The following is a 144,179-nucleotide window of genomic DNA, read 5'->3' on the forward strand; positions in this document are numbered from 1 at the left end:
GGTAGTCCAGGCGCTTGTCATCTCACGCCTGGACTACGGGAACATCTTACTCTTGGGTGCCAGTAAGGAGGTAACTAGGAAATACCAGGTGGTACAAAATATGGCGGTTCGCCTTATTTGTAACCTTCCTATTAGATCTTCGACCTCGTCTCACATGCGCAACCTGCATTGGCTGCGTATTGAGAACAGGACTAAATTTAAGGCGTTGTGTCTCATGCACAAAATCTTGACTGGAACAGCCCCCAACTATCTATCTGTTTTAGTGCAGCGTTATGTTCCATCTCGCGCACTCAGGTCCTCTACCCAAAATAAAGTGAAAGTACCGCGAATCAGGAGAGCCAAAATGGGTGGTCGGTCTTTTTCTTTGCTAGCCCCCTCTCTTTGGAACTCCTTACCTTTATTTCTTCGATCGGAAAGGTGTTTTCTGACCTTCCGTAAGGGTATCAAGACCTGGCTATTTGATATGTAAGCTTCTGCCTTTCTGTCTCCTTACCTTGTGTCTACTTTAGCGCCGGGAAACCTCCGGGTAGCTGCGCGCTTAATCAAGTGTAATTATAAATAAATAAATAAATAAATAAATAAATTACGTAAAATATAAATTTAGTCCTTATCTCATTAAGCTGAGACCCAAACTCTAACCCAAAAAAGATGGTAATCGGAGTGATTTTAAACCGTATATTGCACACTTCTATTATAAATTCTTCTATTTTGGACCAAAAAAGAGATAGTTTAGGGCACTCAACGAACATATGTATATTGTCTGCCTTGGAAAGCTTACAGCGTAAACAACAATATTCAGAATTCGTAAACTTGGACAGCTTCTTGGGTGAAAAATACGCTCTATATAATGTGAACAAGTGGTTTCGTTTTAAAGGGGCGGATTTAACAACCATATGCAACAATTTGAAAGAATCTCCCCAAAGACCTTGTAATTCGCCATGTTGTAGAGCTGCTGCTTCTCCCCATTATTTATTAAGTTCAGGTTCCGTGACTTGACTTTCTCATTTAGTGCCTCGTACCAAAAGGAAACTTCCTTTTTCCAGCTCCCTTTTCTCTTTACTAGATCAAATTTAGGATTGGTTGTAAGATTCCAAGTTATAGTACTACACCAGCTGGATAACTGATAAAATTTGAATCTAGTAAGGGTTCCATTTGTTAACCTGGATAATGAATCCCACTCCATTAGTCTTGAGTCTACAAGGAGATCTTGCCACTGTCCAAAGCCCGCTGTTCTAAGAGGAATCGATAATTGATCCCTAAGGCATTCGGTGTTCCCGGTGAATCCCATATAGGGGCAAGGGGAGTGTAGTAAGAAATGTCCAATTTTTTCCTGACAAACACCCAATTTCTCAAAGCTGTTCCCAAGACCTTTAATCTGACCTTCTTGTAGAACTTCGGGTCTCCGAACTTAAATAAAAAAAGATTCTTTACCTTGAGGAATGTTGTGTAGCAAAGCTTGGAATAACTGACCCAAACAAGATGTGTCAGCTTTATCGGCCATTGACCTAAAGTTTTTAAAATGAAAAGCTTGACAATAGTGGAGAATGTCTGGCAAAGCAAGTCCGCCTGTCTTAATCTTTCTTCTAAGTTTTTTCATAGAAATTCTGGGCGATTTGGAGTTCCAAATAAAGACCCTATCCGTCCCTGTATTTTGGCAATATCTTTAGAGCTAAATGAAAGAGGTATCGAATTGAAAAGGAAGGTGATCTTTGGTAAGATGATCATCTTCAACAGATTCACTCTACCAAATATGTTTAACGCCAGTCCCGACCAACGGTGTAAAAGTATATTGATATCCTTAAGTACCCTCTCCAAATTAACTTTGGGTATTTCTGTAATATTTTGTACAAGATGGATGCCAAGATATCTCATACGGGACTTTGCACCAGGAAACCTAACCTCCTGATTCCATTGCATGACCTCAGTTTTTTCTTTGTTAACTTTGTACCCCGAGACCTCTCCAAATGCTTCTGCTTGATGAAATAATTGAGGGATTGACGTTTCGGGATTAGATGTGAACATTAAGAGATCATCAGCATATTGGGCAAATTTTAAGTTTAGCTCATTCAGGCGAAAAGGTTCAATTAGATCATCTGATCTTAATTTGATAACAAAGGGCTCCAAGTATAAATTAAATAATAGGGGGGATAGGGGACAACCCTGTCTCGTGCCACGTGTAATTTTAACCCAATATGTAAGTAAGTTATTTACTAAGAATTTAGCTCTGGGCTGGCAATATAACGCTTTTATCGATGTTATAAAGTTAATCGGTATGCCAAACTTTGACAGGGCTTCCCACAGATACATCCAACTTACTTGATCAAAGGCCTTAGCGGCGTCTATGGCTACTATGCTTAATGGTACCTCACCCACTGAAGCAAAGTCAATTGCCGCAATGGCCTGAAAGGTCAATTCATTTAATTGTCTGCCCGGCATAAAGCCCCTCTGGTCCTCATGAACAATAGTCTTAATGACTTTGGCCAATCTCGCTGCCAAAACTCCTGCAAAGATTTTATAGTCCACGTTCAGCAGCGAGATTGGCCTATACGACTCAACCAATGAGGGGTCTTTATATATCATCAGACAGTGGGGAGATTCTGAGCGAAGTTAAAACCTATATGCAAAACCTATATATGGGGAGCAAGGACAAAATATCTTTGGAAGAGGTAGCTCAATGGCTGGAGGGAGTATGTATACCCCGCCTAACAGAGACGGATAGCTAATTTTTAAGCTCACCAATTAAGGAGGGAGAGGTACACGATCAACTTAAGAGGATGGCCAGCGGTAAGGCTGCAGGCCCAGATGGGCTCCATGTCGAAATTTACCAAATAGGGTCGCAAATTTTAGGTCCCATTTTAACGGCCCTTTTTAATGGAATACATCTAGAAGGAGATCCTATACCCCCGACTTGGTCAGAGGCCACAGTAACCCTGGTTTTGAAACCTAATAAAGACCCCTCAGTGGTTGAGTCGTATAGGCCAATCTCGCTGCTGAACGTGGACTATAAAATCTTTGCGGGACCGTGATATCTATGAAAAATGTTGGTCTCGCTTGGCGAGGTGAGAACAGAAAAGTGGCAACTGGATGGGCTGCTCTGTTCTTGTGCTGTCAGGGCAGCAACCTATCAAGCGCTTTGCCTCTCACCCCAACATGTGCAGGGTGCAAGTCTGTTTAGGACCTAAGCCATGACCTGGGATTGCTTGTCTGACTGGTGCACATGTACCTTTGGGAGCCTTCAAGTGCCAAAGGGGGCTTTCTGGCATAAACTCCTACTCAAAATGTTTGCTGCTTTTGTTCTAGCCAGAGTTGAATCTGGGCCATTTAAAGATGTGCAGTTTCGCTCAGGGTGTTAACCTTGATTGCTCCTCCACTTCTTTCTTTGCTCATGAGGTGTATTAGTATCAGAGCAGTCAGTATCCCTGCTTTAAAAAAAGGTGCACACCTATTGCGGATGACACCAACTTCTATGGTAGCCCCTTTGGCATCTCACTTTGACACCATCTCTGTTGAATACAAATTACAATCTGGATTACTGGGCCTTCTCCGATAAACCCCCTTTTTTGGTGTGCATACTCACACACTATCCTTCTGGCCTGACGTTATGAAACCTCAGTTGGTTAATGCAATCACTGGAGATGTGTGTATCCAAAGAGTCACATATCTAAATTCCAGTTTGAGCAGTGGGAAACATTGACTTGTGTATTTAAAGTGCTAAGAGGTTTCAGCCTGGTATTACAGAAAGCACTTTTGTAAGTCATTGTTTTAGAATTGCATTACACACAGTATAAGATAGGCTGGCGCAAAAAGTGAAAAAAGACTTAGGGGGTAATTACGATTGTGGAAGGCCCGCCACCGCCAGATGTGCGATGGCGGAATCTCCGCCATCATACTGCGATTTCCCCCGCCACATTATGATGGCGGGGGAATCGCTTTCTGGCCACGGCGGACGCAAAGACTGCCCACCACGCTTCGGCCACAGGCAATCATTCTGATTGCCTGGCGGAGCGGTCAGCATGCCTAAAATTGTGGCGGTGCCTAGCAAATTACGATGCTGGCTGTAGCCAGTCTTTCCATGGCGGCGAAACCGCCATGGAACGGCTGGCGGGGATTGGTTTCGGGAGGAGGTGGAACCCATGGTACCCCTTGCATTCCAGGCATTAAATGGCAGGCACAGCGCGGACCTGCCACGTAGAGCAGGTAAATGCACTACATGCATTTCTGGCATTGCGGCGGGTGCTGCAGCCAGCAGCACCCACTGCAATGTTAAATTGCTGGATGCGACCGCCATGTTGGCGGTCGCATCGAAATGTGGAGTGCGTGAACGCTGCATGACCGGCGGGCGGTCCCAATCCCCGCTACGATGGCAGGCAGACTAAAGTCCGCCCGCCATCGTAATCACCCCCTAGGTGCTGAATATAAAACAAGTGTTTTCAAAATATATATTTCAGTAATACCCAGTGAGACGTTACTTAGTGCAAACATTTTGTGTGTGTCCCTGTAAACGATGCACTTCAGAACTCGGAATGTAACATCTTTAGATCGCCTCACAAAAAGAATAAATCTTTATGTGACTCCATCAGTTAAAGCCTATTCTGGCATCCAAGCATCCTTTATATTTTCCATTTACCAACTGCACACTTTTACATTTCTTTCAGGTAGCCGGCACCCTCGCCAGGCGGCATGCTGTTTCTTCTTTAGCTCTCTGCCCCTCCCTTTACTTCATGGTACAGGAGACTCCCATCTCCTCACTTTCAGCTTAAGGCACCTGAAGGTTGGCATTAACTGTTCAGGCACGGTAGCGTTTAACATAAAATATGGGAAATCTGCATTTTGTAATTTTAAAAAGCATGGGCATGTTGCTTCCCATAGATCGCGCCCACTTCAACCTCTGACTGATTACCTATAACAAATAAATCTAGGGAAATCCCAGCCTCTTAACATAATAGAAACAGTAAACAGGGAATGCAGCACCGGACCTATAGGATAACCACCAACTCTCTTACCGCCTCCTCTGTCAGACAGCTAGACACTGAAACCTAAAACAATATAGGAGCACCTCTCTGGTCACTCACACATGACGGCAAAACTCTTTTCACATTGGATGGCAACAAATACAACATTCTGCAATGCATACACACCACATGATGTAGCGCTCTGCCTGTCTGAAAAACGCGCTTCTGCACCACACAATAGGTTATAAAGCACAATACAGTCAGGGACTGCCAGTGAGAGACCAACAATAGAGTGAGAGGAATCAAAGAGAGAGGTTATGAGAAACTATATTGACTACCAGGGCACAAATCGGAGGAACACACAATTTTCACAGGGTAGACGCCGTCCACCCAGCCAAGAAGCTGGGCCCCACTGAAATATGCAGAATTTGTCCCAGTGTAAATTTCAGACACCAGGAAACGTTCAGCAGCGCCAGCACTTGGTCTGCTTATCATTTCCAGCAGCAACGTGCAGGCAGGGAGGGGGATTTTTAATTTGACCTCCAGTTGGGCCACACATAAAGGCCAAAGTTAAGGGGCCACCTAGTCTCTTTTTGATCCAATATGAGCCTCACACCTAGATGCAAATGCAATGGAGGGGATACAAAGGCACACAGCTTGTTATCACTTCACAGGTACTTTTGACTTTGTTCAGTCCCTGGATATAATAATGCCATTTCCAGGAAAAATACCATACTTATGCATTTGCACTTACTAAACCCAGCCAACAGTCATTGTATTTGGTGGTCATAGTTCACTGTAGTTGTATTACTTATTACATACGTCATACATGTGCAGCTCCCCTGGACATCTTCTGGAGCCGGGGTCATAATTCATCCTCACACGTTATTGCAAATTGGGTATCACACAGTGTCAGTTGGACATCATAAACCCCTCAGTCATCATTTTGTTGTCATAAATCACTCTGCATGAACATCATAAATCAGCAGCCATAAATCACTGGCTGGTCATAAATCACTTGTTTGTCTTTTGCTCATTTGCATCTCCTGGGGTCGTAAATCACCCTGACAGTTCGTAGATTGCTCTTTGTTGTTTTCCATGTCTCTTTGTGTGCGAGGGGTAGCCTTTCCCCGGAGTTAGCCCCCAACTCACTACCTTGCTAGTCTCGTTTGTGCCCTGTCATATGACGGGGGCTGGGCTGCGAGCGCTGTCTCCGTTTGCTACTCCCTTTTTGTCAGGCCTCCTCACTCTGCCATAAGGCATCCAAAAGAGAGTGGCTCTCCTTCAAGACACTGCCCCGTCGGTGTGTTTCCCTATCCAAGCCCATGCACCTTTTGTTTCCGCCAGCACTGCGACACTGCTATTACCTTGGTGTGGGTGGGTGGGACTTCTCTGCGCTGCTCCCTCAGCTCCGTGATATAGAAGTGAGCTGCCCTCGGGGGAGCGTCGCCTTATATCCCCCCTTTTTGCCATTGCACTTGGAAAGGGGGGGGCCTGATTGGGGCATCCAAACCCTCACCTGGCCCGGTGACCCAGCACCACTCAGGTGCGTGTTTTGCAGTGCTTCCCGGCGGCCCGAACCAGTTCCGTTTATTGTCGGGCTCTGGCAGCCATTATGGCGCTGGCCCTTGAGGCCCCCATCCGGGGCGGCCTCTGCTATAACGCCCGTACTGTGCCCATTCCAGGAAAAATAGCATACTTATGCTTTTGCACTTACTAAACACAGCCACCAGTCATTGTATTTGGTGGTCATTGTTGGCACAGTTTTATTACTTATTACATACGTCACACATGTGCAACTCCCCTGGAGACCTTCTTGGGGCCGGGGTCATAAATTATCCTCACACATTATTGCAAATTGGGTATCACACATTGTCTGTCGGACACCATAAACCCTTGGGTCATAAATCATCGGGGTATCATAAATCATTGTGCCATAATTGGTCATCATTATGTTGTCCTAAATCACTCAGCATGATCATCATAAATCAGCAGCCATAAATCATGGGGGTACCATAAATCATTCTGTCACAATCGGTCATTGTTTTTGTTGTCATAAATCATTCTGCGTGATCCTCATAAATCATCAGCCATAAATCATTGGCTGGTCATAAATCACTTGTTTGTCTTGTGCTCAATTGCATCTCCTAGGGGTGTAATTCACCCAGACAGTTCATAGATTGTTCTTTGTTGTTTTCCACATCCCTTTGCGTGTGAGCAGTAGCCTTTCCCGGGAGTTAGGCACCAACTCGCTACCTTGCTAGTCTCTTTTGTGCCCTGCCATATGGCGGGGCTGGGCTGCGAGCGCCATCTCCGTTTGCTACCCCATTTTTGTCAGGCCTACTCACCCTGCCGTAAGGCATCCCAAAGTGAGTGGCCCTCCTTCTACACACCGCCCTGTCTGTGTGTTTCCATAACCAAGCCCGTGCACTTTTTGTTTACGCCACGCCTCCAGAGAGGCTTCCGTCTTCCTGTGACTCCCACCTCACTGTGTCGTCCGTTTATGCCTCCTGCTGCCCTTTAAGCGATGCCTGGCACTGACCTTGCCTTGCCTCGATTGTTAGCTGTGTCTCCAGGAGGCTGCTTTCTGGTAAGCTCCAACGGTAATCTTCCCCCAAAGGCCATGGTGTCCTCTGCTCTCAGTCATGTAGTGGCACACTTGTGTCCTATTCAGCCTCCTCCAGGACTGTCTCCGCTCGCCTTGGGTTTATAAATGAAATCAAAATTGGGAGGCAGTCAGATACCGATTATGGAGGCGTGCTACAGCACACAGAATTAAATAACAACATCTACTTCACACATGCCCCAGAGAGGCTCCCCCAGGTAAGTACTGTTGTCTTGTGTGCACGACCGAGAACATGTGCCTGCTCCGGTGCGAGGGGAGGTGTGTAATTACTGCATGTCTTTTATCATTCCTTTATTCAGTTTTCTCCTGTTAGAGCCATGACGCCTTACGCTGCATGTGCAATTCCTTCAATTTGGCCCATGCTCCTCCCTCCTTACCTCACTCCACACGGAGCCCGCCACTTATCTGAACCATGATAGTCTCCATTTTTTTTTAGGTGGCCCAACATGATTCCGGTGTCTGTGCTGCCTCCTGGGGACCAGCTCCTCCCCCATCTGGGCCTAGCTAATAGAACTGCCCGTATTTTCAATATCCTGAGTTGATCAGCTAAGTTACTCGTGCTCATATAAAATGTTTTTTGGTGTGTAATGTAGCACCACTTCTTTAATTATCCAAACAGGGCACCGCTTCAACACACTCTTTAAAGTTATGAACAGACTTTATTCATTTTGAGCAATCATATACCATCTACTAACATTTGGAAAGAGGCCTTGCCCAGCTTTGACGAGGTAAATGTAACACTTTTTAGGTCTCCCCTAGCAACGCAGCACATGCGCTGCTCGCTTGCGAGATCTAGTGTCATCGTCTTAGCTTCGGAAGCGGGGTGGAAGCTCCACCCATGCTTCTGATTGGTGCGTGACCTAAATGCGTGATTTTCATTGGAAGGGAGGCATGTTTTGTTGCCTCCCTGTCTCCTGCTCGCCGTGCCTGCCCAGACAGGAGATGTGCACACGTACGGTGTGCGCGCATGGCACACTTTCACTTTTGTTGCCTCCATGTCTCTTGCTCGCCGCATTTTCTGAAGTCCTACTGCGTCTCTTTTCATCACAGGGTGCGCATGGCGCGGTTTCACTTTTGTGCGCTCCTACCGCGCTTTCGCTTTCACGCGCTCCCACCTTTTTTGCATTGTATTTCCACAAACAGACTCAATAAACCTGCTGCTTCTTAGTTTCGAAAGGAAACACCTACTTTCATTAAGCTCTTGAAACACAGAGGAAAAGCAGTTAAGTACCCCGGGGATCAATCCTGCCCATCAAACGCCGCCTTATTCATCCTTGTGGCTCGCAGACACTCAGGAAAGCGTTGAGAGGTGACAAGCAGAGTTAAGCACATCTTGACATCACCCTCAGCATTACTTTTGCAACACCTGGCTCTGAATGGAGCGCGCTCAGCTAGGAATGCAATGCAAGCAGTGACACCGGCGACGCCACTCACGCGGATATCTTCCCTCACTTGAACACTGATGCTTTTCACTCTCTCACTTTCGGAATGTCTTACAAAGGTAACCAGGCCCTTTAGCATCATTCTGACATCATCATTATAGTGCATTCCAGATCTGACAACTTTAAAAAAAACGTTCAGTGTGTGAAGGAGGAGTAGGGATCAGAAGAGATGAGCCTGGGAAGGGAGTAGGCGCAGAGCCCGTCCCTGCCTGACCAGCCATGGAGGGACACTGGACATGGGGTCACGGAGAGTCCAGGGATAGGCTTTCTTCCTAGCTTCTGTCCTGTCGTCTCATGGTCAGCCTCCACTCCCCAGCCAAGCTCACTATTCTTTTACTTCTATCTACCCGCACCACTCCCTGCCACTATCTCTGCTCTGCCCCCCCCTCTCTAGGTCGCACCGTGCCCTCCGTGCCCAGTCTCTGTTCGTCCCACATCCCCTACTCGCTGACACCCTATGCCCATGTGTTATGTGCAGTTGTAACAAAAGTGAGTGAGGCTATATATATTGCAACTCTGTTTGATTAGCTTCTCCACCCCAGAATCTTTGCATTCTGGGACTCATAGTCCAGGTTCCATATATGGGGATTAAGAAAATACCAAGTCCCAAATTTAAAAATCCTAGTCTGGGTTCTGGAACAGGTAGCCTCATATAGACATGGGAAATTTGGCAGGGCTGACCTGGGTAATGGCTTGTCTTACAGCCCGACAACAAGAGAGATGACGGGCTGTTCCTAGGGGGAGAAAGAAAGAAGGAGAGGGTCACTAAGGTATAAGGGCTAGTGCTCAATGGAGGACCACCCCTGGGTATCCAATTTGTTGGATATAATGGCATCACACACCCTTGCGAGTGTCATGCTTCATCATAGGCAATGCTCCTCGTCGGGCAGGCGGTTCAATGCCCAACGGGCTCACCTCAAAGAGGGGCTCTTTATCGGAGATCTTTTATCCAACTGCCTATGGGTGAAGTGGGGGTGAGGGGCCAGGACAGAGTAGATAGTGAGGATGAGGGTAAAATGAAGTACAAGGTACCGGAAAACAATTTTATTCTGGTGGTCGTCTACCACAATTAAAATCAAGGGCAGCCGGTGTTCATGGGAATTTTGGTTTCCCAGATTGGACCGGGGCTAAAGTGCAAGTGGTGTGGCCAACATGTTTCTCAACATGTTTCTCGCTTCTAGTACATTGACTGCGATTCTTCAGGACGTAGTAAAAAACTACAATCTACAAAACATGACCTAATGATTAGTATCAGTGTTAAATACAGCACATAAGTTGTACTACCTGTTTGACCCTGCTCTTGCCTAAAGGTTAGAGTTATGGGGTGTCAACAGTGCCCGGTGGGTCTGACATCAAGGGAGAAGCCATAGGGGTTGAGGTTTCTACTGCTTGTGTCAGGGCCAGTAATGCCTACCCATCTCACCGGGTGAAGGAGGAGTAGGGATCAGAAGAGATGAGCCTGGGAAGGGAGTAGGCGCAGAGCCCGTCCCTGCCTGACCAGCCATGGAGGGACACTGGACATGGGGTCACGGAGAGTCCAGGGATAGGCTTTCTTCCTAGCTTCTGTCCTGTCGTCTCATGGTCAGCCTCCACTCCCCAGCCAAGCTCACTATTCTTTTACTTCTATCTACCCGCACCACTCCCTGCCACTATCTCTGCTCTGCCCCCCCCTCTCTAGGTCGCACCGTGCCCTCCCTGCCCAGTCTCTGTTCGTCCCACATTCCCTACTCGCTGACACCCTATGCTCATGTGTTATGTGCAGTTGTAACAAAAGTGAGTGAGGCTATATATATTGCAACTCTGTTTTATTAGCTTCTCCACCCCAGAATCTTTGCATTCTGGGACTCATAGTTCAGGTTCCATATATGGGGATTAAGAAAACACCAAGTCCCAGAATGCAAATTTAAAAATCCTAGTCTGGGTTCTGGAACAGGTAGCCTCATATAGACATGGGAAATTTGGCAGGGCTGACCTGGGTAATGGCTTGTCTTACATCTCACCAGTTTTACATTTCACCAGCCACCACTGGTGAGAAAGGAGAAGAAAGCATTCACATTTTTATATAAATATTACTACAAAAAAGAGAATATATGATATCTATGACAATAAAGCATTAGATGCAACTCAGACCATTTATACATATGTATGCGTATGTGGCCAAAGTATGCGGATCTGCCTAGCCTTTTTGAATGCACAACTGTAACAAGCATTGAAAATGCAATAGGTCTTGCCTTTGATTAAGTTAAAGCCATTTTCTTTGCTAATGGTATTGTATAGCAAAGCAAATGGCTCTAACTAAATGAAAGGTGAGACCTATTGCATTTTTAATGCTTGTTTATGGAAAGACCAACGAATCATAAGCAATGAACGATGAGTTGAAGACAACCAGCAGGGAGATCATCGCAGCTTAATATCGTATATTATTAAAGCTGGTTGCTAATGCTCTCAAATGTATTCATTAAAGGATGCATGCAGGATAAACATATCGAAATACATTCATTAATTCTTTTGAACATGTCTACTAGGTTGGATGATTTTTTAAATCATTTATTCATGCACCCAGTGCTTTAAACTGAACTATAGCAGTGCAGGTACACACTATTTAGAGTACCTGCTTGCTCATGAGAAGTGCGGTGATGCAATTGGGAACGCGAATACAAGGATCAAAGTCTTACAGTCCCTTGCGAGCCACCATCCCTACATCGGTAGCCAGCCAATCGGCAGGGGTTCACAAACTGGGCATTACCTACTTAAACTATAGGTAGCCACTGCACTTTGTGACCCTCTGCACATAGGCATTTTACGATGCAACCTTGAGCTGCCTGTGTCGCATCACAAGATAAAAAAGGCAGACCACAAGAAAAGTTGTTCCACCGTTTGTAGCCACTGGACAGGCATTTGCCCACAGGACATTGGCAGAAAGACACAGCTCTGCAGTGAGGCTGCAGTGTACCTGACCTGCCTGGGGTAGTAAGCTCTATATAAACGTGGCACTTTGAAGGCTCCTTATAACTTTATAATGACTTCAAAGCACAGCATCTTATAATAACATAGTGCTTTGTGAGAAATATGCAGCGAGGCAGCACTACGCATTGTGTGGCTGTAATCGGTAAATGACAATGATTTGTCCGAAATACACAGAGACTGCGCAGCTAGTGGCATATAAGATCTTATGGCTTTGTCAGACATACATATCTGTGCACTGACTGCACAACAGGCCGCGTGGCAGTTGTTCATCACAGCAAGGAGGCACACGGGGTGGGGCTTTGAGAGCCCTGCTCCAGGGGTGTACATGCTTCCTAAGGTGGAGTGGCAAGATGAACGCACACAGATCACAGGCAGGAAGGAGGGTGGGCAGGAAGAAGGGTGTGCAACAGCCAGGGTCCTTCTCAGAGAAGAGAGGGCCTTTCACAGATGCCGAGGGGCCCCGGGACGCCGCAGACAGGTCTGAACTTCAGCCCAACACTACAGCGGAGCCTGCAGCCTTCTCTGCCCAGTGTGACTTTGAGGAATCCAACTAGTGTGAAGGAAACGTGAAACTACAAGTCCCAGGATGCACACTGTCGCTGCCCACGACTCCAGGACTGGCTTAAGGAGCAACATGTGACAGAGGCGCACTTGGCACCTGGTTGTGGTACGCCGTCAGTATTACGACTGAACTGCTGTTGTCAGTGGCCACATGGAGGGAGTTCATTTCATCGCGCGAAATTCATGTTTCAAAAACAATGTTTTTTGCAGACAACAGTGATTATGCAATGAAGGGCAGTCAAATGAAACATGCTCTAGAGCAGGGGTCTTCAAAGTGGGGGGGCTGGATCCCCTAGGGCAGGGGTCTTCAAACTGTGGGGCGCGACCCCCAGGGGGGCCGTGGAGCGATGCAAAGGGGGTCGCGCCTTCACAGTCATACTTCTTCCCAGGCCGAAGGGCTTCAGCTCCCCTCCTCCCTCGTCGTGTCTCTCAGCCCGGCTGCTGCTGCAGTGTAACTCGAGCTGCGGGCTGGGCTGGGCAGTGTCTGGAGTCATCTCCAACACGCCCGAGTGTTTCACAGGTCTTTAAAGACCATTTGCATATTTACATGCCTTTGTAAACTGATTACAGAGGCTTAGTTTTTAGGTCGAGCCTGTCCCATTCCGCAGGAATGGATAGGATCGAATTCAAGTGCTCGATCGTCTAGTGAAACCACTGGCGTTTCTTCACAGTGCATGTGAGGTCACGTGGCCACAAAGCGGGTCACGTGACCACACAAGCACGCGCATCTCCCTAATCTGCCTGCCTCCCCTCGCTCGCATTCACGCCCCAGGCTCTCCCACCCCCATCCGGCTTCCCGGCTTCCCTCCTCGCTCGCTCGCATTCACGCCCCAGGCTCTCCCACCCCCATCCGGCTTCCCGGCTTCCCTCGTCGCTCGCTCGCATTCACGCCCCAGGCTCTCCCACCCCCATACGGCTTCCCGGCTTCCCTCCTCGCTCGCTCGCATTCACGCCCCAGGCCCGAGGACCTTCGGTTTTTTTCTTCGGAGAAATGAAACAAGGCGCTTTTGTAATTTAAGCTTACAACTAAGAGCTGCTCTAAGGATCGAGGCTCGACACCAGCCACGCATTTCACGCGCCTCGCGCTGACCCGGGTCTTTGCTATGTTCTCTTCCCGCGCGCTTCCCCTTTCCAGAAGCCTCTCCCCGTGAGAGCCCCGTTGGTATCCACTGCTGCAGCTTCTAGGCTGCGGTTGCTGACCAGCGGGGGCCACGCAGGAAGGAAGTCAAGTTGCCAATCTGTCTCAGGCCACCCTTGGTGACAGAAACTAACCGGCCAGCAGTTGCAGCACATGCACATACCAAAGATCTGACGTCAGATCTGCCATGACGCCATCAGTGGGGAAAGCCTCCTGCATACCTTAGTCCACTTCCCAGCTGGCCGCGATAACGGCTAGTTTCATAATCCCCCGCAGTTGGATAACCACTGGTCTAAACCAAAGCTTCCCTGCAAGGTCTGTAGTGTATTAAAGTAACAAGCATTGGCATAGCCAATAGGTCTCGCTTGTGGGACCTTATAAGTATTTAGTTACAAGGATATTGTGCTGCAAAACAAAATACTTATAAGGTCCCACAAGCGAGACCTATTGGCTATGCCAATGCTTGTTTTCCTGGTTTCAGTACCCCCTGGGCCCCCACTGTGCTTGTTCCTTACATTTGTATTTTACAATTACTGCTTTAGTGTGAAAATGTATTTAATGAAAAATAATATAAAGTAGGGTTTGCCAAAAGAAAAATGCCTCCCTGTTTTGTTTAAAGAGCCTGCAAAGATATCCTTTAAAATACAAAAGTATCTATGCATTAGTTATGTGACTTTTCTGTCTTTTTTCTCTTTGTCAGTCAGGGGTCATTGAGGCAGCTCTAGAACACAATTATAAGTGCTTTCCATTTATATTTGTTGTTCGAAGTATGCACAGATAAGTGCTTAAAATACAGCTTTAGGTGTCTGCTTATTTTTGTACCGACTGGGCCATCAAAATACTCTGCTGGCAACCCTAACCATAGGACTGTAAGTTTGTTGCAGGATCAGCACATTATTTATTTCCTCCACCTGCGATCCCCGATTAATGCCGCAGTAGTTTAACTTATATCTTAAACCCTATGCCGCTGTCAAGAACATGCTGAGTTACTTCAAGTGTATGGAAATGAACCCTGCATTCAGACAACTCACTCCTCATTCTCGCCCTTAACTTTCACGCTCACCGTGCACTCACACTGATCACCCTGCACTCACACCATTCTTCCTGCACTCACAGTAATCACAATGCCCTCACACTGATTACCATGCACTCACACCATTCAGCTGCTCACCCTGCACTCACAGTGATCACTCTGCACTCACAATGCACTTGCGCGGTTCACCCTATACCTCACCCTGCAGTTACATGAGTACACTACTCTGCACTCATGTGACACTTCACTCACCTGACCCCCTCACTGCTCAATATGCAACTCCCTCAAACAAGCCAATCAGTAATCATACATTCGTTCGTCCCATTCTGAACTTGCATCCGCACCCAAATTCATACGCCACCTCACTCAACCTGCAGTCACTTCTCTTACCCTACTCTCACACTGTTGCATCACTCACCGTGCACTCTCCCATGGGCACTCTTGTCACCCACACAGTGTGCTCAGGGTTAATGAGCCTGCTACAAAGAACGTGTACCATGCAGATCACAGAACTGAGTGTGAGTAAACTATGAGTAGCGCTATAAAAAAATTAAAGGTTTGTCAGAAAGGTGCTATAGAGAGATGAGGTGCATTGTTAAAGTGAGAGGTTGAATGGGGAGAGTTCAGATGTTGTGAAAAGGGGTGAAAGAAAATGGCCTGCAAAGTGAGAGAAGGATCCGGGGTTAGGAGAGGAGAGAGGGATGGAAGGGAGGGGGTGAGAGGAAAGCTGCATGGGTAAACTGCTTAACTCTGCACAAAACCGCCAGGTTTTTAAGGGACCCCTGCCTCTCCTGGCCAGGGCCAGGTGAGCTTCTAATGTGGCAGCACGTATTCCTGCGGAGTGGAAGGCCCTTCTCAAAGGTTGACTAGAAATCTTTCTGATGTTAAATGCTGTATTTTGGTTATAAACGGGTACTGATAGGGTGAAATCTTTCCTCAGTGTTACTGTGTGTAATAAATGTCAAAATAATGAAGCAATGCTATCCCAAAATACGCGGCATCACATAACATCACTTACATTTTCTTCCCACACAATTTAGTCAAGCCTGTCGCGTAATTTGGTCCTCACTTGCCTCATAATTCTAGAAGCCATGCCTACAGGTTTAGAAATTTTTGTCAGGAGGGGGTCCTTACTGTTACATAATATATATGAATATCCATATAAATTCATTTGCATGTACTTCCAAAGAGTTCATGAGTATATAAGATCACATTAACATGAGGCCTGGAGCTCAAAATGGCTTCCTATCTGACCTTGACTGGACAAACTTCAACAAGCTATTCTGTACACCCTTACAGGTCACCTTGCTTGTCTTGACTACATGATATGCAAATGTTACACGGTGCAGAGCCTGCCTTTCTGGTCTGCCCATATCTGGCTGTTTTGCATGGTGCAGACATTGCACATCCATGTCAGCCATATTTGGCTTGGTGCCTTATTCTAAGTTCCGCTGACATGGCATTGCATACAGTATATAATACCTAGAAACTTGTCACTCTGGGAAGAAGCGGTCTGAGAGCCCCTAAGGTGGCAGATCTGACTTCTTCCTCGCTAATTAGCAATGATGCATGCTTTTGGTACCATTTAATAAAGTTCACTTTGTTTCTGAGCAACCTGCTATGTCTGGTGAGTTTCATTCATGATATGCTCCTGGGAGGGTGCCAGTATTTCCCTATCAGAATGGTGTCAGAAGTGGGATATATTGGAGGACTGTGATGTAAGTTAAATAACTAACTTGCCTTGCTGCAAGTGACCTTTCAGTCTTTCAAATATGTATTTAACTCATAGTATTAATAAAAAGGGACATTGACTGGCATTTAAAATAGACAGGGGACTGTAGAGAATGTTTTTAAAAATATTCTCTGTATCAATAAACTAATTGGTATGATACACTGCAGGAGAGCCTGGGTTAGAGAATAATGTATGTGCACCTACACATATAAGAAGTAGTGAAGCAGGTGACTGATAAGTAACTAAGTTACTTTATGTCAATAAATATTGACAAATGGCTAGACTCTTTGGGAGTTTTATAAAATCCATTTCAGGAGAGCTCTGCTAGGAGGGGGTATTAATTTTACCCACAAAAAGAAACACTCCCAGAATATAGTGAGTGGAGCTACTGATTTGCTGGTTGCACCGGAACACAGGGAAATAATTTTGAAATATGCATAGTAATGTCATGGATGAATGACTGCATTTGAATAGGGTATTGATCTTCAGTACTGAATATCTACGTTTCATGATTTATATAAACAAATTAGACGCATTAGTGCATGAGAGAGGGAAATTACCCTAACACTTTCCTTTGCAGGAGACATTTTGAATTTATCTTTCAGGGTGTAAGCGCACATTGTAAGTACAAAGCAGACATCACAAGACAGGATCTCAGATGAAAATCATGGTAAGCGCACTAGAAAGCTGTTTAAAAAACCGTCAGGAGAGAAAAATTCAAATGAAGGTAAGAATATGAAGTAAAGTAATATGGACAGTGATGCAAGTACAAAGTAGGGTTGGAATGCCCTTTTGAGTCTGTGCAAACCTAGTGACTTGCATGTTTAAGAGTTTGCACCAATTCTTCTAAAATATTCTCATAATAAGAGGAGTTGGAAATGTACTCTTGACAGTGGCAGACATAAAAGTTCTTCCAGTGTTCGGAAAAAGTGGTGGGAGGAAAAGTGAACTTGGAAACATTTAGATTTTCACATGAGCAAATGTATACATCAGTGTTGAAGCTGCTGGGCCCTCACCATTCTAACAAGCACTGGCAAGAGCAAAAATAGTTTTTGGTCTAAAAAGTACTCATTGCCACAGGAATTCTGTGCACTGTACAAAACTACTTTGTGGGTCTATATGCTCCTTGTGCAAGAGCAGAATACAGTCACTCACAGTGATGCCAGCTGATAGAGAGAGAGAGACAGGCATACTTTTAATATACACAAAAAGTCATGGCTAACGCCAGGCCTAATTAAAAGCCCACTTATTAAACAAAGTCTCAAAAAGTGCATGCATGGTGTTTATCCTTGCATATATAGGCCAAGAAAAAGTACTCCTAGAAAATATTTGTGAACTGCATTTTTCCATGAGCAACTCTGCATCTTTAGAAAAACAATGCCTAGAAGAAGGCATGCATTGAAAAATAAAAATAAAAATAAAAAGACGGAGCATTCTACATAGCCTCACTGGAACTACCATTGGTGGTGCAGTCAGAATCTGAGGCTTCTTGGCAGCTGTTAACCCAGGACGTGTCAAAAGGGCAGAAAAGGTCAGCAGAAATAGATTTGTAGGAGTGCGGAGAATGGTTTGGTAGAGACGGACCTGGTTACCTCAGTGTGTTTTTAAAACAAATTTTTACATGATAAATGTAAATGACTGTTCCTAGGAAAATGCACTACATAGAAAAAGTAGGCCTCATAGAGAAAAACGAATTTGTGTGTTTCTACAAAACTAGGACATAACAAATATTAAAAATAGACATTGATGTGGCCTTAGATACATGATATTAAATATTAAAAGGCATTCACATTAATGGGTGGCTGCTCAGGATGGCTGCTCAGAGGATGAGCTGCTGTAAAATAAAAAATGGTAATAGATTTAGACTGGTTTGGAATATTTAGCACTGTTGAAAAATATTCTGTGCAAAGTATATCAAAGTATATATCCAGATTTTGAATGTGCTCATTAAAATGTATCTCCTACTGGTTAAACTATGTTGTTGCACCACATGAAAAGTGTGGATATTAATTTATCTAACAACACCAATATTTCTGTCGCTTAGTGACAAACTTAAAATGTAGTATGGCCTAATAGCTGCATTGTCAAATACAAAGGCTTTCAAAAGAAATGCAGAGTAGCTCTAGAGATCTGCATTTATGCATTTTTTTTGCTTTCATGCACAAGAATACTGGGAGAAAATTATAGCATTCTGAAAAGTGAAATATTTTGAGCCACTTTTTAGGTTACTAGAAAAGCTTAGTACACAAGAATAAAAAAAAAAAATAATAATAATAATAATAAATATCCTACCTTAAAAGAAAGATATATGGGTGTGCTGGCGCGGAGCAGCAATATTTTTCAGCCATGCTTCTCGAGAGATACTATCAAATGTGATCGTACCTTTTAAAATACCACAGAGGCACGGACCCTCAGTCTTGCTTCTGGAGAAGTTCCTTCAACAAATAACACGCATAGGGAACGCCTTGGGACAGCCAGCTGCTAATAGGTTAAAAGGTCGAGGTCCACATTTAGAAGACTAACAGGGCTCAAGAACAAGGTTTGTCTTTGACATTTTGACCTCTTAAAAAGTTTGAAAGAAGAGATGGCAGTGCAGGGAGAGACTGAGAAGTTTGCGTACATTGTTTTTTACCTTCAAAATGGGGCAAAAATTATGTTTTCTCTCTCCTTTTCTGAATTTCTTTTGAGCCTGTCTAAAATGTCTATGAAATAGCTATGAGACATTTAATTGGCTATTCAGTAATACTGTTTTAAGAAGTATTAGCATTAATAAAATATATATATATATATATGTATATGCTATGTTACTGCCCATCCTGTCTGATGTTTTAATGAGAGGATGAGTAGTCTACATTGCTTTATTAGCTAGTCTGTGTCAATAAGCTGACCGTGCTTATTAGAGCTGATGTTGCATAGTTTGGATCGTGAAAAGTAGAACGCAGGAAAAAGCCCATGTGTCCCTTAGCAAAACATAAGTGCATGGTCCTAAGCAAATGCTTTTATGAAGAGAAATAATTTTAGAAGTGTCTGCAGTCCTGTACAAGTAATGTAAAGTCTGTCCATGCAGGGAGTTTTGAGCATTTTGTATCTGAGGTTAAGCCACTGTGACAGTATGTGAATTCTACATTACACTATGAAAGCTTGTAATGTTGAAGAGTAGTTTAAACGACTTAAATTACTTTATATTAATTAAATATCCTGATTCTACCATTGTAGGTTACAACACTACAGGTAAATGTAAATTTTGCTCTAATGATGTCTAAATATATAATGTACCCAGGGAAATTAGGGTCCAAATTAAGTCTCAATTCATGGTAATGATATTAGGGATATCACATTAGCCTTCCTGGAACCACATTGGACACCAAAGATCTGTTTAGGTACCATTAGCTAAAGGATAAATTGCATTGTTTTAGTAGCAGATGGGGATATAACTATTTTTGAGAAATAATAACTTTGCAGGAGATACACAGGGTGGGTTTATTCCACTGAATAAAATTAGCAAAGGGTACAGCGTAGATACCAGAGAGTAGATAAGAGTATGGTATCAGTTTTATTGTTGCACAGTGTTACAGGATGAAGATATCAGATAAGCCCAAGGAGAATCTCAAGTATCCACTTCAGTGGAAGGTGTTTCCATTAATGTGGGAGATAAAGGGATACATAGGGCAAGTACTGCTTACAGCTTCAGTAGGGATTCTCTGTTGTATACAACCTCTGTAGTGCACGTATGGATGTGTTGAGAGATGATGAATGATGCTGTTAGACTGCAGTTTGTTACATTTGAAAAGGAAATGGATGGATGTACACATAACTAACAAGAAGTTTATAGATATAGGGAACGGCGAGGTTTTGGATAAATGTATTTATTATAAAGTTTTATATAGCGCAAACTTGATACCGAAGGATATAATGCCCTCACTAAAAAGTGATATTTAAAATAAATAAATAAAAAGTTCAAAAAAAAAAAAAAAGAGAGAGGCTGGTGAAAAAATGCTGTCCCCATAAAGTGATTACCTTTTGAGCTTGTGGGTCCCTTAGAGCCTGTTGTGCTTATTATTTATACCTGTAGAGGCAGAGTATTTTTCTCTCCTCAGTGGGTTTTAGCATTAAAGTCCATCCACTGGGTGTGAACCTCTTTGCCATCATACTGAGATACCAAATCCACTATGTTCACTGTGAGTCCCAATGTCAAGCCGCACGCAGTCAAGAGAGACTTGGGCCACCGATGCCTGGAAGGTGGTGCATTGTCTTGCAGTATGCGGATAACCTCCGTGTGACCTCTCCATCACTTGAGGCCTGTGAAAGCCTGTGACAAGAGACACTGTAGCTCTGCTGAACTACCTCCAGGAGAGAAGAGAAGCCTCATTGTCAAAATGCCAGTGCTGCCAAAAAGAGATGACTTACCTGGGTTTTGTGATATTCCAAGGTACCCACAGCATATCACCTGACAGAATTAAATTGTTTCTGGGCATTCAGCTCCTTCCCACCAAGAAAGGAATGATGTCCTTCCTGGGGATGATGAACTGCTGCCACCAATGGATAATGAATGCAGATGCTATGACTGTTACAAAATGAACTTGCAAACTGTTTCAAGAAATTGAAAGAGACATTGTGTACTGCAACTTCATGGGGACTGCTGGACTGCCTCACTACAAACTGCCTTTCCATCTCTGTTTCAGAGCAAAATAACATTGCAAATGAAGTGATGCTGCCAATGATGTGCTGACACAGCTGGAAAAGAAAGGCCTGTGGGACACAACTATGTGACTTTGCTTTCTGCAGTGACTAGGGGTCAGCAGCTGTGATGGTGGAGAGGATGGCTCTCATTGTGTTGGACTATACCTGTATTGTCTAGGTGCCATATTTGGTGCAGTGGTTGCTGTCTGGATCGACACAACATTTTTCTGCTAGCAGGCGCACAGGTTATAATGGCACCATGTAAGATGCTGACCTGTTAATTTGTCAAAAGTATTACCTACAATAGGTTATTCTGATGAGATCCATTCTCTTAGAAATAGATAAGACCCCCAAGTAAGTCGGTGTTGAGATTGTAGAAAAGGGCACCACGCCAAGATTAGACACCATTAAAAAAGGTAGGCTATAGGAGCGGTACACTGATGGTTCCTCCAGCAGACTGATAGACACTGATTTCCTGATAGACACTGATTTCAGAGCACGGTATGCCATAGCAATAACTGAGGTGGAGCTCTGCCACTTGGAACATCTACCCAATAAGATGAGCTGTTTGCTGTGACAAAAGCATGAATACTAGTCAAGGGTAAAACTGTTAAACATTTAAACTGACTCACATTATGCTTTGCAGTTCTTATTTGTGGCCAGCTGTGGAAATATCACAGATTCATAACAGAAACAGGGCGCCTTATAAAAAATGGTCCTTTATTAAGGATCTTGTTAAAAGCAATACTATTGTACACTAGGATAGCGGTAATAAAATATGAAGACTGCATAGGAGCTAATACTACGTTAGCCAAATATGATGCCATTGCTGACACAGCATTAAATGAAAATATGTTACAGCCAGTGCAGATGGGACTAATGAATAAAGCATTCCAAAAATACAGCTCATTCAGAGACAATTGTTGTATGCTAATGTAAAGGAAGAAAAATGGTCTCCAACAACAGATGAACATAGAGGGAGGATTGATGATGGATGTGAGCCGAATAATGAAGAGAGTATGGGCCTACCAGGACGAGATGCCTGTGTCCCCACGCAGTATGTTACTGTCCCTTACAAGACTGGAGCAGGGACACTCTGATATTGCACAAGGGAGGATGAATGCGCAGATGCATGTTGCTTCCCAGTGAATGGATTTAAATATTTGCTGGTGTGGGTGGATATGTTTTCAAAATGAATGGAGGTGTATCCAACAGGGAAGAATAATGCAGCTACTGGGGCGCAGTACTTCAGTAAAGCCATCTCTCCAAGGCTAGGGACCCAACAAGGCATAAATAGAGATAAAAAGGAGATAACTTAGTGACTACATTTATGCTGAAGAGGTTGGTTTTGGTAATAAAGTATAACATGCATACCCCATACCACCCTCCAACTTGAGGCCAGGAGGAGTAAATGAACTCCAAAATAAAAATAAAAATAAAGAAATAAATTATTAGTAAAAGCAACTGATGGAACATTCCTGAAAAGGCCCGGTGCTCTGAATTTAGGACTGCCTGCAATGTGGCAAGGACTTCTAAAGTGATTATGGATACATGGTCATTGCGAGAAAAATAAAAACTGTTTCTTTTAGTTCTAGGTGGACTGGACCACAGACGGTGAACAAACGCCATGAATGGATTGAGGGGAGAAGATGCAAGGCAGCGCCCCAACGCCTGAGAGGACAGTACCAGAAAGTGATGACCATCTCTCACCAGAGGACCTGAGCAACACAGCAGTCAAGAAGAGGACAAACCAGACCATTTCCACGATCCATGAGGGCCCATCATAAAGTGTCAGAGGGACACAACAGCTACATCTACTGATGCTGTTGAGTGAAGTACACATGATGGTCTGCCCCTGCAGAAAAATAGACTGAAGAGGACAACGCAGGGCAGGTCCACTGCCCCTGAACAAGACGACTGCGGACCAGGAGGAGAAGCAGATGACCACTTACTGTGTGCCTTTAAACTACTGACACTTGCAAAAATACCAGGAACGGAGTAAAAAGTGTCACTGTAGCACTATGCATTGAACAGAGACAATATTTGTTGGACACTTACTGCTGGTATCACAACAGCCTGCTGATATAATATTGATATCCTCAAGATGTATCAATGTGACAATATATGCATTTTATGCAAAGACTGTGTAATGCCATTCAAAGATATGTAACTAATGTTTCCTACATATATATATTTTGTTGTTACATTAATGTTGGATAGGTATATCCAAAAGGGGGGATTGTTACAGAATATATATGAATATCCATATAAATTCATTTGCATGTACTTCCAAAGAGTTCATGAGTATATAAGATCACATTAACATGAGGCCTGGAGCTCAAAATGGCTTCCTATCCTTGACTGGACAAACTTCAACAAGCTATTCTGTACACCCTTACAGGTCACCTTGCTTGTCTTGACTACATGATATGCAAATGTTACACAGTGCAGAGCCTGCCTTTCTGGTCTGCCCATATCTGGCTGTTTTGCATGGTGCAGACATTGCACATCCATGTCAGCCATATTTGGCTTGGTGCCTTATTCTAAGTTCCGCTGACATGGCATTGCATACAGTATATAATACCTAGAAACTTGTCACTCTGGGAAGAAGCGGTCTGAGAGCCCCTAAGGTGGCTGATCTGACTTCTTCCTTGCTAATTAGCAATGATGCATGCTTTTGGTACCATTTAATAAAGTTCACTTTGTTTCTGAGCAACCTGCTATGTCTGGCGAGTTTCATTCATGATATGCTCCTGGGAGGGTGCCAGTATTTCCCTATCACTTACGCCTCAAAATGTTGACAGGGGGGGTCTCGGCATCCAAACGTTTGAAGACCTCTGCCCTAGGGTCTTAAGTGATCCCAGAGAGGGCGCCAGACTCTGGCCAAAAGCAGCATCATACTGACAAAAATGCTTTGTTTTTAGTGTGGAAAAAATGAGTGGAACTAAGGTGCTCCGTAAAGGGACATCACAAACCTCTTTTGTGATTTATATCTGTAAAAGCAGAGGGAAGGGGATGTGTAGAGATGAACTGCTGTTCAATACATATAGCAATAAAAACTCCATTTTGTATTATGCTTCTTATAACACGCAGATCTTTTCCCTCATGGAAAGGATTATTTGAAGTAAACCTGAAACTCTTCTATCTTGCTCATTAAAAATAAAATGCAGACGTAGAAGCACAGGCATGTAAAAGCTGCCTTATCTTAGCCATGAATAAAAAAAAAATCAGCCACAAAGAAAAGTTTGCTGTACGCCGTACAAGACCAGGATGCTGACCCTTAACCATGCCACTGGCATCCTGTGCTGTGCTCTAATGCCACTGGCGCTGGTCGCACAGTGCAGTGAACCGTGGCCATACTCGACTCGGCACGTTGCTCCCTCTGCTATCCCCAATTCAGAAAGGGGGGGGCAACTGTGAGTTTTGATTTTACCCGCCTATGGGCAGAGGCATCCAGTCCCAAGAGAGCGTCTCCAGGAGACAACAGAAACTCACTGCAGCAACCACCGACTGCCGATACGAGAACCTGACGCGGACCCTGAGTCGACCAGTGACAGGTTGTATGGCGCAACCAAGAGCTCACCCCCCCCCCCCATGGCAGCCCGCGCATGGCCCGCCCGGAAACTGTCCCTGAGACAGGGAGACCGGGAGGGGTGCTTAGTGCACTCACCGTGACAAATGTCGCGTAGCAGCGCACTGAGCACGAACAAAACAGCATCGAGCATACCGCCTGGCCGTGACATCAAAGAAAACCTTCCAAATGCAAGGTCCAAAACATTTTACATGAACACTACAAAAACGCGCGCCAACCGCATAATAATACAGTTAATATATGGCGTATTCCACTTAAATAAAGCAACAGAAGCTGCACGCGCCACTAGTGAACGCCACAAGCAAGCACTAGAAAAAAAACATACGTGCTTCCAAATGAAAGAAATACATGTAAACGAAAAGTGAACGTACACAATATAAGAATGCAAGCCAACACATGCAACCTTCTCAATGTAAACATTTGCTGCAAAAGCTACGCGCCTCAAAATTTGAACCCAAAAAAAGTTAGCGTAAACACTACACAAACGCATGCAATCGAAAGAGTTAACATGACAAGTGAAAAACGCATGCAATAATAAAAGAAAAAATTGCAGAAGCTTAATATAAAACCCACCGTCTCACGCTGCCAGTGAAACATCCAGTCCAAGTGGGCGTGGTCTAAAGTGGACAGGATGGCAACAAGGAGGGGATAAAGAGCCTATGGTGCAATCCAAAAACAGGGCTTAACATAAACAGCGACGACAAACAATGCTCGCCAACCAAAAGTACAGGCAGAGCAGAGACACGAGACAGGAATTAGTATTGATTCCAAGAGGCTCTCGCATGGCAACAACATGCGCGCTGCTAACGCCAGGCGAGACCTAGAAAGCATTTGCAATGCAATAGGTCTGGCATTTATGCGAGTTTAAGCTATTGGCATTGTAAACGACCAGGTCTTTTATATATGTTTTGGTTTTAAAAACATAAATAAAAGGCTTACTGGCAGATGCATCAACGTAGCCTTTTGCTATTCCTAAATAGCGACTTTTAAGGAATCGCTATTTAGGAATAGCAAAACCCTATGCATGTAGGAATCGCTATTAAAATAGCGATTCCTTAACATTCCTTAATTGCTACTCGCAAATTGCTAGTCGCAATTACGGAATACTGTCCCATTCATTCCTATGGGCCTACAGGCCCATAGGAATGTATTGCAGATTGCATGAGCAATTAGCGAGTACCAGTAGGTACTCGCAAATTGCTCATGCAATTTCAAGGGTGCAAGGGCGTCAAAATGACACCCTGTTGCACCCCTGAAATTGATCTATGCACATATGTTGCACACACACATGCCCTAAGGGCATGTGTGTGAGCAACATGAAACTTTGAAAAATGCACAAAAGTGCTTTTTTCAAAGTTTTAGCAAATTACCATGAAGTTGGACTTCATGGTAATTTGCTCCCCCTATTAGCGAATTCGCTATTTTTTTTACTTTCATGCATTGCATTTAAGGAATCTTAATTTGGGATTCCTTAAATGCAATCGCAATTTAAGGAATCTCAATTTAGAGATTCCTTAAATTGCGATTTTTGCATTTGGGATGATGCATCCCAAATGCAAAAATACCGGGAGCAAAGGTGCAGATTCTGAGAATCTGCCCATTTGCTCCCGGTATTTACTTTGATGCATCTGCCAGATAGTCATTTACAATGCTAATAGCTTAAACTCTCGTAAATGCGAGACCTATTGCATTGCATATGCTTGTTTTTTTTCCCTTCAACCTTTATTGCAATACAGGGGGACAGTGCCTGCATTCATGCTAGCGCTGTGCTCGTTCCGCCCATCTCCTGTCTACGGGGCCTCGTAATGCAAGCATAACGTCCATTCTGCAGTACTTAATCATTGCCAGGCTGTGTTTTCCTATCACTATTCTCCATCCTATTATTTTTTTAGGTCTCGGCCTGCGAAAGACTGCACACATGCGCAGACTCGCTGGCGAGACTTAATGACATAGAGGTATTTTCACTTGCGAGGTTAAGCCCCACCCCTCTTTTCCATTGGCTGGCGTCACCGTTCATGCTAAACTGTGGCAAGCCATTGGAGAAGAGGTCCTAGTGACGTTATTCTTTCTCTTTTAGCCCGTCCTTTTCAGACTGGGTTCCTTGACTTACTGGTGGCGTAAAAGGTTTCTTATCTTCTTTATGGGGCCATCTGTTTCGCCCCATAAAGAAGATAAGGAACCTTTTACGTCAGCAGGAAGTCAGTCTGAAAGGGACAGGGTTGTGTCATGGCGAGCGCTTGTTTCGAGCGCTTGTTTTATCTTGTTGCTTGTTTGTGGAGATGGATTCCTTACACGCATTTGTTCTAGAATGGCTGGAAAGGGCGCTGCTCTTGTGTGAGATCTTTGTGCTCTCGGCTCTTGGCTGTTGGCATGCGGAAGTAACTCCAGCTGCCATGCTCTCATTTTGAAGATTAATTTTTCATAAATTTTCACTCCTGTGGTGAAAGAGTTTCTGTGGTGTGTGTGAATGCGTGACTATGAGTAATGAAGGTTCCGCGGCCAGGGGAACGTCTGAATGAAGTCTGCCTCCAGCTTTCCTACCTGCAAAAACGAGCACCCGTGGCAGGAAAGAGCCCTCTCTTTCCAGAGCAGGCAAGCTCCGGAATAAACACCACTCGGCCCTGGCGCAGCCAAGGAGACCGTCCACCCTCCATACCTTCCACTTGGCAGTTTGGACACGGTGGCATGGCACCTACCCCGACTTCATACAAATAATATACCTCGACAGTGTACACACAGAGCGCACGACAGCACATCACCACACACAGAGCGCACCATACATCACCACGCGCAGAGCACACAATACACCTCATGCAGAGCACACGATACAACACCACACGCAGAGCACACGATACAGCACCACACGCATAGCACACGATACAACACCACACGGAGAGCACATGATACAACACCACACACAGAGCGCACAATACATCACGACACACAGAGCGCACTGCACATCAACACACGCAGGACGCACAATATATATCACCACACGCACAGCCACGATACATCACCACACGCAGAGCGCACAGCACATCACACGGAGGGCACACCTTACATCACTACACGCAGAGCGCACCATACATCACCAAAAGCAAAGCGCAGGGTACGTCACTACTCGCAGGGTGCACGTTACAACACCTTGGAAAAGCACACAATATATCACTGCAAGCAGAGCACACAATACATCACCACACACAGGGCATACCATACATCACCATACGCCGAGCCCCGAGCGCACCATATATCGCTACACGCAGAGCACACCATACCTCACCTCATGCAGAGAGCACCATACAGCACCTCATACGCAGGCAGGTCACCAGTCAAACTGCTGCTCATCAACCCCAAATCTCACACACCGAGTATCCACATGCCTAGCCAGAACAACCACAAATGTGGTGTGTCAGTTCTTGGATTGCCTTATTTTCCACAGGGCAGCAGTGCACCACTCCTCAGAGTGACTGTCGTATATTTAATGGAACAATCAATGCCTGCGCACATTTAATGTACCGGCTTCAAAATCCCTCAGCTGAACTGACACATATGTAAATAATTGGCATGATCTGTGTGCGGTATAGGGGTCAGGACCAACACCTGGCAAACACACGAGGGGACACTACCAACCTTCATCGGCGGAAATGTAAAAATGAGCAGTAGCTGTGATGTTCGACAGGCCTGCACATATTTAAGATGGCCAGGGCACACTCATCAGCAGAGGCAGAGCTGCCAGTTTTTGAATGGGCAGTATTAACATGTACTACGGTAGGCAGCATCAGCATAACTCAGAGCACACAATACACCTCACGCAGAGCACACCATACCTCACCTCATGCAGAGCGCACCATAGAGCACCTCATACGCAGGCAGCTCACCAGTCAAACCACTGCTCATCACCCCCAAAACTCACACACCGAGTATCCACATGCATCACCAGAACAACCACAAATGTGGTGTGTCAGTTCTTGGATTGCCTTATTTTTCACGGAGCAGCAGTGTACCACTCCTCAGAGTGACTGTCTTATATTTAATGGGACAATCAATGCCTGCGCACATTTAATGTACCGGCTTCAAAATCCCTCAGCTGAACTGACCCATATGTAAATAATTGGCATGATCTGCGTGCGGTATAGCGGTCAGGACCAACTCGTGGGAAACACACGAGGGGACACCACCAACGCTCATCGGCGGAAATATAAACATGAGCAGTAGCTGTGATGTTCGACAGGCCTGCACATATTTAAGATGGCCGAGGGCACACTCATCAGCAGAGGCAGAGCTGCCCGTTTTTGAATGGGCAGTATTAACATGTACTACGGTAGGCAGCATCAGCATAACTGAGAAGAAGTTCTAGACATGTGGGGCACTATCAACACTCCTTATCCGAAATGACTTGTTTATTAGGGGGCAATATCGCGTAGACTGCCTAATCCTGTTTTTATTTCACGTAGTATGCTGCTCCCTCCATTGTCGCGCAGTGACGCTCCACACAAGCCCCGCCACAGAATCTAACCAGAACTTCGTTTCTGGAAAAAAAAGTTACATGTGGCTAGATTACTATTTTAGAGAGCCCTTCCACCAGAAAATTAGAGTGCAACATTCACCGTCAAAGAAAGATGGTGGCTTGGTGTTGTGTGTGTGTGTCTGGCTCTGTGTGTGAGTGTGTGTGTGTGTGTGTGTGTGTGTGTGTGTGTGTGTGTGGCTGTGTGTGTAGCTCTGTGTGTGTAGCTCTGTGTGTGTGGCTATGTGTGTGTGTGGCTCTGTGAGTGTGTGTGTGGCTCTGTGTGTCTGTGTGTGTGTGGCTCTGTGTGTGTATGTGTAGCTCTGTGTGTGTGCCTGTGTGTGTGTGTGTGTCTCTGTGTGGCTCTGTGTGTGTGTGGCTGTGTGTGTGGCTCTGTGTGTGTGGCTGTGTGTGTGTCTGGCTGTGTGTGTGTGTGTGTGGGGCTGTGTGTGTGTGTGTGTGTGTGTGTTTTTGAAACATAAGCAAAACGCATTGTTATTTGCAATGCCAATAGCTCAAACTCACGTAAATACGCGACCTATTGCATTGCAAGTGCAATAGGTCTCGCATTTGCAAGAGATTAAGCTATTGACATTGTAAATCACAATGCCATTTATTTATCTGTTTTCAAAACCAACAAATAAATGAAAATGTTGTCATTTACAATATATATAAATACAAAAAAGTTCTTGGAAAAACCCCAATACCTGAAGGGTTTGAGAGGTATGACAGTACCAGAGTATATCCTCTCTAAGGGCCCGATGTAGGTAATCCCAGATTACCGATTCTTAAATACCGAATCATACCGATTCGGTATTTAAGAACAGGCAAATGGGATGTAGGTAATTTTACCGAAAAAATTACCGAATCAGTAAGTTGCGGTAATTACCGAATCGGTAAATACCGATTCGGTAATTGGCATTCATTCCTATGGGCCTCCAGGCCCATAGGAATGAATGTCAATTACCGAATCAGTATTTACCGATTCGGTAAAAAGGGGAAACATTGAAGGGTGGCAGGGTGTCACTTTGACACCCTGTTGCACCCCTCAATTGTGTATGGTTGCACATGTTGCAGACATACATGCCCTAAAGGCATGTATGTCTGCAACATGGCACTGTTGGAAAAGCAAAAAAAATACTTTTTCCAAGGTTTTCATCATTTACCACCAACTTGTAGTTGGTGGTAAATAACGAATCCTAAAAGGGGAAAAGCACTTATTTGAGTGCTCCCTACATAGCAAAATCGGTAATTTACCGATTCGGTATTTTAAGGAATCGGTAATTTACCGATTTCTTAAAATACCGATTCGGTAAATTACCGAATCAGTAAAATGCCCACCTACGTCTCATTTTCCAAATACCGGTCGGTAACGGCCAAAATTACCGAATTTCGCCCGTTACCGACCGGTATTTGCCTACCTACATCTGGCCCTAAGTAGTATATATCACAAAAAATACTCCAATCGGCCAGACACCGGTCAGTATCAGTACTGAACTAACTGTGTCTAGGAGATAAGACCAAAAGGAGAAATAGAACTCTCTAGTGAAAGGTTGTACCCTAACCCAACCATGAATGTGGGGAAGAAAACTACTTTTTGTTTATTTACCCTCACACACCCTAGTGGTGTCATGCTTCATCATCGGGTCACCCTGACCCCTATAAGTCAGGGTGGGCTCAACCACAGTGTTGGGAGCTCTTTTGATAGATCAAAAGCAAGGGGTATAAAGATAAAACACCTCAGGCAGATCCCCGGTTTCCCTTTATTTTTGGGTCTGTCTGGGTCATTAAAATTACTTAAAAGCGGGTCTTCGTTGGAGTGTTATGGTACTAAGACCCTAGTGCCGACATGTTTCAGTCCGTAGTGGCCGAGATGGTCCAGGACTTTCTTCAGGGCAGAGATGACCCTCTATGTGAGGGAACTGGGGGGATGGGAGGTCCCTATCCTATCAGTGTGCAAGGGCAGAGTAGCTGCTCCTTATGATATGTATATGTGGTGTTCGTGTAGACTGCCAGGCTCCATCTGTGAAGAAAAGACAGGGACAAACAACACATAATACAACTGACACAATAAATGTGCTATTGTGTAAACATCCCATTCGGGTATCACCTAGGTGAGCATGCTCGCTTTCCAAGTATGCTTCGTATTCCAGGTATCATCCTTTCGTTGTGCCACTCAAACTGATCACTGAGACATATTGGAATTATATGTGACAGGTAATTTTGTGTTAGTGGCGGTTTTAATCGCATTCTAGCGTTATCAGCGTGAATGGCTGATGACTTAAAAACAGCATGCACCATGTAAAATCAATCTCAATTGCAATCTCTGGCATGTGTCAACCTAAAAGAAAAAATAATGTATACATTCATACTACCCATGCATCCCATCTATCATACATGATATACTTTACCCAATTGGGGTCGATAGCCAGCGTCTCACGGGACCGGGTTGCCTATGTAGGTGGTCCTTAGGTGAGTGTTAAAAGGAATACATGTGGTGTTATCTATAATAATAATAAAGTCTAAGCAAAATTGCGGGGATAAGTTTCTAAACGAGCGAGCTGCCCGTATCTGAAAATGTGCGTCATTATTTGATCGTACGGAGGCGCCGAACATGGTTTTGATCTTGAACTTACTTCATCAAGTACACACCCAGCGGTCTGACCTGTTACAACCTTCGGTCCCCTGCTTGTATGTCCCGAGTGGCCGTCATCGGGTCTGCTTGCTGTTTAAAGTCTTTTTTGCCGGTTGTAAGGACGGGACCGGATGTTCCCGCCCTCGACCTTTGACCCGCTGCGTGCATAGCGTACGGAGTCAAGGTCAGAGAGCTGATACTGGTATAGGTGCCAGAAGGGAAATGTAGTTCTCGGCATGACAATGTGCTTTTGGGGTGTGTCAAATTGAAGTTAGACTGATAAAGCATTGCGATATGCCGTCAACGTGTGTGGCTCTGTGTGTGTCTGGCTGTGTGTGTGTGCGGCTGTGTGTGTGTGTGTGTTTGTTCTTGAAACATAAAACGCATTGTTATTTGCAATGTCAATAGCTCAAAATCGCGTAAATACGCGACCTATTGCATTGCAAATGCAATAGGTCTCGCATTTGCGCCATATTAAGCTATTGGCATTGTAAATCACAATGCCATTTATTTATCTGTTTTCAAAACCAACACATGAATAAAAATGTTGTCATTTACAATGTCAATAGCTCTAACTTTTGCAAAGGCGAGACCGTTGCATTGTAAATGCTTGTTTTTTTTTACGCAAGGCTCTGGGGAGGCGGACAGTTGGGATACCCAAAATTGTGTACCTTGTTGCGTATCTATTGTAAGTGGTAGCGACTAAGATCAGACTGTGAGGTCTGTCTGCTTACTTGCCTGGTGGCAAGAGCTTAGCGCACTGACGCGTCCGCCAACCTGCATGCAGCGCTTTCAAAAGTACCAAGTGAAAAAAATACATTATGAGCAATAGCCAAGGCCTCGCGAAAATCCCACTTTCCCCCCGTCCCGCGCATCGGAAAATGTGTCACGGGTGCTAGTCCTTCTAATAGCATGGGCGCCCCAGCTCGCGCTCTTACCCCTGTCCCCGGGGACCAGGAGACACTACCAGAAAGCTGCCTTTGACATTCCCTATTGAATTACAGTAACTCAATTTCATTTATTCAAAGATGCATTGGCAAAACGTTTGCTTAACTTCGTAAACGCGCACAATCCCGTGTAATATTTTACGCATATTATTGGTGTTTTTTTAGTAACACATTTGGAAGTGCATTTGCTTCTTTCAATATACAGTATAAAAAAAGTAATTGCACATTTCATTGTAGTACTTAACAATTGGATATTTTAACTTTACTTTCACGAGTTGGCACCACCGCGGTGAAATATATGAGACGTCAATATACTAGCTGAATAACTTGCCATTGAAATGCACTCCGTTTGAATGTGAGAGCCATCGCGTAGAGGTGGAGCCAGACACATCGTGAATGTTTTGCTGAACTACACACAGCTCAGCCACTGCCCCCCGTGGATCACCGCGAGGATGTCAGACAACGTAACTTTCGCGCCTCTTTATTTTTTGCCTCCACCTGTTGTAAACATGGGCAGGTTGGAATTTCCCGGTTGCGTCCGGCCACTCAGCAGAAATACGATGTGGTGTAAGGCTTAGCAATGTGCTTACTGTGTGATAGCTGCAGACAACTGGAACAGGGCTGAGTGGACTGGGGACTGTATGGACACGACCTTTCACCCCTAGGTCACAGGTTCAGATTCCTTCCCCATCCATCAGCTGCTTGTTTCCTGCTGTGAAACAAGGCGACCGCAGCCTATTTCCTACGTAAAGAGCTGACATCAATATGGTGCAGTGGTGCAGTGCTTCAATGGAATCGTTTCTCCTCCTCCTAAAGGACACCACTAGAAAGAGGCCAGTCTTTGAATGGGGGTAGGATGTCGATCTATGCTCGCTGTATTCACTACTATGCCTGAACCATCGATAACCAGGGGGTAATAAGGAATCCAACGAAATATAGACCAAACAAATTTACATGGGAGGGAAGGACAGAAAATGTTAACTTTAGATGCTTTTATTTACTACTTCGATTTCAGTGGAAAACGGGTAGGAGGACACTGGGCACAGGCATTGGGGGCCAAAGCTTAAAATTGTATCGTTATGTTTTTTTCGTTTTCGGAGGGGTACCTTGCGCTTTACCTAATTGGTGCCGGTTTTTTTTAGAGACAGTGTGGAGGGATGAAACCAGGAATTCCAGAGGTTGCGACTCAATCAAAAAAACGATTTTGTATTAGCTATAATCGGTAATGTCCGGTTTAGTGAGTGGTATTCTGTGCAACGAATGTTTTGTTTGTGCTGAAACTGACTAACTAGTGATTAGCGGTTTTGAACGTGCACTTGTGCAGGCGGTGATGTGAATGAACAGAGACACTGCAATCTCTCTCAGCTAAAACGGTATCCGTCCATCAAGAGTTCAAGGAGGGGGGGGGGGGGGGGTGAGCTTCAAATATTTAACTCACGCCATCGCTCTCTTTCGGAGTACCTGGCCTACCCGACAGAGGTGCCAATTAAGTAATGATCGAAAGTCAAAGCCACTGACTGGTGGAAGAGACATTGTCGTGCACTATACATTGAACCGCCAGTCTATTCTCAGTGCCACGCCCAGGTCACCAAAGCACAAGCACCTTGTATAATTCCTATTGTTCTCCATCTAAACCCTTTCCACCCAAAAAAACAGCATATCTTTTTTTGTCCAATCCAAAGATAGTCCATTTTCTAATGGTGAGCAATAAATTTTGCTCTGCGGGCAGAATGTGCGAAGTTTTGCCCAGTCCGTGTTCCACTTGGAATGTGAAGTTCCAGCTAAACTCCTCCAACTGCAGCGTGGCAGAGTTTTTTCTCATGTGCGGGGTGCCAACATTAAATTAAAGTTGGAGAACTTGCATCCCCTTGCGTGATTTTCAGGTACTAGAACGTTCCCAGGAGAGATTTATCAACACAAGTGGTCGTGGCAGGTCGTGACAGGTCGCAAATTGGCGCTGAGAAAGCTGCCCCTCTTTTTATTTATTTATTAATTTTTATTGAGCAGAGCAACAAGGATAACGATCAAGTAAACAAATACATGTAAATTACAGTAAGGCTAGCCTAACATCACATCAAATACATAAAAGCCGGGTTTAACGCACATGAGCAGATTTTTAGGTCTCGGTCTCGGGCCTAGCGTCACACTGCATAAGCAGTGTGGACGTAGCCCGAGATTTTATGACTTCAATGTGGGGCTTTATTCCGCCTCTCTCTTCCATTGGCTAGCTTCGTAAATGGAGGCTAGCCATTGGAAGAGATGTGTGTCAATTACTATTTTCCCCGCCTTGATGCGATCCGTGGGCGTTTCTGTTTCTTTTTGAAGCCCCGCCCCTTTTCTAGTGATGGGCGTTACACCCTCCCTCTTGCCGAGGTCCCAGTCTATTTCTCCTGTAATGTACCCTTTGCTACCTCTTGTATCTTGTTTGCTCACAATTGTCACTTTTGCCTAATGTAACTTAACGTCTGCTTTTGTAACGTGTTCACTCGTCTCATGGTCATTTCTGTTCCTATTGTGAAGCGCTCTGACACACCGCCTGCAGTGACCTGAAGGGGCCGCAGCGTTGCCCACGGCGACCCGGAAGTGCTTCTCTCCAGGACCCGGATCCAGACCTCTCGCCGATAATACTCGATAACAGGACAGCACGATAGCTGGCTGGGGGCGCGAGGACATCCCATGGTATCTGCAAGGTACCCGCGCTCTCTGGTCACTGCTGGGGCGGTATACCGGGGTAGGGGCGAGGATAGGAGGGGCGGGGATAGGAGGGGGCGGAGAGGGAGCTACGCCTCTGCTCGAACTGTGCGCTAAAGCCACGGTGGGGTGCAGAGTGCATGCGTGCGGTATCTGCAGTCTGTGTGCATGCCTCTGTCCTGGGCGCGGTTTGTGGAGGGACGGGATCACAGTCATGAGGAGTGCTGTGCTGTGCTGCTCGTGTGCTTTCTCTGCAGCGCTCTGCTCATGCTGCTGCCGTGCAACGCATGATCGCGGGAGGAGGGGCTCTGCAGTGGGCTGCACTCTGTCTGCAGCCCTTCTGATCGAGGGATGCTGTGAACTTGTTTGTTACTCTGCCTCCTTGCAGCCCTCCTTACTCCCGCCCCCACCCCCTCCTGCTTGCCTCTCCCTGCAGCGGTCTGTGTGCTGTCATCGGACCTAGCCTCGGTTTTGCCTCCTGAGCCTCCGGTTATTTTCTGGTTCTCTCCCTCCTTGCAGCCCTCCTTACTCCCGCCCCCTCCTGCTTGCCTCTCCCTGCAGCGGTCTGTGTGCTGTCATCGGACCTAGCCTCGGTTTTGCCTCCTGAGCCTCCGGTTATTTTTTGTTACTCTGCCTCCTTGCAGCCCTCCTTACTCCCGCCCCCACCCCCTCCTGCTTGCCTCTCCCTGCAGCGGTCTGTGTGCTGTCATCGGACCTAGCCTTGGTTTTGCCTCCTGAGCCTCCGGTTTTGCCTCCTGAGCCTCAGGTTATTTTCTGTTACAAAGTTCTTGCAGTTAGGGACTTGTCCGGTTTATCCCTTATGAAATCAGAAATATAAGACCCAGCATGCAAATAAAAAACTCTTGACTGGATAAACAGAGATCACATTCTGCAAAAAGCAGAGTGCAAGCTTGGTCAAGTTGAAACTTTTATCGCTGAATGAGCTCACAAACAAGATTTACTGCCGAGTGGGTGACCACATTGGAGTCCAAGCATACCAGCGTGATAAAAACCCTTGAAGAAAGCAGAAGTCGCTCAAGTAGAAATAATATCAGAATACGCGACATCAGTCCCGGGGTTCCCCAGTGTAAACGTGGAGAACAATGTCAAGGCACTTCTCAGACACATATTGTCAGAAAATGACAATTTCGATATTTAACTTGTTTTCCTAGCGATTTACTGCTGTGGTCTGATTTTCCCTTTTAAAAAGTTATCGACGGAGCATTTTGTTTTTTATTCAGAATTTAAATATAGCTTACTCCTCGTTTTCGAATTCTATGTCAAACACACCTTGACCATCCGTAAAGGCAAAGGCAGGAATCCTGGGGTAGAAAGAGCGTGTGTGTGTATGTGTGTGTTGGGGATGTTTGTGTATGTGTTATTGTGTATGTGTGTATATGTGTCTGTTTGAGTGTGTGTTTATGTGTATATGTGTGTGTTATTATGTGTGTTTATATGTGTGTGTTTGAGTGCGTGTGTGTTTGAGAGAGAGAAAGAGAGAGAGAGAGAGCAAGAGGGATTAGACAATGATTTAATTCTTGCAGTTTAGGGCCCTTCCCTAAAGATACCCAACATGACTACTATGCTTATAGCAATTGACTCTGATTCAATATGGACATGGTGTCCTGATCAATTGCAATGGTTTTATCTAATATACATAATTGATCAGTGCAAAATGTTTAATATGTGAGCTGTCTAAATGCGGTGTTGTGTCCAATATGGTAATATGTCTACTGTAGAAGCAATGGGAATATGAGTTATACTGCATAGGTTTTTTTTGTTTATGTACACTGTTTTTTTAATTAAATGAATTCTGTTTTTAAAATAAATTTTGTTTAAATTTCAGAACTATTGGGGAGACATTATATGTATTCCTGATGAAGGTGGCTATATGTTAGTGTCCGCCGAAATGTGTCGATGCAAAAGGAGAAATACACCTTACATTAACTGAGGATAATTCTGACTTTTGGCTGAATTAATTTTCTGTTCTGTATCTCCTTTTTTACTAATAGGAAGTTTATGATTTTTGTATGTAATTTTTCCTTCTCCAAATAAAATGTCTTTTTTCCAATTTTAATTATGTTTCAATGTATATGAATAAACTGTGCAGGATCATTTTACTATAGTGTTTTTACTGTTATACTTTTTGCATTGCTTCTATAGTTTAGCTTTTGTTTTTCATTAATATTTGTCTAATGTGTTTGAAAGAATTGTTGTTTCTAGAATAAGGTGCCCAAAAGGGAATCTTTTTTTGACGAAAGTCAGTTGTGGTACCCTATCCCTTTGGTACTGGGGTCCCTCTCTCTTTTATTAGAGATTCTGTGTACGGCCCTTAGTGGCTGGAGAGCTTTCTTCGTTTTTATTATTAAGGTGCAAAGAAGTATCATTAATAGCTATGGATCAGATTAAAACCTTTGGGTTTAGTGAGGACCAGCTACATCGCATCATTAATACTAAGAGTGGTAACAAAATCACTGTTGTTTCGGGTAAGGGAGAAAATTGGGGTAAGTTATTAAACTTAAAGAAAAAACGTATCCGCACAGAAGCCCACGCAGATTTTTTAGTTGAGTATGTCAAATCTGGGACTATTCCCATTGGCTGACAGGTCCGTAATGAACCTGGTCTATTCACAGAGAACAAAAAAATCCTTGAGACATGGGCACTAATCTCTAACCGATGTGGTAGAGATTGGATGCTCTTAATAATTGAAACTGCTCAAGGACTCATAATATTGGAGCAAGAAGAAATAGACAAATTAGAGACAGAACTCAAAAACTGTCCTGCGTTAGAGGAGGCAAAAAAGAAATTGGCCGACATTAATAGGGATGTGGAAGGATATAGTGATTATCTGCTAAATAAGAAAACCAACAAACTCAAGAAGGATATTGAACACTTCTCTGAGGAAAAAGTGTATCCCTACTTAAAAGAAAATTATTTCCAACTTAGAAACGATGGAAACTGGGATAGACCACAAAATAGACAAATATATTCTAGAGGGGGTAATAAGCAGGTAACCTTTTCTGATACATCGGGCTCCAGCAGTGAAGAGGAGGAGGGTCAAAGTAATGAACGCGGGAGAAATGGACGTGATCAAGGGCATTTTTTATAGTCGCGTCCAAGGAGAGCCCAGAGATACAAGGGGCGGGGCCAGTTCAATCGTGGCCGCCAGCAACAGTACAACCGAGCACCTCCGCAGCAGGAGTACATCAGTACTCGGAGCAAACGATACTGGAGACCAGCCGACTACCAGTAATCAATTTGTCTAGTAAAGACCTCAATGATGTAGAGATAGGGATTCTGAGCAGAGGGTTTAGTTTTGTGCCCTCCACCACTCTAGACAAATTTCAATTGGAGAAAGACCTTCGGTCATTTTTTAGAAAAATAAGGCTCAAAAGATTTTTTGAAAATAGAGAGAGTAGGGCCCAGGAGAACATCTCTGGAATGAAACCTAAGTCCACCTTTACCCCTACCCTTAGCATGGCGAGCAAAAATATAGAGGCATTTGAGACAGCGGTTGAGAGCGGAATACATAGACTGCTTGACAAAGAAAACAAACCTTATGTTTTTAACATCTCCAAAGCTGAGAGAGAAGCTCTGGATAAATTGAGAAATGATAGCTCCCTTACTGTTAAACCTGCGGATAAGGGTGGTGGAGTGGTGGTTTTCGATACTACCAACTACGAAGAGAGGATGCTTAAATTATTAGAGATTAGGGAACACTACGTCCGCACTAATGCTAGCTGTCTCACAGAAATAGCACGTGAATGCCTGGCCCTTTTAACAAATGCAAGAGAGGATGGGCACATTTGTGATGAGGAGTTCAAATTTCTTAACAACTTGGAACCAAAAACACCGGCTATTTATGGCTTACCAAAAGTACACAAACACAAATTAGACCCCCCTATGAGGCCTATTGTAAGCAGCATTGACTCATTGCTTGAGCCTGTAAGTAAATACGTTGACCATTTCTTGAGACCCCTGGTGTGCAACCTTAGATCATATGTGAGAGATTCTGCACATATTATTTCGAAGGTAGAGGGTTTGCCGTTCTGTGAAGAGACTCAGTGTCTGGTCACTCTAGACATTGAGTCTCTTTACACCAACATACCCCAGGCTGATACGGTTGAGGTCATTGATGCTCTCTTGACCAACCAAGATCTTGGTGGTGCCAACAAGGACTTTATAGTCGACTGTGTGAGACTGATTTTGACTAACAATGTTTTCCTATTGAAAAATGATTATTTTAGGCAGTTAAAGGGGACCAGTATGGGGGCTACTTGCGCCCCTAGTCTGGCCTGCCTCTATGTAGGAAATTTTGAGGCGAAACATATAGACAACGAAATGGCCCCGTTCTTTAAAAATGTAGCGGGCTGGTACCGCTACATAGATGACATTTTCTTTATTTGGGAAGGTTCCATTGAATTGTTGGAGGAATTTCTGAGTTGGATTAATCTGGGGGATCCAAATGTCAGGTTTACATCCTCCTATAGTACCACAAAAGTGGATTTTCTAGATATTTCAATTAGAAATTCTAATGGGGTGCTGTCAGTTGAACTGTTTACCAAGCCAATGGCGAAGAATACCCTCCTACATTTCTCCAGTTCCCACCCCAAGTCTCAAAGGGAGAGTATCCCATTTAGCCAATTTCTCCGACTGCGGAGAAATTGTTCTGATATTAATGACTACTATAAACATGCTGAAATACTTAAAAACAAGTTCAAGGACAGGGGGTATCCTAAGAAACTGCTATCACACTCGCTGAAGAGAGCGAGATTTTACAATCGTGATGCATTGATCCAAAATACAAAGAAAGAAAAAGGTCCATTGAACAATGTTGTCTCTGTGAGCAAATTCTCCCACATGAGCAATCAGATTAAAAACGTGGTTAATAAACATTGGCACATTTTGAACCATGATGAGGACACAGCTTTAGAGAAACCTCTTTTCGTGTTTAAAAAAAATAAGAACTTGCGCGATTTGTTAGTCCACACATACAAAGATGATGTAGTAGATCATCAGAGGACATTGGATAACACCAAGGTTGTGGGAACCTCTAAATGTGGTATGTGCAATATCTGTGCCCAATGCATTGTTGCATCTGAAATTACTTGTAATAACATGACTGTGAAATGCAAAACCCACAATAATTGCAGGAGTAAGAATGTCATTTATCTCCTTATGTGCCCATGTGGGTTGTTTTATGTTGGAGAAACTGGAAGAGAGGCCCGGACGAGGCTTCAAGAGCATAGGTCAGCGATTAAAACTAAAAAGATAACTGCCCCTATTGTTGCTCATTTTTTGGAGAAAAAACATGGTGAGTGCGACTTTAGATGGTTCATCCTGGAGAGGGTTAAAATTGGCAAAAGGGGTGGCAATATTGTGACCGCCCGTAAGCACAGAGAACAGTGGTACATTTCCTATCTCAATACTGTGAGAAAGGGACTCAACTCACTGGAGTAATGGGATCGGATCATTGGGGCAAATTAGTTTCTCTGTGAAATAATGTTCATAGGTTCCCTAGCTGTTTTGATGTACATAGGATTGTACCTATATATTATTACCTACAGCTTGTCTGTTAATATACTTTGTCTGGAATGTCTCTCTGTAGTCTATGTTATAATTCTTCTGATTGGGGTGTAGTACCTTTTTGAGACAGACTTCATAAGATTAGCCCATAAGGTCCTTATAGATACGCATGTAACCGTGTAATTACAGCTGTTTGCAAATTTTTGGTACATCAGGTTAGTTGGATCCTGAATACCGTCCCCGTTTTAGCTTTTATTTTTATATTTATTTTCATTTTTATAGATTTGTAGTGCGATTTACATTTTAGAAATAGCGTGTTGCCATTCAGTATAAATTTGGTTCACACTATTGACATCATCGGCAACCCTATCAGCCAAACATAAGTGCCGTGAGATATATGGGAGTGAGCATTCGGAGCTAGATCGTCTTGGTCCTATGTTTGTGTTTATGGGCATAGTCCTTTGTTTATGTCAGTAGTGAGGTAGTACCCGTATATTGCAACAGAAAGTAGGAAGTATGCTATCCTGTGTATTTAAACCGCGTTGTTTCCGTCCGACTTGTTTGATCACTTGGAGGCAACCGGGTCTGCACGCGGGACGTATGCGCATTAAGATTCAAGGTAAAGTCGGGTTACGCTCGGGTAGAGGGAGCTGTAGGCTATTTAAACACACGATTATAGTCTGTGGTGTTTGTTATCTCCTACAGGGGGTACACGCTCGTATTTAGACGTGTAGAAGGCTGGAAATAGCTTCGAAGCTCCTTTGTGAGACCACAATATAATGTAAGTACAGTCTTGGACGGTGTGGCGCTTTAACGCGGCCATGTTTAGTAGCAGTTTTAAAGGTTGCCGTGTGTTCATTCTATTCCATTCTACTTTCCTAGAACCGGTGGAAGGTGTAGACGCGCATTATGTAAGTCACGTTCCACGCCATTCCGAGGTCTCACTCTACCGTGTGCTTAATTGGAACCGTTAGAACGCTTGATGCGTAAGTAAGGGGTTTTCTCCTGTTTGACTATGCACAATAATTTTTGCTCGGGTTAGCTGTTTTCTACAGTGACTTAGTGCCTGTGTGAATGTCTTATAGGTCAGAATTTCGTGCAGCTGCAGATGTTGGTCATTGTGCTCCTCATGAAGTTTTAAGTTAAGCTTCCTGTGCACTTTTATACAAGTACTGTTATCTGGAGGATGTGAGTATATCATCTCTGTTGGTTGTAATAGAATTGATATGATCGTCACTTGTGACAAGAGATTGATGGAGAATTTGCTTCCCCATTTTTTCTATAGGAGAGTGTGAAACACGATTTACCTTCAGCTCAATTACAATTGAATGAATCTCGGTGCGAGTACTATTGGAATATTGAGCAAGGTAGATCCAGAGAGCTCTTTTGGAATTTTGACTTTGAAACACAGATATTGTTTACTGTGTTTAATTGTGCTCTCTGTGAGGTCTGTTTTATTCTAGAATTATATGTTTTAAATGAAAACCTTTATTCTCGCTGGACGAGAACAAACCTGAATAGAGAAAGAGGTATATACCCCAAGGTTGGAAGGGTTCTAATCGGATTAGAGGTATGTGTTTGCAGATTCTCTCTTTAGAGATCTCTACATTGAAGTAATGCCTGGGGTGTAATTAAGATATTCCCTCCCCTCTGAGCTACCTCTTGCTAAGATGAACCATACTAAAGTGCGAATGATAGTACCAATAAATGTTGGCAACTTAGCACAATCAACATAATACTAGTGCCCTGCAACCCTATGCCAACAGAATGTGGTTTAGACTGTAACCTGAAGGGTTTTTATGCTTTCGGTGATAGGTGCATCTTTTAGATACCCAACATGACTACTATGCTTATAGCAAGTGACTCTGATTCAATATGGACATGGTGTCCTGATCAATTGCAATGGTTTTATCTAATATACATAATTAATCAGTGCAAAATGTGTAATATATGAGCTGTCTAAATGCGGTGTTGTGTCCAATATGGTAATATGTCTACTGTAGAAGCAATGGGAATATGAGTTATACTGCATAGGTTTTTTTGTTTATGTACACTGTTTTTTAATTAAATGAATTCTGTTTTTAAGATAAATTTTGTTTAAATTTCAGAACTATTGGGGAGACATTATATGTATTCCTGATGAAGGTGGCTATATGTTAGTGTCCGCCAAAACGCGTCGATGCAAAAGGAGAAATACACCTTACATTAACTGAGGATAATTCTGACTTTTGGCTGAATTAATTTTCTGTTCTGTATCTCCTTTTTTACTAATAGGAAGTTTATGATTTTTGTATGTAATTTTTCCTTCTCCAAATAATGTCTGTTTCCCAATTTTAATTATGTTTCAATGTATATATTTTTTTTTAATTAAACCTTTTTTTTTATTAATTGCGGTCAACAGAGATACATGACAGTCACAGCATCAATAAACCAATATAGCATAACATGTATGGTACATTCAGTAGAAAAGCAGTACTTGGGCATGGGCTGGTATATCACGCATAGGTCAGCCCACAAGGCTCATATTACAGTGATCAACATTGCGAAGACATCCACGGTACAGCACGCCTCCCACCCACTCATGGTCACATTGTGTGGGGATCCCACAGCTTCAACGCATAAAAACAGACTACCAATCAAGGGTGGAAGGTGCCACGAAGCCCACCATCCCCCCGACTGCCTCAGTCTCTACCAGTCAACCAGCTACACCTCCGAGTGTATAAGTGTGCCTCATTTGTGACAAGGAGAGGGTGGCCCCTCACAACACCCCAGGAAGCGTGCAGCGCTCAGGCAATATATGTGTATCATGCCAAAAAAGCGGGGCATAGTGCTCACCCATGCAAGCGTCATCTCTACCGATGCGCAGTCCCTAGAGCCAATGTGTATGTTTACCCCCCGCAGACCTGTTATACTAGGATAACGGGAGGGTCAGGAAGATGTGCATTGTGAGTAACAGCATATTACTGGTAAGTACCCCAGAGTCCCCAGCAGCCCTCTAGCAGTAAGCCTACCATCATGGTCCGAGCAGGGGGGGCTGAGTCCCCACCTCTCGGTCGTCATGTAACATGGTGAGTGTTCTACGCAACGGCCACACGCTCAGGGGGCAGGCAACGGATCTTCATCCCCAGAGGAATCACTGTGAGCCATCTGGGACAACCAGTAAACCTGTAAAGGGGACCAAAAATCACTGGGTCTACAGCGAGCGGGGAGCAATTCCGCATAGATGCCATGTTGGTCTTGGCAGTACGTGAGGTCATCCAGCCAGTCTTTAAACTTCGGTGCCCTGCCCCTTCCCCACCTGCAGGCTATCCTCCTCTTAGCTAGCAGCAAAGCAATATTAACAAACCTCCGGTCCGCCTTGGGCACATCCTTGGTATACCCCAGCAGCATCACCACCGGGTCCAGAGGGAGGGGGCCAGCAATCATGACCTGGAGAGCTGAATGTACCTGCGCCAAGTATGCCTGTATCGCTCCACACTCCCAGGCCAAATGGAGGAATCCCGCACCTTCCGCGCGGCAACGTGCACACCTGTCGTCCTCTGAGAGGTGAAATCGCAGCTTCCGAACCGGGGTGTAATAGTACCTCTGTACAAACTTGTAGTGAATAATTTTCAATCGACAGCTGGAGGATATGTCAGCCGTGACCGAGCAGCAATATTTCCACTGCTCGTCAGTGAGGTCAACAGGCAGCTCAGAGTCCCAGGCAACCCGTGCCTTTGACAGAGCCGGCGGCCGCTGCCCACGGATGGCAGCATACAGTTTGGACACCAGGTGCCTACCATCTGACACCAGCAACACTTGCAAAGGCAGAACCGTCTCCGGCTCATCCGGAAAGCTGGGGAGTATGTCCCGCATACCCTGACGCAGCCTAATATAATAGAACACCTCCATCGGCGTCGGGGGGCCGGTACGAAACACCTGATCTTTGGAGCGGAACAACCCATCCTGGAACAAGTCGCCCCACGTGGCTATGTGTACCCGTTTGCACATGGATCGAAACCCAGTTTCCAACAATAGCGACAGCTTTGGGTGGTACGCAAGAGGCATTGCCGGTGAATAAAGCATGGGCGCTCCAAGCAGTTTAGTCACTCTCCTCCAAGAGTCAACAGTGCAGGTAACAGTGGTAGCAGGCGTCTCGATATCGCCAACCTGACCCAGTAGCATGCCCCTGAGCGGGAGTGGATGTACTATCCAATCCTCGGCAGCTACCTGCGGCATAAAAGGGGCGGGGCTGACCCAGTGATATGCATGCTGCGCCTGAGCACTGAGATAATACACTTCGAGATCAGGGACATCGAATCCGCCCCTGTCATATGGCTGCGTTAGGACCTTCCAGCTAAGGCGCGGTTGTTTGCCGCCCCAGAAGAGACGAAGCAGCTCGGTTCGGAGCCTCTTAAAAAATAGTTACCCGGGTAGTAGGGGATGTTCTGGAATAGGTATAGGAAACGTGGTAGGATGACCATTTTTATCAGTGAGGCTCTGCCTGCCATCGACAGCGGGAGAGCCAACCAGCGGGTCACATTGTCAGTCAATTGCGAGATAGCCACTCCGTAATTCAACCGAATCACGTCTTCTTTATTGAGTGATACCTCAATGCCCAGGTACCTCAGGTCAGAGCCACACCACTCCAATGGGTAATCCAATGGAAATCGGGTAACTGCGGCCGTGAGGGGGAAGAATTGCGACTTCTGCCAATTAATGTGCACTCCGGATATGCCGCCAAACACTATAAATTCTCGCAGAAGTGGGTTAAGGTGTTGTTGTGGGTGCCGCACGTACAATGTAACATCATCCGCATAAAGGGAAATCCCAATCTGCCGCTGGTTACAGTTAAAGGCGCTAGCCTTATGTAATTGCCGGATCCTGCAAGCCAGTGGCTCAATTGCCAAGGCGAAGAGTAGGGGCGACAGGGGGCAGCCCTGCCTAGTACCTCTCGTGATATGCATTCGAGCAGACAATACCCCATTGATGACGACCCTAGCGACTGGAGAGGTGTAGAGCAGTTTCACCCAGGCAATAAATATCTGAGGGAACCCCATCCTACCTAAGATAGCCATGAGGTATCCCCACTCGACAGAATCGAACGCTTTGGTGGCGTCCAGGAACACAGCAGCGACCGGTAGCGTAGGTGCTATGGTGGGTATAAGGGAGAACAGCGTACGAAGGTTATGCGAAGTGGCTCGCCCTGGGACAAACCCAGATTGATCCGGCAGCACCAGTGTAGTCATGAGTAGGGACAGCCTAGTCGCCAGTACTTTAGCAAGTATTTTTGCATCGCAGTTGAGCAGCGAGAGGGGTCTATAGGCGTCAGGTTCAACCGGGTTTTTCCCTGGCTTCAGAAGTGAGGTTATCGCCACCTCCCTCATTGAGCCCGGCAGTATCCCCATCTCCAGCAATTCTTCAAAGACTTCCTTCAGCACCGGTGCCATGATGTCGATGTAGCACTTATAGAATTCGGCTGGGAGGCCGTCCAGCCCCGCAGCTTTGCCATTGCTGAGGGACATAATCGCTTCCCTGATCTCATCCAGTTCAAAAGGACATCCTAGGAATGCCCTATCGCCGTCACTCAGCCAGCAGAGTGCTATATCATCTAGGAAGTTCCCGAAGTCCACCTCGTTTTCCTGCTGTGTGAAATATAACCGACGGTAGTGCTGCAGGAAGGTGTCCTGGATACTCTTAGTGTCCTGATAGGACCCGCCTTTGCCATCAGTGATTTCTAATATGTGGGTGGCATGGCGCTGGTGTCTAGTGAGTGCCGCGAGCACCTTTCCTGGCCGGTCCCCCTCACAATAGCGCCTAGCCGTCCAGTATTTGCCCCGGAACTTCACCTCTCTAGCTGCCTCCTCCTCGAAGGACGAAAGCTTGGCCCTGAATTCCTCCGCCAGGTCAGGGCGAGGATTGCTGACCATCTCCGCCTCCAGCGCTTTAAGCTCCAATTCCAGTTTTGACAACGTGCTCACTATGGCCTTGAGTATACCACAGCTCTTAGAGATCGTGAAGCCCCTAACAGTCACTTTAAAGGCTTCCCAGATCGTTTCCACCTTATCGACCGACCCCTTGTTTCTAGGGAAGAATGCCTCAATCTCCTCACCAAGTTCGTGTTTAAAAACAGGGTCAAGCAGGGCAGAGGGGAAGAGCCGCCACGGCGGCCGCACTCTGGCATATCCAGGCATTTCCAACACAGCCAATACGGGGCAGTGGTCTGAGTAAGTACGAGGCAGATGTTGCACCCGAACTACACCCCCAGCCAGTCCTCGCGAGATGAAGCAGTAGTCAATCCTCGCCCACGAGCGTGCGTGCGTCGTGAAATGCGTGCCCTCCCTAGTCACTGGGTGTGTGTGCCTCCAGCTATCCAATAGGCCCGCCTCCAACAGTATACCCTGAAGAGTGTCCCGAGCCTTCACGTTGTATTGTCCACTACCATCTGACCTATCTGCCCCGGGATTCAATGAGAGGTTGAAGTCCCCCCCCCAAATTAAATGTGTAGCTTCCACCTCCAGTACATGACCCCACAATGCAAGAAAGAAACCGGGTGTGTCGATATTGGGTGCATAACAATTGACAAGCATGACCACATCAGTGCCCAATCTACCCCAAAGTAGCACATACCTCCCCTCAGTGTCCACCCTCGCTCCCAACTTCTGGAAAGGAAGCCCCTTATTGATCAGAATAGCCGCACCCCTCGAGTAAGTGGAATATGAGGAAAATTCCCTCACTGTAGCCCATCTACTTGCAAACTTAGGAACATTACGTGGATTCAGGTGGGTTTCCTGAAGCATTGCGATCTGTACATGATGTCTATCCAAATATGCAAGTACATTTCTGCATTTCCGGGGGTCATTAAGGCCCCGAACATTCCAGGACACGATTGAGACATTGCTCAAGGCGACATCACCCATGCTCATCATCACACCCCTGAAAAAGACCCATGGTCGGTGCACCAGCCCGCACTCGGAACGCACCAATGACAAGTCTCTTTGCTGATTGGAACTTTCGCATTGCCCATCCACTGACACACGCGCCCACTCCGTCATCGATTTCTGCATACATGCCATGAACATCTCCCGCAAAACTGCCCCTGGGGCCAACAAAGCACACCCCCACAGTCATACACCCCCCCCCCACTCGTGCAACACCCCAACCCCCACTCAGCAAGACCTCCCCCCTCCCACTGAAGCAACCCAATTTTGCCAGTATCACATCCCCCCTCCCCACCCCAATCTCCACCCTCAACAACCATAGAAAAACTGTGTGGGGAACCCCCTTCTGAGGGCATCAGAGGTACACACCAATACACCCCTACAATCCCCTCCCGTCCCGCACAGTTCATACGGGAACAGTCAGAGAAGGGGGGGTGGAGCCTGGTATATATCACCCCTGCAGGTCAGAGCCCGACCAACATATCACCGTCTCTTGCGGCATCCCCCCCTGTTGGAGAAGGTGCCAATCAGGCCAGGTGAGTCATCTATGCATCCGCCACTGAGCATTACACCCCCAACATTACATCCAACCTGGACATTCCAATACAAAGCTCAACCCTGGAGTACAGCATACGACCTGTCCGCCAGTCCACAGCCAGTTCACACAATGATGAATCTGCAATCCAGTTCCATAACCCTGGTCAGAACAACCGGGGCCAAGACAGGTCGAAGGATCCAATCCAAACGCCAGATCAACAACAGGAGGTCAACCATCCAGCAACAATGAGGCAACCTCAGTCCGCAGCCTGCTCCTCTGGGTTCTCGTCCGCATCCCCATTTTCCGCATCTCGTCTGTCTCTCCTGGTAGCTCGGAGTTTTTTGATGTAGTCCTCCACCTGCTGTGGATTGACGAAAAAATGTTGTTTACCCGATGGGTCACCCTAAGTCGTGCCGGGTATAGGAGGGCGTAATCCACTTGCATGTCTCTTAATTTTTTCTTTACAATCAGAAACTTTTTCCGCTGTTCCTGCACAAGCGGCGTAAAGTCCGGGTACATCGAGAAGGGTACTCCATCGCAAGACAAGTTGTGATTCGTCCGTGCTGCTCGTAGTGCTGCGTCGCGGTCCCGGTAGTTAAGCAACCGGGCGATGATAGGCCGCGGTTGCGCCCCAGGCTTGGGCACTGGACCCAGGGAGCGGTGCGCCCTTTCGACGATAAATTGACCAGAGAAGGCCTCTCTGCCCACCGCAGCTATCAGGATTTTCTCCACGTATTCCTCCATGCGCCCAGTGTTGGTGGATTCCGGTACACCCGTTACGCGAATGTTATTGCGCCTACTTCTCGCCTCCAACTCCTCATTCTTTGCCGCTATTACTCGCAATATGTTGTCCAGTCTGGAGAAGCACGCATCGTGAGAAGCAGTCGAGTCCTTCGAGGCAGAACTCCGTCTCTCCGCTTCCGTCAAGCGTTCTTCATGGACCTCCAGCTTCTGTACGACCCCATCCATCCTGGAGGACAGGCGGTCTACCTTGTCCACTATTGTGGCGAAGCCCTGTCTCATCTCTTCCAGCATTATGCGCATCTCAGGGGCCATGGACGTGGAAGGGAGCCCAGCGCCCGTCGTGCCACGCAGCTGCTTCCTGGGCGGCGCAGGCTTAAAAGAGAGTTTAGACTGCTTATTGTCGTTCTTCCCCATTGCGCTCCGCTTGTAGGGGCCCGAGGCGCCCAGCGAGAGGCGACCAGTGTGGCTCTCACCGCTCCCCGCCACTCCTCTGTGCATACGTGCCCCCTGTGCGATGGTCGCGTCGTTGGCAGCGTCTCCTGCGTGAGGAGCAGGGAAGTAGTGCCAGAATTACTCCCCGACGTGCCCCTTCTCCGGTGCCCAGGACCAGCCGCCACTGCACACGAGGGGGGTCGGAGTTCCAGCTGGCCACGCTATGTGGGTGGCGGGCAGTGATGCGCCGGCGATTTGCAGGCAAGGTCCGCATTCAAGGTGCCCTAGGGGGCAGTGTGGGGGGGATGGGGGGGAGGCCCAGCGCGCCTCTACCGGGCGGCAACGTCCACAGTATGGCCTCAGTCCGTGGCCCCCATGAGTCCCCTGATACTACCCGATCCCCAGTGCCCAGAAGCAGCGAGCCCAAAGCAGGATTAGGGGGGACCGCCGGCAATCCGCAGTTAGTGGCCGGGGTCCCGGTCAAACACCCGCCGGCTCAGGCGGTAGTACACAGCACTCTCTGCTATCCCAGCAGGGCGTAGGTCCGCCGATCAGCACCACCGAGCGGTGCCATGTCCAGATAAGGGGGAAGACTCACCACCGTCTCCGACCTCCGAGGTCCGGCAGGTCCCGCACCTCCCGGGCCGATCACTCTAAGTCCGAGGCCCACCTGCCTCGTGGTAAGCCTCGACCTCGCGTGGCGCCGCACGCAGGGTCCCGCGCCTCCTCTCCCCTGCGATGCGTCCCGGCCAGAGTCTTCGGCCGGCTAAGTTCGGCGCCGATGCTCGGCTCGTCTCCAAACTCGGACCGGAGCTGCTGGGCAGGATGGCTCACACTCGGTGAAAGTTTCAGGCATAGATCCGCAGGCAAACAGGATAGAATAAGGATAAAGCTGACCAGGCAGCCAGAGCCTCACTAAAGTGCGGCCATTAGCTCGTGCGCCCCCTAGCGCCCCCATGTTTCAATGTATATGATGAAACTGTGCAGGATCATTTTACTATAGTGTTTTTACTGTTATACTTTTTGCATTGCTTCTTTAGTTTAGCTTTTGTTTTTCATTATTATTTGTCTAATGTGTTTGAAAGAATTGTTGTTTCTAGAATAAGGTGCCCAAAGGGAATCTTTTTTTGACGAAAGTCAGTTGTGGTACCCTATCCCTTTGGTACTGGGGTCCCTCTTTCTTTTATTAGAGATACATTTTATTCAACACCTTGGGGGTAAAATAGGCCAACCAGCGAGACAGAAACGCCATTCTTTGAAACTTGGCTGCTCTTAAGGCCTTACTGCCTGTAATGGATAAGGCCTGTCACTCCATACTATAGAAGGATCATTTGGTCTCCTGGGTTACTTTCTCCAAAACTTCTCAACCAATGGTGTTTCATATTGGATGAGCAATAGCCAATACCACTTGCCCACCCCTCTAACGTTGGTGACTAATAGCGCAGTCGCCAATTTGGTTGGCGTACCACAAGATAAAAGGTTAGGTTTTTTTTTCATAACATTTACTATTTGAAGGTATTCAAAAAAAGACAGGTTTAATGCTATCCCGACATCTAGTCTGTACTTCCTGCCTAGTGATCACTCTTTCCTAAATAATGAAATGTCCCAATACTTTTAACCCACAATTCTTCCAACTCTTAAAATGGCCGGAGTGAATATAAAGGCCAAAGCTTTTACACTCACTTAATTTTAAGGTGTGAAACCCAGAAGAGCCACTATGTTTAAAAAAAAAGCTGTAATCTACTAGAAAACTCCAAAAGAGTTTTATATCTGGGTTTTTTTGGGAGCTTTGAAGTTTTAAGAAATGTTGGGGTCAGCAAGCCGGCTTCTCGAATCATCCTATCTATAAAAAAACAGTCTGATCGTACTGTCCTAAACAGTAAACAGGCCGTTAAATCCAAAATTGCGGCCTCATAATATGTTTTAATGTGTGGTAGAGCCAGCCCACCTTGTTTTATATTGAGTTGTAACACTGGGAGTTTGACTCTAGAAGTCTTTTTAGTCCAAACAAACAATCTGATCGTTGATTCAAGCCCTTTAAAATAGCTGGTATTAATCTTGATAGGTATATTTGAAAATAGGAAAATTAAAAGAGGGAGCATAGACATTTAAATAAGTGCAACATGGCCAATCAAAGTTAGGGGGAGGCGAGACCAATCATCCAATAGTTTCTCAATCTTTCTGCAAGCTGTCTCGTAATTCAATTTGAATAACTGCCCATACTGGCTCATGACAAAGATCCATAGATACCTTATTCAATAAGGTATCTTTCAATTCGAACTTATTGGGGGATACAAAATTAATCAAAATAAAACTGAGATTTTATTGCTGAATTCAGATACAGATTTTCTCCCTGCAAATTTAAAACAACAGGCTCTTAAATCAGATCCATTAAGGCTTATTGGATCTGATTTAAGAGCCTGTTGTTTTAAATTTGCAGGGAGAAAATCTGAATCTGAATTCAGCATTAAAATCTCAGTTTTATTTTGATTAATTTTGTATCCCCCAATCAGTTCGAATTGACTAAATTCAGCTAACGTCCGATCTAAGTTCTGTCTTTCAGTGCTGAGATATAATATCTCGTCATCAGCAAACAGTTTTAATTTTGCGATGCCCTGAATAGGGGCCTGGATATCCATATTAGCTCGGATTTTGATAGCCAGAGGTTCTATAAAGAATGTAAAAAGTATGGGCGATAGCGGACACCCTTGTCTGGTCCCTTAATTGATGTCTACTGACCCTACTTGAGTTGCATTAGTAACCAACTGAGCCTGGGCCCCCTGGTAGATATTCCGAAGCATGGTAGTGATTTGAGACGGAACACCAAACCTCCCCAGTCCAAAAGTGCATCCCAGTTGACCAGATCAAATGCTTTTTCAGCATCGACCATCATTATACAAGCCGGCATCTTATTGATATTACAATAATCGAGTGCTTGAATCAGAAAACCTGTATTAGATGACATGGTTCTCCTGGCAACAACCCCGACTGGTCATCATAAATCGCTTCATGGGCTACTGGGGTAAAAAGCTGTGCCCATACCTTCATCAAGATCTTGTAGTCAGCGGTCAACAAGCTAATAGGTCTATATGAATTTACAATATTGGAATTCTTAACCTTTTTCACAAAGCTCACCACTATCGTTCCCTGAACTCAATGGGTACCAAACCTCCAAGCATAACATGATTAAACAGTTTAGTCAAAAAAAGGAGTCAGCTCGCTAGCGAATACCTTATAAAATTCGATAGGCAGCCCATCTTTGCCACAAGCCTTCGCTCCGGCAATGGATTTTAAGGCTGCGAAGATCTCTGCTGGAAGTATATCACATTGCACCTGTTCAATTAGGCTATTGGATAACCTTGGGAGATGTACCCCTGCAAAATATTCCTCTATCGCTTCCTGGCTAACCGTATATTTACTGGTGTAGAGCTTTTGATAGTGTTCAACAAAGACACAAGCAATCCCTTCTCTATCAGTCGCTAAGGAACTGGTCTTACGATCTACTATCTCCATGATAAGGGCCGATTCTTGTCGTGTCTTAGTGGACCACGCCAAACGTTTTCTCACCATTTGGCTTTCTTCATAGACCCGTTGTTGATCGGTCCGTGAGCATAGCAGTCCTCGATTAGCTAACATGCCTTTTCTGGTGGGATGGTATGGCACAGATAGTTTGAAGACCTATTTCGGAGTTGGGTTATGAAAAGCCTTGTGGTCAATGAAGGGAGTTTTGAAAGGGGTCCATTCCTCCAACAGGGAAGGGCTCAGAGAGCCGGGAAGATATGATCATGATGCTTCACAGCCAAAATCAAGTGAGCCACCAAACTTGGTGCTTGTTGCAGCTTGAAAAGGAATATGTTAGGGAGGCCTGTATAAAGGTCTTTACTGTAGTCTAGGCGGCACATTCCAACTGCCAGTAGCAGAGAAACGTTTTGGAATAAATGTGGGAGTGGAATAATAATTCCTATCAGTTGTAGAGGATGGAAAAGTTTGATTTGCAGGCAACAGTTGGCTGCAAGGAGAATGAGAGATAACTATCGAAGATCATACTCAGATTTCCGGCTTAGGTCACATGTGCTGGCGGAGGGCTAAGATCCTCTGGCCATGCAAGGGAGTGAGAGCTTACACAACCAAATAGCAGGATTTTGTACCATTGAGACACAACCAGTTGTACTGCACCAAGCAGTAAATGTGGGAAAAGCAATGAGAAATTTTGGTAAGAGTGCCATGTTTTGTCAACAATCCTTAGATGGAGCTGACTGTCCGCATAAAATTGGTACCTGATCTTGTCGGAAGCCATGATGGCTGTCAGTGGAGCTATGTGTAAGTTGAAAAGGATAGGAGGTAAGGCACATCCTGGAAGACTCCATGATGGATATCGGCCATTTTGGGCAAGAAAGTGCCTATTTTGAATTGATGAGTATGAAAATGTAGGGATGAAGTGAACCTTGCAACTGCTCAGCTGTGCTGTTAATTCCCACTGTGGCGAACAGTCTGGGTGAACACCTGATGGTCTACGAAATCAAGTCATTATTTCAGCACCCCTTCATGGCCTAAATTCAGACAGGAAACCACTGAAGAGACCATTCAACACCAGTTGATGAGAGAAAACAGTTTCGAGTAACTAGGTCACAGAGCAGGCTCGAGATTGGCCTGTAGTTTGACATGGTGGCAGGGTCTGCAGGAGGTTTCTTTTGAATGGGAGTAATGATTACATGTTTAAGGGTTTTGGGGGAATCTCCACTCTGGCCAGTGAGCTGTTTACAAGGTTGGTCATTATCAGAACAAGTGCAGGTAGGTCCAGATTGATCATTTTGGCATTGGCATACCATGATGGCGATGCTTTCTTGAAGTATATCCTAGTTCAGATACTGGTGCTAACTCCAGTAGTATACTGTTAATAGGTGGTGAGAATGACGATGACTCATGTTCTTTGGATTTCTCGTTGAAGAATTGGGGACCAAATGCCAGGAATGTCTGAGTTGAGTCCGTTTTTCAAGCTCCAAGGGAGTTAATTTTATTGGCGAAGGGTGCCAGGAGGTGATCACAGAGCTCTGGAGTGGGAGCAAGAGTTGTATTTAAGGCAATGGCTGAGATCATCTCTTTGAAGACTCAGAAAGGCTCCTTGGTGGATTAGAGGTTACTGTGATGCAGGAGTAGCAGTATTCTTTTATCGCCCTAGCACAATCAGTACACTCCTGCGACTGGAGAACGTGCTAATTGGTCAGAGAAGAGATTGGTTGTATTCCAACATCCTATTAAGGCTCTGGCTTGCCTTTTCATTTGCCAAAATATATTTGTAGAGTAGTAATTTGATGAAGTGGGATTACTCTCCTTATTTTGTTTATTTTTTATTTTGAAGGTTTTATATAGCGCGGACAAGACTCTTGCGAGTAACAGAGCGCTTTACAAGTTGAAGATATATTATACAATGATATAAGCGAGTAAGTTCCTAATCGAGAGAAAACAGCAATAAGCTAGCAATAAATTATAAAATGCAGTGAATAGACATTGAGTTCACGTGAATTTAGCCATGAGGATAGCTTTCACTTCTCTTTTGAAGGAGGCCATGGAAGGGTTAATTCTTGTGTCACTGGGCAAAGCATTCCAAATCCTCAGAGCCATGCCGGAAAAGGACCGGTTATACGTTTTTTCTTGGCAAATCGTTAAGGTTGTAGGAGAAGAGTCTTGGCAATCCTGGAGGCTGTGCTGCCCGCAGAGTACCAGTTTCTGAGCCGCATAAGGTTACTGCTCCATATTCCACCGGGGGGATTACTAGGGCTTGCACTGCTTGTTTGAAATCGTAGGCGGGCAAAAAGAGTTTCAATTTTTGCAAGGTCTTAAGGTGGAAGTTGGCACCTTTTTTTGAGGCGCTAATGTGTTTCTGCATCTTTAGGTTACTGTCTAGCGTTACCCCCAGGGATTTCGCTGAGTCGAGAGTGAACGGATGACCATTGAGAGCTGTTAGGTGTTTCATCCAATCCAGGAAAGTGTGAGTTTTGTTAGGGGAAGCGATTAAAAGGAATTCCGTTTTGAGGGAGTTAAGTTTCAAGTGGTTTTCTGCCAGCCAAATTTGTTTTTTTTGTAAGGTGGTGTTGAGAGATTTGTTGTCTTCCAGTGAGTGGATCTTGATGTATATTTGGGTGTCCTCGGCATACATGTGGAAGTGAATCTTGGAGAGGCTAAGAAGATCGGTGAGAGGTTCCATGAAAAGGTTGAACAAGGTGGGTGAGAGGGAGGAGCCTTGTGGAACTCCTAGTGTGACTGGCATGGGGTTGGACAGGGATTGGTTGACCTTGAATCTTTGGGATCTATTTTGAAGGAAAGATGCGAACCAGTTGAAAACATTTCCAGACATTCCCATTCTGTGTTTCAGGAGATCAAGCAGGTTGTCGTGTTTGACGGTGTCAAAAGCTGATGAGAGGTCGAGTAGGATAAGTAGACAGGCTTCATTTTGGTCAAGGATTTTTAGGGCGTCGTCTAATACATGTGTCATGGCTGATTCAGTGCCGTGACCTGCTCTGAAGCCTGATTGAAATTGGTTCAGCAGGTGGAAACGAGCAATGTGGCTGTTCTGTTATGGAGAGAGCCAGGCAATCAAGAGCCACCAATATCTTTGTGGTTAGACAACTCAGACAGTCATCTAAGTGATAGAGCGGAGTGTGGGGAACATCATTTAGTGTTTGAAAGAAGAGGCATCTGGCTGCATGTTATTCAGGTTATGCCTTGAGAATGAGTCATTTAAGTTGTGTTTGCACTTGAGTCTTTAGATTAGCAAACTGTCTAAGGAAAATGTGATTATGTAGTGATCTAATCATGATGAATGCTCAATGACAGACAGCCTGATTTCAGGAAATATAGAGAACAATAGCTGAAGGTTAGGGCCTTTTCATCTGTTGGTTTCCTGACGAGTAGAATGTAGACTAGAGTGTCCTCAAAATTAGGCCTTGGCAGTAAATTCTGTTCCGCTCGTGGAAGTTGCAGAATTTGAGTAATTTTGCGTTACGCGGAGAGTGCGGAATTGACAAAAATTCTGCGAACCGCGGCTTCGCAGAACTTTTTGCTTGTTCGCGCTTTCAAAATGCGTGTATGCAAGATATTCCCTCCCGAGGACGCAAACCGCATTCGCGAACAGGAAAAAAGCATCGCGCAAGGGCGGAACAAGCAATTCTGTGTGTTCGTGGAACTTTTGCGTGCTCGCGGGGATTTTTTATCATTTTGTGGAGCTTTGCGGAGCGCGACTACGCAAATTCTACCCACTCCTATTCAAAATAGGTGTGGAAAAAGGTGTTTGCAATATCATCATTTCAGATTCATATTATTCAGGATGATATGAATTCGCCCATTTTCATATCAGCCAGGATGATGATATGGTTGGAAAGCATTAGGGCATGCTGGGCATGGTTTAAAAGGTCTTGCTGGAAGGGGGGTAGGCAAATATTTTGAGGGACGTAAATGATCAAACTGATCAAGCAGGCGGTAGAAGAAATGATGGCCTTTGTTAGAATATACTCAGAGGTGAAGGATGGACCATGAATCATCTTGAACGTCTAGAATTGTCTTGAAATGAAGTCGTTTTAGGTGGAGGGGTAGAGAGGGGCAGCCAAATTCCTCACTACAGTTTGCAGAGAGATGCATCAATGGTTTATGATGGCATTTGTCAGACACCGTCCTGTCAAAGAGGGCAGTATGGATTCACAAAATGGGAGCAGTCCATGATGGGCAGCTTCTACTTGGCTACCGACAATGCTCCCCTTCAAAGCCTTTCACCCAGAGATTTCTATATGTACATACGCAAGTCAGGTGTTAGTGTAGTTTGTGCAAGTTCTTTACTTAATCGCATTATTCATGTTTTATAAGCAACCTAGCAATGTAAATTAGAAAACAAACATCAACGCCCATATATGAACATTGTAAACAGTTGTTTTTCAAAACCAACATAAAAAGTAAAGCATTGTAAAATTATTCATGTCAAACATATCTAAGCTCAAATCAACACAGCAAGATAGACAATTTTACCCATGTGTTCAGGAGTGAGGGGACCGGGTATTTGAAGTATGAACCAGCTGCAAAGAATGCAGAAAGACTGAAGTCACTCTAAGAACATACCAAGCTGCAGTACTTTGAAAGTAGTTATGAACAGATGAGACCTTAAGGTTGTTTTTCAGAGATTGCCAAGGTGAGGTACAATGGTAGCTGAAAACGGATGATCAGAGAGAGCAAGTCCAGATCACGTGTACCGCATGCACCACAGACTTTGTTAGATCAGAATATGTATCCCTTGTGCTCACCAGACTGCTATCGCAACTTGTGAGCCTCATGACAGGAGAATATACATTATGTGACCCACTGCAGCGACATCCCTATTGATCCTAGCATTAAATGTAATTGACTGCAACTGTGATGAAGTCTAATCTGCCACAATGTGTATTGCGGGCATTTGAGAGATTGTGGCCATGTATTCAAGCGAGCATGGATGTGTACAGGAATGGTCTGTCATGTTATTTATATTGTACGGTATTGTGGCTTTGTCATGAGGCAAATTAGAGCTTGACTACAGACAGCGTTTAGCTGGGTTTTGTCGAAGAATGCCAATAATTAAAGCCAGTCCATACTTTACCACTGAGTGTCTGTCTCATCTGCTTGATTTTTTTGATGTCTTTGCTAACTCTTCTTGTGTTGGTTCCTTTCCTAGAGCACAGTTACATGAACATCCTTTTTGACCAGTGGCATGTATCATTTCACTGCTCAAATTCAGGGAACTACTTCTTTATGTTTTACAGCATTCTCTTGGGGTGTATGAGTTTTCTTGTTCTCATTCAAATCAGGGACATTTGTATCGCACACAAATCACATCCGAGGATTCTCATGGGGCTAGCAGACGGCTCTGACATAGGAAATAAAATGGTAGCGTGGCTTAATTGGCGAAAAGCCAGGTCTTCAGCTTTTTTTGAAAGAGGCTGTGTTCAGGGATAATGCGGAGACCAAGGGGCATTTTGTTCCAGGAGGCGGGGGCAAGAAAAGAAAATGTATCTACTAAGTCACAAAGTGAGGGGCCCCCGGGGGTAGGATGTGAGGCAGATCTGCGGGGGAAATAACAGTAAATTACATGAAGGAGAAGGTAGATCTGCCCCGTAATTGATCAGATGTAGGCTCAGTTAGAGTCCAGAATCTTCAAAAGTCACCCATTTTAGCGCTCACCAATTACTCAAGACCGTATACAATTTAAGCAGAAGCACTTTTATAGAAAATATATCATTTTTATTCTTGCATAATTCATATATTTTTATACATAACATAATTGTACAAACTCATTTTTTTTGTGAAAAATGTCATGATTATAAGGTAAAAACATCTATGTATATACACAACCCATCATCCTTCCAACATTCAAACTTCAACAAATTCATACAAGAAAAGAAAATGCACGGCCGCCATTTCTGAAAGTTTGCATTCTTAAGGGTGCCAACAGGAACTCGTTACTGGATCTGAGTTCTCTTTGGGGCTTGTACCATCTCAGTTTCTTGGACCAGTATCTGGGATAACTTTTGTACATATGTTTGTGCACCAGGCATAACATTTTAAAAATAACTTTGCTTCTTTACCGGACGCCAGGGAAGACTTTTTAAACAGAGGATAGATGAAGATCGTTGCGGGAGGCCAAGAACCAACCGCGCCGCAGTGTTCTGAAGAACCTGGAGTCTGTTCAGGTAATGTTCGTTTATGGAAAGCAAAAGCGCATTCCCATAGTCCATTAGACCCTGTACTAGTGGTTTCCTGGCCTCTACAGGGATCCACCTAAAAAATGTCCTCAAACTGCGCATTAGCCCAAAGCAGGAGCCCACGATATGATTAATTTGGTTTTCCATGGACAATTTATTATCCAGGTAAAAACCCAAATTTCGGACTGACTCCTTGGGCGTCGGACAACTGCCTAATTCGATTGGCCACCAATCATGAGTCCAATGGTATGCTGCTTTGCCAAAAAGCAGAATTTCTGATTTGCTACCATTTAACTGCAAATGGTTAGCATTCATCCATGACTTAACATGAATCTGGCAGTTTTTGAAACGTTGTTTTGTTTCATTTAAATCTGGGCCCAATGTGATTAGGATCTGGGTATCATCGGCATAGGACAAAACGTCAAAGCCGTTGGCCCTAATCACTTTAGCCAGTGGTGTCATATAGACATTAAAAAGCGTAGGGCTCAAGATCGAGCCCTGTGGCACGCCCATTCAAACAGATTTTTTTTCTGCCCTATTTTTGTCAATCTGAACAGCAGTTGTCCGATCAGATAGATAGCTGGAAAACCATTTTAGGGCATTCATGTGCTACTTCCCTCCTCAAATACCTGTCTTGCACACTCAGTGTTCCTCACCCTTCCTGTACATAGCTTGTTCCTTGTTTCCCCATCCCTCTGTCTTCAACTTATTTTTACTTTTTATTCTATTTATAATTTTCTACCTGACCATGCTCCTCTCTTACTCTCCACTGATAGTTGCTCCATGAACATTAATTTCTCTTCCCCCGATGTTCCTTCGTTTTTCCCCGGCCATACAAGCTGAATTAGTTAAAAAAACAAAAACCTTTTTGTGGTGGACCCACAGCTGCAGATTACAATTGGGCCACTTCTTTTTTATAAAAAGCCCTTTTGCACATGTTTAAATGACATTTTTTATTTATTGCTGCAGGGTTTGGGTCCATCCTCTTGGAAAAAGTATATAAAAGAAAAAAGAAACAAAAAATTGGCCGCATCATGACATATGTGAGCATGCGTCATCAAGAAGGACTGATGTAGAGTTATATTGTATTTTCACTTCTTTTCTGGATGCTGCTCAGCATCAGTAAAGAGTATTTCTTTTTGCCAATGCTAAACGGCATTTGAAAAAAACATTGGTAAATCCAATAAGACAGGCAGCCAAAAGAGTCGGGTGAGCGGAGGCCACAGCTACGTGCACTAACGATACCGACCGGAGGGCGGTTGGAAGAACCTACCAACGGAGAAAGGGGTTCATCCATAGCAAATTTCTTCCACGGGAGCCTGGTAGGCTTTACCACACAAGGCGACCTGGTACAATAAAGGGAGAAAGAGAAAACGTGCAGGAATCACGCTGACCCATCATAACCCTGACGAATTCGCCGGTAAAGTAACCCACGGCGATGAAACATGTTGGTTGTTTAGTTTTTTTTTGTTTTTTTTAATTAGAACAGGCTTACAGCACAGAATAAAGTTGGAGTTGCTAGTAGAGCTTAGTTCATTTTAATGTGGTGGGGACTATACCTCATACACAGGAGGACAGGTCCATGATCACAGGGTCATTCACATAAACACATAGAGTTTTCTGTTTGTGCACAACTTTATCCCCTTTATTTTCTAGGTTGGCAGTTGCTAATGATGAGAAAGTGAGGAATCAGGCGAGTACCAGTCTGTCAGATCCTCCCCCGGGTGTTGCTCCCGTGAGGCACTGCCAACCTTCACTCCCCTTTTTTCACTAGAGAAGGGTAGAGATAGGCACAAGACCAACACATGTAGTATAGGTGCACACACACACACCGTGTCTTTTAAAGTAGTAGCACTTTATATAAAGAGTGACTATACTTAGCACACGTAGACAGGAGGTTGTAAATACACCCACTGTCTAATGAAATAGACATATCAAATGATTAGGGGTGTTTACCCATAGAACATAAAAGGACAGGCACATTGTAATGTTGGTTATGGTGAGTGGGGGGTTGCCTGTATAAATCCTTGTCCATTCCCCCTGCGGTCCCTTTGTGTTTAGAGCCAAAAGACGAGACCTATTGGCTTTGCCAATGCTTAATCTCAGTAGTGCATTTGGATGCTCCTGTGTTTCTCTGTCTGACTGTCTGTACCTGAATTTTCCAGGTTGTAGTGCTTTGTTATAGCTCATTTACTGACGGAGCTGGTCATGTTTGTGAGCAAAGATACATATGAGGTGGCAGAAGTGGGGGTGGATAGTCTATTCTGAGGTATTCTTTTAAATGTCCTGCTTGATGGTTATTCCTGCAATACTTTACTCTGGTAACCTTTTGATGTCCATTGTCTTCACAAGTTATGTATGACGCGGACTGTTTCAATAAATCATGCCTGCCATGGCTGTCTTTTTGGGAGCTATACAAGTCAATACGAGTAATGACATTAAACATAATCAGTGCAAGATGTGCCAGGCAAATACAGCCACTATTTAAAAAGAATGAGTCTTTGTTTTCAACACTTTCTTTAAGGTGTTCACTGAGATGGCACATCTTAGGCTACGAGAATATGATGACCCAAAAGCGACGAATTAGGAAAGTCTAAAAATTCCTCCAATATTATGTACACATATACAATGGAGCTGAATGGGTTCACGGATTAGTTCAAATTAGATAGCTGCAATATGACAATCGCACCTCTTGAAATCTATGGTTGAATGGTCTAGTAGTACAAATAACTCTAAGTGTGCGATGGTGCTTGCAGGGAATCTGCTACCGGCTACCAATGGGTATATATGGATCACGAACCAAAGGTTTCATGATTATTAGACACAAACAAATGATACTGAAGCACTTGTATTAGAGTGCAAAACACATAAAGTCCATAAGACTGAATTTTGTGGAAAACATCAGTTGTAAATATGGTCCATAATTCAATCCAGATAGCTGATTGTAATCTTTGTTACATTAAAGGCAGTCGATATATGTTTAGTCAAAACAGCAATTTTTAAAAGGCATAAATTGCATTAGTGACAATCCTAGATATAAAAAGATTCATCTGGGCCGCTTGTCCCGAGCTTTATTAGGCCCTGTGGACACCATCCCCCAGGGCCGTTTTTATTTTATTTTATTTAAATGGAAAGGGGGGTGGTGGTGTGGCCCTCCCTCCCCGAGCCTTAATAGGCCATGTGGACCAAATCTGCCAGGGCTTTTTTTAATGAACAGGGAGGGGGGGGTTACGCTGCCCCCACCCCAAATCTTATTAGGCCATGGTGACCACATTCCCCAGGGCCCTTACTAGCATTAAAGGGAAGGGGGGTTGTGCAGCCTCCTCCCCGAGCCTTGTTAGGCCCTGGGGATCCTCATCCCTCCTCACCGAGCCTTGTTTAGCTCTGGGACCCCTCCCCCCCCCCCCCCCCAGGGCCACTCATTTAAATAAAGGGGAGGGGACTGCAGTCCCCCTCTCAAATCCATTATCGGCCTGGGGACCCCATCCCCTGGGGCCCTCATCACTTAAAGGTGGGTGTCCTGGTGCTGACCCAGGGCATCCACCATACACTTGTTGGGGGATGCAGGGGTAGCCCCAGAGACCCCGTGGCCCCAGCAGGCTCCTTGGAAGCAGCGGGAGCCAGCATTGATCCCACCAGCAGGGAGCAGGTATTTATGCTGCTCCCTTCGGGTGGGAGCAATATTTTGATTTGTTTCCCTGCCCCAAGTCTGCTCGAGTGGGTGGGATCATTTTTGAAGCTCCCATCCGCTGGGAGTGGATATGGTGTTTGTGCCTGCTTGGCGGGAGATTAAAAAATGCTCCCACCAAACGGAACCAAACTCAGTTTCCCTGCCCATGCCAGTGCAGGCAGTGAAAGAGCTATGTCCCAGGGGTAGGCTTCCCGGGACATAAGTAGTGAGTCATCCCTGGGGCCATTAATGGCTCTGGAAAGGGAGCAGCTCCCCAGGCCCTTTAATGGCTCGTGGAGGTCAGCCAAGCAGACCCCACTTCCCATTTTCAGTAATTGTGGCCCGGGGTTGGCTCCCCAGAGCCTTTAAAGAGGGCAGTACTGCATCCCTACCTTTTCTCGAATTTCGGCCCCGGGTGTGCACATCGGGGCATTTAATGGCTCAGGGAAGGGGGCCATGCAGCCCGCCTTCCCTTATTGAATCTGGCCCAGGGTGTGGGCTCCCCAGGGCTTATAGTTAATGAATGTGGCCCTGCCACCCAAGCTTTTTTTTAACTTTTTTTTATCTCGTAGAAGTCCAGTGGGATCGAATTGTTTGTCAATTTATTTTAGTTATTGGCATCAGTGGGGGTCCCTCAGGCTCGTCCCCACAAGGCCTTGTGGGCCAGGGTATCCCTACCCTGCCCCCTTATATTATTATTTTTTTTAACTTCAGGACAGGGGACTAAGACCCCGAATCCTGGAATGACTGCCAGCAAAATGTTTCTCGTATTGCTGGCAGCCAATCTGAGCCAATCTGAGCGCTCACTCCCGCTGGAGTCTGACTCCTGCGGGAGCGAGATGGCCCGAAGGAAATAACGATCCCTGTGCTAATCAGTACGCTCCGAGGCACCCACCACACAGCTCCACCGAGGCACCCACCACACAGCTCCACCGATGCACCCACCACACAGCTCCACCGATGCAGCCACCACACAGCTCCACCAACACAGCTCCACCGATGCACCCACCACCCAGCTCCACCGATGCACCCCCCACGCAGCTCCACCGACACAGCTCCACCGATGCACCCACCACACAGCTCCACCGAGGCACCCACCACACAGCTCCACAGATGCACCCACCACACAGCTCCACAGATGCACCCACCACACAGCTCCACCGATGCTCCAACTAAGCTCCACCAATGCACCCACCACACAGCTCCACCAATGCACCCACTAAGCTCCACCGATGCACCCACCACACAGCTCCACCGATGCACCCACCACACAGCTCCACCGATGCACCCACCACACAGCTCCACCGATGCACCCACCACACTGCTCCACCGAAGCACCCACCACACAGCTCCACCGATGCTCCAACTAAGCTCCACCAATGCACCCACCACACAGCTCCACCAATGCACCCACTAAGCTCCACCGATGCACACACCACTCAGCGCAACCACAGCATCACTCAGCGCAACCACAGCATCACTCAGCACCACCACAGCACCACTCAGCGCCACCCCAGCATCACTGGTTCAAATATGTTCTTTCAATGTTTCAAGCTGTTTTCAAGCTTTCACGCTTTATTACAAATCACAAAAAGATGTTAATATTTCACTTCTGTTCTTGGATTTTCGTCACAATAAAAAACACTGAACATAATCTTCACAAAAGTTATTTACAAAAGTTTAAGCTATTGCCATTACAAATTAAATAAATTATTTAAGTATTAATTATTTAAAAAAATTAAAAGCCATTGTTATTTGTAATATCAATACATCTAAGTCACGTAAATACAAAACATGTTGCATTACAAATGCTATAGGTGTCACATTTGCGAAAGTTATAACTATCGGCATTGTAATTGACAAAGTTATTAATTTAGCTATTTTAAAAAAACACACATAAATTAAAAAAAATTAATTTATAAGACCAATAGCTCAAACTTTTCTAATGCGAGCCCTATTGCATTTCCAATGCTTGTTTTCTCTGTCCCCACTTGACAGGTCACCCTCAAACTGTCCATGCACAAACGAATAAAAAATTAGCACCTTTTTAGAAAGTTTCATGGAGATTTGACAAACGATGCAAAAGCTATTAGGAACAGAAAAAACACTTTTCCTATGGAACAGCTGGCCTAACTATAACTACCCAGTGGTGTTGCACTGAGATATATATCCTACTGGCAGTCACCAGTAGTTACTTATAGCTAGAGCGTTTATTGGTGTTCTAATGTCTTTGGCCCCATTTGATGAATCTTCACAAAATGTTCCCCAAAAAAAAGTTCATCCACCACAGCTCCTCCTTGGAAGGTTTCGGGTGAGTGAGTGCAGAGAAAAAAGGGGTGTCCTAAAACGTAAAATGTCTAAGCATTTTCCGTAGATTGCTTTTGAAACAGATTTAAAAAAACTGCTGAACAGAATTACACCAAATTTAGCAGAAAGTTAGGTCTTGATCCACAGATTGTGCTTTTTGTAATTTGGTGTACATCTGTTCAGTAGTTTGTGAGATATTAAGGGAAAAAAATTCATATTTTGGCAGTTGGGCTGGCGAGAGTGTTGTGAGAGTACCGCAAGAGCACAAAATCAAAAATGGGGCCCTGTGATTGGTGGAGAGTTCCTATTTCCCATGAGCTTTTATGCTCTCACACGAGCGAGAGGCTCATGCAAGACCCGCGAAAGTGAGCAATCTAATTGGCTGGCTGTTGGAATGTTAGAAATGAAATGGGTGCCATTACTGTTTACTGAAAAAAAACTGGAGGTGTTGTGGAAATTAAGTAAAATAAAACTATATAAGGGGAAAGCAGAAAGGTATGCAGTCCCTCTAGATTTAGAGAGGAGGAGTCTAAGGGATAACTGCAGTGAGGAAAATAAATGTATATTGTTCGAAACTAATTTTACAACCTTACAAGGCTCTCGCTGGATTTTAAATAGTAAAAACAAAGTTGGGGAGTTTGCAATACACTCCACTAGAAGAAATGCATATTGTGGACCTGGTAACTGAGAGGAAGTGTGTAAGACATACTGTGATGAGTAGAAGGTTAATTATTTTCTTTTTTAATGCTGCAATCTCGCAAGACTCCCACAGGATTGTGAAAAATAGGAAGGAGTAGGTGCTCTTTGAATTGGGAAGAGCTGTGGGTAGAGATAAGGCACTTCCAAAACCCTACTATGCATGCTCATCATTACAGAGAGAGGTTTCAACAGTGAGGCCAATCCTTCCCTATACACTACTAAGAACGTCTGTCATCTGAGAGAGGTCTGAAAGGAGAAGCCAGTTCCTCCCCAGACCCTACTATGCACATCTGTCTTTAGAGAGAGGTTTTAGCAGAGAGGCCAGTCTCTCTTCACGCCCTACCATGCACATCCATCATCTGAGAGAGAGGTCTGAAAGGCGTGCCTAGTCCCTCCTCACACTCTACTACACACACCCATTATTACAGAAAGGGTCTGAGCAGAGAGGCCAGTACCTCCCCACACCCTACTACACACACCCATTATCGTAGAGGGGTCTGAAAGAATGTGTCAGTCCCTCCCCACATCCTTCTTGGCACATTCTTGATTACAGAGAGAGATCTCACCAGAGAGGCCATTCTCTCAACACAACCTACTATGCACATCAGTCATCTGAGAGAGGGGTCGAAAAGAGAAGCCAGTCCCTTCCCACCCCCTACTACGTACACCTGTCACCTGAGAGAGGGGTCTGAAAGGAGAGGTCAGTCTATCCCCACACCCTACTATACACACCTTTCATCTGAGAGAGAAGTCTGAAAGGAGAGGCCAGTCCCTCCTCACACCCTACTATGCACATCATTACAGAGGTCTCAGGAGAGAGGCTAGTCCCTCCCACACTCAACATCATTCATCCATCATCTGAGAGAGAGATCTGCAGGAAGAGGCCAGTCCCCCTGGACACCCTAGTACACACCCATTATTAAAGGGAGAGATCTCAGCAGAGAGGCCAGTCCCTCTACACATCCTATGCACATCGGTAATCTGAGAGAGCAGTCTATAAGGAAAGTTCAGTCCCTCCCCTAACCCTACTATGCACACCCATCCTCTGAGAAAAGACTCTGAAAATAGAAGCTAGTCCCGGCCGCACCAGGCTACACACACCCATCATCACAGAGAGTTTGTAGCAGAGAAGCCAGTCCATCCTCACACCCTACTATGCACATCTGTCATCTGCGAGAGGTCTGAAAGGAGTGTCAAGTCCCTCCCCACACAAGACTACACACACCCATTATTACAGAGGGAGGTCTCAGCAGAGAGGCCAGCCCTCCCACACCCTATTACGCACACTCGTCATCTTAGAGGGATCTGAAAGGAGAAACCATTCCCTCCCCCACACCGCTCTACGCACATCCGTCAACTGAAAGAATGTTCTGAAATGAGAGATCTGTCCCTCCTCACACATTGCTATGAACACCGTCATCTCAGAGAGGGGTCTGAAAGGAGAAGCTTGCCCCTTCCCACACCCTACTACTCACAATCATCACCTGAGAGAGGGTTCTGAAAGGACAAGGCATTGTCTCCCAACACCCTACTATGCAAACCCGTCATCCAGGAGTGGTCTGAAAAGAGAGGCCGGTCCTCCCTACACCCTACTAAGCATACCTAGCATTACAGAGAGAGGTCTCAGCAGAGAGGCCAGTCCCTCCCCACACTCTATTATGTTCATCCGTCATCTGGGAGAGAGGTCTGAAAGGATAAGCCAGGCCCTCCCTACACCCTACTACGTACATGTGTCAACTGAGAGAGAGGTCTCAAAGGAGAGGTTAGTCTATTCACACACCTTACTACGCACATCCATCACATGAGAGCACGGTTTTAAAGGAGAGGCCAGTACCCCCAACAGGCACTACTATGCACACCTGTCATTTGAGAGAGAGGTCTAAAAGAAGAGGCCAGTCGCTCCCCACACTCTACTACACATTCCCATCATATGAGAGAGGTCTCGGAGGAGAGGCCAATCCATACACGCACCCTACTACGAACACCCGTCATCCAAAAGAGAGGCCTGAGCAAAGAGATTGAACCCTCGCCACAACCTATTATGCACTTCTGTCATGCAGAGACAGGATTCAGCGGAGAGGCTAGTCCCTCCTCACACCCTACTACGCACTCCTGTCATCCAAGAGAGGAGTGTCAACATGTAGGGGGTTGGCTGCAGGGCCTGGCCACAAGCCAGGCCCTGGAGCCCATTTCCAGCCGCACACAGCCTTTGGGGGTTGCATTTACATATGGTAATTAAATATTACTTCACTTAAAAACATTGAAATTCACTGGGAAAAAAACATTCTATTTAGGTGAATGTCTCAGTGACAACATTAGCGTTTTGAACTAAACAAAACAAAGAAATACAGCAGTTATAGTTATCAGCGGCAACTATAATTTGCACCCCCGCCATGCATCTCAAATGATCACACTAATGATGACATAATCCAAGCTTCATTTTTTTGCATGCTGGTCTATAACTTCCTTTGGTATTAGTGGCCTGATAGCAAGTACAAATAGCTCAGGAGAATATAAGCAATCATTACTGCCATCACAGACACAACTCCTTTAGGTGTAGAAAGCATGCATTATGTGCAACATCGACCCAATACAATACACTTTACAGCTAGCATAGTTCACATTAACAATCAACCACAGCTATACAGGAAGCCCTTTGTGCATACAGTATTTAAATCTGTATACAACTGTTCGGAGAAAGCTAAGTGCCTAAAAATAATGACTGTCAGTTCCAAAACAAATGACCTACTACGGACAGCTTTTACCTGTATCAAACAGATGAAACTCACCAAACCTACATTGAGAAATGAAGCTGATATCAGTAGAGAACTGGGTACTATAACAGTGCTTACTCTATGGAAAGAGTTTACTTTATGCCACAATGTTTGCAAACAGTGAAACATACCACAGAGTATTAAATTGTATATACTTAGAAAAGTGTACTATATGCAATAGTTGTAAAAAAAAAGACAATAATCACAAACTGAAGGTGATATTCTACTACCTTCACCATTTATACTGTCAGGAAAACTTTACAGATAGCCCTTCTTCTAAGCAAAACAAGCACATGCATATTGGTTAGTACCTGGTGCACACAGTCTTCTAAGTGATGTAGTAATTGCCATGCTCACATGATTCTGTCTAATAACTCAAGCCTGGTTACAAAAGTTATTATCTACAACATAGAATCTTACACTGTTGAAAACTTTTTCTGCCGTACCAAAAGATTTCTGTGGAACATAATAAACACTAGTGGTCAACTGTCACCTGCACACAGACTTGCTCTAGAATACAAAGATGTATAATGTGTTCAATACCTCTACACAGCTACGGTGCATTAGGAGCAGATGTGTTTTGTAAACACTCACACCCATTAGCTAGACCCATGATGTACAAAATTAGACAGAAAGGTAATATGGCAATTACCCACCACTATGTAAAATATAAAACAAACCAGCGCACTCAATGGATGATGTCATGAGTGATGTCATCAATTATGTCAATTGAGATGCCATCGGTGACGTCATAAATGATGTCATAGAACATGTCATGAATGATGTTATATGTAAGGTCATAAGAAGTGCATGGCGGGGTGCAAGTTATATATAGCGCTGCTAAAAATAGCTTCTGAATTTCAGTGGTTTTTTTGTGTTTAAAATGTTAATATTGTCACAGAGAATTTCACTTAACTACGAAGTTATTTTAACATTTGTTTTTTTCAGCGATTACATATACACACATACATAAGCATATACTTATCTTAACTATATTTACCATACATGGTAAAGGCACTGTGTGGTTACAACTGCGTTGTAAAGTGTGTTTTCCCCCTTGTTAGCACAGGACACAGTCTAGACGCTATCTTTGCCTCCGACCACAGCATCCGCTACCATTGTGCCTCACCACTCACTTGGTCTAACCACTCAATCATCCACTTCAAAATCTCCAAGCCACAAACAAAGTTCCCATAAGCATTAACGCACACATCCATAACTGTACACATTAACAGAATCAGACCTGTGCAACACACTTGAAACCAACCAATCCACCACTACTAGTCAAGGATATCACCAACTTCAACCAGTGGATCTCAAACTGCACAGATACTTTCACACCAATCAAAACTCACAAACTCTGAAGAACCAACTAACAGGTGTCCTGGTACACAAATAAACTCCAGGACTCCAAAAGATACTGCAAACAGCTGGAAAGGAAATGGAGAGCTGATGCCAGATCAACGTCCAAGGCCGCTCTCAGGCATTATCACCACCTTCTGAGAAACACCAAGAGACGATCCCTCACTGATGGGAGCCAGCTCCAACAACGGCAAAGAAAATGTTGCTATCCTCAATGAGTTCACTACCCAGAAGCCTCAGCCAACTTCATCATCGCTCTCTGCAACAATCTCCCCGACTTCTTCGACAGCAAAGTTAAAAAGATCTCAATGACTTTGGAAAACAACCTAACTCCAAGGGCATCATCAGTAACCTGCCCACTGCCCACTTGGACACACATCTAACCAACTGGAGAACGGTGGGCGTGGTCTCGCCAGTGGAAAGATGGTTGCCCCTTGAGTAAGCTCAGCCAGTCGAGCGAATAATTCGCAAAAATCTGGGAAGCATTGTGCCCATGCTGACAATTACTAAGTGGGTTTGTACTACCAACGGCATCCGGCGGCGGCACAACCCGTTTGGCGAGAGCGACACACTGAAGAAAAGAAAGAACGCCCTGATCAGACTGACAAGCCGCCATATGTAAATGTAAATGTACAGGAATTTATATAGCGCAAATCACCAAGCGGTTTCTAAGCGCTTGCTTAGGGAACCTGTCCTGGTATTCCCCTGTGAGATAACCCCGGCAGGGTATCCGCAAGGTGAAAGCCAGGCATCCCGCCGCGAGGGGCCGTTGTGGAAATTAAGCAAGCTATTGCCCAGAGTCGCAGAGTGTGAACCCGTGAATCGAGTAGGCACCGGAGCGAGAATTGTCGAGTCCATGGACATTTTAGGACTCAAGACCCCGTCGAGCCGGGAATTGAACCCTGGTCCCAGGCTGACCTCTGCTTCCAGGTCTGCCTCCTCTAACCAGTGAGCCACACTTCTCCACCATAGAGACGAGGTCGCGTGGGCAGCTGCTGACTACATGGGATGCCGCTCAATGAACGGCAGCAACCGAGACCCCACTTGCGGTGCCTGAATCTGCACCACAGCGGAGGCACCGCCGGCAAGAACCGCAGAGAACGCCAGCGACCGGACGAGGTCGACCCTGATCTGCAGAGTACATGCCGCACCCAGGGGTGGCGAGCTACCGGGGTGCGCCCTAGAAGACTACGACACACACTGCCCTGATATCGAGATCTGCAAGCAGCCACAGAAGGTAAGGAGGCGGGGGGAAGCTGATCACTGCACATTGACAGCCTAAACACTGAGCGCTGAGATTGCCGGACCCCGCTCTTCCTGCAAATAGGCCGCCACAGCTGGGCGTGCATTAATCTCAAGCGAGAGCCCGCACCGGGCCAACGTAAGCCGCAACACGAACTGGGTGCTAAGAACACAGCTACGCCGTATCATCTGAGTGGCTACTGCCAGAGGTGCACTTTGAGCGCTGCAACCACTTGGACCCGCTTTCCCCTGAACGCGAACCGCCACCAAAGAACGCGCCCTAAACTGGTGTGGGTGGTCAGATCAGGTCTAACTAGGCCACACCACTGAACTGTGGCTGTAAACCCCCGAACACTCCGCATCCACTGGAGCGGCTACAGCCTTGGATTAAAGCAGCTCCCCCATATACGAAACACGCACCGTCAGCTGCATGCTTCTGATAGAGCAAGCTTCGCATCACGACTTGCTCGAGTCATGAACCTCGCCCGTGTGTAAATCAATTAATAAAATTTGTACGTCTTACTAATCTTTTATTTTTATATTCGAACGAAGTAGAGGAAGCTTGCGTACGTGTATTTCTAATACAACTAATCCGTGTTCCTAAACATGGCCGCCGCTTGGTAAATGGCTTCTGCGCATGCGTCAGTCACATTCACGTGACCTGACGTAGTTATAAGTTTGGTGGGAAAGGGTGCGCATGCGTAATACACAGCTTTCGTGAATAATGTGGTGATGCTCTTGTGAGTGTGTATATGTTGCTAACATTTAAACTGCATAGTATATTTTTATAATGATAAGTTTAAAGTACAAAACCAATGATGTGTTTTTCATACCGTCACTTCTATGTTTTAATTTGTTTTCGCTTACTTTTCATGTATCCTCGACTCGGAGGGGTGCTGGGCTTGGGAGTCCATCTTGGAGGGTATTTCTGCGCAGAATCTAGAAGCTGCCATGGCATTGAACTCAGGCCAAAGAAGGTTGATGCCAGAGCCATCCTGGGAAAGGGCACCTTCACCCAGCAGAAGCATCATGATTATGTTCTATTGTATCGAAATGTATTCTTTTCATTGTATTCTGTGCGACTTTCTCATGGGAACCCCAATCTCGCTAGGCGGTACCCAGAGATGCAAAGTAGGCCTCCAAATAGTCTATTCTGATTGGTGTGTTACCCAAACCCTACCTTAGGACCAATCCAAATTGAGGGATTCTGACACTTTGCAACATTGGGGGGTGGTACACCGTCCCAAAACAGTATATCTACCCTGGGTTCACCTAGGGAAATTGTCCGACTTGTCTGGTTTAGCTGACCTGTCACTGACCCAACGCACTCAATAGGTGACTGAAGATACAGAGCGCTGCGGAGCACTTTGTCCGAAATTTGACCGTAGACTAAGGTTTTACTAAACCTTAAAGTGCTGGCGGAGCACTTTGCTGGGAGTTCGCTGACCCAATCGGGTCGTGATCGATAGCTGCAGAGAGGGTGGAGCGCAGGCGTTGCTTCTGAACTGCGGGTGCCGGTCCTGTCCTGAGGGTCCTGTCCTGAGGGTCCTGTCCTGAGGGTCCTGTCCTGATTCCAATCTGGTCTTCCTGTCCTGTCCTGGGTGTCCATTCTGCACCTGCTGTCCATTGAGGGGTATCCTTCCTTGAGGATTTCCTGTCATTAACTGACCCGTGGCCAGGGTTTGGTTTCCACACCAGTCTAGGTAAATATCACTCTGAAAACTCTGAATCTTGCACCTTTCTGAATTTCTGTCTTTTGCTTCAATAAAGACATACCTTTGCATATGTTAATTTTCCATGCTTTCCGCAACCATTGAATCATAAAGTCATTTGCATTTATTTCATAACGTGTTCCTATGTTACCCTACCTGTTAGAAATTATATTTTGCATTGCAGTTTGTCATTTCCTGATATGGTCTAGAACCTCCTTACTTAAACTGTCTAAAGAACTCTTGCTTTAAAGCAGAGCGTGTCTCTCTTCATAGACTCTCCTATAGTTATGTCCCGAACTCCTGTCTCATTCCCTTGAAATAATTCTAGAATACTAGTCCTAATCAAAGCCTATCCCATCTTTAGTGATTCATCTTAAACGTTCTAATTCCTGATCCTTCATTTTGAATGTGACCTGGTTCCATTAGTTTATAAATGGTTGCACTGACTTATTTGCTATTCAGCTATGTACTTTCTGTTATTCTGATTATCGATTGCTTAATTACTGTGAATTTGATGATTTCTGAATTTTACTAAATTAGATAAAGACTTTAAAACTTCCAGTTGTCCGTGGTCATTTTACAAGAGTATTGAATGTTATTTGTTGGGTTTGTATTTTGCTGCCTTTCCTTTTACAGCTAGCTCCCTGATCCATTGTGGTCATAGGTACCCGCATCGGTGGATGGTAAGTCGGGTACGCTGAAGAATAACGAAAGGAACTCACAAATATTTGATAGCAGACCGTGAGGTCATCCGATCAATGTATATGGTGATTTGAGATATATGGGCCCGAAGCCGGAAGTGGCGAAATTATTGATCGGGTGACCCCGCGCGCTCTATCAGTATTTTCTGGTAGCAGAGTTATGGTTAGGGAATAGTTAAAGGTTAGGTAGGACTAGTTAGGCTAAGCCAAGTCGGTAGCTGCTAACATTATTGCTGCTATAAGAGCGGCCGTTTCGAGGAATTGATGACTCTCTTGAAATGTGTTGCTTTCGAAATTTATGAATTATTTGAAAATTGTTATTCTTGTTCTTATATTGTTATATGTATTAATCCATGCGTATGTAAAACGTTTTGTTAAGTGTTGTCGGAACTCCCCGGGGAATTGAATGGCAAGTGGTGAATAGAATCCATTTGCCTTGAGGTCGCAGGCTCAAGGAAAGTTAGGTGCAGGTTAGGCAGAACCGGAAGCACTAACTAGGGCTTTTTCTGAATACATGTGTGAATAAATGTTAGTAACGAGGTTCATTGGCAAAATTCCCATAGTGGCGTAACCTAATAAGGGTCACATCGGAAGAGTAGCAGGTTCATCGGAGCTTGGGTGAAAGCAAAGGGGTCCGCTGGGAAACCTTAGACTCGGATATATCCCGGAAAGAGTGGATGGGTCTAGGGAAGTAACAGGTTCACTGATGCTAGAGTGAAGGGTAGGCGGAAGAGATCTACCCGCAGCGTGTGAAAAGTAAATGGAAGTAGTTTACTTGCAGTAAAACAACTCTTTCCTGTCTAGACACTTGAGCACTGTGGCGAATGTGTATTCGTTGTAAAATAACCAAGTACTAAGCACTTTAGAAAGAAAGAAAGTTTCCGTTACCTTGTGAAGGGAGGGAGTCAGTCGCGAAGCGTCTCTGACGTCACTCTGTGCCACGCTGGGATTGGTAGAAACAGCGGGCGGGTAGTGGGGCTGGAATTGTGAAGGAGGGGTGAGCGCCGAAGCGTGAGAACTGTCTCGCGAAAAGGCCGCGCACCCATTGGCCGAAACTATTTGAACTCGTGCACCCCATTGGTCGCACGGAATTGCAAGAGACATTCTGATTGGAGGTAATTTTGTAAACAAGGTTAAGCGTAGAAATCGTATGTGGCACTCGTATACTCCAGAGACTAGACCCGATCCAAGAAACCTAGGTTTTGAAAGGGATCAGTGGAAGGCTAATAGATACGGCATTATGTACGGAAATAAGCGAAAAATGTCCCTTGTAAATAAGGTAAAGAATTACTTAAAAAAGGACAAGCCGATTCAAACTAGAGAGGGCATTGTTATTCCACCACCAAATACTCCCGCCTCTTTCATGATGTTTGACAGAGGGTACAATACATGTGTGTGGTTAGAAAATTGGGTGAAATACACAAAAGACGACGGAATAATGGCCTTTCCGTTAGAAGGTACCTTTAATGGTAGGATCCTATTCAACTTGAGAACCCGAATGAATGAATTACATCCCAGACCGAGACTAACGCAGTATGAGGCATTAGAGGAATGGGAGATTGAGGCTTTCCAAAGAGAAAAGCCCCGAATGGATAAAGGGCTGACAAAGTATTTCCCAAAACTGAAACAAGAAACCCGAGACAAAAAAATGAAACAATGGAGACAGACCATGATTGTTGAGGGACTGTTTCCCATGATGCCAGCAGAAGATCCTCCTGGGGGGGGGAAAAGAACAGAAAAGACCAAACATTGGGGGCCCCTGGGAGAATCAGATGACGAATTGTTAGATGACATATGCATGAGAAGTCCGCCTCCTTATAATGAGGGACACCGACCTTCGAGTGCAGGAGATATTCCCCGGAGACCCCTACAAAGGGAAGAGGTCAGGTCCGCAAGTGTAGGAGGGGATTATCTGATTCCTCCTTATACTGAAAATCTAGGACCCATAGAAACCAGAAGTATTTACCCCAGGAGACCCGTGGGTGGGGAAACGGGATATTCACGGGAAGGAGATTGTTGCTCTCGTCCCCCTTACGGAGGTGAGGTGAGGTCCGTGGGTTCAGGAATGCCGTTATTACAGCCCCAGAATGAGGAAGATCCGAGAATTCTGGGCACAGGAAGTCTGTTTCAGAAACCTAATTATGGCGGAGGACCGAGTGAGACACATCCCACTGCCCCGAGTTATGCTCCCATTCTAACCCCGCAGGTGTTACATGGAAACACTTTGGACAGGTTATTAGCAGAAAAAGAACGAGAAGCGCTAGGAAATCAGAGAGCTGAGATAATACAAAAAATGTCACAGCTAAATGCAAGTCCTGAAGCATTGACGATCCCAGTAACGATCGGACCGGTGGTTCCGTTGTATGGGGACCGTCAAGGAAGTCCGAAACCTCCCGTAATTACTCCTGTCATTGCACCGACCAGACCAGAACCCTTAATTATAGATGACCAGACAAGTGAGTGCGAGTCGGAGGTCTTGCTGCTAGATCTGCCCATTAGAAAAACTGGAAAAAGGATACCGAAAGGACCTAATACTTTTAATGCGAGGGAAATTCAGATGGAATCGACCTCAGGTACTAGGAGTGTCACATTGGTGACTCCTGAAGAAATCGAAAGATGGAGTCAAGAATTGGAAAAACAAACGTCCCCAACGAAACCTTTAGATCTCTACAAACTGAGAATAGAAATAGAGGAATTAATGGCAGGAAACGTAGGATTAGACAGATTAAATACCTACTCTGAAGACGAAATGCTGTTTATCTGCAAGAGTCTCACCCGAAGTACCAGAGTACTTCATGAAAAACTGACAGACACGGCTGCTAGCATGGGAATAGATATTTCAAGATCAAAACCGCTGCGAAAACCATACAGGGCAGATTTCTCAGACAAAGATTTGGAAAATTTGAATATGTCGGGGAAGAAAGCACAGGTCAAAGAACTATTGACAGTATTGGAAAAATGGGGAGATGTGGAAAGGTGGAAAGCCAGATGGGCCAAGAAAAAGGATGAGGCCAGGTCTAGGCAGGCAACTCCCGAATTTGTTCTAAAAGAAGCTGAGAAACCAGAACAGTTATGCCCTATGCGCGAAGTACCAGGTGGAAAGTATGTGCACGTTCCATGGTCCAGACAGGATATTGTGTCCTTTACTAACGATTTCCCGAAATTGCGCGAGAAGCCAGTTGACTGGTACAGGCAGGTGGAAAGGTTCGTAAAGGTGCAAAAATGCCTGTGGAAAGATTTGGATGGGTTTTTCGACATTGTGGTCCCGGTAGATCTGTGGACCGAGTGTAAAATAGCCATAGCTTGGCCTAGTGAGGAATACCCGAGAGATGGCAAAACAGGGGAACCATCGAAAGAGGTAATGAGAAAATATGAGCAGGTAATACAGCATCTGAAACTAAAAGTGCCAGCAAAGGAAACTGATTGGACCAAGATAGATAGAACCACGCAGGAAAGAGACGAGACAGTGCACTCCTTTTATGAAAGGCTGTTGCAGGTGTTCAAAACATACAGTGGAATAGATAACATCGAGATGAAGGATATGACACATTTTATTTACAGGTTTGTAAATGGTTTAAGACCCGAAATTTGTCAGTGGATAAAAGATAACAAAATCTGTTGGCATACTAAAAAGATGGATGAGGTCCTACGGTACGCGAAGTACTGTGAGGACGAGATGGCAGAAAAGAAAAAGGCTCTCAAGGAGAAGGTTATGTGGGCTCAAGTGAAGCTCGCGGAACAGCAGGAAAAACAATTGAATAAAATGGCCAAAACTACTCAGAACCAAGGTCCTGGGGGTGGGGGGGGAGGAAAGCCCCGGCCCAAAATGAACAGGGAGGAGGCTAAGAAGAAATTTCCCTGCCACCAGTGCGGAGAAATTGGACACTGGCGAGACGAGTGTCCCTATTTGCAGGATGATAACTCCCAAACACCTGATTTAACTCCACAGACGCAGAATGAAAAACCAAGAAAGACCCAACAACAGGTAAAAACTATTCAGTTGCCCCGAGCACCAAAGCAAGTATTTAAGGGAAAATCCACGCAGGGTGAGGACGTAGAAGTCTGGGGGAGCAATGAGAACAGAAATACAGCAACTTCGCAGTATTTACTAAATGATACCTTCCTTTGTGATGACCAGTACTGACGGGGCCTGTGAGGGGAGGACGAGGAGTGCGTACTTGGCGCCTCCTTGCCGGTAGACCAGTCCGGACCATACATTGAAGGAAAGGTTGACGGAAATGATGTCACTTTTCTGTTGGACACTGGCGCTACCCGTTCTACTGTGAGAACAGTGGATGTTCCAAACCTACCCCTCTCGGGAGAAGCGATCCAAGTAGTGGGTGTATCTAATCAACTGATTAGTACTCCTGTTACCGAGCCCATGGAGATCTCAATTTTAAAGAAATGCATAGATTTGTCGTTTGTGACACCAGTCCAGTGAACTTACTGGGACGTGATTTGCTGTGCAAAATGAACTGTACCATCTTTTGCACACCAAAGGGTGTTGAAATTCAGACCCCAGATGAAGATGGCATTTATAAACTAATGTTAATCAGACCTGACTCAGAAATTAAACGAATGACTATGCAGGATTTGCCCAAAGAACTCCAAGAAACAGTGAAGCCAGAGGTATGGGACTTTACCGGGAAAGATGTAGGATTAATGAAAAACGTAGACCCCATACAGATAGCCATCAAGGACAATGCAGTATACCCTAATACTAAACCCTACAGAATGAATGCAGAGGTGAGAGCAGGTGTTGCCCTGGAAATACAGAAATTGCTAGAAGGAAACATCATACAGGAAGTAATGAGTAGCCCATGTAACTCACCGATTATGGGCATCAAAAAGCCTAGTGGCAAGTACAGAGTAGTGCAAGACCTAAGAAAGGTAAACAAAATAGTGGTTCCTTGCTGTCCTATTGTGCCGAACCCAGCAGTGATTCTGTATCAGATTCCCTGGGATGCTGAGTGGTTCACTGTGATAGACCTATGTCATGCATTCTTTTCCATTCCCTTGCATCCAGACAGCAAATTTCTTTTCTCATTTGCTTTCAACAGTCATGTGTATGTCTGGAATAGGGTCCCCCAGGGGTACACAGAGAGCCCCTCTATCTTTAATCAGATCTTGAAAAAATGTTTGGAAACTTTGGTCTTACCTGGAAATTCTGTCTTGGTGCAATACATTGACGACCTCTTGGTGGCGTCCAAAAGTCATAAGGATTGTGTGATTGACACCATTGCCCTACTGAATCACCTGAGTGAGAAGGGACATAAAGTGGCCCCTGAAAAATTACAGTTCTGTGCAAAATCAGTAAAATATCTGGGGCACCAGATAGAGAAAGGCATCAGGAAAGTAACATCAGAAAGAGTGAGAATAATTCAAATGATGCAGTTACCCCGTACTCAGAAAGAAATCAGAATGTTCCTTGGAGTGATAGGATACTGCAGGCAATGGATTGTGGGATTTGCAGTCCTAGCTAGGCCCTTGATAAAAATGACCAAGAGAGGAACACCGGATATCGTAGAATGGGATGATGAAAGCTTAACAGCCTTCACAAAATTGCGAGATTGTCTGTGTACAGCCCCTGCGTTGGGAATGCCAGACTATTCCAAGGAATTTGCCCTGTTCTGTGACACTCGCGATAATTGCGCGTTGTCAGTCCTAACACAAGAGCATGGCACGACCAGAAGACCAGTGGCATAATTCTCTGCCACCCTGGATCCAGTGGCTGCTGGATTACCAGGATGTCTGAAAGCAGTAGCTGCCACTTGCACAAGTCTAGAACAGAGTGAATCCATTGTCATGGGACATCCTGTAACTGTGTATGTTCCGCATGGAGTGGTGATTTTACTAACCAGAACGAAAACTCAGTATCTCACCCCTAGTCGGCTGACTAAATACGAGAGGATTCTCGTGGGTGCTGCAAATGTAACAATTGTCCGGTGCAACATTCTGAACCCCGCCACTCTGCTTCCCAACTCAATGGATATGGAAGATGGGGAGGAAGATGAGCATAACTGCATTGATTTAACAAAATTTTGCACAAAACCACGCCCAGACATTAAAGAAACACCTTTGCCTAAACATGACATGGAATTGTTTGTGGATGTTTCATGCCTAAGACATGAACAAGAAGGCCTGAGTGCTGCCTATGCGGTGGTCTCCTTAACCAAAATTGTAGAAGCAGGTTATTTATTTGAAGTAAAGTCTGCACAAGTAGCCGAATTGATCGCTATGATAAAAGCTTGCAAATTGGGGAAAAACGTACGCCTAACGTATACTGACAGTCAGTACTGTTTTGGAGTTGTGCATGACTTTGGCCAATTATGGCTACAGAGGGAGTTCCTGACTTCATCAGGTACCCCTATTCGAAATGGAAAACTTGTTCAAGACCTTTTAGAGGCAATCCAATTACCAAAAGAATTGGCAGTGGTCAAGTGTGTTGCTCATAAGAAGGAATTTGACCCTGTATCATTGGGAAATGATTTCGCTGATCGAGTGGCACAATTATGCGCCAGGGATCGATTGATCATAAATCCAAAATGGGGGGGGGGGCCTGGAAACAGCTGCCAACTTTGAGTGTTTGAAGAAGTGCCTACATGGGATGAAGTGAGAGAATGGCAGCAGGCGGCACCCTGGCAAGAGAGAGAGAAGTGGAAGGAAGAAGGGTGTAGACCAAGACGTGAGGATGGTGTCATCTTGGGTCCAAATGGTATGCCTGTGTTACCCAGACACTTGCTTGGCACAATGGCTAGACTGATACATGAGGGATCACACATTGGTAGGGACGCCATGATTCTGGTATTCCAACAGACTTGGTACAGCAAAAAGTTCAGGAAAGTAGCAGAGTCCCTCTGCCAGAGGTGCTTGTCATGTCAACAGTTCAATGCAGGCAAGAGAACAATGGTGGAACTAGGGAAAATTGGGAGGTCAGGGGGTCCCTTTGTGAGAATACAGGTTGATTTCATCACCATGCCACGTTGTGAGGGGAAACGTTATGTCCTTGTCATTGTCTGCCTATTTTCAAAGTGGGTGGAAGCTTACCCTACTCCCCAAAGTGACGCACTGACAGTAGCAAAGTGTTTACTGAAAGAACTGATACCTAGATTCGGGGTTCCAGTCACTATTGAATCAGATAGAGGCCGACATTTTCAGAATGATGTGATCGACCAACTCTGTAAGGCATTTGGGATCTCGCAAAAACTCCACTGTGCATATCATCCAGAGGCTTCTGGAGTGGTGGAACAAATAAACGGGACTATCAAAACAAGACTAGCGAAATTGTGTGATGCATCTGGCATGACCTGGGTAAAGGCCCTGCCTCTGGTCCTGATGGGACTCCGAAGTATTCCAGACCGAAAGACAGGCCTGAGCCCCCATGAAATCCTGATGGGAAGAGTGATGAGACAAGCGTGGGTACCAGGAAGCAAACTGTTGAGTATTACTGATGATTTGGTACTTGAATACTGCAAGAGATTAGGTGACCAAGTACGTTATATCTCTCGCCAGATCGGAGAAGACGCCGTCACCAATCCAACGACTCCTCTCCACAAACTGGTTCCAGGGGACTGGGTCAAAATAAAGAAGCATACTTGGTCGAGCTGCCTGGAACCAAGGTGGGGACAGAAGCGCCAAGTAATCCTGGTAACGACCACAGCAGTGAAGTGTGCAGGTGTTCCCCATTGGATTCACGCCAGCCACACCCAGAAGGTACTACCAGACAAGGAACCTGGAGAAGAAGGCCGTCCAGCAGAGGGGCCTGCAGAAGCAAGACCAGAAGTCACTGACGACGTACAGCCCAGTACCAGTCAAGCTGAGGGGTCCGCAGACGTTGGTCCAGGAGTAGTTGATGACGAGCTACCAAGAGTCCAGCCTGCTGAGGGGTTCCCAGAAGTTGGTCCAGAAGTAGCTGATGACGAGCTGCCAAGCATATGGCCAGATGAGTGGATACCCTTGATTGACCTCACCGAAGACCCCATCAGAACAAGAGAGCGAATTTGGGAAGGTAGAGAGTGGAATAGAGAGGAAAAGCAAGGCACAGGCGAAGAACCTCAGGCTATTGAGATTCACGTCAAAACTGAGGAAGGAGAAGGTCAGACAGGGACTGAGCAAGTAATTGATACACCTCCACTGACTCCTGATGTCGAAAAGGGACAGACTAGACATAGTGTAATAGTTCGAACAGAAGAAAATCGAGAGAACGAAGTGCTCGAACAGGATCAGATAGGATTAGAAGAACGTGTTCAGGACACAGAAACAGAGACATTTGAAAAGCAAAAACAAAACTCTCCTGAACAAGGCCAGTTTAGTAACCAGGCAGAAGAAATAGATACGAGCCCTGGAACTAGTCAGATAGGAAGGGAAGAAAAGGAAGCAGAATTGCCACAAACAAATGAAAATAAAAGGGCAATAAAAGAAAACGAAATCCCAGTGCCAACTAAAAGACTTAAGAAAAGAAAGCACATTGAGCCTGGATTCATAAAAAAATTGAGACTGAGGATAAAAACGGTAGAAGAAAAACGTGCAGAAGAAAGGAGAAGTTCTCGCATAGCAGAGCAACCAGAAGACACTTCCAAAAGAAGGAGTGATCGAATAAAAAGACAAAACAAAAAGTACAAATCTCCTGAATGGACGCTCGTTTTGGAAGAATTTGAAGATCTTGATATAACTGACGAAAGCGACGGAGAACCAGTCGCTGAGTACTCTGCCGAAGAAGAAGACGAGCCACCGTGAAATTACACAAAGGAAGCTACTCGTACAGAGACACAAAGAGGGGTCGAGAAACTTCTTCTGAGCCAAAATGTCTGATTCAAACGTGAGTGGTAGACCTAGTCGCAGTTGTTGCAAAACATGCTGCAAGGTATGTGTATGTAGTGTAATTATAGTGATATTAGTTTGGATAGGACTAACAGTTTTCATTCCTTTTGCGGTGAGCAGAAATACTAATGTTGACCCTACTGAGATTGTAAATACTGACAATGAAGAGCTGACAACACAGAGCGTAGCAAGACATGAGAGAGCACTCAAACAAACAAAACGAGACCTAGAAGCATCAGATGAGGGAGGACTACATTATCATGGAATTAAGAATAAGACACATTTAAATGTTTTCGCAAACTTGTTAATACACTATGTAGAGACTATGGAAATTGAGGATTGCTATGTCTGCATGAAGCTACCTACCTCTGTAGCTGAAGGCGTGACATACCATCACCTGCCCCTGACATATGGAATATCTTGTAGCATTTTAGCAAGCTTATTTTACAAAAGAGGACCGTTACAGTACTATTACTCTAACAATGACGTGATCTTTTCTGAACTTCCTATACGTGGGAACTTGAATCCTGTACATACCAAAAGTGACGTTACTCGCTACATGGGCGAATACTTTCTGACTATAGGTAATATAGACATAGGCGACGCACACCGAGATAACTTGACTTGTTCTTTGCGTGAGCAGGAAAAGATGTTCCTGAACATGGCAGAGAAGAGGAGAATAAAAATACAAAGAAAGGCAAATGACGAAAGACAGAAAACGCCAAAGTGGGCTGAGAACATGGAAGGCACCTCAAATGGTGGGGCGGGACCTGCTCTGTTGCTGGATTTTGAAAGGAAGGGAAAGCTATGTCTTCACCGCGAGAAGACTAGCTATTATAATAACATTTTCATTGGTTCCAGTGAATGTGAACATAATTACAAGGTAATTGGAGGATGGGGTTTCAAAAATGGGTCAGAGCCTGTGTTTCCTGGAATCTATTATATATGTGGAGACAAGGCTTATTTCAAATTGCCGGATCACTGGTATGGAAGCTGCTATTTTGGCATTGTCTTCCCGAAAATATACCATGTGAATGAAGTTGCTGGAAGCAGTGAAAATACTAATGGCTTAGTGCGTAGTAGAAGAGAAAGCGTAGGTGAAATAATGGGTAGTATTTTTAGTGCACTGATACCTGGAGTGGGAGTGGTTCTGAACACTCACAGAATTTGCAAATTGTCCACTATAGTGGATGTGTTGTCTACGGACACAGCTCATGGATTTCTGCTGGTTAATACCGAAATGGTTGCGATCAGATCAATGGTTTTGCAGAACAGACTTGCTCTTGACACCTTATTAGCAAAAGAGGGCGGAGTCTGCCGGATGTTGAAGGCGCAACATTGTTGCACTTATATTCCGGACAAAAGTGTGCAGCTCAAAAGATACGTGAAAAACATTACTAATTTGGAAAAGGAACTCAAACCACTCGAGGTTGACAGTGCCTGGAAGAGACTAGTAGATGGTCTCTCAAATGTAGGTCATTGGCTTGCTAGTTTAGGTAAAGGCTTATTGTTCAAGGTACTGATGCCAATTGGAATTATAGGTCTTATCCTATTTTTCATATTTGTCTGTTGCAAATGCCGTAAGCACACCAGAAAGCATCAAGTGAATGCCAGAGGAGTGAAACGAAGTGTGGATGAGCTTGAATTAGAGGAAATGAATAATCAGATATACAAAAAGGTGAAAAATTCTCACCCTACCAAAAATGAGAAAGAGAAGCTGAATCGCTTGTTGGAAGAGATAGAGCTGTATAAAGTGTGAAGAAGTTGGCATCTGGTTCCATTATTTTTGTGATGATAGTAAATATCATCAAAGAGGGGATTGATAGAGCAAGCTTCGCATCGCGACTTGCTCGAGTCATGAACCTCGCCCGTGTGTAAATCAATTAATAAAATTTGTACGTCTTACTAATCTTTTATTTTTATATTCGAACGAAGTAGAGGAAGCTTGCGTACGTGTATTTCTAATACAACTAATCCGTGTTCCTAAACATGGCCGCCGCTTGGTAAATGGCTTCTGCGCATGCGTCAGTCACATTCACGTGACCTGACGTAGTTATAAGTTTGGTGGGAAAGGGTGCGCATGCGTAATACACAGCTTTCGTGAATAACGTGGTGATGCTCTTGTGAGTGTGTATATGTTGCTAACATTTAAACTGCATAGTATATTTTTATAATGATAAGTTTAAAGTACAAAACCAATGATGTGTTTTTCATACCGTCACTTCTATGTTTTAATTTGTTTTCGCTTACTTTTCATGTATCCTCGACTCGGAGGGGTGCTGGGCTGGGGAGTCCATCTTGGAGGGTATTTCTGCGCAGAATCTAGAAGCTGCCATGGCATTGAACTCAGGCCAAAGAAGGTTGATGCCAGAGCCACCCTGGGAAAGGGCACCTTCACCCAGCAGAAGCATCATGATTATGTTCTATTGTATCGAAATGTATTCTTTTCATTGTATTCTGTGCGACTTTCTCATGGGAACCCCAATCTCGCTAGGCGGTACCCAGAGATGCAAAGTAGGCCTCCAAATAGTCTATTCTGATTGGTGTGTTACCCAAACCCTACCTTAGGACCCATCCAAATTGAGGGATTCTGACACTTTGCAACATTGGGGGGTGGTACACCGTCCCAAAACAGTATATCTACCCTGGGTTCACCTAGGGAAATTGTCCGACTTGTCTGGTTTAGCTGACCTGTCACTGACCCAACGCACTCAATAGGTGACTGAAGATACAGAGCGCTGCGGAGCACTCTGTCCGAAATTTGACCGTAGACTAAGGTTTTACTAAACCTTAAAGTGCTGGCGGAGCACTTTGCTGGGAGTTCGCTGACCCAATCGGGGTCGTGATCGATAGCTGCAGAGAGGGTGGAGCGCAGGCGTTGCTTCTGAACTGCGGGTGCCGGTCCTGTCCTGAGGGTCCTGTCCTGAGAGTCCTGTCCTGAGGGTCCTGCCCTGATTCCAATCTGGTCTTCCTGTCCTGTCCTGGGTGTCCATTCTGCACCTGCTGTCCATTGAGGGGTATCCTTCCTTGAGGATTTCCTGTCCTTAACTGACCCGTGGCCAGGGTTTGGTTTCCACACCAGTCTAGGTAAATATCACTCTGAAAACTCTGAATCTTGCACCTTTCTGAATTTCTGTCTTTTGCTTCAATAAAGACATACCTTTGCATATGTTAATTTTCCATGCTTTCCGCAACCATTGAATCATAAAGTCATTTGCATTTATTTCATAACGTGTTCCTATGTTACCCTACCTGTTAGAAATTATATTTTGCATTGCAGTTTGTCATTTCCTGATATGGTCTAGAACCTCCTTACTTAAACTGTCTAAAGAACTCTTGCCTTAAAGCAGAGCGTGTCTCTCTTCATAGACTCTCCTATAGTTATGTCCCGAACTCCTGTCTCATTCCCTTGAAATAATTCTAGAATACTAGTCCTAATCAAAGCCTATCCCATCTTTAGTGATTCATCTTAAACGTTCTAATTCCTGATCCTTCATTTTGAATGTGACCTGGTTCCATTAGTTTATAAATGGTTGCACTGACTTATTTGCTATTCAGCTATGTACTTTCTGTTATTCTGATTATCGATTGCTTAATTACTGTGAATTTGATGATTTCTGAATTTTACTAAATTAGATAAAGACTTTAAAACTTCCAGTTGTCCGTGGTCATTTTACAAGAGTATTGAATGTTATTTGTTGGGTTTGTATTTTGCTGCCTTTCCTTTTACAGCTAGCTCCCTGATCCATTGTGGTCATAGGTACCCGCATCGGTGGATGGTAAGTCGGGTACGCTGAAGAATAACGAAAGGAACTCACAAATATTTGATAGCAGACCGTGAGGTCATCCGATCAATGTATATGGTGATTTAAGATATATGGGCCCGAAGCCGGAAGTGGCGAAATTATTGGTCGGGTGACCCCGCGCGCTCTATCACTTGCATTGACTAGTGGACATTGACATCCTGCTAGGCGCTCCCCAGGCCTGCCGCAATTAAAAGCGTACACAACTAGCACATATTTGGACAAGACCAACTGGGGATGTGGTGAAGAACCGAACAACATCTCCCGCCGCATTGCGCTTCCAGAGGCAGCGCCGCCTCTGAGCGACTGCAGCTCCCCCTGCCGAAAAGCTACCTGAACGGCAACAGACTTGCTGTCCCATCCCGGGAACCTGACCACCAGGGAGCGCTTCCCTATACAATCAGGAGCGCTCACTCAGTCTGAAGATGCCCCAACCCGGGCACATGCACTGAGAGGAACACCTGAGCACAAAAGACCAATAGCAAGAGGCCAAGTACATAACCCCACTTAGAGCACACATACAGGTGAAATCCTAGAGCTCGATCTTGCAGGGTGCGCAATACAGACTCTCGCCGCTACACCCCTTAAGATTGGGCCCTAAGAGATTATCACCCAAGTAGACAAGGAGAGCATACAGAACACCCCTGCGGGCTAAAACGGAATGAAATGAATCATCATAACAGCAACGTACTGAGGGTTCCCCTTAGCACATTCTCCAATCCTTGTGCCCCAACCGAAGCTGCGATGGGAAAGACTGACACCAAGCAACCCAAGCTAACCTTTATTGCCCGGCGCACTGAAAGATACGGAGACACACCTCAAGAGGCAGAAGAACAGGCCAAGCAAACTAACACCACTCGGATGCAAGATGAGGACATATGATCCTTGCTCCTAGAGGTCAAATCTAGCCTGAAAACAATAGACGCAAAAATTGATCACCTAGCGGCCCTGCTTGACCCGGTCAAGCAACGTGTGGATTCGCATGACACTCGAATCACCCACTTGGAAGCCAGAGTCAAAGCAGATGACACCATCTCCGAGAATCGTCAACGCCTGCTCAAAATGGACAAGATACTGAACTCATCTGTGCTAAAAATGAAGACCTTGAATCCCGCTCCCAGAGAAATAATCTTCGTATCACTGAAATCCTCGAATCTACAGCCATATCCAAAATGGAGGACTAGCTAGAGTCGCTGCTTTGGGATCTGTTTGGTACTGCCTTGCCTGAGATCTTCATTGTTGAGAGAGCATACCGGTCACTTAGCCCACAGCGCCCGCTGGGGCCCCTGAGAGACCAATAATAGGCCGCATCCTAAACTACCGTGACCGCGACACAATCCTGCGAAAAGCCAGAGAAATGGGGGAAGTCAGACATCAAGGAAACACTCTCTCATTCTATCCAGATTTCCACCTGGCAGTACAAGCAGCAAGGCAAGGATTTCTACCCGCCAAACGAATCGTCCAACAACTGAACATCCAATATGTGCTCATGTATCCAGCTAAACTAAGATAAGACACTAATGGCAAACCGCGTTACTTCCCTGACTCCAAAGCGGCCATGGAACATGCCAAACAATTACACAAAACCCACTCAGGCAGACCCCTGCATCATCCTAGGATGGCCGACCAGCGACAACGACTTATGACCCACGCAATATAATGTCCATCAGATCAGAACTGCTCCATTGCACTGTGATGCACCACTAAAACGCTAGGACATTAGTGCATTATGGAGCTATGCTCCCCCTGTACCCATCTGGACACAGCAAGCCAGGATCTTATATACCACTTCCAAATGTACCGTCCCGCTCGGCCAGCCGGCCCTTGAGGTGGGGGAGTAGACCTGCAGAGTCCACGTACCCCAACAGGATAATTCCCATGAACTCTCTTTGCATTCCAAGTTGGGGAGTTTTGGGTGTGGGGAGGGTATTTTGAATCAACCTGATTGGGGGTGGAGTGGGAGGGGGTGGACATGGGTAGTTCAAAGAGGACATTGTAAACGGGGACCGCTTCCCGAGAGTTGTTGTTTTACTGTTTATGTACAAATTTGAATGTGTTACCTATCACACTAAGACGCAGTACTATTACACTCAACATCACAATTTTCTACCAGTCCCCATTGGTGGCACCCCAGCACATGGCAACATGTGCACTCAAGGACTGACTCATGACTGAAGTGACAGCCTAACCTGGAATATTAGGGGCATTAACAACCACCGCAAATCCTGTCACACACGCTTACCTTGCTCGACACAAAATCGATGTAGGTTTTCTACAAGAGATGCATCTTTCCACTACTAACACTGCTCGACTTCGCGCTTGATGGTGGGGTGACTCCTACTCCTCTGTAAACTCCAACTATGCTAGAGGAGTCACCATTCTGCTCAAAAAAGACCTTGCCTGGCACAATACACATGCACATATAGATGCAGCAGGCAGATACGTTGTACTGGCAGGAACGCTCTACTCACAACCGTTAATCATGGTGGCTATATATGGACTGAATTCAGACAACCTAGGCTTCTTCCTCCATATTTGGCAGCTAATTTCATCGCATGGTCCCTGCCCAATAGTCCGGGCGGAGATTTTAACATTGCACTACAGAGCACTCTTGATCGCTCAGGTACTAGACTACAGCACCCGCAAGCCACCGCGACACTACACTCACTAATACTGCACAATGCGCTCATAAATGCCTGGCATCATGCCCACCCCAATAGGTGCGAGGGGACATGCATTTCTACCACACATAGCTCCTGGTCCCGCATTGACTTATGGCTAGTATCCCAGGATGTAGCTGGCTGGACCTCCTCCATCGAAACACATGGCCCGCACCATGTCTGCCCATTCCCCCGTAGGCCTGATTCTCCAGATTCCACATACTCTATGACGCATGTTTTCATGGCATCTGCCCCCCTCAGCATTGAAAGATGCAGCATTCAAAGAAGAACTGCATAGCTCATTAATAGAATTCTATTAATTAAACACTGGCTCGATTGATCATCTTCAACTCTGTGGGAAACCTTTAAAGTAGTTATCCGGGGTGTATGTATCGCTAAGCAATCTGGTGTGCGCCGGGCCATCCGCGGAACCGTGGAGAGACTAGAGGCAGAAATCAAAACACTTGACCAGATGCATAATACCAAACCCACCCACACTGGTGGAGGTTAGGACAAAGCTATTGGAATATCACACTTAATCGGAACGGGAAGTGAGCTACCTGGGCCAGGAGGCGCAGGCTTGTCAGTATGGAGAGGGGGAATGCCCTGGTAAAATGCTGGCTAATTTGCTGAGGAAGTCACATGCATCCTCATATGTAACAGAATTGCTAGACGATTGCAGGATCACATCCCCTGCAAAGATAGAAGCAGCAATGACCTCTTTCTATTCCCAATTGTACACTGCCGGGACGGCGAGTACCCGGGACTCACTACAGTAGTACTTCGATTCAATCGAGCTGCTACATCTTGACCCAGGACACAGACATTACCTAGATGCCCCATTCATGACGGAAGAAATCACACACGTTATTTCCCGCCTCGCTGGCGACAAAGCGCCAGGGCTTGAAGGACGAACCCCTGCGTTCCGTAAAGAATACACTTCTATTCTGATCCCCCATCTCATGGAAACGTACAGCAAATCAATCACCCTGGGTCATTTCCCCCTTCTCTCCATGAAGCACTAATCACAATCATACTTAAGCCAGACAAGGCACCCGAGCAGGCGATTTCTATTGCCCCCTCTCATTAGTCAACACTGACAATAAAATATACGCGAAGCTGCTGGCGAATCGGCTCCTCCCGCTCATGCCCCTAATTATACGCCAGATCAATCTGGCTTTATTCCGGGACACACCACATCATGCAATTTATTACAATATTTTTGGTAATGCACCAAATTAACCCCTCCCTGCCAGCACTGGTGGCTCTTCTAGATGGCACCAAGGCGTTCGACTCTCTAGACCATAGCTTTCCAAACTTTTCATGTTGGTGACACACCTTTTTGTGAAATTGTTTTCAGGGACACGGTAACACGAGCGAGCGCAGCGAGCTAGCCCGAACACCCCACAACCCCACACACAACCCACACACACAGCCCAACAAACACACACAACCCCCCACACACACAACCCTACACACACACATACAACCCCACACACACACACAACCCCCCACACACAACCCCACACACCCAACCCCACACATCCAACCCAACACACACAACTCCACACACAAAACCCCACACCCACCCACCCCTTACATCCCCACACACACACCCACACACAACCCCCACACAACCTCACACACAAACAACCCCCCACACACAACCCCACACACACAACCCCACACACATACAACCCCCCAAACACACAACCACACAACCCCCCACACACACAACCCCCCCCACACACACACAACCCCAAACACACCCCCACACACACCCACCCCCAGATAATGTACGTATGTTTTGTATGGATCTGAAGAAAACCCATATGGTTCGTAACAGAGCATGAACAGGAGATTTGCACATTTGTGATATTACTTATTATATATTTTACAATCACCATACATTCCACACATATTTACAATTTTATGCACAGTGAGGTCAACTCATTTGCCCAGAATCACACATTTTAAAGTCAAGTGCCAGAGCTGGAATTAAAACCAAAAGTTCCAGATCACCAGGTCACCAGTTTCGGCACTAGACTAAATCTCTGTGGTCTAGAATCCCAGAATGTTGCATGTTCTTGGAGGAATTCTGTCTTGTAAAACTCTGCTCTTCATGGCCACACTTTTGATCTAGTATCCTGGCTTCAGCTGGGTTTGCTTTTCCACACAACACTCAAGCCTATTCTTGCCACCCAGTGGCCTGATGAGCTGTTGCATCTCGTGTTTCAGTACTTTGCCGAAAGTGGATACATTCGGTTTTCCAACAGTTAATTTATAAGTGCTAGTGGACGGATACAAACGTTTGTTGTGACCCCTAAACTCGAATGGCATGGTGAGCAAAAAACCAATGGATTTAGGCCCAGATCTCTATACTGGGGTGAACGCATGACATTGTTCTACATTCTGTCCATCAACTGTTCTTTTTGCATTTGTCACCCCAAGTGGGACGGGTATGCCTAGATGTGGGACCCGTGCTATCCATGCCACTGGAGTCAAGCCATCCTGGCTGATGAGGGGTGATACCCCGAAACTGGACATAGGTTGCTTGGTTCCAGTCCAGGGAGGGCCTGGCCAGGCAGTTGGGGCTAGTCGGTCCCCATTGGGTGCAGGGTCAAGACTGATTTGCATATGGCTGGGTTCAAACTGGAAGGGCATGGTGAGCAAAAAGACCATGGATTTAGGCCAGATCTCTGTACTGGGGTGAATGCATGACATTGTTCTGCATTCTAACCATCAATTGTTCTTTTCACACTTTTCCAAGAGCTAAGCACATCAATTTTCAAGTTAATATATTTCAAAATTGTAATACTTCATGTTGATAAGACAAAAGATTATATTGGCTGCGCTCTACACTTGTGATTATAATGCTCCCCTATGAATAAAATGCGATTTCCATACATCAATCATATAAACTAGGGGGGAGGAGCCTAGCTCGCGACCGAGATGGCCGCGCTTTAGCTCGGCTCCGTTCGCCCGCCTGTGTTTTTCACATTTATCCTGCATTTATCCTGCCCCGGGAAGCCCTCCTTGCTGTGTGGTACTACTACGACGCACTGCAGGCACTTACCACTTGTTCCGGTTGTCCTGGCTGCTGTGGGTCCGGTGCAGTGTCCCCGACCGTTCCCGGGACTCGAGAGCGGACTGGCCTGGTTCTTCGTCCCGGCTCCTGGGCCGGATGCAGCCTGCGGGCTTGCCCTTCGGGGCACGCTGGAGGTGATTGGAGGGCCGCTGTTCGTGTGAGCCGGAGGTTCCTGGCTGAGAGACTCCTGTGTGGCAGCAGCCTTGGATGGTGACGCTGCCCTTCATTATTGGGGTTCCTCGTGTGTTCGGCTTCCTCCCCCTTTGTTCTCCGGTCCGGCCATTTTGTTCTTTGCCGCCCGGACTCGGAGAACGGGACTGGCGACATTGGGGGGCCGGCGAATCTCCTTCTTCTGGTGGCCCCCCTTCCTGTCCGGGGTGTTCTTCTGCCTGTCGGCGGGACTTCATCTGCTTTACTGCCGCCCCGGCGGAGGTTGTTGGCCGCGCGGCCTGTTCGGGCTCTCAAGATGGCGACCAGCCCCATTTGTTTGGGCCGGGCCCAGACGAGCACTGGGGGCCCGCCACAAGGCCCGGGTGTCGGATACTGTGAATGTTTTCCTGCACTTAAGGGGATCCTGAACATCCTGCTATCCTGGCGGCTATCGGTGGCCGCGCCACTCCTGGCTCTCGAGACGGTTCCTCACTACGGGCCTCCCGGGCCCCCGCGACCGGATGAGGCATTGATATCGCGGGGTGTGGCTGGTACTCTCCTGGCGGACTCGGCCCCGGCTGCCACCCCGGAGGCGCGCAACCTGATGGCGCCTTCTCCTCCTGTGCTGCCTCCTCTGCCCTTGGCCCGGGAGCCGGATTTTGTTTTGCCGGACTTTCATGATTCTCCTGGTCCCTCTCAATCGCCACTGCCCGATGACGTCTCCTGTGCCGGCCCGGATGGGTCGGCTTTTATGGATATATCCTTGGAACTGTGCCTGCATCGTTTGCTACATTCTGTGTATTTCCTGGATCTTCCGTGCTTTTCTTCCTGTGACTTTTTTGGACTGCCGTTGGACTCTCCTGCTGCCTGCCTTCTGTTCTTTCTGGCAGGGTCCTCGTTGGATCGGACCCTTACTGCTTTGGATAAAAAGGGTCAGGGCTGATGAAAACTGGCTCCTATATGCGGTGGTTCATGAACGATTTGGATGATCTATGTGTCCTGATATGGTTCTGTGTAACTGGTTAGTGCTCCTGGACTTTGGCCTGATACTCTTTGGCTTCCCGAGGACTTGGACCCTTAACCCGGGCGGGTGGATGGGTGCATTTACTCCTGTCTTTGGCCCTCCCCCATATGTATGTTTGTATGTCTTTACTCCCTTCTTTCCTTCCCTCCCTTTCCCTCCCCCCCTTTTTTGTCTTTTAATTCCAACTTTTCTTGCTCCACTAAATTTCGGGTTCAACTTAGGGCGACAGGCACGCTGCGGGGGGGTAGGCCGTAGCCTTCTGCAGGGGTGCAGGGTGGGCTTAGGGGTGGGTGGGGGGGGTCTGTTTGTGTCGGGGGGTCTTTTTCCCCCCTTATTTTCCCTTTTTGTTCTATGGCTCTTGTGTATTCACTTTTTCGGGACTCTGTCACCTTGTATCTCCCCCGGGGGTTTTCTGTCCTTCTTCCGGTGTGTGGCTGATTGTGGTTTGCTGCCTATTCTGGTATTATGTTTCTGTTACATCGCATGCCGGTTTTATTGTCCTGTTTTTCCCCCCTGAGGATGCATGGCCTGGCGGGTGTTCCTTCTGTTGTCTTTCTTCCCTCTTTCCCTTCCTCCTTTATGGAGGTGCCCTTTTTCCGTTGGGGTGCGTATTGCATAGTCTTTGTGATGGGGCTTTTTGACCACGTCTTCTTTGTTCGGGTGGGGGCGGAGGTGAGTGAGCGCGATTGATTGTTGCCACTGTCGCTATTTGATGGTCTGATTCTGTTTTTGTCCTTTGCTCGATTTGATTATATGGCTTCATTGTCTTACGTTGTGTTTATAAAATGGCGGCTTACCGCGGTCCCTCCCTTGTATTCTCATATACGGCCCGTTATTCTTTTGGTCCCCTCCCCGTGCTAGAAAACTTAACCTTTATTATCCTGCTCTTGCTGAACGCTCGATGGTTTTTCTTGTTTCACCAGTGCTCCTGATGTTATATCCTGTGCAGATCTTCTTTTTGTATGCTGGTTCTTTGACCATTCTGTTTCTGGCCAGCCCGTGGGGTTGTAGGCCAGTATTTGTGAGCTTTCATTGTCAATAAAGGTTTTCAAAAACAAAAAAAAAAAAAAAAAAAAAATCATATAAACTAATCATGAGGGAAATTCGAGCTTATCATTTGCAAACGTTTCAAGGGGATGCACTTATCCTATGTAAATGTTCACTGCAAATGAGGGGGCGCTAGAGTGCGCACTGCGGAATGGCTGGCTAGTGTGTCAGCTCCGCCGGACGGTCGCGTGATTAGCGGTCTTTGACCCCCTTTATCCCCACATGATGCGGTGGTGAACGGTGTTTTGGGAGCCGGAAGCCGAGACGGACATTCTCCTGCAAAGATCAGAAGCCAAACGGGCAGCGTGTGGCAGATCCAGCCCGACTACCGGAGACTGACCAGCGGCATAACAAAATGGCCGCTCCCGATGTTCGGCAGATCAGGGATTGCGAGATGACCAGGTAGGCTGAACCTGGGAACACAACTGGCGCCACAGGGTCTGCGGATGCCTAACACCGTCGGAAGCCGAGCGGTGATCGGGGACAATGAAAAGACGACGGAACGCAGAGAGTCCCCATGCGTTCCACCAGAGGCAAGATGGCGGCGCCCGTGACACGCACGAGATTAACGGCGGCGAACGACCAAGCAGTGCGCCATGCAGGAGGTGAACCACAGTAATTGCCGGGCGGATACATATAACGTTGGAGGTCAGTGTCTGAGAGGGGCTCCCGGCCGTCGCTAAAGACCGAGCTGCGCACTGAGCACCTGAACTGTAAACCGGGGACTGGGTCCCCATGGGAAGAGAGTGAAGTTTACATCTCACAGGGGGTACTGTGCGAGCCAGCTGGGGTAAATGATCGCGGCTGCGCTGCGGGCTTAGAGGATAACCCCATAAGGCTGCACCAGCTCCTCTGACAATACAGCGGCTATAACTCCAGCAGAGAGGGGAGAAGAGTGACGGGACGTCCCAATTGCGCCCAGAGGGATCCACGCACGATAACACCTGCTGAACCTGCAGGGCAATATTGACTCAGGAGCCCAGTCACACCCACGCTCCACTGCTGAGTGAGGCACCGCGTGAATGCGCTATGGAGCCATGATGCCGACGAGGTGAGGTGAGGCAACCTGCGGAATACTCGGCAGACAAGGGGTGTACACGGAGCGAGGTGTTCAAACATGAAAAACGGACCCGTTGGTTCTGCGCATAACGTCACTTCAGCACGAAGGATCTGAGGGAAGCTGCCCTTCTAACAGACCGGCATTACTGTTGCGGCGCCACGCGGGGTCCTGAGGAAAAAACGCTAACCGCTAATATAAGACCCTATTTACAACAACAGTGGCTGGCTAATGACTACACGTACAGCTCGGTGGGGGGCTGCAGCGGCATCACATCGCGCCAACTCCGCGACCAGTAGCACAACGGCTGGCAGCCCTAAATCATCAGGGCATACCACACCACAACAGCAGCTTGCAATGGGGAAACCGGACCAGCAGCAAACCAAGCTCCAATTTGAAGCGCGAAAGCAGGGCAAAAACGCCACAACTGACCCTGAAGTGGAAGGGAGCCAGGAACATTCAGACGGAACGGGCATGGAGTCAGTACTGCGAGCGATCCAAAAAAGCCTACAGGAAATGAACGGGAAACTCGATAACGTGGTGCAGAGGGTGGATAACATGGCGGCGAAAATTGAACAGCACGATGGGCGCATAACGGAAGCTGAACAACGGATCTCCCAGGTAGAAGATGACCACATAGCCATGTCCAGGTCCTGTGGTGGCCTAGAAAAGACTGTAGAAAGCCTACGTGCCAAAGTGGAAGACCAAGAAGCCAGGTCCAGGCGCAATAACGTCCGGATTTCGGGTTTGCCGGAATCCACAAACACAGGGAAGATGGAGACATACATAGAAGCTCTGGTGAAAGAGATTTTTGGTCCCGAGAAACTGTCCTCAGTGTTCCTGGTAGAACGTGCCCATCGTTCACTAGCGCCTGTGCCTAAGCCGGGCGCTGCCCCACGCATGGTCATTGCCCGCATGCTTAATTACCGGGACCGAGACACGATACTAAGGCTGGCAAGGGAAATGGGTAAAATCACCCATCAAGGGAACTCGCTGGAGTTCTATCCAGACCACACCATGGCGGTGCAACTGGCTCGGAAGGAATTCGCTCCAGTAAAGAAAAAGCTGAGGGATCTTGGTCAAGAGTATGCCATGCTGTATCCGGCAAAGCTCAAAATCTTCACTGGCGGGAAACCGGTCATACTACCAACAGTACAGGCGGCGCAGGAATATGTTCGGCAACAACTGAAACGACGAAAGCAGCAAGATCGGAACAATGCTACGAGTGATGTGGAATGACTGCAGTTGAATGAAGGCGGGCTGAACTGAACTACGGAACTCACATGTGCGGCGCAGATAACAGGCACTGCAACCGTGGGCGGACACTTCAACACGTCTTGGCGTTCACGAAGCTAGCAGATGATGGTCTGGCAAGGCACTTACGAACTCACTGTAAGTACGGACCTTGAAGGAGATGTGCCACAGCAGAGAAAATCGGGATGTGAGTATCAATAGTGAAGAGGGCATTGAGGCGAGCTCTGCTGGCCAGCTGATGGGGTTGAGAGACCGCTGGCTGGTGGCTGGCACCCTGGATGGGCGTGTTGCTAAAACAGTTCGACTGGCAGGAGAGACATTGTCTATGACACGGCTCCGCCTAACGGATGCACTAGCGCACCTGATAGTTGGGTGGTTGGTGGACTGTCATCATGCCACTTCGGCGAGACTGCTTATATTGGGGGGATTGGGGGGTTGGGGGGAGTCAAGCACGTCTTTTATACTGCAGCGTACGCATGCGACCGTCCACGTCCACTATGTGGATGGAGATGTGTGAACCTGGTGACACCCCCATGAGGGTGTACCCCACTACTTGCTCAATACCACTGTTAAAGGTTGTTCGGGGATGGCTTTGGCAAAGTTTGGGTGCTAAAGTGGGTGGGGGGAGGGTGGGAACTTCAGAATGTATCCAACTGCAATCTCTGTGTCTGAGAAGCATGGCGAACTCCTTAGTCGTGGTTTATTGTGCGAACGACGTTTATGTACAACGTATACCACTATCTATTTCAGTCGCTATTATATGTATCAACCCGCACACACTCTATGGAAAGCGATATCACTGTCTGATGCACATCATTGATACCCAGGTACACACTCATGGCTGGACATAATACGCTGAAATTTCTAACTTGGAATGTACGAGGTCTGGGCAACCCGAAAAAGATTAGGCGATTATTTGCTTATTTTGACAGACTACAAGTTAACATCGTTTTTTTACAGGAGACGCATTTGGAACGCGATAGTCCATCCACACTGGGTGCTAAATGGGCTGAGTCTGTCACCAATTCGAGCTTCTCGTCCTACTCTAGAGGGGTGAGCATCTTGATCAGAAAGGGAACGGGTTTTGAGATTACAAGCATACACAGGGATACAGACGGGAGGAGCGTGGTGGTTGCTGGCACGGTTAGACGGCAGAAGTTACTCTTGGTGAACACGTACGGACCTAATGTAGATGACCCTGGGTTTTTCGGTAAGATATGGCACACTATCATTGACATGCAGACAGCTCACGTAATATGGGGAGGAGATTTCAATGTTACCTTGTGTGACACACTGGACAGGGCTACGCATACGCTGGAACAACACGGAAAAGCCAGATTAATGCTGCGGGACGCCATGGAAGACCTCCATATGGTAGATCTCTGGAGGACACGCAACCCAGGGTTGACAATAGCGACACACATAAATGCGGCGAACAACAGTTGGTCTAGGCTAGACTACTGGCTGGGCACACAGGAGGTACTCTCATGGGTTCAGGATATCAAACACTTACCACGGACACTATCGGATCACGGTCCCGTAATGTTGGACATTGCCATACCATATTACGTCCCACCACCCTTCACTTGGCGCTTCAACGCAACTGCACTGCAGGACCCCATATATGTTGACACAATTCATAGGGCAATAGTAGATTACTTTGATCTCAACGGCCCGACCACTGAGGACCCTGGTTTATTATGGGAGGCCTTTAAGGCCACTATTCGGGGGGTCTGTATCAGTACAACCTCGGGCATCCTCAAAGATATCCGACAACAAATACACACACGAGAGAAGGCCATTCAAACATTGGAGCAGGCATACACCCAGACAGGAGACACTGCTGTATTGGGGGAAATTCAAGCACTATTAACAGAATACAATGAGTTCGCGACGGCTGAACTTAACTATGTGACAAAGCGTGCTACAGCGAGGAGATATGGGGAAGGAGGTAGGCCGGGAAGGGAACTGGCCGCGAAGATATGCGCAGGTAGAGCGCCTCAACATATAGCATCCATCTGTACAAACACTGGGGAGGTGATCACAGACACCAAGGGGATATTGCAAGAATTTATGAATACATACGGCACACTTTATAAGGCACGCCCAACACCAACACAGGAAGAATTACTGCAATATATGGAGGATATAGAAATGGCGTGGCTGGCTGAAGGGCACAGGAAATATTTAGAACGCCCGGTTACAGTGGAAGAGGTTACAGACACCATTAGACGATTACCTAATAACAAAGCACCGGGACCGGACGGCTTCGCAACGGAATTCTATAAAAAGTACGCCGACCTACTCGCTCCACATTTGGTACGGCTATACGGGGCGGCGCATGAAGCCCAGACGCTGCCAGCATCTCTGAGGGAAGCACTTCTCATCACGTTATTGAAACCGGGTAAAGAGGTAGATAAATGCGATTCATACCGCCCCCTTTCATTACTAAATGTGGACACTAAAATCATAGCCAGTCTGCTAGCGGACAGGTTAAAACCACTTATGCCGTTGTTGATCAGGCCGGATCAGTCTGGATTTATCCCCGACAGAGCCACCACACATAACACCCATACACTGTTTGCTTTAGCTCACTACCTGGCACCGGAGACAAAAGCTGTGGCAGTGCTGCTAGACGCAGCTAAAGCATTTGACACAATCGGCTGGCCCTTTATCCAAGCAGTACTGGTGCGTATGGGCTTTCCGCTGATATTTCTGGGGTGGATAGCGATGCTATACTCAAACTTGACGGCACGCATCAGAGTAAACAGGTACATATCAGAACCTATTCAAATATGCAGAGGCACTCGACAAGGGTGCCCGCTCTCGCCGATGCTTTTCGCGTTGGTGCTTGAGCCGCTAGCATGTAAAATCCGACAGCATCACCACTATTCGGCGATTCAAATGCCCTCCAGACCCATACATATCTCGTTATACGCGGATGACATGGTGCTATATGTAAACAATCCTGAACAACACCTCAATCCACTCCTACGAGAGTACATAAAATTTGGCCAACAATCCGGGTTGCAGATCAACTGGGATAAATCCCTTGTCCTATCCCTAACAGACAGTACTGGCCCGACCAAATTAGACTATCCACTAGAGTGGCAGGAGGAACCCACGAAATATCTGGGCATATGGTTCCACAGAGACCCGGAATTGGTGATAAGAACGAATTACGGGCGGACCATATCATCCCTAGAAGACAAGATAAAGAGATGGAACAGACTTCCACTGTCGTTAGCGGACAGAGCGGCGATTGTAAAAATGGTGCTTCTGCCGAAGTTTCTGTACCTATTTAACAATATCCCTATAAAACCGCCGGCAGTTGTATTCCGTAATATAAAAACGCTGGTCCTTAATTTGCTGTGGGCGGGGAAGCAGGCGAGGATGGAATTACGCACCATGACACTGCCGTATGCTAGGGGGGGCTTCAGGGTGCCAGACTTCTACTTATATTACTTATGCGCGCAAGCGCAGTACGCACATTTCTGGTTCCACGAGGTGCCCTTCTTGACACATGTGGCCGTGGAAGCAGGCGACACAGACCCAATCCCACTGGCCAATATACTGACACACAAACGCACTAAACAACATGTCCGTAACATTAATCCAGTTAATACTACTTCGGAGGCATGGCGGCTGATAGGCAAAGCAACAAACAGCCTACCGCTATATGCACCATCACTTCCACTGGCACATCACCCGGCTCTTTCGGTAACGCAGGAGCAGGTCGGCATGGATCTGTTCAAACGAGCGGGAATAGACACGCTTGGGGACCTGTACGATGGTGGGGTATTCCTGACGCTAGACAAGCTACAATACATCACGAACCCGTCTCCACTTTTCAGTTTCAACTACTATAGGCTACAAAGAGCACTTCGGGAACACTACCCGACACATCCGGAGGAACCTCCTACCCTTGCACCCCTTCAACTACTCCTCGCTACACCCACAGCGTCTCACCTAGTCTCCAAACTATATGCGAATGTACAAGAGGCAGTGGGGGCGGATACACACAAGGCTAGGGACAAATGGAGCGCTGGGCTGGCAGAACCCCTCACAGATGTAGAATGGGATTCCTCCTGTGTGCTCACGGGTATGCTGACATCAAACGGGAACTTGAAAATCATACATTATAAGTATTTGCATCAGGTGTATCACACGCCTCAGAGATTGTATAAATATGGCTTGAGGGAAGATTCAAAATGTTGCAGGTGTAAACAAGAAGATGCGGACTTCATGCATCTAGCGTGGCACTGTCGTAAGGTGGCGGGATATTGGGAACAAGTCGTACAAATATTGAACACTATGCTTGGGACTACCATGCTGTGCGACGCGAAGATCTGTCTGTTGGGCATTGTTCCGCAACTTAGAGCATTGAAACGCAAATTTTGTGCTATTGCGCTACTGTTGGCTAAGAGAAGGGTGTCTATGCACTGGAACAGCAGGAGGGCCCCTGACGTAAAGAGCTGGATACAGGATATGGTCTATTGTCGAGACACGCTCACCACATATGAGGAAGAGCTGCCAGGCAGCTCTAGATCCAAAGACTATTGGGGGTACTTACGGGAGTATTTACTAGCACATGGTGAGTCTGAATCAGAGGCGGAGATTGAGTGACATGTACGTCTGACGCTGACTACTCGGAGCGAACAATTTATGTAATGATGGTACTGAGGAGGGAGGATGCTGTGATGCAGAGAGACTATAGCAGGGGGAGAACTATAAATTGGGGAATATACTGTTCAGTTTGTTTCGGTTAAGCAAAAAATTGAAAATGTAAGATTACTGCTGTGTAAGTGAGCGAGTACAGCACTGATATATAAATGGGTGCTATCAGACAACACGCCGCCGGTCCGCTGGATGTCGGCTGATGGGCCGTGTACTACTAATACTGATGGTCTTAATTTTGTATGCATGTAGCCGGCCCTTTGCGGATGTAGGCGTATGCACTGTTTATGCTTCTCCTTCTTCTGTGTGCGATGAAAAGTGCAAAGAACATCTTACACCAATAAATAAAATTAAAAAAAAAAAAAATGTTCACTGCAAATGGTTTCAACTGCACCCACTTATCACACGTGCGTTTTTGGCCAAGCAGGAAAAAAAGCAGAAGTCTTATAGATTAAGAGCAAAAATGCAAACTGTAACAAATTGACAATGTTAGACACGAGTAACCTTTTCGAAGACACAACCAGAATTAACTGGTGCTCTTTTCATAAAAGTATCTAATGTGTCAAAAATCCACGGTAGCAACTGGGCCCAGCAGAATCCATCTGTAAGTGGTCGGCTTCGATTTTACCTAAAGGGCACAAACTGAAACTACAGTGTTAAAAAGAAGAATGGCAAGTTGAGGATGACCTTCGAGTACATGTGAATTTATCTGCCAATGTAACTACAAATTGGTAAACAAGGCGCTATATAATTTCTCTTTCTCCCCTTCTGACTGAAATATTGGATTTTATCACTGCATAGCCCTAAGACGATATAAACTGTTGATGGAACCATTGAACTGCATTTAGTTTTCCAGAGAAGTACAGTACACAAATAAAGACAGAACGCAAACACAAGATGCTAGTGGGGTCTATTGTTTGACATTCCAAGAACCCTGCCCCCTTCAGCCTGCGATGAGGATTAGAACATTTTCCCTCAAATGGGTTTTTTAAGCTCCACTTCTGTTTGTCCTGTCCAGGGCTCAAACAAGACAGATCGCCAGTGTTGCCGCAGACAGCGCCCCGCCACCATCTCGGTTAAGTGAAATGCTTGTTCCCGAGATTACAGTTATTACAACCGCAGCGTGAGCTGCAAACACGCGCTAAATTAAACATCAGCACGTCAATGGGCAGATAAACAGCGCATTCTTGCTTTAAGACAACGCCCCGGGCAGCCCTAACAAGCGACACACCTACGCATGGGGCGCGACACAGTAACGTGTCGTGCCACACAGTTTGGAAAGCTGTGCTCTAGACTCTCCTTTTTTCACACCTCGGCCAGCTGGGCTTCAGATCGAAATTTATCCACAAGATCCGTATGCTATACATATTACCCTCAGCACATATCAAAATTAACAGGCAAATAACCAATCCCATCACGATCACCAAGGGCAAACGACAGAGGTGCCCACTCTCCTCAATGTTGTTTGCAATTGCGATGGAACCGCTAGCAGTTTGGCTACGCCAATACCACACAGAGCAAGGCATTGGATTCACAGCCCTTAGCCTACTGATCTCTAAGTGTGCTGTTGATATCACTCTATATATTCGTGAACCGCGCAAAAACCTAGCACCCATGGAATGGAAGTGCGCTTGCCCGAGGCTACGCAGTGGCCATTGAGAGGGCGGGCCATTAGTCAGTGAGGGCTGTCCCGCCCCCATAAACAGAACCGGATGTTCAGTCTCCTCCTTCCTGTGGGGAGGAGGTGGCTGCTAGACATCCACGTCCGGGGCAGCGGGGAGGGGCCTCCCAGGGTACTTAGGTCCCTGCACCTCCTGGGAGGGCCTCTTTGCCGCCCGGACGCCGTCGTGTACAGCAGGACACTCTTTTGTCCGCGACGTCGCGCTACAGCTCGGGACACTCTTTTGTCCGCGTCTTCCTGTCGCGTCGAGGAGTTGCCGAGATATTAGGACGTCGGGCCCCAGGTCGGTCTCGTGCACGTGGTGAGTGGCGGGGTATCGCAGCCTCCTCCGGTCGTCCCCCGTTCTTGGGGACATGAGGGGGAGTGGGGCGGTGTTTTTCGGTCTTTTTGGTTATATGTGGGCCGTTTTTTGCACTTTATTGGTATTGGGGGCATTTGGGTGCCCGTCCGGTTTCTCGCATGCTTTGGAGTAATGGCGAGTGTTTTGGGCAGAGGGAATGGAACGGTTTGTAGGGGGACTGTGCCCTCGGCGGTTGCGGGGAGAAGTGTGGCTCACGGGTTAGAGCGGCTGCCACTGATACAGTGGAAGGGCCAGTGTCTAGGGTTCGAGTCCCGGAGCGGCAGGGATAATTCTCGCCTCGGCGACTTTTCTTCAAGACCGGTGGATTATATTGTGGTATATACGACAAACACTATGGTGTTCGCTATTAAAAAAAAAAAAAAAAAAAAAAAAAAGCCGGGTTTCAGCGTTCATGCGGTTGATTTCGAGCAGATCGCTGGTGCACTTGGCTTTGGGGGTTAGCAAGGCACGTTCTGGAGCTGTTTACTGTTGAGTATCGTTAGGATCGTGAGGATCGTTAGAGGCACTCGGCGGTTATCCGGGTTATATGGTAGGTTTACTGCGGATCAGTGAGCGTTGCTTTTCGTGCAGTATTGCCCGCCTTGCACACAGCTCTCAAAAAACGGACCTCCGAGGGTATCCCCACGTGTCTTCCTTACGTGCATGTTTTTATAGGGTGATCTCGTTAGCTATGCCCCAGCGTGAGGTTGCTTCACCTAGTGTGCGCCTTTATGTGTTGTTGTGCGAGGATGGAATAGGAACATTTTAATTTTATGCTCGTGTCTCCATATCGAACACGGAGGCCGGACCCAGCACGTGAGCCTCTACAACTCTGAATTTGTATACGGTGCATGTGATTAGGAGTGCATTGATGCAGTCGTGCTGGGGCCACATACAGAGGTGTTTTATTCTGTTCTACAAGTGTGGTGGCATTTGCAGCAGGAGGAATATGCCTTCCCGTGCGCAATGGTAGTGTTGGGGCCTATATTTACAAAGGGTGTATATTATCATTGGGCCTTGGTATCTCGACACGCAAGTGAGTGCCTTGTTCATGTTAAAGTATGGCATACTACAGTGCAACGGATAAGCCTTATGTGCGCAAACTTGTTATTGTGACTGATTTCATTTTACACCTGGTATTAGATATTTGTGCGTGAGGGTTCAGCCCATTACGTGCGTAAATGTGTGGTTGCGAGCGTAAGTATAATGAGAGCATGGTATTATTGGGTCATAGTACCTTGAGGCCCACTCGTGTTACTTCCAATTTAACACGTTGCGTGGCATTTCCAGCGCGATGGGTAAGCTTTTCCTGTGCGCAGTTAAGGTAACCTATCGTAAAGCGTTGCGATGCATCCCAGCGCGATGGGGTAAGCCTATCCGTTCACGATTTATTTATGGCTTTCGCATTTAAAAAGGGGGTGTAGTATCTTTGGGCCATAGGACCTCGAGCCCCAAATGTGTAACTGATTCCATTTGATCGTGGCATTAGGTATTAGAGCGCGAGGGTTCGGCCGAGTGCGAGCATAAATTTGTGGCTGTTGACCGTATGTACAATTGGAGTATAGTTTTATTGGGCCATAGTACAGGGAGGCGCAATCGGGTGAGTTATTACATTTGAATGCGCTTGCAGTGTATTTTCAGGGGGCAAGAGTATCTTTAGGCCCAATCGAGTGCCTGGTGAATTAGAACATGTGCCATTGCTTTCTGCAAGTTCGGTAAGTCTATTGCGCGCGCAAATTTGTTGATTGAGTCCATATTCTTATAGGGTATAGTTGCATTGGGCCCTTATTACCTGGAGGCCCAATTGAGTGACTTGTTCAACTGTTTCTGGGTTTCGTTTACAGTGCGTTGACTCTGGCCGTGTTTCGCTGGTGAGGCTACTTAGCTCGGAGCGGCCGGTCGCTCTCCTGGGTCACAGGCTTAAGCATTGTCCTCTTCTAGTTAGCTCGTGGTTAGCCGGGCATGGGCATTCAGCCTTGCCCCTGGTTTAGGTTTTGGCACGTCTAGTCCGACTTCCGCGGCAGAACCGTTCCCGTGGCGGGCATGTTCCCTAATTGCGCGGTCATATTATTTTCAGGACGCAGTGAGGAGTCCACCAATTGGGTGGTCCCGCCCGCCTGTTAACTGTTGATTTTATGCTGTTACTCTCTGGCCCCTGTTTCATTTTATCCTTCCGCTACCAGAGGTTGTGGTTATAATCATCTCTTGCGCCCCCCCCCCTTCTTTCTTCCCTAAGACCAGGCCAATTGGGGCAGTGCATCGGGGCTGGGGTAACATTTCCCAGATATCCTGGGATCGTGTTCTGGCGCGAGTAACAATATCCCATAAGCAAACTACTCCCTACTTGCATATGTGGATATCTGCCTGGTCCATGTGGCAACACTTGTTTCTTTTGCGGCATAATTCAGACAGTCTCAGTTCCCTTCGCCTACAACTCCCAATCACAAAGCAGTGTAAACGCTTCTAATCAGATCGAACAAAATCCCAATTGTACTGGTGCTTCACGGCCCCCCCGTGCTCCGACATACCTTGTTCTGTTCCCCACTGACAAAACGGCTAAATATATTGAATACTTGGCGAGTTAGTTCAGTCCCTGAATTTCCATGGGACATCGTGCATTCGGGTGGGAGCATCTTGAGGGACACCTGGCGTGTCCAGACGAAACTGTGGGGGCGCGCGCCCAGATCAGTAATCTAACAGTATTTCAGTTCGCGTAAGTGACGCACTTGCATGCCCCGAGGGGTGCGCTTGATCAGCCGTAGTTTTACCTTACATTTACGCCCGAATTAATCAAAATTCTTCGGTTGGCAATGGACTAGCCCGGCGCAGTGTAGGGTAAGTCCTTGTCTAGACTGGCAGGGCTGTTGATGCAGCAGTTATAATGAAGCACAGGGAACTCGACAATTAATATGGCTAGAAAGATTAGTGAACAGAATGTTTTGTTTCTTGCCTCGCTCATCGCGCAGAATGATGCCAATTTCATAGGCCCTTCAATTCTTTTGTGCATTTCTAATTATTGTATGTTGTGTCGGGCCCTTGCAAGCAGTTTGCATATTCAGTGCAAGTTATGTGTGTTGCGTGTGGTAAAAGAAATGCTCAATATAGTCCGTCATTTTAGAGGTAGCATCATGGTGTTCCATAGGACGCATCATTCCAACCATGGGAGCAAGACACCTAGCTCAGTTTCCAGTTTTAGCTTTAAATATTTAAGGCCTCTTACCTTATATCGGAATCTTCGAGATGCCACTAGCCCGGAGTCTGAGGCGTGTAGAGTAGCCATATCAGCCTACCAGAAAAGCACAAACCAAGAGGCACCAGGCCTGTGTCTGTCACTGGAAATGTACTGTTAAAGAATGAATTGCCACTATCCTCCAAAACTGAAAGTGCGGCACAGATACTTATGTTAGGATTCCTCGTCTGCTGTAATAACTTTCCAGGTTATTGTTCCCATGTACCTGTGTTATGAAATTGACAAGCTATTTATAAGGAAAGGCTCTATACGATTTGAATGAGTCTCAGCCGCGTCGGTGCTGACCCTTAATTCATGTTACTCCTTTATAATCTCACCCCTCATCGGTTGTGCCTTCCCTTCTAGTCCCTAGGAACAGGTGCGAGTGCACAAGCCTAAAACGTCACCAGTATTGTTCATTATGTAGGATGTGCAGTTATGAATATTGCTGAAATCGATGTCCCCTGCACGCCAATTCGCTCCTGTTTGGGAGCCCGGCATAGTGGGAAGTCCATGTTAATGTGCAACATCCTGTCCCAATGGTATCTTGCTATAAGTTGTCCTACCATTCCACTACAATGTGAGGCATTTGGTGGCATATGACATGCCCACGATCATATCCAAGATAAATTTTGGATATTCTGCCAGCGTCATCAGGAGCTTAGCAGGACAGTTTCTCTGGCGATGGAGGGTGCGAGTGGTTCATTATAGACTTATTGAAAGCGACCCTTCCTTCGATCCCTGCTTCTATTTCTAATAATGCATTACTTTAAGGCTCTATGTCCTATCCTGTACCTTTAATATATTGTTGTACCCTCCAGCTTCACAGAGTATTATTTTGATCTCTGTATACGTGCCTGCGAGTTAAGGAGTGCACTGCACGGCTCACTTGCATACCATTTGCTATAGTCTTCCAATTTTGTACCGCGTATAGGTTTGCCGATGGCATCATATTCTTTCAGCAAGTTTTCGCATCTGTAGCATAGTGTCTATTTAGATATGGGGTAATATAACTTGGGTGGTATCCTCATCTTTCTACACACCAGTAATTCCTCGGTTCAAAGTGTTGAGGGCACTGATAGGTATGATAGGCTCAGCTCTACCTTATGTATATATGCTTTGGTGCCCATCTGTATTCTTAGCTGGCTTCCGGCCCAACAAGAGAATTATTTCTGAGTTCTCTTACCAGCTGTTGAATCACTCCTTGAGTAATTATATTGGGAGTCGGTTTGGGACCTTCCTCTTCAGGTATTTCATTGGCAGTACAGGCTCAGGCTGAGGTTTCTACAGTTCCTCCACTTTTAAGTGTAATGAGTGTAACATTTCAGGCTGTAGACCCTACATTCCACAGAGCAGCAGGTGCTCTTATACTGAGGGCACAGCAGTTGCTGCCTTACAGATTCCGAAGCCGTGTATATGCAGACAGACATCAGCAGTATTGTGGTAGAGCATTGACCAGTGTCTTGGGTCCTTTTCTTCTCATAGGTTACATCCCATCTGTGCAGGTCCCGGGCATGTCCATATAACGAGTTATATCTGCACCTATTGTTTAAGGCCCCAGAAGATTGACATGCGTATGGGGGGTTATTTTGGATCCTATTAGCAAAAGGTAAGACCTAGAATTTGCCTACTTACCCTAATTCTAGTACAGCTTAGACGGACCCCCATACAGTCTATCCCTTGCCATGACAGCACAGTCAAGCTAATACCCTATTGAACTGAGTTCATACAGAATAGCTACCTTAGCCACCTGGGCCAGGCGGGCCCAGGGAGTATCGCAGGGTTGGGGGATATAGCTTGCGCACTGTGTGTTGGGGCATGGTCCCCCCCCCCACCCTTATACTCGACTAAGAAGTTGTCTTTGCATTCGAGTTGCTAATTTCTCAAGTACAGGTCCTGGCTGGCTCCACTTGTGCATCCACGGCGTTCAGCCACTTTTTCTCCTCACTCCTCCAGCCTAGAAGCAGCACGTTGGCCTTTTCCTGTGTCGGCACCTAAGAGCTTTATCTCCTGAAAGGCTCCGAACTTATGCTATTGTTGAGCCCAGTGAGAACAGCCTTTGGATGTTTATTTCGTGTCATTGGCCGGGAATATGGGCCACGTCTCTGAGGGGCCCCGGGGCAACATAGTGGTCTCAACCCTCCCTGCTGGTAGACAGGCCTAGTGGTTACAAGAGGTTGGTATAAGTGTATGTTACTAGTTTTCCCAGGTAGAAGATCTCTTGACAGTTGTCAGACTCTCCTCAGCAAGATCGCTGGGAAGATCCTTCCTCACTCGAGGCGAGTAGAATCTCTAAAAGTGTGGTTCTGCCTCCAACCTCTGTCAGTGGAAGTGTCTCTTTTGGGAAATCTTGTGGGTCTGTTTGAAGGCCCACGCCTTCACCTTGCTGAGGCAGTAGGTGCTGTAGGCACTCAAGCTATTGTCCACTGTGACTTAGTTAGTGACGCGTGCTTGTTGGTAAAGAGAGTGTATTCTTTGTCCTGGCAGTCTCTTCCTTGGGTTATCAATGGGAGACCCCCCCCCTAGTAATGGAGATCTCTTCATTAGTTAGGTCCTCTTCAGATGGGAGAGGGCCTGTAATTTTGTTTTTAATTTTGAGATGTCTTTAGGGATAGAACCCCTTTTGTGCCACACCCTACTCCTTCATCCAGGTGGGGGCGACTTACACTGCCGTACACTTAATCTGACCTCTGTCGTGTGGGGGCGGTAGTGGCGGCATGTGCCCCCCACTTTCGTTAGTAGTCAGTGTGGCCTGTCTCTGTGCACCCTTTCCTGGGCTTTGAGATTCCTTTATGCCCCTCCCAAAGTGAGAAGCTGGCCTGACGTTTTGTCGCCAATCTTGTGCACCCCCCCCCTCCTTGGTTCAGTTTCATATCCCGTAGGGGGGTCGTAAGTCAACCTTAAAGGCAAGCTATCCTCGAGGTAGCATGGACTGGCAGCCTTCTGTCTAATCTAGGGGGTATGTGATTCCGGCTGTTACCTTGGCATTCCTGTATATCACATGTAAGTATTCATTGTGAGTTTAGTTGCACAAGCGTAAACTTAGCAGTTACAGTTGTAATTTGTGAACTGCGCTTCGGCAGAAGTCGTACATCATGTGGTGTAGTTGGCTGAGGCTTTGTGTGAAGGTGTGTAGTGTGTCTCAGTGACATGCGCTGGTTCCCCTACTGTATGAGTAGGGAGGGATATCAGCAGGTGAGGCCCCCCCTCTTACCTGCTGTAATTCTTGTTAAATCATGTATTTTGCACACGATGTTCTTCACCCAAGTTATATAGTCTATTAAGTATTCATCCACCCCATTCCCCCTGTGCTCTTTTGCGGACAACAGCACGAGCGATCAACGTAAGCACACTTTCTTGTTTGTGCAGAGGACGGGGTTGCAGCAGTTGCTGTACCGTCACCTGGGTGTAGTCCCCTTACGCTTTGTGGGAGGTAAGGGGTTTAGCTCCGGTGGCATGTGCTGGACAGCCTATTTATGTTACGAAGGGCTTTCAGCAGTAGGGGCCCCTCCTCTCCCTTGGTTCTCATGGTAGTATGGCCTCTCGAACTGGGGATGGTTACGCTGAGTTGGCGAAAAGACACGGGGGGGATCGGCAGATCAGTGGCAGAAGGGCCTTTCTCTCCTTCTGGCAGGTAATGTTCATGTCAGGAGATATGGTCTCTTAGTGGTGGTAAGGGTCCCCGCACCTGTCGTTTGGTCTTGTTCCTTGGACTGACGGAAGCTCTGCTGAGCTAAGGTTGGAGGTCAGGGGTTATTGGTGGCAGATGGTGTTCATCTCGCGCCTGTAGGATTTGACCTGGTCCTCTATCTGAAGGAAGCACTTCGGAGCTAAGGTTGCAGGTAAAGAGTAGTAGCAGTGGTGGGGGGCCCGTGCGGCAGCGGGTACCACCGCACAGGCTGTGGCGGAATTACTGGGCGATCCGTAAGAAGAGAGGTGCAAACGAACGATGTACTTCAGCGGGCACATAGGGGTGCCAGAGCCTAACCTGTAACCTCAGGGGAGGTGCAGGAATTCGTGTCGGCGCCCCAGTAGTCCTTCGGGCGGTTGTGGGCCTGTGCAACCGGGGGTTTGCCTAGTCACGCCCCGCATGGGGTGTGTCTGTAGTTATATTTTATTTGTACAGCAGTTGGGTGGTTCGCCACTGTGCTGTTTGGCTCAACAGGCGGGCAGGTGGCGAGAATGCAGCCTGCCCAGGATCGCCCGTAATGTTACCCACCATCATTACATATGTTGTATGTAATAAAACCTGCAGCAATTTTTTCCCAAACTAATAATATCTCTGTGTATTATTTTGCGCATTTGGGGTATGTGCTGGGGCGGGGTGTTATCTGGTGGCCCTGAGGTGACTATGCGCTTGCCCGAGGCTACGCAGTGGCCATTGAGAGGGCGGGCCATTAGTCAGTGAGGGCTGTCCCGCCCCCATAAACAGAACCGGATGTTCAGTCTCCTCCTTCCTGTGGGGAGGAGGTGGCTGCTAGACATCCACGTCCGGGGCAGCGGGGAGGGGCCTCCCAGGGTACTTAGGTCCCTGCACCTCCTGGGAGGGCCTCTTTGCCGCCCGGACGCCGTCGTGTACAGCAGGACACTCTTTTCCCTCCCTTTCCTCTATCCCAGAGTGCCTGGAGGTGGGGATTTGTGGAGGTTTTTAATGTGTTCTTTATCGTTGCAGGAGGAGTTAAGCGGAATTACTGGGCGATCCGTAAGAAGAGAGGTGCAAACGAACGATGTACTTCAGCGGGCACATAGGGGTGCCAGAGCCTAACCTGTAACCTCAGGGGAGGTGCAGGAATTCGTGTCGGCGCCCCAGTAGTCCTTCGGGCGGTTGTGGGCCTGTGCAACCGGGGGTTTGCCTAGTCACGCCCCGCATGGGGTGTGTCTGTAGTTATATTTTATTTGTACAGCAGTTGGGTGGTTCGCCACTGTGCTGTTTGGCTCAACAGGCGGGCAGGTGGCGAGAATGCAGCCTGCCCAGGATCGCCCGTAATGTTACCCACCATCATTACATATGTTGTATGTAATAAAACCTGCAGCAATTTTTTCCCAAACTAATAATATCTCTGTGTATTATTTTGCGCATTTGGGGTATGTGCTGGGGCGGGGTGTTATCTGGTGGCCCTGAGGTGACTACAGATTTGTAGAGCGCGTGGTTACCCGAAGGCGTCCCAGCGCTGTAGAACCAAAGGTTGCCAAGGGGGAGATTCTAAGTCACGGGCCCTAGGGGAAGAGGAAGGTTTTGAGAAGCTTCCGAAACTTAAAATGGCCGGGACAAGGACAAGGGAAGTAATCCGATTTGGCGGCCACTCTGACGTTCACATTAATTGGAACAAACCCATTCTCTTTCCCCTCACCAACGCGATGCTCCTTTACAATACAGAGTCACCACTAAAATGGGCCACCTAACCAACCAAATATCTAGGTATATGGCTGATCAGAGACCCGGACGAACTTTGGAAAGTGAACTACGGACGAGTGGTGGAATGGCTAGAAACTAAAATCCCGACATGGGACAAGCTCCCACTCTCCTAAGCAGGCTGCCTTTCAAGAGCTAAGATGATAGTCTTGCCAAAAAATATTTCATCTCTTCCTTAACGTTCCACTCCCCCTCACAACACAATTTTTTCAAAGGCTGCGCTCAGACATGATCACGTTAACATGGACCGATTCTCAGCCGAGTATCGCATATGAAACCCTGACACTAGCCTTCAAGCGTGTCGGAATGGGGGCCCCAGGACTAAAACTGTTCATACTCTGTGCTCATTCCAGTTTCTTGCACTTCTGGCTCTACCCAACACCCTATCAGCCACATCTGACAGCAGAAACTGATCAAGCTTCCCCTTGGCCGCACCAGACTGCATTATTCCTGCCATACAAAGCATCTAGAGAATAAATAAACACAGTGGAGAGCGTGCGCTGGACATGGGAGGGTATCCGAAAACAGACTGGCTCTGACACTTTATAAGCACCTTCAATTAAGCTAGCAGAGAACCCCTCCTTTCCCCCACTGCACAACAAAGGGATGGCGTGCCGTGCCAAGTCCCTGGGTATACGCACCTCTGCAGACCTCTACCCAAATGGACAGTTTCTCCCTCTCCCTACTCATGCAGCAGCAACCACAACCACCCCACTAGATACCCTACAGTACTACCAAATTAGGGTGACCTGCAGAAACACAAACAATGTGTTCCTGGATTTCCTGCCGGTTAAAGCTGCACTTGAACACATTCATACAGCCACATCGCCTCACAAACTTATAACCAGGCTCTACTCATTTACATTAGCTGAATCCCCGGGAGACACTGAACGAACCGGCAGTGCCTGGGAGGTGGATCTGACCACGGGGCCATCAGTAGAGCAGTGGCAATACTGCTGCAACCAGACTGAAAGACTCTCCCCCAACTACAGTTGAGGCTGATACACTTCAAATACCTACACAGACTGTATTGCACCCCGACGGCTCTCCACAAATTGTGCTTAACTGTGTATGCGAGATGCGCATGGTGCTCAGCACCAGACGCCACTTTCATACACCTAGCCTGGACATGTCTGCGAGTGGTTGATTACTGGCGGGCAGTATGCAAGATGATAAGCACCATCACATCTGTCCACATTGCATAGGCCTGCTCATGTGCCTCCTAGGCTATATATGAAAGATGTCCCCGATGCTAGCCGCCGATTAGTGGCGATGCTGCGGCTGCTGGCCAAGCGAAGGGTGGCGATACACTGGGGTCGCAAACCAGCACCATTGACTAAGGTATGGCTTGCCGATGCAGCACACTGCCAGACACACCTGACCAAGTACTGGAACCTCATGCCCCTTGCAAGCCGTACACATGACAACCGGTGACATACCTCCGCCGATTAGACAATACTAACGAAAATCCAAGCTCTCCAAATGCGAACCCACACACAAACCATATTGAGACCCTGCGTGAAGACATAACGGACACCTATCCATGCATCCATTATCCCTGACAACACATACTATATACCCCAGTTATGCCCCAATCACGTCCGTGTAGATTATTGCATGAACTGACAAACTCAACCTGTTCTCATAAGTGAAGAAAGTCAGTTCCTCCTACTTCTACATACTGAGCATCCTCAGAAAAATCTTCAAATGGATCTCCAAGAGCACCAGGCGTACCGCCACTCAATCTCTAGGTACTAGCAGAATAAACTATAGCAATACACTCTATGTCGGAATCTCCAACCACCTCCTCCACCGACTTCAAAATGCCACAGCTAGACTCATTCTGGACCTCCCACGCGACACACATCCTGCCACTCCTCAGACAACTCCACTGGTAACCAATTCACAAACACTGCCAATTCAAACTCCTCATGCGTGCAGACAAGGCCCTACACAACACAGGACCAGCACACACCAAATGCCGACTTCATTCGCACCAACTCACCAGACCCCTACGGTCAGCCTCACTCTATCTCCCACACCCCCTCTGTGTCTGCGAAAGCAGAACGGGTGGCCAAGCCTTCTCCTCATATAACAACCTCCCTCTACACATCAGGGCCTCCTCCTCACTTGTTGAATTCCGTAAGTGGCTGTAAACCTGGCTCTTCAACTAACCCCCAGCAGATGTCCTACACACCTGCTGCAGCCCTTCAGGTGATAAGTCATGCTCTACTAATCCGATTAACACAAAATAACATAACAGGGTGAACCCTCAAAGTCACAAAATTAACTCAAGCTCAACCCCCAGGTGGCACACATCAGACAGTCTTAACTTAGGGAAATGTGTAAAATATGTATGCAGTACCAAAACACGGGAAACATCCTTTACAACACAACTTTTACCACGCAGTGCCTTTACGACGCAACTTTTACAACGCAAACCATTACAACGCATTGCGCTGGGGGGCGCTCTAGGATAGGGAATAGGTTTAATTTACTATCCAACACCTTCCCTACTATCCACGGGGACTGGAGTTGGAATAGTAAATTAAACTATTCACTATCCAGCACCCCAAAGCACTATGCGTTGTAAAGGTATTCATTGTAAATACCGCGTTGTAAAGGCATGCGATGTAAAAGCATGCGTTGTAATGTCATACATCCCCATAACACTGATAAAGTGAAATGCAAAACAATAAAAATCCAAAAACAAATTACAAAAATAAGTCATGTCACCAAAATGACAAAAGAATCAATAAGTGGAATGCGAAATATGAGTTTTCAAAGTTTTATGTAGGAATAGCGCCAAAAGCACAGAGAGCCAGTGATAGTCAATGGTCGCAGTAGATCAGGACACACCCTTTTTGAGGTCGACTGTGATGAAGCATGGGTCCGATACGCCAACCATGTTCGTCGTGATGAAAGATTTTACTTTCTAACTTACTCTTGTAAGTTCCAACCAACCACAGGAGTGGCCCCCAGTTCCTCAGGACAGTTACACAGAGGCCAACAGGTGGGTCCAGTCCAGGCCCAGTTGCCACTGGTCAGCTGGGTAATTTCAGGGAATGGCCTCTTGCAGCTTGTCGTCTCCATGTAGCAACACAGGAGGTCAGACAACTGGCACTTGGAGTACAAGAGAGAGTAGTTCCAGTCCTTCAGGGCTGCTCTCAGGTTACAGACAGCAGGTTCAGTCCTCTTCTCATTTTCCAAAGATCCAGACTTTGTTTGATGAGGGTGCCAGGGGATGTCACATTTATGCCTGGCATCCACTAGTGAGCTGGAATGACTGCTGGGCACACTTTAACCAATGGGGAAAAGTTTTCTTGGGGTAACTCTACTCACATTTGCAACAGTTCTTGTTTGTCTTCCTGCAAACAAGCCCAAACGTCAATGTATCAGGACATTTTCAGGATGGAGAAATTCATCAGCGACACTCAACTTGTGCTTTGAGGGCTGGGAGTGTGTGTGGGGAGTGTAGTCTGGTGATCCTAGTGTCCTCCTATATCTAACACAAAAATCCAGTTTGAGTCAGGCACTTTACCCAAAACAAACTCTGAGACAGACATCTGGTAGGAAAAGGGGAGGGTCCTTCAGCAACCAGACAGGGGATCAAGAGAATTGCTTGCCATTCTACTCTCTCCCTTTCAGGTGTGCCCGGAGTGTTAAATGGGGACCAACAGACCTGTCAAGCTGGATTTTAAACTGTAGTGTCACAAAGTATGCCTACGTGCGTATTCTGCGAAGTTCAGGGGAATCATCTCTGCCTGTTCAGGGCAGCCTATTGTTTGCTCCTGGGAGGCATTTCACACCTATTCAAGAATGAACACAGGTAGAGAGCTGGCAAAGGCTTAAACTAATTAGCCTTCTGACAGTTGAGTCAGGTAAAGGGCAAGTTTCTAAAAGTTACTTTTCCCTCAATATTTATGAAAAATCAGACTTCACCACTGAATTGGATTTTTATAACAATTGAAAAGAGTGGTTTGATTATTTTTCTAGCCAATCCCATTCCTTGAGATACAGTTTTAGTATTTTAATCTACCCTCTACTTATCTTCATAGGACTGATAGGTCTACCACAGGAACTCAGCTTTTTAGGGCCTTGTAACTGTAGGAAAACGGTGATATTATTTTCTGTCTTTCTTTCAAATACTATGTACCCTAGCTTGTGGCCCACAGGGCATAAATAGGGACGAATTACCAATATTTAAAAGGGAGGCATTTACCCAACTAAAAGGGTTATTTTAACGGGTATCACTCCAGCAGTCGCTCTACACATGGCTTGAAGCCAGGTTTTCTTTGTGGCCAACATGGATGGCATAATAAGTGCTACAGTCCACATGTGACATTTAAGTTTCCGGCCATGGGCAAACTTTTTACACCATATACTAGGGACTTAAAGACAAGTTAAATATACCAAGTAGGAATAGCCAATTCAACAATGTTTGAAGGGGAAGCACAAACACTTTGCTACTGGTTAGTAGAGATAAAGTGCACAGAGTTCTAAACTCAATGAATAAAAATAAAGCCCAGCAAAGGTTACAATCCAAGATGACCATTCAGAAAAGGTGGATTTCAGACAGTTTCCTTTTTACAGTGCAGTGTATAGTATTCATATCCTACTAAACTGGCTTCTGTGCTTGTGTTCATTTTGACAGTGGTGTCCGTTGTTTATGTATTTTGCTTGAAATCAAACAGTATTGCGTGCAGAGCCTGGCTCGGTAGCATCAGGTGCTTGAGCTGTGACTTACATGTGCTGTTGGCACGAGCATTGTGTGTTGCCAGCAGTGGTGTACCCTAATGCATATCACAGTGCTGTTTAAATCTCATTGTTGTTAGCCTGTGCACCCTTTAGTATAGTAACAGGTGTTATGGTAAATGTGGCCTCATGTTCATCAGACTTAGAGATCTATCCAGGGGCGGCTCCTCCACAATGGTGGAGGAGCGTCGCCCCACTGGCTCAGAGGCCAAGGTGGAAAATAAAACGATATTTACATTTTTATTTTCTTGGTCGTGACTTAACTTTAGGGTGGCATGGGGGCAGGAGACAGCTAAAAAGGCTCAGGGTCTCAGAACTGCGCAGCTCTACATAGACTATTGATTTTAACTTGGGCCTAGGCTATATACTTAACTGGGTCAAAAGGGGTGCACAGTCCTTATAGGTGTACTTGACTCAAAGAACAAGTAGTGACCAGCATGTCTGACGGGTGGCCGTATTGCAACAAGCTGTGGCCCTCTCGGTTAGTTCTAGCTTCACAACCAGTGTGTTGTAAGCTGTTGTCAAGCCTCATGATCCCATTCGTTAGTAGCTCACTCATATAGGTCTTCTATATGATTTCATGGACTTCTAGCTCTGTTTATTCTATCATAATGCATTCAAAACTCTAGATAGGGCTACGCTATAAAAGACTGGCTCGGATTAACTTCCCTCATACAAGGAATCGGAGAGTTTCACAGCTAACCTGCTCACACATACAGTTCCTGTACAAGATTCTGTTTTCTTAACTTGATGGAAATTAGCTGACAGGGTGGCTCAGTGAGTTAAATGGGCACTAGGGATATGCACTGAACCTAACATCAGCAGTTCAAATCCTGGAAACATAACAAAACGTGTATTTGTAAAGCGCAGGTTCACCATGTAAGCCTCTTGGCGCTGAATAACATGTTTATTGGAAAGCAATTGAGTACATTCGATTGAGCAACAGTAACATCTGTTATTTACAGCACCTACAAATGGCAGCAGTGCGGTATGAACCGTTATATAAAAAGTTTTTGATACAATTATTAAACAGCATTCTTTTATACCAGGCCCCATATTCAGGTCAAATCTTTGCTATTGAATGTGTTAACTGTTGACATGCATTTGATGCTAGTGCCTACACTCAATTTTCCAAGATTAAAACGAGGAGTATGTTTGTGTACCGCTTGCGAGTTGTATATGGATACCAAGGGGTGTTTTAGCAAATTTTGGAACAATGGTGCATTTTACAGGGCAAAACTGCCAGCAACACTGGGCAAAAACTCAGCTGCCTTTAACTTAAAGACTATGGTACAGGGGGATCTCCCACCACAAGCAACCTCCCCCAGAATGCTTTGCGGAATGTGGAAGATGGAGTATTTAAAATCACACTGCCCGGTAACATAACATAGGTCAGAGCATATTGTAGTGTAATGGCAACTCTACAGCTCCAAGAGTCCTGCTGTGTGAGGTAGAAGTCTTAATGGCACGTGCCACCACATTACAGAAAATATAGTAAACTCTTCTTGGTGGGAGAAGGACGTGCATTTATTTAAAGTTTAACCTCTCACTAACAACCGTCCTTATATTTTAGAAACAGCCACTATAAAAAAAAAAGTGTGCCCTTGAAATTGCTGGTCCAGGGATGCTGTAGTCCTAGGAAAACATTACAACAGAAATTGCTCTGGACCAAGTGTAAAACACGACCGAAGAATCAAACCAAAACCCAGAAGAGTTTCTTTGACATGGTGAAGGTGCTCCCCAGCTCGTTTCTTTGGACAGGCAAACAAACCAGGGTCTCAATAAATAGTAATGTCCTGCTGATATATGACGGTGGCCTATGCATGGCTGATATACATTTATGTTACTGGGCGGCACGACTGCAAGTGGTAAATGACTGGCTGTAGAGAAGACACAGCCTATAGACTGGAGATGAACGGTCTTGCTCTATTTAGACGTATGGCTCCCAGAAACCCCAGACTCCAGGCCTTGTGTGTTGCGCTCAGGTGCTGTCACACTATGCTGTGATGGTTCGGATGGGAAAGTAAACCAATGACAATGCCCCTCCTCTGGCAGGGCTTTTGGGTACCTAAGTCTGTCAGCCTTTGGGTTTCAAACCCTAGGACCTTTATAGACATCAATGCTGAGAGATTTATGGAAGGGTAGTCATGTGAAGCCATTTGATGAGCTGGCAGAGGAGCTCCAGCGCCACAGATCCAAATTATTTAGGTACTTGCAGCTCAGACATTCTCTAGAGCGATATCGCACGGTGTTAAACATCCTTCCAGACCTCAATCCAATAGACGCAAATGTGGTGATTACCACATGACATCTATCAGAATCACTGCTACTCTTTGATGGTGAATGCACCAGATTGTTCAAGCGCCTAAGGAGTCGCTGGGATGAGGATTTGGATAGCTAGAGGATCAGGAATGGAGGGAAGCCAAGATTGCCATCTCAACCAAGCTGCACCTACTTCAATTTAAATTCCTTCACCAAATATATTAAAATCCTGAAAGATATGGAACATACACACATTACAGTTCTCATCTAGTAAGAGATTCCATTCAGAGGTGGCTGGCTTTGTTCATATGGTGTGGGGCAGCCTGCTCATTCAGACTTGCTGCCGACAGGTTAAGGAGTAAGGATATGCGCCCCAAAGTTAGGCAACGTCCTCTGGAACTCGCACCTAAGATATGGCTTTTGATCATCATGGAGAGGTTCTTGTTGCTAAGTGATTCCTGGTGAGACTAAGCTCCCTTATTACTAAACATGACATTGCACTACATTGACGCTCTGACAGACCGATTCCTTCGCAGAATGGCTGAGCAGCGGTGGTTTGCTGCGGAAATGGCAATGAAATGATTTTATTGCCGGTTAATTTTTCCTTAAGGCGTGCCGCCAGCCTGCCCTCGCCCTCGCTGGAAGAAATGCGGGGCGTGTTCTCTGCTGCCGATTGCCAGCATGGCGGACTTGAGCAGTGGCTGGCCAGACCCTCCAAAATGCACGTCAATTTGGCTGACTGTCTTAAGACGACCAGCCTGACATGCACACTTTGAAACTCTGCAACCCGAGCTGTCTTAGACAGCTGGGTGGAGAGAAAGCACAGGCCTCCAGGGCCTGAAGCAGCATCTGGTCAACCTGCTCCATCCAATCCTGGCACTTCACTCATGCTGGTTAACAGCATGAGTGCCAAAAAAACAATTTATGGATGGAATGCTGAACAATGCCAAAACATTCAGCCCAATACAGAGGTCTAAGCCTTTTTGCTCACCATGCAATTCCAGTTTAGACCAAGTCATGTGCAAATCAGTCTTGACCCTGCTCCCCATGGGAACAGTCCAGGCAAAACTGCCAAGCTAGATCCTCCCTGGACTGGAAACAAGCATCCTGGGACCGTTTAAGGGGTATCACCCCTCATTAGCTAGGCTAGTTTGACTCCAGAAGCATGGCGAGCACGGGGCCTACATCTGGACATGCCCATCCCACTCGGGGCAACAAATTCAAAAAGAACAATTAATGGAGATCTGGGCCTAAATCCCTTGTTTCTTTACTTGCCATGCCACTTCAGGTTGGACCCAGCAATAGGCAAATCAGTCTTAACCCTGCTCCACATGGGAACGACGGATGTAGGCCCAAATCTCTGTGCTGGAGGGGGGTGTTTAACATGGTCCAGCATTTCGTCCATCATTTGCATTTGTCACCCTAAGTGGGACGGGTATCCCCAGACTTGGGTCCAGTGCTCACCATGCCACTGGATTCAAGCTAGCCTGGCTGATGAGGTGTGATACCCCGAAACCGGTCCCTGGATACTTCTTTCTGGTCCAGGGAGGACCTGGCGTGGCAGTTCGGGCTGGACTGTTCCCATGAGGAGCAGGGTTAGGACTGATTTGCAAGTGGCTGGGTCTAAACAGGGGTGACATGGTGAGCAAAAGAATGATGGGTTTAACCCAGATCTCTTGACTGGGGGTGAATGTTTGATTTGTTCTACATTCTATCCATCATTTGTGTGTCTTTTGCTTTCTTGCCCTAAGTGCACCAGATATGCCCAGACCTGGGTCCCAGGTCACTGTGCCATTGGATAAAAGCTAGCCTGGATGATGAGGGGTGATATTGATAGAGCGCGCAGGTCACCCAACCAACAATTTTACCATATACGTATCGGGCCCATAAACTTCAATTTATCATATACATTAATCAGGTGACCTTACACTCTACTACCAGTAACCCTGGTTCCTTCCTATTTATTTCTTCTGTACCCGACTTACCAATCCACCGTTATGGGTACCTCTGATCACAATGGATCAGGGAGCTAGCTGTAAAAGAAAGGCAGACAAAATACAATGCGGAATCAAGAGAGAGAGAGAGGACCAGAAAGCTAGTCCTTATCCCCGGGGTAATATGTGATTTAATCAAAAAGAGACTAGCTCATATTTATTTTAGGTTACCAAAAACAAGAAAAGACTCTGGTATGTTTCGTCATAGAGTGGGAACACCTGGTGAGTGTGTTCATAAAGCCCTCACCCACCAACCTAGTTGGTGGCATGCTTCATCATCGGGCCCACCCAGTAGCACCTAGCGTGCCCCGGGTGTGCTTCAACGCCTGACCACAGCGGAGCTGGTATTTTGCTGAGTGTGCAGTGAAGATAGTTTAGAAAGTGATGTTAAAACGGCTTGGCGGGGGTCCGAGTACCCGAGGGTAGAATTAGACTTTAATACCTGGGCCTCCGTCAGCGGTTAAAAAATAAGGCTGGAAGATGTAAGAGGCGAGTTACGACCTCTCACATCCAATGGGTCAACATGTTTCAGCCAGTGCCTTATGACTATGCTGGCTTTCTTCAGGACCTAAATAAAAGGGGTGAGTGTAAGTAAACTAGTGGGAGTGTGGTTTAGACTATGTGTCTACACGCCCTAAAGTGTATCTATGTGTGAGAGGAGGATTCCCTTCTCAAGACCACGCTAGTTTTTTGCTCAGTCTGACCTCGAGGTTGGGAGGTGGCAAGGGCTTGACCAGCTTTTCTGGGCAGAGCCTGCTCTGGACCTGTAGTGCCTCCTTCGCATACCGGTATGATAGATACACTTTAGGGCGTGTAGACACATAGTCTAAACCACACTCCCACTAGTTTACTTACACTCACCCCTTTTATTTAGGTCCTGAAGAAAGCCAGCATAGTCATAAGGCACTGGCTGAAACATGTTGACCCATTGGATGTGAGAGGTCGTAACTCGCCTCTTACATCTTCCAGCCTTTTTTTTTAACCGCTGACGGAGGCCCAGGTATTAAAGTCTAATTCTACCCTCGGGTACTGGGACCCCCGCCAAGCCGTTTTAACATCACTTTCTAAACTATCTTCACTGCACACTCAGCAAAATACCAGCTCCGCTGTAGTCAGGCGTTGAAGCACACCCGGGGCACGCTAGGTGCTACTGGGTGGGCCCGATGATGAAGCATGCCACCAACTAGGTTGGTGGGTGAGGGCTTTATGAACACACTCACCAGGTGTTCCCACTCTATGACGAAACATACCAGAGTCTTTTCTTGTTTTTGGTAACCTAAAATAAATATGAGCTAGTCTCTTTTTGATTAAATCAGACAAAATACAATACCAACTTTATATTCTTCTGTATTATTATAAAGACCACAGACTACGGGGAAGTTTTAAAGATTTTATCTAGATTTCAGATTCAGAAAGCATAAGATTTACAATAAGTAAGCAATCAATAACCAAGATAATAAAGAGCACGTATCCATAAAGGAAATAAATTAAGCCAACCATTTATGAGTCTAAGGGAAAGTATTAATGAACAGGGAACATGCTAATCCAACTTTTCAATGATAGAATTTCAAAATGAATAACTATCAACGGGAAATTATGGAACACTTTTAGAATGTTACTACGGGAGAATACTTCAGATAAATGGGTATAGACAAGGACTTGGTTTATATTGCGAGAATTTTGGAATGCTATACCACTATAGGGTAGGTAAAAAGTGGGACACGCTATAATTCTAGAAACATCACTTCAGTCAGCTTAATAGAGAAAAATATAACACACATCTACTTTCATGAACGATATGGAGAATTGTGCTTAAAGGAAGGGTAACATAGGAACATGCTAGAACACAGCAATCATGTATGACCTTTTCATTTGTAGGTTTGCGAAAAGCATGGAAAATCAATATATGCAAAGGTATGTCTTTATTAAAGCAAAAGACAGAAAAAATAGAAAGGTGCAGTATAGAGTTTTAGCACTATATTTACCTAGAATGGTGTGAAGACCAACCCTGGCCACAGGTCAGTCAAGAACGGGAGGGACCCCAAGGAAGGACAGTCATCGACAGGACAGCAGGTGCAGAATGGACACCCCAGGACAATACAGGAAACCCAGGTTAGGATCAAGACAGGACCACCAAGGCATGACCAGCACCCGCAGTTCGGAAGCAACGCCTGCGCTCCACCCTCTCTGCAACTATCAGTCAAAACCCCGATTGGGTTAGCGAATTCTCCAGCAAAGTGCTCCGCCAGCACTTAAGGTTTAGTAAAACCTCCAGAGTCTATGGAATTTTCGGACAGAGTGCTCCGCAGCCCTCTGTATCAGTCACCTATTGAGTGCGTTGGGTCAGTGACAGGTCAGCTATTCGGACAAGTCGGTCAATTTCTCTAGCTAAACCTAGGCTAGTTATACTGTTTTCGGGTCAGTGTACCCCCCCCCTAATGTTGCAAGTGTCAGAATCCCCAATTTCGATTGGTCCCCAAGTAGGATAGGTCAACACACCAATCACATTTCATTTCTACAAGCTCACATTTACATTTTCTGGGACCGCCTATTGGTTTTGGGGTTCCCATGACATACTCTACAGAATACAATGGAAATTAATACATTTGTTGCGTTTGCAGGACAGTTCAGTTTCTCCTGCTAGGTCGCAGGTCACTTTCTCAGGAGCCTCTTGGCAGAGACCTTCAGTTGGCACGCTGTCAATGCCACCGGCAGAAGACTGTCCTGCGCAGTAGGGTAGCTCAATATGGATTCGCGTGTGTCTCTCAGACCCTCAAGAACGCGGTACATGAAAAGTAAGCGAAAACAAATTAAAACATAGTAATAAATGAATACACTGTATACCATGAATAGCTACTCTATACCCCTTACTTTATAATATCTATAGCGTTAGGGTAAATGCGGAACAAACAACTTTGCAAAAGCAGCTTTGCAAGCACCGAGCATATGAGGAGACAAAGCGGCCATTTTAGCTGTATTGCTCATGAGCAAACCTTTCCCACCAGAACTGCGAGTACGTTACGTCACGTGAGTGTGACCAACGCATGCGCAGAAAGAATTTCCCGCCAAGCAGCGGCCATTTTCATTAGCAAGCGTATTAATGTTAATAAACACATATGCAAGCTTCACTGGGACACCCAAAATGTCGGAATAATGGGGAAATTAGTAAGACAAACATGTTGGATTAATTTATTATATGTTATTCGAGGTTCATGAATTCAAGCAAGTCGCGTAATGTGCGAATCCTTGCTCCATCAAACCCCTCTTTGATGATATTTACTATCATCACAAAACCAATGGAATCAGATGCCAACTTTTTTCACACTTTGTTCATTTCAATCTCTTCCAACATTCGATTCAGTTTTTCTTTAACTTCTTTGTTAGGGTAAGAATTTTTCACCCTCTTGTAAATTTGATTATTCAGTTCCTCTAATTCAAGTTCATCCACACTCCTTTTCACACCTCTCTTATTCACAGTGTACTTTTTTTGGTGTTTGCGACATTTGCAACAGACAAATATGAGGAATATGATGAAACCTATTATGGCAATTGGCATCAGTACCTTAAACAACAAACCTCTACCTAATTGTGCAAACCAACGACCTACAGAAGAGAGACTATCAGTAAGTCTTTTCCAGGCACTGTCAACCTCCAGAGGATTAAGTTCTTTTTCCAAATTTGTAATGTTCCTTACATACCTTTGAATTCCTACACTTTTGTCAGGTATGTAAGTGCAACAATGTTGCGCTTTCAACATTCGGCAGACTCCGCCCTCTTTTGCCAATAGGGTGTCAAGAGCAAGTCTGTTCTGTAAAACCATTGATCTGATCGCAACCATTTCGGTATTGACCATCAGGAAACCTCCAGCAGTGTCGGTAGATAACCGATCTACTACTGTAGACAATTTGCAAAGTTTGTTCGAGTTCAGAACCACTCCCACTGCAGGTATTATTGCGCTAAAAATATCTCCTACGATCTCTCCAGCAGTTTCTCTTCTATTGCGTACTAATTTGTTAGTTTCTTCATTGCTTCCAGTGATTTTCCCCACATGGTATATTTTCGGGAAGACAATACCAAAGTAGCAACTACCGTACCAATGGTCGGGCAATTTGAAGTAAGCCTTGTTCCCACAAATAAAATAGATTCCAGGAAACACAGGCTCGGTCCCATCTTTGAAACCCCAACCTCCAATTACCTTGTAATTATGCTCACATTTACTGGAACCGATGAAAATATTGTTATAATAACTAGTCATTTCCCTTTTAAGACAGAGTTTACCCTTCTTTTCGAAGTCATAGCAGCAGTAGCTCCACCATTTGAGGTGCTCCCTATACTTTCTGCTCATTTAGGAACTTTATGGTTCCTGTCTTTGGCTTTCTTTTGAAAACTCTCTCTTCTTTTCTCTACCATGTCCAGAAACTCTTTTTCCTTTTCATGTAAAGAACAGGTCAGGTTATTTTTATGTGCATCATCTATATTAATTTTTCCTACCGTTAGAAAATAATCACTCATGAACTTAGCTATGTCTCTAGTTGTCTGTACAGGGTTTAGATTTCTTCGAACAGGAAGCTCAGAAAATGTCACGTCATAGTTTGAATAGTAATACTGTAAAGGTCCTCTTTTGTAAAATAAGCTAGTCAGTATACTACAGGAAATTCCATAGGTTAAGGGCAAGTGATGATAAGTCACGCCTTCAGCTACAGAAGTAGGTAGCTTCATGCAGACATAACAGTCGTCTATTTCCATGGTCTCTACATAATGCAATAATAGGTTTGCGAAAACGTTTAAATGACTCTTGTTCTTAATCTTGTTAAAGTGTAATGCTTCCTCATCTGGTGCTTCTAAATGTAACTGTCTCCGTTTCAGGCTCAGTGGTTTGTCCAATGTGTCTACTCTTCGTGGTGTAATCTTTTTTTTTTGTGAAAACTTTTTATTGATTTTATAACACAAACACAAACAACTTGCAAGGAATGAAGAAAAAGAGACATCAGTATACACAACGTTGCAGTACATGGTGTTGGAGCGGGAAGGACAATCCAATGAGCGTTTGTTCTATCGAAAAAGAGTCTCACAGGGGGGGGGGGGCAGAAGAAACAAATTGCAACCAGTATACAATAGTATGTGGAGGAACCCTCGGGTTACGGGGACGTAGGTGCAACATCTGGGTCAGGAAGAGGAGGGGCACATATATCGCCACGGTAAGTGTTCCACTGAGTCCATATCTTCCCCCATTTTTGGGGGGTACCTCGAGAAATATATACAGTTTTTTCTCTGAACATGCACCAGTCCATGTTTTGTTTCCATTTCCGAATCCCGGGCGGTCCCTGAGCGCCCCACAGTTGCGCAATGTCTCTTTTGGCAATCATATTGCCCAAGGTCACCCACCGAAGCTGCGACACGGAGTAATCATTCAGTTCCCATACGTTCAGCAGGCATCTCCTAGCCTCCGGCATCGATTGCACCCCCGTAACCTCACTCATCACCTCATGCACATGGGTCCAGAATCGCACTATCTCAGGGCACTCCCAGATGATATGTAAAAAGGTGCCCAGGAGACCGCATCCACGCCGACACAAACCATCCACAGAAAAGCCCATGTGTACCAAACGGGGACCAGTGACATACACTCTATGCAGGATTTTAAGTTGCACAAATCTAAGGCGCGCCTGGATGGCCACCTCTTTAGGGGAGGAGATCGCCACCTGCCAGTCCTCATCGTCCAGCTCCAGCCCATCACCAGTCCAGACCTCTCTAAGGCGAAACAGGAGATCAGACCTGGAGTTGATTAATTTTTTATAGATAAGCGAAATCGTACTATCAGGAACATGTCCGTCCAGTACCCTGTCCTCAAGCGGGGACGACTCCGGAATCTCCACACCCGAAGGGAAGACCGAGAGCACCGCATGGCGGACCTGCGATCGCTCAAAGCGTACTCGGTTTTCAATTCCTCAAACGTCTTCATTCTCCCCTTAGTCCAAACATCATCAATCCTGCTGATACCAATCAAGTCCCACCTATCAAACCCCCGGGACTGCCAAAGTGAGCCAAGTCTATCAGACGCGTACAGGGGGGTGGCACGAGTCAATTTATCAGACCACCCAAGCGCCATGGAAGCATGTCGCCACACCTGGACGGCCGTCCTAGTGGGGCCCGTCACGTTGCGAGGGGTGAGTTTCGAGTAGAGGGCTCTATTATAGTCGCCCCCCGGCAACAACCATTTGTCCATCTCGAAGGCCGGATTCGGCAAAGGGCCATACATGCAATGATTTATTGCCCCCAGTTGAGACGCCCAATAATAGCGACGGATATCAGGCAAACCAATTCCACCGTCGTACCACGGGAGCGACAATTTAGCAATGGCGATCCGGGGCCTACACCCCCACACCAGTTGTCTCTGTAAACTCTCAACCTCACGGAAATATGTTGCCGGGTCAACGTCAAGTGTGTTCTGCAGTGCGTAGAGGAAGCGGGGCAGTGACATCATCTTAAACAATGCCGCTCTACCCAGGGGAGAGAGAGGAAGTTTCCCCCAGGCGACCACATCTGCCCGAAGGCGCTGAAGAGGGGGCAACAAATTACGGTCAAACCGCAGTGCAGGGCTCAGTGTGATAAAAATGCCTAGGTATTTAAAACCATCTTTCACAATCGCGATAGGACAACCACTTGGCAGAAGGGGGGCGGCACCCGACAGGACGTATACACAGGACTTCGACCAGTTGATGACAAGACCCGAGTTTTTGCGGAAGGACGTTAAAACATCAAACAACACAATGAGGGATTTACGGGGTGATGTAAGATACAGCAGAATATCATCAGCGTAGAGAGATACACGGTCCTCAAACTCCGAATTCCATCTAATGCCCTTCAGGGACGGTTCCCACCTCAACCAGGCCGCCAGCGGTTCCAAGGCGAGAGCAAACAACAAGGGGGACAGGGGACAGCCCTGTCGCGTCCCTCTGCTCAGTGCAAACGGCGCAGAGACCCGACCATTGACCACCACCTGAGCCATGGGACCGGCGTAAAGCAATTTGACCCACCGAACGAACTCCGAACCGAAACCAAAATTAGCAAGAACCGCCCACAAATACGGCCATTCTATTGTATCAAACGCCATCGTAGCGTCCAAGGACGCCAAGATGGCGGGCTCACGCAGCGTCTCGGCCCGTGCCAGGACACCATGCAACCGTCGGAGGTTAAGTGCCGTGTTACGACGCGGTATAAAGCCGGATTGATCAGGGTGAACCAGGTCCCCAATGACGGTCGCCAAACGTGTCGCCAGCAGCCTGGCCAAGATTTTAGGTTCCGCATTAATCAACGAAATGGGTCTAAAAGAGGCACAGCGATCCCGAGGTTTACCATCCTTGTGGATGACAACAATAGTGGCCAGTCTCTGGTCTGGCGGGAGAGAACCCACCTCCAAAGACTCAAGAAACATAGAGCGCAGATGAGGAGCTAGCGAATCCGGGCGCAGTTTATATAGCTCAATGGGGAGCCCATTAGGGCCCGAGGCCTTGCCGGATCGGACCGAACGGACAGCAGCGGCAATCTCGTCCACAGTAGGCGGAGCATCCAGAGCATCTCTATCAATGTCAGACAATCGGGGAAGTGCAATATCACGCAATAGCAGGTGGGAGTCCTGCTCTGATCGATCAGACACCTGGGAGTACACCTCGCGGAAATAATCGGCAAAACATGCAACAATATCAACAGGGTCTGTACAACACTCTCCATTCTCCGCAACAATCACAGGGACGATACGACTTGCATTCTCCCTCTTATCCAACCAAGCAAGCAGTTTCCCAGCCTTATCACCCACATCATACAGGCGTCCCTGCTGTTCCCTTCCCATTTCCTTTGCAGCTTCAGTGACCAGAGCTCTGTATTTATGTTGTTTCAACTCCAGTAGATGTAACCCCTCAGCGGTAACCCCAGATTCCAAGCACTCCTCCAGGGCCGTGACCTCCCCCTCAAGTCGAACCGTCTCAGCACGGTTGGCCAACTTCACGCTACCAATCAATGAGAGGGCCTGGCCACGAATGACTGTCTTGTAAGCTTCCCAAAGTAAACTAGGGGAGGAAACAGAGCCCACATTTTCCTCAAAATAACAATCGTGTGCTTTAACCAGCTCATCCCTGACCCTGGGGTCCTTCAAATACCAGGGGTTGATCGGAGCCACTCGGCCCGCCGAACCCTGCCGAGCATCAACCACCAGCCAAAGCGGAGAATGGTCCGAGATACCCCGTGCCAGATGTTTAACTTCCCGTATGAGGGATGCATGGGCCGAGGGCAGTAATACGTGATCTAGCCTCGAGAGACTACCATGAGCACCAGAGTGATAGGTATATTGCAACTGTCCCGGGTGAAGCAACCGCCAGCAATCAGTGAGCCCCAGCGTCTCCAGGAAGTCACTCAACCAAGTCTGGGCCTTCGGCAGTTCCCTGGGAGGGTGACGATCGTGCATCCCTGAGACCACCGCATTAAAGTCACCCCCAACCAAAAGCAGACCCTCGGGGAGACCCAGGATAAGTCCACTCAGATCAGCAAATGTGGTGGCCTGGAGGCCCGGGGGCACGTACACAGAAATCAGAATAAGAACCTTCCCCTCCCAGCGCCCCACAATGGCGGCGTATCGTCCCTTATCATCCAGTATGACATCATCAATGGCCAAGGGGAGGGAGGTCCGAACCAGAATGCCCGCCCCCCTAGAGCCCGAAGTGAAACCCGAGTGCGCCACAAGGCGATAACCACGCCTATTCAAAGCGTAGCACTTGTTGCCGAGCAAATGAGTCTCCTGCAGTAAGACAACATCTGGAGTCAAACGTTTCAGCAATTGCAACACCACCCTCCTCTTAATCCCATCCCCCAACCCGTTCACGTTCCAACACAATAGCCGAAGTCCCCTACCCCCCATCCCCGTGTTCAGCCCCTCCCCCGCCCCACACCCAGTGCAACTGCAAAAAACAGGAGTGCGCCTTTCCTTCGCCTTGCAAGTAACAATAAAATTCAAACAAACAACCCAGTTCCCCCAACAATGTCAGAACAACTATACCCCCCACCCCGCACCCCTGCTGAAGACCAAAGAGCCCCATAAACCTGCAGTGTGCCTGTCGCCCAACCACCCAACTAGTCTACGAAAAGAAAACCCAGGAGGAGAAAGGACCCGTTCACCCCCCACCCACCCCCAAAAAAGACTATTACTTGCAAACATTAAGAACACAGCATAGCACAGTTCAAAGCCAACGGGAAGGGTACGGGGTCAAAGTCAACAGCTACTCCTGCTCCGTCGGGCCACCTTCCGCCCGATCCGACTTGCCAGAGTCCTCAAAAGGTTCATGATCCGTAGGCAGCGTGTCAAGCCAGTCACTCACGACCCCAGGATGGTCGAAGAAAAAAGTACGATCCCTATGTACCACCCGCAAACGGGCCGGAAAGAGCATGGCATACTTCATAGACCTTTCCCGGAGTCTCTTCTTGACCCCTTGAAACCCCAGCCTCTGTTTCTGGACCTGTTGTGTAAAGTCCGGATAGAAGCTGACAGTAGAGTTCTCAAAGGCAATGGGACCAGACTGCCGCGAAGCCTGCAGGATGGCGTCTCTGTCCCGGAAATGAAAGATCCTCGCAATGATGGGTCGAGGGTTAGCACCCGATTTAGGTGTGCCGCCGGGGATGCTATGTGCACGTTCGACAGCGAAAAACTTGCTGAGACCCTTGGGCGCCAAGTGATTCAGCACCAGGTCTTCCACCAATAAGTCCGTCGAGGCAGCAGTCGATGATTCCGGGACCCCAATCAGGCGGATGTTATTGCGCCTGGCACGGCTTTCATAGTCCTCTAGGCGCCCAGAGTAATAATCATTGGCTTTCCTCAGATTCCCGACTTCAGCCTGTAAGTCAGAGACGTCGGTGACCAGGCTAGAGGTCTTAAGATCCAGGGATTTGACCTTTTCGTTCGTCATCGCCAAGTCCGCCCTGATCAGATTGACATCAATCGACACCGTATCCAGTTTGAGAGTCAAGGCCTCATATTGTTGCCCCAAGGAGGCCTTCATACCGGTGATGGCGCCCATGAGGTCTCGCAGCGAGGGCTCGTCCTCAATCGATGAGTCCTCCGGCATTGTCGTCGAGGGTTTAGCTGCTGCTCCCGGCGATCCCTTAGCTAGAGTGTACCGGTCCATAATGTTCGTTTGCAGAGCACTCCCCCGAACGCCCGGTTTAGGCCCGCGCTTCCCACCCTCAGGCTTGGTGGCCATCTTGGATCCTGGACCCGTACGGGTCGCCTGTTGACGGGTAAAAATGGTGACTGCGGTGGCAAATGTAGAACCAAAAGGGCGAGGGTGGTGCCAGTCTCAGATCTGGAAGCCGCTGCAGATCGGCAGTAGGAGCGGAGAGACCAAGGGTGTAGGAGCGTCCGGCCGTCCACGGAGCCGACAAAGACAGGTTGAGCTCCGGACAGGAATCGAAACCGAAAGCGGTCGCCAGCCCACGCAAGTCTAGCAGTCCGTTGTTGTTCACTTACTGGACGGCAAGCGAGACAAGATAGCGCGGGGCGTCACCATGGAGCAGGCCAGAAAACTGCGACAGTCTGTAACTCTGGACCCCGAAGTCCAAAAAAGTTCGCTGAAACAAATAAATGAGCAGTAGAACTGTGCCAATAAACACCCGTCGTCCGAACCAGGATAAAGTACAGGATAGTCGATGGAGGTGGCGAGGGTCCGGGAGCCCTGTGCTCACGCGACCATCTTGGGTGCGCGCGAAGCTCCTCCCCCCCCGTGGTGTAATCTTAGTGTGTGTTTCAACAGTGTCGTCAGGTAAGTTAATATTCGGGTACAGACTCGGATTTTTACTCATTAAAGAAGGAAGGGTTATAGTTAGTCCTATCCAAAGGATCAGTACTATTGCTACACTACATAAACATACCTGGCAGCATGTTTTACAACAACTACGTCTAGGTCTTCCATTCACATCTGAATCAGACATTTCTGCTTAACAGAAGTTTTCCAACCCCTCTTTGTAACTTTGCACAGATAGCTTACACTGGGCAATTTCAGGTTGGTTCGTCTTCTTCAGCAGACTGGCCAGCCGTCTGTTCTTCGTCACTTTCGTCAGTTATATCAAGATCCTCAAATTCCTCCAATACCAAATAAGTCCATTCAGGATCTTGATATTTTTTGTTCAGTCTTTTTATTCGATCACTTCTTCGTTTGGAGCTCTCTCCAGTTTGCTCTGCTATACGGGAACTTTTCCTTCTTTGTTCAAGTTTTTCTTCTACTGTTTTTAGTCTCAGTCTCAGTCGTTTGATAAACCTTGGTTCGTTATTTTTCTTTTTCTTGAGTCTTTTAGCTGGTACTGTGTTTTGGCTTTCTTCTAACGCTCTTTTATTCTCGTTTGGTTGTGGCACTTCTGCTTCTGTTTGCTCCCTTCCTGTCTGACTAGTCCCAGGTCTTATATCTGTTTCTTCTGCCTGGTTACTAAGCTGACCTTGTTCAGGTGTATACTGGATTTGACTTTTGTGCGTTTCAATTTCTGTGTCCTGAACACATTCTTCTAATTCTATCTGGTCCTGTTCAAGCACTTCGAACCTTTGATTTTCTTCCGCTTGAACTTTCGCCCTAATTTCTGTCTGTCCCTTTTCAATCTCAGGAGTTCTTGGAAGTGTGTCGATCACCTGCTCTGTCCCTTTAGGCTCTTCTTCATCAGATTTGACATGGATTTCGATAATCTGACTGTCTTCTCCTATTCCTGTCTCGTCCTCACTATTCCACTCTCTGTCTGAGTAGGTTTGACTTCTTGTTCTGATTGGGTCATCAGTCAGGTCGATTATGGGTATCCACTCATCTTGACTGGTGCTCGGTTGTTCGTCATCAGCTACTTCAGGACCAACGTCTGGAGACCCCTCAGCTGGACAACCTTCAGCGTCAGTTTTCTCGTCTTCGGTCACCCGCTTGGTGTGGCTTGCATGGATCCACTTTGGCACCCCGGCACACTTCACCGCTGTCGTGGTCACAAGGATCACTTGCCTTGGTTTTCCCCACTTCGGTGCAAGGCAACTCGAACGAGTGTGTTTCTTGAGTACAACCCAATCACCTGGAACCAATTTATGGACTGGAGTTGCTGGACTGGCGACGGCGTCTTCCCCAATCTGGCGAGAGATAGAACGTACTTGGTCACCCAGTTGCTTGCAGTACTCAAGTACCAAATCATCAGAAATGCTTATCAGTTTGTGTCCTGGTACCCATGCTTGTCTCATCACTCTTCCCATTAGTATCTCATGGGGACTCAGGCCTGTTTTTCGGTCTGGAATACTTCGGATTCCCATCAGAACAAGAGGTAAAGCCTCTATCCAGTTCATGCCAGTAGATTCACACATCTTCCCTAATCTCGACTTGATAGTGCCATTTACTTGTTCCACCACTCCAGAAGCCTCTGGACGATATGCACAGTGCAGCTTTTGTGTAATTTTGAAGGATTTACAGAGCTGATCAATCACTTCATTCTGGAAATGCCCACCTCTATCTGATTCAATTGTGACTGGAACCCCGTACCTAGGTATTAGTTCTCGCAGTAACAACTTGGCTACAGTGATGGCATCATTCTTCTTGGCCGGGTAAGCTTCTACCCACTTGGAAAATAGACAGACAATGACAAGGACATATCTCATTCCTTTACAAAGGGGCAACTGTATGAAGTCAATTTGTAATCTTGTAAAAGGACCTCCTGCTTTCCCAATTTTTCCTATTTCAACAACTGTTTTCTTTCCAGCGTTGAATTGCTGACATGTCAAGCACCTCTGGCAGAGTGACTCTGCTACTTTCCTGAACTTCGAGCTGAACCATGTTTGTTTAAAAACACGAACCATGGCATCCCTACCAGTGTGTGCATCTCCATGTATTAACCTGGCCATCGAAGCAAGCAAGCTGTCAGGCAACACAGGCATACCATCAGGGCCAACCATGACACCACCCTCGTTTCTCTGTTGACAACCAAACTTGCTCCATCTTCCCTTTTCCTTTGGTGTCGCTGCATTCTGTAAATCTCTCAATTCTTCCCATGTAGGCACATCCTCAAACACCATAAGTTGGCAGCTGTTTCCATATCCCCCCAATCTGATGTTAACAGACATGCGATGTCTGGCACAATGTTGGGCTACTTTGTCAGCATATTGATTACCCACTGTCACATGGTCGTCACCCGATTTGTGAGCAGCACATTTGACCACTGCCAATTCTTTTGGTAACTGGATGGCGTCCAGTAATTCCTGTACAATATTCCCATTTCTGATAGGAGTACCTGAAGAAGTCAGAAACTCCCTTTGCAGCCACAATTGGCCGAAGTCATGCACAACCCCATACCCGTACTGACTGTCAGTATATACGGTTACTCTTTTATTTTTCCCAATTTTACAGGCTCTTGCCAATGCAACCAATTTGGCTACTTGTGCAGACTTTACTCCAAATAGACAGGATGCTTCCATAGTGCGCGATACCGTGACTACAGCATACGCAGCACTTAGGCCTACAAGCTCGTGTCTCAGACATGAGCCATCCACAAACAATTCATAATCTTCCACAGGCAGGGGCATTTCCTTGATATCTGGGCGTGGTTTAGTACTGAACTCTGTCAGGTCAATGCAGTCATGCTCGACCTCTCCCTTCGCTTCTGCAATTAGTGAGTCTGGTAATAGGGTAGCTGGATTTAATATGTTACACCTAGTAATGACTACATTTGCAGCACCTACAAGAATCCTCTCATATTTAGTCAGCCGACTAGGGATGAGATACTGGGTTTTAGTTCTGGTCAGTAAAATTACAACTGCATGTGGAACATACACAGTTACAGGATGTCCCATAACAATGGATTCACTCTGTTCTAGACTCATGCAAGTTGCAGCCACTGCTTTCAGACATCTGGGTAATCCAGCAGCCACTGGATCCAGGGTAGCAGAAAAGTATGCCACTGGATGTCTAGTCCAACCATGCTCCTGGGTTAGGACTGACAGAGCACAATTGTCTCGGGTGTCACAAAACAGTGCAAATTCTTTAGAATAATCAGGCATTCCTAATGCTGGAGCTGTACACAGACATTCTCGTAATTTTGTAAATGCTATCAAGCTTTCCTTATCCCATTCCACTGGGTCCTTTGCTCCTTTCTTTGTCATTTTGATCAAAGGTTTGGCTAGGACTGCAAATCCCACAATCCATTGCCTGCAGTAACCTACGACTCCAAGGAATATTCTGACTTCTTTCTGAGTATTGGGTAACTGCATGTTTCGAATTATTCTGATTCTTTCTGAAGTAACTTTCCTGATACCCTTCTCTATCGGGTGCCCCAGATATTTTACTGGTTTGGTACAGAACTGTAGTTTGTCAGGTGATACTTTATGTCCTCCTTCACCTAGATGGTTCAGTAGGGCAATGGTGTCAACAACACAGTCTTTCTGACTCTTAGACGCCACCAAGAGGTCGTCTATATATTGCAGCAAAACTGAGTTCCCAGGTAAGACTATAGATTCAAGGCACTTTTTCAGAATCTGATTAAAGATCGAGGGGCTTTCTGTATACCCTTGAGGGACGCGATTCCAAACGAACACGTGACTGTCGAATGCAAATGAGAAAAGAAATTTGCTGTCTGGGTGCAATGGGATCGAAAAGAATGCATGACATAGGTCAATCACGGTGAACCATTCAGCATCCCAGGGGATCTGATACAGGATTACTGCTGGGTTCGGAACAATAGGGCAGCAAGGGATAACAATTTTGTTGACCTTTCTCAGGTCCTGTACTACCCTGTACTTGCCACTAGGTTTCTTGATTCCAATTATGGGTGAGTTACATGGGCTACTCAACACTTCCTGTATATGTTCGCTTCTAGCAATCTTTTTATTTCAATGGCAACTCCTACACTCATTTTGTATGGCTTGGTATTGGGGTAAACTGCATTTTCTTTCATGGCTATTTTGATTGGGTCAATGTTTGCCATCAAGCCTACATCTTTTCCAGTAAAGTCCCATACTTCTGGTTTCACTGTTTGTTGGAGTTCTTCAGGTAAGTCTTGTATAGTCAATTGTTTAATTTCTGAGTCAGGTCTGATTAACATTAATTTGCATATGCCATCTTCGTCTGGGGTTTGAATTTCAACGCCCTTTGGTGTGCAAAAGATGGTACAATTCATTTTGCACAACAAATCACGTCCCAGTAAGTTTACCGGACTGGTATCACAGACCACAAATCTATGCATTTCTTTGAAGTTCCCTATTGTAATCTCCATGGGCTCAGTAACTGGGGTACTAATCAACTGATTAGATACACCCACTACTTGGATGGCTTCTCCCGAGAGGGGTAGGTTTGGAACGTCTGCTGTTCTCACAGTAGAACGGGTAGCACCAGTGTCCAACAGAAAGGTGACATCATTGCCTTCAACCTTTCCTTCAATGTATGGCCCTGACTGGTCCACCGGTTAGGAGGCGCCAAGTACGCACTCCTCGCCCTCCCCTCTCAGGCCCCGTCAGTATGTGTCATCACAGAGGAAAGTATCATTCAACAAAAATTGCAAAGTTGCTGCATTTCTATCCTCCTTTCCTCCCCAGATTTCTATGTCTTCACCTTGCGGTGTCTTTCCCTTATAATTCGGTTTAGGTGCACGAGGCAACTGACTCGCCTTTACCTGTTGCTGGGTCTTTCTTGGTTTTTCATTCTGCATCTGTGGATTTAAATCAGGGGTTTGAGGGTTATTATGCTGTGCGTATGGACACTCGTCTCTCCAGTGCCCTATTTCTCCGCACTGGTGACAGGGGAACTTCTTTTTGGCTTCCTCTCGACTCATTTTCACTCTGGGCTTCCCTCCACCCCCTGAACCTTGATTTTGGGAACTCTTATTCATTTTACCCAATTGCTTTTCCTGTTGTTCCGCTAATTTTACCTGTGCCCACATGACCTTTTCCTTCAGAGCCTTTCGCTTATCAGCCATCTCGTCTTCACAGTACTTTGCGTACCGTAAGACCTCATCAATTTTCTTTGACTGCCAACAGATTTTATTGTCTTTGATCCACTGGCAAATTTCAGGTCTTAAACCGTTTACAAACATGTAAATGAAGTGGGTCATATCCTTCATTTCGATGTTATCTATACCGCTGTATGTTTTAAACACCTGTAGCAGTCTTTCATAAAAGGAATGCACAGTCTCATCTCTTTCCTGTGTGGTTCTATCTATTCTGGTCCAATCAGTTTCCTTTGCAGGCACTTTTCCCTTCAGGTGTAACATTACCTGTTCGTATTTTTTCACTACTTCATCCGAAGGAGCTCCTGTAGTAGGGTTCCTCGGGTATTCCTCACTAGGCCAACTAATGGCGATTTTGCATTCTGTCCACAAGTCTACAGGAACCACTATGTCGAAAAACCCATCCAGATCTTTCCACAGGCATTTTTGTACTTTTACAAACCTTTCTACCTGTCTGTACCAATCTACAGGCTTTTCTCGTAATTTAGGAAAGTCATTGGTAAATGACACAATATCCTGTCTGGACCACGGAACGTGCACGTATTTTCCACCTGGCACCTCTCGCATAGGATATAATTGCTCAGGTTTGTCTGCTTCCTTTAAAACGAACTCAGAAGTCATTTGTTTGGATCTAACCTCATCCTTTTTCTTTGCCCACCTGGTTTTCCACTTTTCTAAGTCTCCCCATTTTTGCAATACGTTCAACAATTCCTTGATCTGTACCTTTTTTCCTGACACATTCATATTCTCTAAATCTTTGTCTGAAAATTCTGCTCTGTAGGGTTTCTGTAATGGCTTTGATTTCCCAATATCTATTCCCATACTGGCGGCAGTGTCTGTTAGTTTCTCATGGAACACTCTGGTATTACGGGTAAGACTTTTACAGATAAATAGAAGCTCTTCCTCGGAATAGGTATTTAATCTGTCTAACTCCACGTTTCCTGCCATCAGTTCTTCTATTTCTATTCTCAGTTTGTAGATATCTAAGGGTTTTGACTGAGGAGTTTGTCTCTCTAACTCTCGACTCCATCTCTCAATTTCTTCAGGACTCACTACTGTGACACTTTTAGTACCTAAAGTCGATTCCATTTGAATTTCTCCTGTATTAAAAGGATTATGCCTTTTCTGTGAACTCCTTCCGAGTTCTCTGATCGGTAAATCCATTAAAGAGACCTCAGATTCACATTCACTCGTCTGATCATCTACAATCAAGGGCTCTCTTCTCGGCTGCACTATAGCTGGGGTAATGATCGGAGCCTTTGGACTCCCTTGTCTATCCCCATACAAAGGAACAACTGGTCCAATAGTTACTGGTATTGTCAAGGCTTCAGGGCTTGTATTTAACTGGGAACATTTCTGGAATATTCAGTTCTTTGTTTTGCTAGGGCCTCTCGCTCCTTTTCCTCCAATAACCTTTCTAGGGATTTCTCATGCAATACCTGTGGAGTCAAAGTCGGAGCATAACTCGGGGCAGTAGGATGCGTCATACTTGGTCCTTCGCCATAATTAGGTCTTGAGAACGGATTTCCTGTGCTTGAGGGTCTTGCCTCACCCTCGTAAGGAGGTCTGGGACAGAAGTTTCTCTCACCTGAGTACCTTGACTCTTCACTAAACGGTGGTCTCGGACAGGTATCTTGAGCACCTATGGGTCCTAGGCCCTCGTTATAGGAAGGTATTTGACAACCGTCTCCTACATTTACAGATCCAGTCCCTTCCTGATAAGGGGGTCTTCAGGAAGCATCCCCTACACTAGAGGGTCTGGGTCCTTCGTTATAAGGAGGCGGATTCTTCATGAACAAGCCCTCCAAATAATCGTCATCTGATTCCCCACTAGTTACCCAGTGTTTGGTCTTTTCTGCCTTTTTCTCTCCCACAGGACCACCCATCGCTATCATTGGATACAGTCCTTCTACTATCATATTCTGTCTCCACTGTTTCATTTTTTTATCTCGGGTTTCTTGTTTCAGTTTCGGATACCATTTGGTTAAACCTTTATCCATGCGTGGCTTATCTCTCTCAAAAGCCTCTATTTCCCATTCCTCTAACGCTTCGTACTGCGTCAATCTGGGTCTGGGATGTAAATCATTCATTCGGGTTCTCAAATTAAATAAAATCCTGCCATTAAATGTACCTTCTAACGGAAAAGCCAAAATTTCGTCATCCTTTGTGTATTCCGCCCAATTTTCCAACCATACACATGAGTGATACCCTTTATCGAACATCATGAAAGAGGCGGGAGTATTAGGTGGTGGAATGACAACTCCTTCTCTAGTTTTGATAGGTTTGTCCTTCTTGAAATAATTCTTCACTTTATTTACAAGGGTCAATTTTCTCTTATTTCCGTACATAATGCTAGTGTTATGACCTTTCCACTGATCGTTTTCAAACCCTAACAGTCTTGGATCAGGTCTAGTCGTAGGTCTATATGAATGCCACATATAACTTCCTGCAAGCGACTTTGTTTATAAAATCACTCCCAATCCAAATGCGTCTTTTAGTTTCGTGCAACCAATCAAATGCACGGTTTCAAATAATCTCGACCAATGGGTGCGCGGCCTTTTCGCAAGACAAGTTCTCACGCTTCGGCACTCACCCCTCCTTTACAAATCCAGCTCGCTACACACCCGCTGTTTTGACCAATACCAGCGCGGCACAGAGTGACGTCAGAGCAGCTCCGCAACAGACTCCCTCCTTTACCAGGTAACGGAAACTTGATTTCTCTCTTAAAGTGCAAGTGCTTTAGTTATTTAACAACGTAAACACATTCGCCACTGTACTCGAGTGTCTAGAAAGGAAAGATACGTTTTACTGCAAGTAAACCTCTTTCGTCTACTTTTCACACACTACGGATAGATCTCTTCCGCCTACCCTTCACTCAAGCATTAGGGAACCTGCTACTTCATTGACTCATCCACTTCTTTTCGGGATATATACTAAGTCTAAAGTTTCACCAGCGAACCCCTTTGCTATCACCCAAGCTCCGACGAACCTGCTACTTCTTCCGGTGTGACCCTTACTAGGTTATATCACAATAGAAGTTTTGCCAGCGAACTCGTTGCTATCAATTATTCGAACATACATTCAGAAAACCCTAATTAGTGCTTCCAGTTCTGCCTAACCTGCACCAATTTTCCTCTAGTAAGTGACCTCACCACGGCGTGGATTCTCTTCACCACCCGTTATTCAATTCCCCGGGGATTCCAGACAACACATAACAATTACTAACGAGTGGATTCGTACATGTATCAGTATATCAGTAGAAAAACAATTTAAAACATTTTATAATTTTTCAAAGCAAAAACATTTCACGTGATCGATCAATTCAGAAGTAAAAATGTTCACAGTTTAGCAGCAATATTTTCACGATTAGCAGCAATAAATTTTTAGCAGCATCCGACTTACCTACCTATCTTAACTAGTCCTACCTAGCTTTAACTAGTCCCTAACCATCCTCTGCTACCAGAAAATTACTGATAGAGTGCGCAGGTCACCCAACCAACAATTTTACCATATACGTATCGGGCCCATAAACTTCAATTTATCATATACATTAATCAGGTGACCTTACACTCTACTACCAGTAACCCTGGTTCCTTCCTATTTATTTCTTCTGTACCCGACTTACCAATCCACCGTTACGGGTACCTCTGATCACAATGGATCAGGGAGCTAGCTGTAAAAGAAAGGCAGACAAAATACAATACCACCTTTATATTCTTCTGTATTTTCATAAAGACCACAGACTACGGGGAAGTTTTAAAGATTTTATCTAGATTTCAGATTCAAAAAGCATAAGATTTACAATAAGTAAGCAATCAATAACCAAGATAATAAAGAGCACGTATCCATAAAGGAAATAAATTAAGCCAACCATTTATGAGTCTAAGGGAAAGTATTAATGAACAGGGAACATGCTAATCCAACTTTTCAATTATTGAATTTCAAAATGAATAACTATCAACGGGAAATTATGGAACACCTTTAGAATGTTACTACGGGAGAATACTTCAGATAAATGGGTATAGACAAGGACTTGGTTTATATTGCGAGAATTTTGGAATGCTATACCACTATAGGGTAGGTAAAAAGTGGGACACGCTATAATTCTAGAAACATCACTTCAGTCAGCTTAATAGAGAAAAATATAACACACATCTACTTTCATGAACGATATGGAGAATTGTGCTTAAAGGAAGGGTAACATAGGAACATGCTAGAAAACAGCAATCATGTATGACCTTTTCATTTGTAGGTTTGCGAAAAGCATGGAAAATCAATATATGCAAAGGTATGTCTTTATAAAAGCAAAAGACAGAAAAAATAGAAAGGTGCAGTATAGAGTTTTAGCACTATATTTACCTAGAATGGTGTGAAGACCAACCCTGGCCACAGGTCAGTCAAGAACGGGAGGGACCCCAAGGAAGGACAGTCATCGACAGGACAGCAGGTGCAGAATGGACACCCCAGGACAGGACAGGAAACCCAGATTAGGATCAGGACAGGACCACCAAGGCACGACCAGCACCCGCAGTTCGGAAGCAACACCTGCGCTCCACCCTCTCTGCAACTATCAGTCAAAACCCCGATTGGGTTAGCGAATTCTCCAGCAAAGTGCTCCGCCAGCACTTAAGGTTTAGTAAAACCTCCAGAGTCTATGGAATTTTCGCACAGAGTGCTCCGCAGCCCTCTGTATCAGTCACCTATTGAGTGCGTTGGGTCAGTCAAAGTGTAAATAACAAGGACACCCTGGGTAATGCTATAGTAGACTCCTAGGGCAGGGTAAACAACTGTGTGCAAAAATTCCTAGGCAGTCAAAGGCTAACATTTAAAATAAACAAGTGAGGGACCCAAGACAAGGACACTAGAATAGCTGAATAAGGTGATCTAAAATCATCAAGTTTTAATAAAAGTAAACATAAAATTTATAAAAAACAAGACACCTGCGGTGAATCAGTGATAATTACACCTAGATGACACAATGATAAAAATTACAAAAAGTAATACAATTCAAGACAAGATACAGTATAAAATTACGACAAGAACACCAATCCTGGGGGTGTCCGACAGGGTTAACAATGCAATACTCGACGCGCGTTTCGGCGAATTAACGCCTTCTTCAGGAGCCACAAAACAATCTGAAATTATAAAAAATATGCTGTACTTACTTCGTATGAACCAGGGATTGACTCGGATAATGCTCTTAAGTGAATGATGTACCAAATTAGATCTAGATGGAGAAACATGCATATCATCAATCACAAAATTACCATTAGTTTAAATAAAAATGAATCAATTGAGCACAGATAATGCCATCGATGCAGGCAACAAAAGCAATACTCAAGTTTGTGGAACGCACACAATAGTCAGCGATCACCGAACATGTGAAATGGCTAATCGATTCTCCACATGTTAAGGGGAGAAATAACTTAAAGAGGATGATGTACAAGTAAGTAGAGCATGCAGTTTTCAATGAAATTGGCTATATTACTGTATAGTTTATCAAGCATGTGACATGCGATATGTGATATCAATAGTCTGCCCAATGAGCAATGTGTAAGTTGTACTCTCAGATTATTAGCCTATATGTGTCCATCAATGTACATAAAATAAACAAAGTTCCTTGACTCCAGACCCAACCATTCAAGGTTACTGTTTTAGCTGTTAAGATGTAATGGTCCTTAAGCTACTTTTTTGGACAATTAACATATGCGAAATTCGGTACTCATTTGTAGTCTCATCACTGCCACATTTAGAAATGTAAAATGTAAAGTGTATTGTATCTTATGTTATGTTTTTTATAATTTCAGATTGTTTTGTGGCTCCTGAAGAAGGCGTTAATTCGCCGAAACGCGCGTCGAGTATTGCATTGTTAACCCTGTCGGACACCCCCATGATTGGTGTTCCTGTCGTAATTTTATACTGTATCTTGTCTTGAAATGTATTACTTTTTGTAATTTTTATCATTGTGTCATCTAGGTGTAATTATCACTGATTCACCGCAGGTGTCTTGTTTTTTATAAATTTTATGTTTACTTTTATTAAAACTTGATGATTTTAGATCACCTTATTCAGCTATTCTAGTGTCCTTGTCTTGGGTCCCTCACTTGTTTATTTTAAATGTTAGCCTTTGACTGCCTAGGAATTTTTGCACACAGTGCGTTGGGTCAGTAACAGGTCAGCTATTCGGACAAGTCGGACAATTTCTCTAGCTAAACCTAGGCTAGTTATACTGTTTTCGGGTCAGTGTACCACCACCCAAATGTTGCAAGTGTCAGAATCCACAATTTCGATTGGTCCCCAAGTAGGATAGGTCAACACACCAATCACATTTCATTTCTACAAGCTCACATTTACATTTTCTGGGACCGCCTATTGGTTTTGGGGTTCCCATGACATACTCTACAGAATACAATGGAAATTAATACATTTGTTGCATTTGCAGGACAGTTCAGTTTCTCCTGCTAGGTCGCAGGTCACTTTCTCAGGAGCCTCTTGGCAGAGACCTTCAGTTGGCACGCTGTCAATGCCACCGGCAGAAGACTGTCATGCGCAGTAGGGTAGCTCAATATGGATTTGCGTGTGTCTCTCAGACCCTCAAGAACGCAGTACATGAAAAGTAAGCGAAAACAAATTAAAACATAGTAATAAATGAATACACTGTATACCATGAATAGCTACTCTATACCCCTTACTTTATAATATCTATAGCGTTAGGGTAAATGCGGAACAAACAACTTTGCAAAAGCAGCTTTGCAAGCACCGAGCATATGAGGAGACAAAGCGGTCATTTTAGCTGTATTGCGCATGAGCAAACCTTTCCCACCAGAACTGCGAGTACGTTACGTCACGTGAGTGTGACCAACGCATGCGCAGAAAAAATTTCCCGCCAAGCAGCGGCCATTTTCATTAGCAAGCGTATTAATGTTAATAAACACATATGCAAGCTTCACTGGGACACCCAAAATGTCGGAATAACGGGGAAATTATTAAGACAAACATGTTGGATCAATTTATTATATGTTATTCGAGGTTCATGAATTCAAGCAAAATCGGTCCGGGATGCTTGTTTCTGGTCCTTGGCAGTTCGGG

Source organism: Lissotriton helveticus, chromosome 1_1, assembly GCF_964261635.1.
Source record: "Lissotriton helveticus chromosome 1_1, aLisHel1.1, whole genome shotgun sequence".
NCBI lineage: Eukaryota > Metazoa > Chordata > Amphibia > Caudata > Salamandridae > Lissotriton > Lissotriton helveticus.